Raw genomic sequence first — 144,179 nt, 5'->3', positions numbered from 1 at the left:
TGCTCAAAAAACGCCTGCATGTCATCTCTATAGAATAACTCGCGCTCCCACCCCCCCAGATACAGGTTGGCCTAGGCTGGGGCACATTTGGTCCCCATAGCCAGTCCCTGTATCTGGAGGTAGTGGGAGCCCCCAAACAAAAAAACGTTATTGGACAAAATAAAGAGAAGGAGATCCAGGATAAATCGATTGTATTCCACTGAGGTATCTGGATCCTCAGATAGGAAGCCCCCCACAACCTCCACCCCCAATTCATGAGGAATGGAGTTGTAGAGGGCCTCCACATTAGGGATGAGCCGAACACCCCCCTGTTCGGTTCGCACCAGAACATGCGAACAGGAAAAAAATTCGTTCGAACACGCGAACACCGTTAAAGTCTATGGGACACGAACATGAATAATCAAAAGTGCTAATTTTAAAGGCTAATATGCAAGTTATTGTCAATAAAAGTGTTTGGGGACCTGGGTCCTGCCCCAGGGGACATGGATCAATGCAAAAAAAAGTTTTAAAAACGGACGTTTTTTCAGGAGCAGTGATTTTAATAATGCTTAAAGTCAAACAATAAAAGTGTAATATCCCTTTAAATTTCATACCTGGGGGGTGTCTATAGTATGCCTGTAAAGGGGCGCATGTTTCCCGTGTTTAGAACAGTCTGACAGCAAAATGACATTTTGAAGGAAAAAACTCATTTAAAACTACCGCGGCTATTGCATTGCCGACAATACACATAGAAGTTCATTGATAAAAACGGCATGGGAATTCCCCACAGGGCAACCCCGAACCAAAATTAAAAAAAAAAAATGATGTGGGAGTCCCCCTAAATTCCATACAAGGCCCTTCAGGTCTGGTATGGATATTAAGGGGAACCCCAGCCAAAATTAAAAAAAAAAATTGACGTGGGGTTCCCCCTAAATTCCATACCAGACCCTTCAGGTCTGGTATGGATTTTAAGGGGAACCCCGCGCCAAAAAAAAAAAAAAAAACGGCGTGGGGTCCCCCTAAAAATCCATACCAGACCCTTATCCGAGCACGCAACCTGGCAGGCCGCAGGAAAAGAGGGGGGGACGAGAGTGCGGCCCCCCCCCCTCCTGAACCGTACCAGGCCACATGCCCTCAACATTGGGAGGGTGCTTTGGGGTAGCCCCCCAAAGCACCTTGTCCCCATGTTGATGAAGACAAGGGCCTCATCCCCACAACCGTGGCCGGTGGTTGTGGGGGTCTGCGGGCGGGGGGCTTATCGGAATCTGGAAGCCCCCTTTACCAAGGGGACCCCCAGATCCCGGCCCCCCCCCTGTGTGAAATGGTAAGGGGTTACTTACCCCTACCATTTCACTAAAAAACTGTCAAAAATGTTAAAAATGACAAGAGACAGTTTTTGACAATTCCTTTATTTAAATGCTTCTTCTTTCTTCCTTCATCTTCTTCTTCTTCTGGTTCTTCTGGCTCTTCTGGTTCTTCCTCCGGCGTTCTCGTCCAGCATCTCCTCCGCGGCGTCTTCTATCTTCTTCTCCTCGGGCCGCTCCGCACCCATGGCATGAGGGGGGAGGCTCCCGCTCTTCTCTTCATCTTCTTCTTCATCTTCATCTTCTTCTTCATCTTCTTCTTCTTCTTCTTCTTCTCTTCTTCATCTCTTCTTCCTTCTTCATTTCTTCTGCGGGCCGCTCCGCATCCATGCATGGAGGGAGGCTCCCGCTGTGTGACGGCGTCTCTTCGTCTGACGGTTCTTAAATAACGGGGGGCGGGGCCACCCGGTGACCCCGCCCCCCTCTGACGCACGGGACATGACGGGACTTCCCTGTGGCATTCCCCGTGACGTCACAGGGAAGTCCCGTCAATTCACCGTGCGTCAGAGGGGGGCGGGGTCACCGGATGGCCCCGCCCCCCGTTATTTAAGAACCGTCAGACGAAGAGACGCCGTCACACAGCGGGAGCCTCCCTCCATGCATGGATGCGGAGCGGCCCGCAGAAGAAATGAAGAAGGAAGAAGAGATGAAGAAGAGAAGAAGAAGAAGAAGAAGATGAAGAAGAAGATGAAGAAGAAGATGAAGATGAAGAAGAAGATGAAGAGAAGAGCGGGAGCCTCCCCCCTCATGCCATGGGTGCGGAGCGGCCCGAGGAGAAGAAGATAGAAGACGCCGCGGAGGAGATGCTGGACGAGAACGCCGGAGGAAGAACCAGAAGAGCCAGAAGAACCAGAAGAAGAAGAAGATGAAGGAAGAAAGAAGAAGCATTTAAATAAAGGAATTGTCAAAAACTGTCTCTTGTCATTTTTAACATTTTTGACAGTTTTTTAGTGAAATGGTAGGGGTAAGTAACCCCTTACCATTTCACACAGGGGGGGGGCCGGGATCTGGGGGTCCCCTTGGTAAAGGGGGCTTCCAGATTCCGATAAGCCCCCCGCCCGCAGACCCCCACAACCACCGGCCACGGTTGTGGGGATGAGGCCCTTGTCTTCATCAACATGGGGACAAGGTGCTTTGGGGGGCTACCCCAAAGCACCCTCCCAATGTTGAGGGCATGTGGCCTGGTACGGTTCAGGAGGGGGGGGGCCGCACTCTCGTCCCCCCCTCTTTTCCTGCGGCCTGCCAGGTTGCGTGCTCGGATAAGGGTCTGGTATGAATTTTTAGGGGGACCCCACGCCGTTTTTTTTTTTTTTTTTGGCGCGGGGTTCCCCTTAAAATCCATACCAGACCTGAAGGGTCTGGTATGGAATTTAGGGGGAACCCCACGTCAATTTTTTTTTTAAATTTTGGCTGGGGTTCCCCTTAATATCCATACCAGACCCGAAGGGCCTTGTATGGAATTTAGGGGGACCCCCACATCATTTTTTTTTTTTTTATTTTGGTTCGGGGTTGCCCTGTGGGGAATTCCCATGCCGTTTTTATCAATGAACTTCTATGTGTATTGTCGGCAATGCAATAGCCGCGGGTAGTTTTAAATGAGTTTTTTCCTTCCAAATGTCATTTTGCTGTCAGACTGTTCTAAACACAGGAAACATGCGCCCCTTTACAGGCATACTATAGACACCCCCCAGGTACGAAATTTAAAGGGATATTACACTTTTATTGTTTGACTTTAAGCATTAATAAAATCACTGCTCCTGAAAAAACGTCCGTTTTTAAAACTTTTTTTTGCATTGATCCATGTCCCCTGGGGCAGGACCCGGGTCCCCAAACACTTTTTATGACAATAACTTGCATATAAGCCTTTAAAATTAGCACTTTTGATTTCTCCCATAGACTTTTAAAGGGTGTTCCGCGGCATTCGAATTTGCCGCGAACACCCCAAATTGTTCGCTGTTCGGCGAACTTGCGAACAGCCAATGTTCGAGTAGAACATGAGTTCGACTCGAACTCGAAGCTCATCCCTACTCCACATCCAGGGCCACCAGCCAAGAGTCAGGGAGAATGGAGATACCATCTAGCACACGGAGGAGATCCCCTGTGTCCTGAAGGTAAGAGGTAAGGCCTTCCACATGGGGTCTTAAAAAGTCATCCACCAGTTTGCTTGCCATTTCAGTGAGGGATCCATTCCCCGATACTATAGGTCTGCCCGGAGGTTTTTTTATGTCTTTATGTCTTTATAAAATACAAAGAATGGAAGGAATGGAGAATAGACAAAGACGCAATAATGTCCGTATACTAGGTCTACCGGAACAAGAAGAAGGCCAATCACCTGTTATATTTTTTGAAAAAATGGTTACTGGACATTTTTGGGGTGGAGGGCTTCTCAAAAACGTTTGCAATAGAACGAGCACATCGTATAACAAGTCGTGCCCCTTCTGCTGGAGGAAGACCTAGGCCAATTATTATTAGATTATTAAACTGCCAAGATAGAGATAATATACTGTCTAAAGCAAGACAGAGAGGCAGTACTGAGTACAAGGGCAATAAAGTGTCCTTCTACCCAGACTTCTCGGTAGAAGTACAGAAGCAGAGGGCAAAATTTACGGAAGTTAAACGGCGCTTATTTGCACTAAAGATTAAATATGCAATGTTGTTTCCGGCAAAACTGCGTATTACAGATCAGGATGGAGCTCAGTTCTTTGATACACCAGACGCAGTTAATACTTGGCTGGATAGGAGACAGGAGTAGTGTGGGCATAAGGATCGAAAAATAGATGAGAAGAGTCGGGTTGAGAGGGGGTTTTTTCACCTCCGGAGCCTATCTGTAGCTTTTTTTTTTTTTTTCTCTCCCATGGAGGGAGGGGGGGGGGTCATACTCCTCCTCCCCCACCTGGGTAGATATATGGTACGGATGTAACGTTGGAAATGGCTACAATGGGCCCTCTGTATGAGTCCCGTGTGGATAAGAAGTATTTCGGTGTAGCTGATCCCTCTCCCCCCTTTGGGGAGGGACTCTCAGCTTGGAATGGTAGTGTCCAGATACAGATTGAAGTGAGATGGGAAGGGGGGATGGAAGTAGTAGGATTGTATGTAGTGAAGGAGGGTGGGGGGCAGGGGGGGGGATGCAAGGGTGGGCGGTGTGTGTGGACCTTTTTTTTTTTTTTTTTTTTTCTCTCTCACTCTTTCTCCTCCTCCTCGTCATCTACCCCTCTCGGCCCCCTCTCTCTCATCCTCTCCTACCCTTCGGGGATGTCTGCTATGCCCCAAAAAATTCTTACTCTCTATTTGTATTCTTGTCTTCTTTTGATGCAAGATGACAAGTAAAATCAAAGTGATGTCATGGAATGTCAGAGGATTGGGGGATGGTAGAAAGAGACGTGCTGTAAAAGAACTAATTGAATTCTACAATCCCGCAATAGTCTGCCTACAGGAGACACATAAGGGGAATGAAGATGACAAAATGTTTTGTACATTTAAATATAAATATGAATTTCATGCTACATATTCTACATACTCCCGTGGTGTGAGTATTTTGATTTCGAATGCTATTAGGTTTACCTGTAAGCAGTGTATTAAAGATCCGGCTGGTCGATATTTGATGCTATTATGCTCCATAAATGATAGAATAATCCTCTTGGTGAATGTGTATATTCCCCCTCCATATAAAGACGACGTTTTAAAAAAGGTTTTTGAAAAAATGGCACAACTGCCTGATGTTCCAACAGTGATAATTGGGGACTTTAATAATGTACTAAATGAAGAGTTGGACAGGCAAAGTAACAAAAAGAGTAATGGGAGGGGAAAGGTCACAAGATGGGCCAGCCAGATACAAGAGATGGGTCTATCAGATATATGGAGAGTAAGATTCCCGGTTAGTAAAGAATACTCATGCTATTCAAGTACTTATGGATCACTATCCAGAATTGACATGGCCTTGGGAAATGGTCATTTTCTCCCATTAGTAAAAATAATTCAGTACGAAGCACGGGGAATCTCGGATCACTCTCCATTAACTGTGACTTTGGAGTGGACAGAACACCTGATTCGGCCAATGTGGAAAGTCAATCCACAGTGGCTATCCTTGATCCCAGAGAGCAGTCAAATAAAACAACTGCTAATGGGCTTTTTTGGAGATAATAAGGGCTCAAGTTCCGCGATGATGGTGTGGGATACAATGAAAGCATACCTTAGAGGCCTAATAATTAAAGAAATATCTAAAATTAAATTAGCCACAAGACAGTGGGAGGAAGAGTTAACCCAAAGAGTTAAGCAAACAGAACAAGAATACACATCAGATCCCAATAGGGAGAAATTTGGAGCATGGCAGGACGCGCAGAATCTATATAAAAAGTTGGTCTTAACCAAGGCAGAGAATAATAGATTCTTGCAGAACCAAAAGCACTATGAAATGGGGGAACAGGTGGGTCATATGTTAGCAATGATAACACGGAACCAGGAAGGCCCATCCACTATAGCTGCTATTGAAGACAGAAAGGGGATAGTAAAGTATGATACAGAGGGCATCCAAAAGATATTTGTAGATTTCTATTCACAGCTGTATGAATCTGAAAACTTAAATGTAAAGGAAAAGACTGAACAATTCTTAGATAATCTAACTATGCCCAAGCTGACCTCAATAGAAAGGGAATCCTTGGATATTCCTATAACAATGGCAGAGCTGGAGGAAGCGGTGGGACAAATTCAAAACAACAAAGCTCCAGGGATGGATGGACTCCCCGTGGAGATATATAAACTATACGGTCAGATCCTGATCCCAGAACTCCTCGAAGTACTCAATGAAGCATATGTCACACGGGAACTCCCTAAATCGATGATGGAAACAATAATAATCATAATTCTAAAACCGGATAAAGATCCACTAAAGCCCGGTTCTTATCGCCCAATATCTCTCCTTACATCTGATGTTAAAATACTAGCTAAGGTCTTGGCAAATAGGTTATCCAGACATATTGATACTTTGATCCATAGGGACCAAACAGGTTTCATCCCCTCCAGATCAGCAGCAACAAATATTCGCAGGCTCTTTTTGAATCTGCAATTGCCAATGGACAACGGGGGAGCTGGTGCCATTCTGTCATTGGATGCCCAGAAGGCATTTGACATGGTAGAATGGGAGTATCTATGGATGGTATTGATTGCCTTTGGTATAGGTCCAGGCTTTATAACCTGGCTAAAATTATTATATAAAGACCCTAGGGCAAGGCTGCGTATCAATGGCACTATGTCACCAGCTTTCCCGTTATCCCGGGGAACTAGACAAGGCTGCCCTCTATCCCCGTTGCTGTTTGCATTGGCGGTGGAACCATTGGCCGCCGCAGTTAGACAGTCTTCGGGGATAGAGGGATTCCGACGTGCAGGAAGAGAGGACAAAATATCCTTATATGCAGATGATGCCTTAATCTTTCTGAGCGACCCCACAAAATCCTTAGAGGAACTCATGGCACTTGTATCTGCATTTGGACAGTTTTCTGGATTTCGCATCAACTGGGAGAAGTCGGTATTGATGCCACTACATAAAGCCAAAATTTCATTACCAGACTGTGCAAAACAAATTCAAATAAAACATAAAATTAAGTATTTAGGGATCCAGGTAACTCGAAAAGTGGGGGACTATGTGGACCTTAACCTTAGACCACTATTGACTAGGCTTAAAGATAAATGTCGGACCTGGTGCAAACTCCCACTAACTGTGATTGGCAGAGCCAATCTTATAAAGATGATCTGGGCCCCACAATTATTGTACATTTTTCATAATTGCCCGATGTGGATAGCCGCATTTTGGTTTAAAAGGATAGAATCGCTCTTTCGCGAACTCATTTGGAAGAAAAAATATGCACGTATTAAATTAACAACCTTAATGCTGGCTAAAGATGAGGGGGGACTCTCTATCCCACATCCAAAAAATTATTTTTTGGCTTCACAAGCCCAGCAATTTTTTGGCTGGACAGAGGTAGATGAGAATGATCCCATACAGGGGTTATTACTTCCACTGGGTAAGGGATATTCACTGATGTCCCTACTAGAGACAAAAACCTTTCAAAAAGATAAGAAATTCATGACAGGTGAGCTATTCAGTAAGGTATGGCTAGCAATAAAAAAGATTACTAACATTACAGGTTATACTTCCTATACACCAATATGGAATAACGCAAATTATGAGGAAGTGCAGAGATTGGAGGGATTTGGGCTTTGGCAAACTCAGGGGCTGAGACATGTGGAACAACTGTTTTGGAACGATAAGATAAAATCATTTGCGCAAATATCTGAGGAATTCGGGATTCCAAGACAAAGGTTCTTTCAGTATCTCCAGCTTAGACATGCTTTTCATGTCCAGGCCCGTATATCTGTATTTAAGCTTAATGTCTTTAAAATAACAATATTGTTGAAGAAAAGGGATCAAAAGAAGGGACTTATCTCTGAAATATATGAGATATTGCAGTGTAAATTTAAGGAAACTATAGTGGTACCGGCCAGGTCGCAGTGGGAACGAGACCTGGGAGCACTGACTGACGCTCAGTGGTCGGAGGTCTTGTCTGCGATCCCAAAGGTATCTCTGTCAGCTACTCAAAAATTAACACAACTTTTTATTACACATAGATCATACTACACCCCCGAAAAACTATTTAAATGGAAACGCAGGGAATCCCCCTTATGCCCCCGATGCAGTGGTGCACCGGCTAATCTAATACACATGTTGTGGAAATGCCCCAAACTCCATCGTTACTGGCAGGATATAATTAAAAACATAAATAGCGCATTGGGTATAGAAATTTCACTAGATCCAAATTTATGTTTATTAAATATAGTGGAGGAACCAAATATTTCAAAACATACCCATACCGCAATGACGAGAGGCTTGTTTCAGGCACGAAAGCTAATTGCTCAGAAGTGGATATCTAAATATCCCCCTCGAAGAATGGAGAACACAAATAAAAGAAGCCATAATAAAGGAGGAATTTATTTATACACATAGAGGGAGCCAAGATAAATTTGATGCCATCTGGAAAAGCTGGGTAGAGGCCTGGGACAATGAAAATAAAAGATGAATCAATATGGGAGAGGGACAATGTTGGGTCTGGGTAGAGGATGGGAGGATGGGGGGGGGGCTTTTGGGGTCGCGGGGGGGGGGGAGAGATACAGTAGGGGGAGGAAATCTATTTTTGTTGTCGTTGGGTTTTGCCCCCTTCTTTTTTAGTTTTTTTTTTTTTTTTTTTTTTTTTCTTTTTTGGGGCGGGTGAATGTTAGAAGCAAGATTATGTATCTGGAATAAAATGTATGGAGAAATGTATAACTTGTACTGCTATGAAAAGAATAAAAAAAGTACTGAAGTAAAAAAAATATGCTCAAAAAACGCCTGCATGTCATCTCTATAGAATAACTCGCGCTCCCACCCCCCCCAGATACAGGTTGGCCTAGGCTGGGGCACATTTGGTCCCCATAGCCAGTCCCTGTATCTGGAGGTAGTGGGAGCCCCCAAACAAAAAAACGTTATTGGACAAAATAAAGAGAAGGAGATCCAGGATAAATCGATTGTATTCCACTGAGGTATCTGGATCCTCAGATAGGAAGCCCCCCACAACCTCCACCCCCAATTCATGAGGAATGGAGTTGTAGAGGGCCTCCACATCCAGGGCCACCAGCCAAGAGTCAGGGAGAATGGAGATACCATCTAGCACACGGAGGAGATCCCCTGTGTCCTGAAGGTAAGAGGTAAGGCCTTCCACATGGGGTCTTAAAAAGTCATCCACCAGTTTGCTTGCCATTTCAGTGAGGGATCCATTCCCCGATACTATAGGTCTGCCCGGAGGTATTTTTATGTCTTTATGTCTTTATGTATTTTGGGAAGTGCGTATAGGGTAGGTGTTCGGGGTGCACTCACATTGAGGAATTCCCAGGTGTTTTTGGTTATTAAACCTTTGTGATATGCTGTACCTATAAGATGTTTATATCTGGTGGTTATTAAAGCAAGGTAACTGGGGGAGAGTTTTCTATACCATTGACGTGTGGACCAAAATGGTTTGGGGGGTCCTAAGCGGGTGAGACGTATCCAGTTACCTATGAATGTGAACCACTTGTTTTTTCCATATCTACAATCTGTACACTACTTCTCTTCAATTCCTGATGGGCTAGGTAAGCGAACTCCACTTATGATGATATAATTTTCCATGATACGGATAGTTTGTTCACTAAAGTGGACACACAAGATAACGTATAACGTCTATAGCTTGATTATCATAATCAATTGTTTTGAATTGTTTGATCATTGGTATTATACTAGAGACATTTGTTTCTTAATATATGATACAATTCTTCTTTCATGTATGCAATAAGTCCTTGTTTTAATTTAGAAGCATATGCATCTTTTAAATTGTCTGACTTGTATATTCTTTCTCTCTTATTCATAGTATGCCACATATGTACCAAAACTCCTGATGAAGCTCAAGAATTGAGCGAAACATGTTGAGTGGTATTCATTGAGTGGTTTCATCTTATCACAAATTATTGATTCAGATTGAAAGTTTGTTTTTAGATGTCCTGGTGATATCTTGTAATAAAAATTTTGAATAAAAGTTCTATTTTTGGATAGTCTAGATTTTGCATACATTATTTATCTGGTTTGATTTGATATTGTTAAGCACCTTAAAAGTCCCAGGGGTAATTTTACCCCAATCCTTCCTTTTCACACTCCTATATACTTGCTTTGTAATTTTTCTTCAAGACTATGTGAAATAAAGCAACGGAAATTTTTAAGTGCAGCAACTTCTTGGACTTTTTCTTTATATATAAGGTCGGTGGGAAGACCTGATTGCTAGCACTGAATTTAAGGCTGGGTGCGGTGCTCCTCTACGTTTTAATATTTTTATATATATATAATAACACCTGGGATGCATATATATATATACACAATACACTGTAAGTGCAGCTAACTCACTGACTGTCCTGCCTACTCTATCTAACTTAAATCAAATGACATTGTCTCTCTGTCTATCGCTCTCTCAAGCCGGAACACACTACACAGAGCCGACGTGCATATAGTGTGGGGCGTGTACTAAACCCCCTGAGCCATAATTGGTCAAAGCCACCCTGGCTTTGGCCAATTACGGCTCTCTGTACAGACAGCTCTGTGATTGGCCAAGCATGCGGGTTATAGTGCGTGCTTGGCCAGTCATCAGCCAGCAATGCACTGCGATGCCGCAGTGATTTAGGGGCCGTGACGCGCCACACGAATTTGGTGCGAACGGCCCTTAACGTTTGCAATTCGACGAACGGTCGAACATGCGATCTTCGAGTCGAACATGGGTTCGACTTGAACTCGAAGCTCATCCCTAACACACACACCGATCAGACATAACATTATGACCACCCACCTAATATTGAGTATGGCCCCCTTTTGCTAAAACAGCCCTGACCCATTGAGGCATGGACACCAAACTAAACATCCACATGAATGGCAGGATGGAAGGGTTCCCAGCAGAACATTGTCCAAAGCATCACCCTGCCTCTGCTAGCTTGCCTTCTTGTACCTCATCCTGGTGCCATCTCTTCCCCAGGTAAGTGACGTGCACCCACCCAGCCATCCACATGATATAAAAGAAAACGTGATTCATCAGACCGGGCCACCTTCTTCCATTGCTCCATAGTCCAGTTCTGATGTTCATGTGACCATTGTAGAAGCTTTTGGCTGTGGACATGGGTCACCATGGGCTTCAGAGTCCCATACACTACAAACTACGATGCCCATTTTTTTTGCTTTCCCATAAACTTCATAGACAACATGTTCACTTGCTGCCTAATATATCCCACCAATTTTCAGATGCCATTGCAACAAGATATTCCCTTTACCTGTCAGTAGTCATAATATTATGGCTGAGCAGTGTGTGTGTGTATATATGTATATGTATGTATGTATGTATTTGTGTGTGTGTGTATATCTATAGATATAGATATAGATATAGATATAGATATAGATATAGATATAGATATAGATATAGATATATCTATATATAGATATATATAGATATATATATATATACTCACACACATGGTGTATATATACTGTGTATACACACACAAGAATGCAGCTCTCATCACTTACATATTTATCTTCCAGCCCAGCCATAGTATTGAAAACATGTCAGCAGTGCGGCTTGAGAAGGGATATGACACTTAAAGCGGAGTTCCGCCCAAAAGTAGAAGCTCCACTTATCTGCCTCTTTCCCCCCTCCCCCTCCATTGCCACATTTGGCACCTTTCGGGGGAGGGGAGCAGGTTCCTGTTTTTGACAGGTACCTGTCCCCACTTCCGAGAGATCTCGCTGAGGTGGATGCGTTCCCAATGCTTTTCTGCATGTGTGTTTTTGATGCATTCCAGTGCTTTTTTCCCCCTCTTTTTTTCTTAACCCCTTCAATACAGGACACTTTCACCCCCTTCCTGCCCAGGCCATTTTTCAGTTTTCAGCACTGTCGCACTTTGAATGACAATTGCGCGGTCATGTTACACTGCACCCAGATGACATTTTTATCATTTTTCCCCACAAATAGAGCTTTCTTTTGGTGGTATTTGATCACCTCTGTGGTTTTTATTTATTGCACTATAAACAAAAGAAGAGGGACAATTTTGAAAAAACACAATATTTTTTACTTTTTGCTATAATAAATATCCAATTTTTTTTTTAAACAAATTTTTTCCTCAGTTCCGGCCGATATTTATTCTTCTACATATTTTTGGTAAAAAAAAAATCATAATAAGCTTATATTGATTGGTTTGCGCAAAAGTTATAGCGTCTACAAAATAGGGGATAGATTTATAGCATTTTTATTTATTTATTTATTTTTTACTAGTAATGGCGGTGATCTGCGATTTTTATTGTGACCACGATATTGCAGCGGACACATCGGACACTTTTGACACATTTTTGGGACCATTCACAATTATACAGCGATCAGTGCTATAAAAATGCATTGATTACTGTGTAAATGTGACTGGCAGGGAAGGGGTTAACACTAGGGGGCGATCAAGGGGTTAATGTGTGTCCTAGGGAGGTGATTCTAACTGTGGGGGGAGAGGAATGACTGGGGGAGGTGACCGATCGATGTCCCTATGTACAAGGGACACACCATCAGTCTCCTCTCCTCTCTGACAGGACGTGGATGTGGGTGTTTACATACACAGATCCACGGTCCTGCTCTGTTACCCGGCAATCACGGGTGCCCGGTGGACATCACGGCCACTGGGCACATGCACCGGGTCCCGAGCGACGCAGCGGGCCCCCTAGTGGCTCGGGAGGGTGATCACATCATATGACGTCCGCCCAGAACGAGAGCTGCCTCATCCTGCCGTCATATGACGGTGGGTGGTAGCTTAGTGGTTAACCTTAAATAAGGACATGTGTGTTTCAGTGCGTTCAGGGGCATTCCAGTGTGTTTTTGATGGGTTGTACAATGTTCCAGTGCAGGAAAAATGCAGCATGTTCTACTTTTTTTTCTGGAACTGGAACGCACTGGTGTGAACTATGCCATTGAAAACCATATAACCTACTTTCCATGCAGAAAAAAACACACTGGACTGCATGTGGTGTGAATTGGCCCTCACAGGCAATGGCGGTGGCAGCACCTGAGAGCCGAAACATTGCCTGGGGTGCCAACATCGCTGGATTCCAGGACAGGTAAGTGTCCTAGTATTAAAAGTCAGGAGCTACAGTGTGTGTGTGGAGTGTATGTGTGGAGTGTGTGAGTGGAGTGTGTGTGTGTGTGTGTGTGTGTGTGTGTGGAGTGTGTGTCTGTGTGTGTGTGGAGTGTGTGTGTGTATGTCTGTGTGTGTGTGGAGTGTGTGTCTGTGTGTGTGTGTGAAGTGTGTGTGTGTTTGTGTCTGTGTGTGTGTGTGTAGAGTGTGTGTGTGTGTGGAGTGTGTGTGGAGTGTGTGTGTGTGTGGAGTGTGTGTGTGGAGTGTGTGTGTGTGGAGTTTGTGTGTGTGTGTGTGTGGAGTGTGTGTGTGTGTGTGTGTGTGTGTGTGGAGTGTGTGTGTGTGTGGAGTGGGTGTGTGGAGTGTGTGTGTGTGGAGTGTGTGTGTGTGTGGAGTGTGAGTGTGTGTGTGTGTCTGTGTGGATTGTGTGTATGTCTGTGTGGAGTGTGTGTGTGTGTGGAGTGTGAGTGTGTGTGTGTCTGTGTGGAGTGTGTGTATGTCTGTGTGGAGTGTGTCTGTGTGTGTGTGTGTGTGGAGTGTGTGTGTGTGGAGTGTCTGTGTGTGTGTGGAGTGTGTATCTGTGTGTGTGTGGAGTGTGCGTCTGTGTGTGTGTGGAGTGTGTGTGTGTGTGTGCGTGGAGTGTGTGTGTGGAGTGTGTGTCTGTGTGGAGTGTCTGTGTGGAGTGTCTGTGTGGAGTGTGTGTGTGTCTGTGTGTGTCTGTGTGTTTCTGTGTGTGTCTGTGTGTGTGTGTGGAGTGTAAGTCTGTGTGTGTGTGGAGTGTGTTTCTGTGTGTGTGTGTGTGTGGAGTGTGTGTGTGTGGCGTGTGCGTGTGTGAGTGTGTGTGTGTGTGTGTGTGGAGTGTCTGTGTGTGTGTGGAGTGTGTGTCTGTGTGTGTGTGTGTGGTGTGTGTGTGTAATGTGTGTCTGTGTGTGTCTGTGTGTGTGTGGAGTGTGTGTGTGTGTGTGTCTGTGTGTGTGTGGAGTGTGTGTGTGGAGAGTGTGTGTGGGGAGTGTGTGTGTATGTGGAGTGTGTGGAGTGTGTGTGTGTGTGTGTGGGGAGTGTGTGTGTGGGGAGTGTGTGTGTGGGGAGTGTGTGTGTGTGTGTGTGTGTGGAGTGTGTGTGTGTTAGTGTCTGTGTGTGTCTGTGTGTGTGTGTGTGGAGTGTGTGTGGAGTGTGTGTGTGGAGTGCGTGTGTGTGGAGTGTGTGTGTGTGTGTGTGGAGTGGGTGTGTGTGGAGTGGGTGGGTGGAGTGTGTGGAGTGTGTGTGGAGTGTGTGTGGAGTGTGTGTGGAGTGTGTGTGTGTGTGTGGAGTGTGGGTGTGTGTGTGTCTGTGTGGAGTGTGTGTATGTCTGTGTGGAGTGTGCGTGTGTCTGTGTGGAGTGTGTGTGTGTGGAGTGTGTGTGTGTGGAGTGTGTGTCTGTGTGTGTGTGGAGTGTGCATCTGTGTGTGTGTGGAGTGTGTGTGTGTGTGGAGTGTGTGTCTGTGTGTGTGTGGAGTGTGTGTGTGGAGTGTGTGTCTGTGTGGAGTGTGTGTGTGGAGTGTGTGTGTGGAGTGTGTGTCTGTGTGTGTCTGTGTGTGTGTCTCTGTGTGTGTGTGTGTGGAGTGTATGTCTGTGTGTGTGTGTGTGTGTGTGGAGTGTGTGTGTGGAGTGTGTGTGTGTGTGTGTGTGTGTGTGTGTGTGTGGAGTGTGTGTGTTGAGTGTGTGTGTGTGGAGTGTCTGTGTGTGTGTGGAGTGTGTGTCTGTGTGTGTGTGTGTGGAGTGTGTGTCTGTGTGTGTGTGTGGTGTGTGTGTGTGGAGTGTGTGTCTGTGTGTGTGTGTGTGTGTGTGTGTGTGGAGTGTGTGTCTGTGTGTGTGTGTGGAGTGTGTGTCTGTGTGTGGAGTGTGTGTCTGTGTGTGTGTGGAGTGTGTGTCTGTGTGGAGTGTGTGTGTGTGTGTGGATGTGTGTGTGGAGTGTGTGTGTGTGTGGAGTGTGTGTGTGTGGAGTGTGTGTGGAGTGTGTGTGTGTGTGGAGTGTGTGTGTGTGTGGAGTGTGTGTGTGGGGAGTGTATGTGTGTGTGTGGAGTGTGTGTGTGTGTGTGTGTGTGTGTGGAGTGTGTGTGTGTGTGTGTGTGTGTGTGTGGAGTGTGTGTGTGTGTGGAGTGTGTGTGTGTGTGTGGAGTGTGTGTGTGTGTGTGTGTGTGTGTGTGTGTGTGTGGAGTGTGTGTGTGTGGAGTGTGTGTGTGTGGAGTGTGTGTGTGTGTGTGTGGAGTGTGTGTGTGTGTGGAGTGTGTGTGTGTGTGTGTGGAGTGTGTGTGTGTGGAGTGTGTGTGTGTGTGTGTGTGGGGAGTGTGTGTGTGTGGAGTGTGTGTGTGTGTGTGTGGAGTGTGTGTGTGTGTGTGTGTGGGGAGTGTGTGTGTGTGTGTGGAGTGTGTGTGTGTGTGTGTGTGTGTGTGGAGTGTGTGTGTGTGTGTGTGGAGTGTGTGTGTGTGTGGAGTGTGTGTGTGTGTGTGTGTGTGTGTGTGTGTGTGTGTGTGTGTGTGGAGTGTGTGTGTGTATGTGTGTGTGTGGAGTGTGTGTGTGTGTGTGTGTGTGTGTGTGTGTGTGTGTGGAGTGTGTGTGTGTATGTGTGTGTGTGGAGTGTGTGTGTGTGTGTGTGTGTGTGTGTGTGTGTGTGTGTGGAGTGTGTGTGTGTGTGGAGTGTGTGTGTGTGTGTGTGTGTGTGGAGTGTGTGTGTGTGTGTGTGTGGAGTGTGTGTGTGTGGAGTGTGTGTGTGTGGGGAGTGTGTGTGTAGAGTGTGTGTGGGGAGTGTGTGTGTGTAGAGTGTGTGTGGGGAGTGTGTGTGTGTGGAGTGTGTGTGTGTATGTGTGTGTGTGGAGTGTGTGTGTGTGTGTGTGTGTGTGTGTGTGTGTGGAGTGTGTGTGTGTATGTGTGTGTGTGGAGTGTGTGTGTGTGTGTGTGTGTGTGTGTGTGTGTGGAGTGTGTGTGTGTGTGGAGTGTGTGTGTGTGTGTGTGTGTGTGGAGTGTGTGTGTGTGTGTGTGTGGAGTGTGTGTGTGTGGAGTGTGTGTGTGTGGGGAGTGTGTGTGTAGAGTGTGTGTGGGGAGTGTGTGTGTGTAGAGTGTGTGTGGGGAGTGTGTGTGTGTGGAGTGTGTGTGGGGAGTGTGTGTATAATAGGGATGGGCTTTATGTTTGGGTCGAACATGAGTTCGACTCGAACATTGGCTGTTCGCCAGTTCGCCAATTTGGGGTGTTCGCGGCAAATTCGAAAGCCGCGGAACACCCTTTAAAAGTCAAAGTGCTAATTTTAAAGGCTTATACAACCCCTGACAAAAATGATGGAATCACCAGTCCCTGAGGATGTTCCTTCAGTTGTTGTAGAAAAAAAGCAGATCACAGACATGGCCAAAAACTAAAGGCATTTCAAATGGCAACTTTCTGGCTTTAAGAAACACTAAAAGAAATCAAGAAAAATAATTGTGGTGGCCAGTAACAGTTATGCCGCGTACACACGGTTGGACTTTTCATCTACAAAAGTCCAACGGACGCCGACGGACTAAAGCTGGCTGACAATCCGATCGTGTGTGGGCTTCCCCGGACTTTCAGCGGACTTTTCCAGCCACAAATCTGACGGACTTTAGATTTGAAACATGCTTCAAATCTTTACGTCGTAACTACGCCGGATCCAGAAATCCGCTCGTCTGTGTGCTAGTCCGACGGACAAAAACCCACGGTAGGGCAGCTATTGGCTACTGGCTATGAACTTCCTTATTTTAGTCCGGTGTACGTCATCACGTACGAATCTGTCGGACTTTTGTGTCATCGTATGTAGGCAAGTCCGTTCGTAAGAAAGTCTGCCGCAAGTCCGCCAAAAGTCCGTCGAAAGTCTGTCGGACAGGCTGTCGGACTTTTGTAGACGAAAAATCCGACCGTGTGTACGCGGCATAAGATTTATAGAACAAGCACAGGGAATAAATTATGGAATCACTCAATTCTGAGGAAAAAATGATGGAATCACCCTGTAAATTTTCATTACAAACACGAACACCTGCATCAGATGAAATCTGCTTGTTAGTATGTAGGTAAAGAGGGTAAATCATCACGCAGTGTTGCACAAGATGTTGGTTGTTCACAGTCGGCTGTGTCTAAAACATGGACCAAATACAAACAACATGGGAAGGTGGTTAAAGGCAAGCATACTGGTAGACCAAGGAAGACATCAAAGCGTCAAGACAGAAAACTTAAAGCAATATGCCTTGAAAACAGAAAATTACAACAAAACAAATTGGGGACCAAATGGGAGGAAACTGGAGTCATCGTCTGTGATGGAACTGTAAGAAACCGCCTAAAGGAAATGGGATTTACATACAGAAAAGCTAAAAGAAAGCATCTCTAACACCTAAACACAAAAAACAAGGTTACAATGGGCTAAGGAAAGGCAATGGTGGACTGTGGATGATTGGATGAAAGTCATATTCAGTGATGAATCTCCAATCTGCATTGGGCAAGGTGATGATGCTGGAACTTTTGTTTGGTGCCGTTCCAATGAGATTTATGCAGACGACTGTCTGAAGAAAACATGTAAATTTCCACAGTCAATGATGATATGGGGCTGCATGTCAGGTAAAGGCACTGGGGAGATGGCTGTCATTAAATCTTCAATAAATGCACAGGTTTACATTGAAATTTTGGACACTTTTCTTATCCCATCTATTGAAAGGATGTTTGGGGATGATGAAATCATTTATCAAGATGATAATGCATCTTGCCATAGAGCAAAAACTGAAAAAAATTCCTTGAAGAAAGACACATAAGGTCAATGTCATGGCCTGCAAACAGTCCGGATCTCAATCCAATTGAAAATCTGTGGCGGAAGTTAAAGAAAATGGTCCATGACAAGGCTCCAACCTTCAAAGATGATTTGGCAACAGCAATCAGAGAAGGCTGGAGCCAGATTGATGAAGAGTTCTGTTTATCACTCATGAAGTCAATGCCTCAGAGACTGCAAGCAGTTATAAAAGCCAGAGGTGGTGCAACAAAGTACTAGTGATGTGTTGGAGTGTTATTTTGTTTGTTTGTTTTTCATGATTCCATCATTTTTGCCAGGGGTTGTATGCAAGTTAGTGTCATAAAAGCGTGATGGACGTCTGAGAGTGTAGCTCCGTCCAGCCCGGGAAGATAACGGCTTTAGCAGGGCTAATATCAGCTATTTTCTCAGCGATTTTATCACCCCTCGAGCCCCTTATACGTGGTGCATGCCTGGGAGTAGGGATGAGCCGAACACCCCCCTGTTCGGTTCGCACCAGAACATGCGAACAGGAAAAAAGTTAGTTCGAACATGCGAACACCGTTAAAGTCTATGGGACACGAACATGAATAATCAAAAGTGCTAATTTTAAAGGCTAATATGCAAGTTATTGTCATAAAAAGTGTTTGGGGACCCGGGTCCTGCCCCAGGGGACATGGATCAATGCAAAAAAAAGTTTTAAAAATGGCCATTTTTTCAGGAGCAGTGATTTTAATAATGCTTAAAGTCAAACAATAAAAGTGTAATATCCCTTTAAATTTCGTACCTGGGGGGTGTCTATAGTATGCCTGTAAAGGGGCGCATGTTTCCTGTGTTTAGAACAGTCTGACAGCAAAATGACATTTTGAAGGAAAAAACTCATTTAAAACTACCCGCGGCTATTGCATTGCCGATAATACACATAGAAGTTCATTGATAAAAACGGCATGGGAATTCCCCAAAGGGGAACCCCGAACCAAAATTAAAAAAAAAAAATGACGTGGGAGTCCTCCTAAATTCCATACCAGGCCCTTCAGGTCTGGTATGGATATTAAGGGGAACCCCGGCCAAAATTAAAAAAAAAAATGACGTGGGGTTCCCCCTAAATTCCATACCAGGCCCTTCAGGTCTGGTATGGATTTTAAGGGGAACCCCGCGCCAAAAAAAAAAAAAAAAACGGCGTGGGGTCCCCCCAAAAATCCATACCAGACCCTTATCCGAGCACGCAACCTGGCAGGCCGCAGGAAAAGAGGGGGGATGAGAGTGCGGCCCCCCCTCCCTCCTGAACCATACCAGGCCACATGCCCTCAACATTGGGAGGGTGCTTTGGGGTAGCCCCCCAAAACACCTTGTCCCCATGTTGATGAGGACAAGGGCCTCATCTCCCCAACAACCCTGGCCGGTGGTTGTGGGGGTCTGCGGGCGGTGGGCTTATCGGAATCTGGAAGCCCCCTTTAACAAGGTGACCCCCAGATCCCGGCCCCCCCCCTGTGTGAAATGGTAAGGGGGTACATAAGTACCCCTACCATTTCACGAAAAAAGTGTCAAAAATGTTAAAAATGACAAGAGACAGTTTTTGACAATTCCTTTATTTAAATGCTTCTTCTTTCTTCTATCTTCCTTCATCTTCTGGTTCTTCTGGCTCTTCTGGTTCTTCCTCCGGCGTTCTCGTCCAGCATCTCCTCTGCGGCGTCTTCTATATTCTTCTCCTCGGGCCGCTCCGCACCCATGGCATGGGGGGGAGGCTCCTGCTCTTCTCTTCTTCTTTTCTTCTCTTCTTCTCTTCTTCATTTTCTTCTCCGGGCCGCTCCGCAATCCATGCTGGCATGGAGGGAGGCTCCCGCTGTGTGATGGCGCTCCTCGTCTGACAGTTCTTAAATAACGGGGGGCGGGGCCACCCGGTGACCCCGCCCCCCTCTGACGCACGGTGACTTGACGGGACTTCCCTGTGGCATTCCCCGTGACGTCACAGGGAAGTCCCGTCAAGTCACCATGCGTCAGAGGGGGGCGGGGTCACCGGGTGGCCCCGCCCCCCGTTATTTAAGAACTGTCAGACGAGGAGCGCCGTCACACAGCGGGAGCCTCCCTCCATGCCAGCATGGATTGCGGAGCGGCCCGGAGAAGAAAATGAAGAAGAGAAGAAGAGAAGAAAAGAAGAAGAGAAGAGCGGGAGCCTCCCCCTCATGCCATGGGTGCGGAGCGGCCTGAGGAGAAGAAGATAGAAGACGCCGCGGAGGAGATGCTGGACGAGAACGCCGGAGGAAGAATCAGAAGAGCCAGAAGAACCAGAAGAACCAGAAGATGAAGGAAGATAGAAGAAAGAAGAAGCATTTAAATAAAGGAATTGTCAAAAACTGTCTCTTGTCATTTTTAACATTTTTGACACTTTTTTCGTGAAATGGTAGGGGTACTTATGTACCCCCTTACCATTTCACACAGGGGGGGGCCGGGATCTGGGGGTCACCTTGTTAAAGGGGGCTTCCAGATTCCGATAAGCCCCCCGCCCGCAGACCCCCACAACCACCGGCCAGGGTTGTGGGGATGAGGCCCTTGTCCTCATCAACATGGGGACAAGGTGTTTTGGGGGGCTACCCCAAAGCACCCTCCCAATGTTGAGGGCATGTGGCCTGGTACGGTTCAGGAGGGAGGGGGGGCCGCACTCTCGTCCCCCCCTCTTTTCCTGCGGCCTGTCAGGTTGCGTGCTCGGATAAGGGTCTGGTATGGATTTTTGGGGGGACCCCACGCCGTTTTTTTTTTTTTTTTTTGGCGCGGGGTTCCCCTTAAAATCCATACCAGACCTGAAGGGTCTGGTATGGAATTTAGGGGGAACCCCACGTCATTTTTTTTTTTAAATTTTGGCCGGGGTTCCCCTTAATATCCATACCAGACCTGAAGGGCCTGGTATGGAATTTAGGGGGACTCCCACGTCATTTTTTTTTTAAATTTTGGTTCGGGGTTCCCCTTTGGGGAATTCCCATGCCGTTTTTATCAATGAACTTCTATGTGTATTGTCGGCAATGCAATAGCTGCGGGTAGTTTTAAATGAGTTTTTTCCTTCAAAATGTCATTTTGCTGTCAGACTGTTCTAAACACAGGAAACATGCGCCCCTTTACAGGCACACTATAGACACCCCCCAGGTACGAAATTTAAAGGGATATTACACTTTTATTGATTGACTTTAAGCATTATTAAAATCACTGCTCCTGAAAAAACGGCCGTTTTTAAAACTTTTTTTTGCATTGATACATGTCCCCTGGGGCAGGACCCAGGTCCCCAAACACTTTTTATGACAATAACTTGCATATTAGCCTTTAAAATTAGCACTTTTGATTTCTCGAATAGACTTTTAAAGGGTGTTCCGCGGCATTCGAATTTGCCGCGAACACCCCAAATTGTTCACTGTTCGGTGAACTTGCGAACAGCCAATGTTCGAGTCGAACATGAGTTCGACTCGAACTCGAAGCTCATCCCTACCTGGGAGAAAGAAAAAGCCCAGAGGATCGGCTCAGCACACCCTAACCAACTATCTCCTCCGCGCCCGTGATCTTGGCAGCATGTCTCAAAATGGCGCTGCGGGGAAAAGCAAACCTCCGTCTCCGGCCTCATCACCAGGATATCTCCCAGACCAGACACCTCCCCTGGATCCTAGCCGTGAGTACACAGCCTCTCTTACCAAGTTAGACCTAGAAAGCAGCCTGGAGGCCATGTACACAAGGCTGGCTACAAAGTTCCAGACTGAGCTGCAAAAAACCTCTCACACACTCTCCCAGGAGATTGCGGCCTTAGGCTCCAGGACAGAAAGACTGGACACTAAGCACGATGAGCTGGCACTAGCTTACAGTGACCTCTCCAGAGAACACGAATCCCTAGCCACGGCCTTTTCCTTGATGCAATCCCAAATTGAGGACCTTGATAACTGCAATAGACGCAACAATCTGCACATAAGAGGCATACCGGAATCCGTTACGGATCTCATCCCCACAATAATTCGTCTATTCAAATCTTTGCTCCCGGACACAGATGCCGGAGCTTTTACCTGCGATCGCATTCACAGAGCCCTTAGACCTAAACCTCCAGATGACAAGCCTCCCAGGGATATTGTTCTTTGCATGAAGGACTTTTTAATTAAAGAGGAGATTCTCAGAGCTGCTCGCAATCAACAATGCATCACTCTGGACGATCGTACCATCCAAATATACCCCGATATTTCTCCCGCCACCCTGGACAGGAGACGTGGCATGAAAGAGGTTACATCTGCCCTTCAAGCTGCACGCATTCGCTACAGGTGGGGCTTCCCTTTTAAGCTTGTAATTCCCCACAATGGTACCACTTACTCTGCCACATCACTCCTGGAAGGCCAAGAGGTTCTGGTCAAATTGGGCCTTTTGGATCCGGATGTCATTCGCCGGCCCCCTTCTACCCCTAGACCATCACCCATCTGGCAGACCCCCCCAACCAGGAGAGACAGACGGAGGATCAGATACGATATCGGAGATAGATTGGAAGATCCCTTTCCTTGATCGTCTCAACATAGCGAACAATTACAAGATACCCCAGCAACTAGCACCCCGCACCAGATTACAATGACCCGGACGTCGGTCCCTTGGAGCTGCGACATGCACACCCCACCCAGCAGCAGCCTGCAGATTCTGACCTCTTTTTTTATTTTTGGTTTGAATCATTACTGCAGGCCTGTTCTCTTTTTATTTATTTATTTATTTTTTGGGGGTTTCTATCCACTTGATCTGCAAAGTTCAGAACTTTTTCCAGGCTGGGTTCGAGACCTTGCAGTCTCGGGAGTTGGTATTTCTCTTATCAGGTTTATTACAGTTACCTGATCCGGTTTCTAGTTATGAAGACACTTGTGTTACTATCAGACCTATGGTTTTTTTTTCTTATTTTTTTTTCCTTTTATTTTTTTTTCTCTCCTTTTTAGCCTCAGGTTTTGGTCAACCAATAGATTATGTTTGCATCGATTCTCTATTGCAGAAATATTTTGCAGGGTACATGCCTTATTAAGCCTTTATGGCTTACTATTTTGTATGTCACACTCTACTGCCCTCCAGTGCTCGAGTATGTCGGCCCTCTGCTTGATCCATGAAACAATAGGTACCTGTCTTAGGACCCATTTGGCTCCTATTTATCCCCAGACCATAGTGTATAATAACATTTACCATGGTAATTAAATGTATATCACACAATGTTAAGGGATTTAATTCCCCACCTAAAAGGAAGAAGGCGTTTGCCTTTTATAAACAGCTGGGAGCACAAATTCTCCTTTTACAGGAGACACACTTTGCACATTCCTCGCACCCTAAATTCCTCCACAGAAGCTTTCCTCAGACTTTTTGCTCTTTACACCAAACAAAAAGTAGGGGAGCCGCCATACTCTTGCACAGATCCTTCCCAATGGAAGTCAAACAGGTATTTAAAGATAAAGATAGTAGATATGTAATAATCAAAGGTCAGATTCATAACAGAGAACTTACTATTGCTAGTATTTATGCTCCAAATGACTCCCCTGCCTCTTTTTTTCACTCCTTCTTTGACCGCCTTTCTCATTTCCATTCACCACACATGATAATTGGAGGTGACTTCAATATGGTTGCTAATTCTAACCTTGATAGATCCACTTTGTCCCCCTCCTCCAAATCATTTCCCCGCTCTCTCTCCAGTGGACTACTGGAACATCAGCTAGTAGACTCCTGGAGAGCACTCAATATTGGTACTAGGGAATACACATTCTACTCCCATCCTCATAAAAGTTATGCGAGATTGGATTATATCTACACTACCCCTATTATTCTTGCTAATACTACAGAGGCTAGCATCCACCCCTGCACCTGGTCTGACCATCATGCCACTGCCTTCACCACTACTTACATTAGGCTTGCACCTACCTCTTACTCTTGGCGACTAAATGAGGCCCTCCTCTCAGACACAGTGGTGGAAGCAGAAGTTGCACAAGCCATCGAAGAATACTTTAATCTCAATGCCATCCCAGAAACTCCCCCCGCCATTGTTTGGTCGGCGCATAAAGCAGTCCTTAGGGCCAAATTAATTAGTTTAGCCTCAGCCCAGAACAAAATTGACAAACAAAACATCTTAACCCTTACTAAAGCCCTAGATAATCTCTACAAAAATACCAATCTCCTACACTTAGAATCCACCAGACAGCTGATTGATCAAAAGAGACTAGAGTTGGATGGCACCTTGTCGAAGAGGGTGGAAAAAGCTCTGCGTTGGTCTAAAGCCAAATTTCTCCTTCATGAAAGCTCCGCTTCTACCCTCTTCGCCAGAAAGTTAAATCACTCATCCCGCCCACCCCACGTATATAGATTAATGACTCCCTCAGGACATCTCACTTCCCATCCCCAAGAGGTCCTTCACATCTTTGAACAATTTTACTCCTCTCTGCTAGCCCCTTCCCAATTAAAACCCTCACCAGCAGATGAGGCCTGGTTTCAGAACATTCCTCTACCACATCTTACACCTACACAACTTGATAAACTGAACGTCCCCATCACACCAGCAGAAGTTTTGAATGTAATTAAATCTTTAAAATCAAGCTCAGCCCCAGGCCCCGATGGATTTTCCTCTATATACTATAAGAAATTCTCATCCCTCCTTACCACTCGGGTGGTTCATTTATTTAATTGGGTCCTACAAGGGGGTAGTTTCCCTGAAGAGATGTTACTAGCCAATATGTCCCTGATACCGAAACCTCACAAAAACCACACCCTACCCCAAAATTACCGACCTATCTTGGTCATTAATAATGATTTAAACATTTTTAGCAGGATCATGGCAGACAGACTAGCAGGGGTTATCCCCTCTTTGATTTCCCCTTTTCAGTCTGGATTTATACCCCATAGACTTATCACCGATAACATTCGCCTGGCGACAAACATAATACAAGACGCCAACCTTTTTTCACGTAAACTCCTCATGCTTAGCCTAGACATACAGAAGGCATTTGACAGCGTCTCATGGACATACATCACTACACTCCTACAACGTATGGGATTCCAGGGAGCTTTCCTACAAGCATTCTTGGCCCTTTATCGTAACCCGAAAACTCGGATTAGACTCCCTGGCTGTAATTCTAGGTTTTTTGACCTGGGCAAGGGTACGAGACAAGGGTGCCCATTGTCACCTTTAATTTTTGCGTTAGCTCTCGAACCTCTGGCCATAGCTATACTCCAAGATCCTGATATTTCGGGTTATGTGAAGGGCCATTCGACATACAAATTTGGGATGTATGCTGATTAGGGATGAGCTTCGAGTTCGAGTCGAACTCATGTTCGACTCGAACATTAGCTGTTCGCAAGTTCGCCGAACACCGAACAATTTGGGGTGTTCGCGGCAAATTCGAATGCCGCGGAACACCCTTTAAAAGTCTATGGGAGAAATCAAAAGTGCTAATTTTAAAGGCTTATATGCAAGTTATTGTCATAAAAAGTGTTTGGGGACCCGGGTCCTGCCCCAGGGGACATGTATCAATGCAAAAAAAAGTTTTAAAAACGGACGTTTTTTCAGGAGCAGTGATTTTAATAATGCATAAAGTCAAACAATAAAAGTGTAATATCCCTTTAAATTTCGTACCTGGGGGGTGTCTATAGTATGCCTGTAAAGGGGCGCATGTTTCCCGTGTTTAGAACAGTCTGACAGCAAAATGACATTTGGAAGGAAAAAACACATTTAAAACTACCCGCGGCTATTGCATTGCCGACAATACACATAGAAGTTCATTGATAAAAACGGCATGGGAATTCCCCCCAGGGAAACCCCGAACCAGCATTAAAAAAAAAAAAAATGACGTGGGGGGGTCCCCCTAAATTCCATACCAGGCCCTTCAGGTCTGGTATGGATATTAAGGGGAACCCCAGCCAAAATTAAAAAAAAAAAATGACGTGGGGTTCCCCCTAAATTCCATACCAGACCCTTATCCGAGCACGCAACCTGGCAGGCCGCAGGAAAAGAGGGGGGGACGAGAGTGCGGCCCCCCCCCCTCCTGAACCGTACCAGGCCACATGCCCTCAACATTGGGAGGGTGCTTTGGGGTAGCCCCCCAAAACACCTTGTCCCCATGTTGATGAGGACAAGGGCCTCATCCCCACAACCGTGGCCGGTGGTTGTGGGGGTCTGTGGGCGGGGGGCTTATCGGAATCTGGAAGCCCCCTTTAACAAGGGGACCCCCAGATCCCGGCCCCCCCCCCTGTGTGAAATGGTAAGGGGGTACTTACCCCTACCATTTCACTAAAAAACTGTCAAAATAGTTAAAAATGACAAGAGACAGTTTTTGACAATTCCTTTATTTAAATGCTTCTTCTATCTTCCTTCATCTTCTTCTTCTTCTGGTTCTTCTGGCTCTTCTGGTTCTTCCTCCGGCGTTCTCGTCCAGCATCTTCTCCGCGGCGTCTTCGGGCCGCTCCGCACCCATGGCATGAGGGGAGGCTCCCGCTCTTCTCTTCATCTTCTTCTTCATCCTCTTCTCTTCTTCATCTTCTTCATCTTCATCTTCTCTTCTTTTCTTCTGCGGGCCGCTCCGCATCCATGCATGGAGGGAGGCTCCCGCTGTGTGACGGCGTCTCCTCGTCTGACGGTTCTTAAATAACGGGGGCGGGGCCACCCGGTGACCCCGCCCCCCTCTGACGCACGGGACATGACGGGACTTCCCTGTGGAATTCCCCGTGACGTCACAGGGAAGTCCCGTCAAGTCACCGTGCGTCAGAGGGGGGCGGGGTCACCGGGTGGCCCCGCCCCCCGTTATTTAAGAACCGTCAGACGAGGAGATGCCGTCACACAGCGGGAGCCTCCCTTCATGCATGGATGCGGAGCGGCCCGGAGAAGAAAAGAAGAGAAGATGAAGATGAAGAAGATGAAGAAGATGAAGAAGAGAAGAGGATGAAGAAGAAGATGAAGAGAAGAGCGGGAGCCTCCCCTCATGCCATGGGTGCGGAGCGGCCCGAGGAGAAGAAGATAGAAGACGCCGCGGAGAAGATGCTGGACGAGAACGCCGGAGGAAGAACCAGAAGAGTCAGAAGAACCAGAAGAAGAAGAAGATGAAGGAAGATAGAAGAAGCATTTAAATAAAGGAATTGTCAAAAACTGTCTCTTGTCATTTTTAACTATTTTGAAAGTTTTTTAGTGAAATGGTAGGGGTAAGTACCCCCTTACCATTTCACACAGGGGGGGGGGGCGGGATCTGGGGGTCCCCTTGTTAAAGGGGGCTTCCAGATTCCGATAAGCCCCCCGCCCGCAGACCCCCACAACCACCGGCCACGGTTGTGGGGATGAGGCCCTTGTCCTCATCAACATGGGGACAAGGTGTTTTGGGGGGCTACCCCAAAGCACCCTCCCAATGTTGAGGGCATGTGGCCTGGTACGGTTCAGGAGGGGGGGGGGCCGCACTCTCGTCCCCCCCTCTTTTCCTGCGGCCTGCCAGGTTGCGTGCTCGGATAAGGGTCTGGTATGGATTTTTGGGGGAACCCCACGCCGTTTTTTTTTTTTTTTTTTGGCGCGGGGTTCCCCTTAAAATCCATACCAGACCTGAAGGGTCTGGTATGGAATTTAGGGGGAACCCCACATCATTTTTTTTTTAAATTTTGGCCTGGGTTCCCCTTAATATCCATACCAGACCTGAAGGGCCTGGTATGGAATTTAGGGGGACCCCCCCACGTCATTTTTTTTTTTTTTATTTTGGTTCGGGGTTTCCCTGGGGGGAATTCCCATGCCGTTTTTATCAATGAACTTCTATGTGTATTGTCGGCAATGCAATAGCCGCGGGTAGTTTTAAATGTGTTTTTTCCTTCCAAATGTCATTTTGCTGTCAGACTGTTCTAAACACAGGAAACATGCGCCCCTTTACAGGCATACTATAGACACCCCCCAGGTACGAAATTTAAAGGGATATTACACTTTTATTGTTTGACTTTAAGCATTATTAAAATCACTGCTCCTGAAAAAACGGCCGTTTTTAAAACTTTTTTTTGCATTGATCCATGTCCCCTGGGGCAGGACCCACGTCCCCAAACACTTTTTATGACAATAACTTGCATATAAGCCTTTAAAATTAGCACTTTTGATTATTCATGTTCGTGTCCCATAGACTTTAACGGTGTTCGCGTGTTCGAGCGAACTTTTTTCCAGTTCGCATGTTCTGGTGCGAACCGAACAGGGGGGTGTTCGGCTCATCCCTAATGCTGATGACGTTCTAATGTTTCTCACCAACCCCCTGGTTTCTCTGCCCAACTTATTTCAGACTCTATCAAAGTTTGCAGAGATCTCAGGTCTATCCATTAACATGGCAAAATCAAGCGCCCTCCCTATAGGTTACTCTTCTGGAGAACTGCATCATCTTCAGTCAGTCTACCCCTTTATTTGGGCAGATTCTCACCTTCTATACCTGGGAATTAACCTGACTAAGGATTTCTGCAGACTCTTTGAAGTAAATTTCCCACCTATGGTTTCTAAATTGAAAGGTATCCTCAAACAATGGTCACACCTCAACATTTCATTTCTTGGCAGAATCACTGCACTCAAGATGACTATTCTCCCTAAACTTCTCTACCTTTTTAGATCCCTGCTACTTAAAATATCTAAAACATACCTCCACACTATTCAGGTGTTGCTTAATAGATTCATTTGGAAGGACAAACCCCCACGCTTTGCCAAAGAAGTCCTGTACCGCTCTTCCAAAAGGGGGGGTTTAGGGGTTCCTCAAATATGGTTTTACTACTTAGCCAGTAGATACACTCAACAAGCGCAATGGAATATTCATAACTCCAGTGTCCCTTGGGTGCAGTTTGAAAGCGAATCCATTGCCCCTCTATATCTCCCTGGCCTTATGTGGTCAAACAATCAGACTAGATCAGAAGTAGGCACTAAAAATTTGATTACGCAAGCAGGTCTTCAACTCTGGGACACATATAAAAAAACATATAATCTCATCTCAACTGTTCCTCTGGGTGCCTCATTTCTGGGAGATTCTAGATTCCCATTGGCCTTTGATAGACCCTCCTCTTTCCAACTCTGGATTGATTTAGAACTAACTACGTTAGATAAATTTTTTATAAACTCAAAATGTATCTCCTTTTCTCAGTTGCAATCCACATACCACATCCCAAACACTGAATTCTATCACTTTTTACAAATACGTCACTTCTTCCAAAAGCATTACTCAGGCTCTTCTGCGACCTCCACCACTCTATATGAGGACATATGCCAAAACTCACCCTGCCAAAAGGGTCTGATTTCACTAGTCTACGTCAACCTGGAAGCTAACACAGAGGTCACAACCCTAAAATATAGATCCCAATGGGAAGCTGAATTAGACACTGAGGTCGATGATATAGACTGGGTGAAGGGCTGGCAGAACCTACGCAAATGCACTAAATCTATCATGGTGCGTGAAACTGCTATTAAACTGATGACACGCTGGTACTACACCCCAATGCGTATTCACAAGATCTACCCACAATCATCCCCTCTCTGTTTTAGGGGATGCATGCAACAAGGCTCATTTCTCCACATATTTTGGGACTGCAAGAAACTACGCCCTACATGGAATGAGATCCTGAAAGTAATAGACAAATTAGCAGGCAAACCTCTTAACATCTCATACCAACACTGTCTATTATTTCAATCCCCTTCAGACACCCCTAAACCGTTGGTTAAACTGATCCACTCTATTTGTATAGCTTTGCATTGGGTGGTTGCTCTGCATTGGAAATCAGCTTCAGTACCATATTCTCAAGTTATTGCAAGAATAGACCACATGATGTTGGCTGACAAGATCTATCACACCCTACATGACACTATCCCTCAATATGATGCCATCTGGAATCCTTGGTTCTTATTTAGGCTCCAAACCTGACAGTTTTATGTTTTTCTTTTCTTTTTATTATTGATTTTGTACGTTTTATCTTCCTGCTTGGGGCTTTTTTTTTTTTTTCTTTTCTCTTTGATTTGGCTTCTAGACATGTTTCATCTATTTAGCTAAATCTCAGACTTTCAGAATATGTCGATAGCTCTGATAGATATATATAACTCAACAGTATATTTTTGTACTTAGTCTTTGCATATAATCCGTATCCCTACACTCTTTGTATTCATTGCTCTGATTGTCTTGGATTTGTAACCCCTTCTCTGTTATTCTTAAAAAAAAAAAAAAAAACTTTTTGAAAAAAAAAAAAAAAAAAAAGTGTTTGGGGACCTGGGTCCTGCCCCAGGGGACATGGATCAATGCAAAAAAAAGTTTTAAAAATGGCCGTTTTTTCAGGAGCAGTGATTTTAATAATGCTTAAAGTCAAACAATAAAAGTGTAATATCCCTTTAAATTTCATAGCTGGGGGGTGTCTATAGTATGCCTGTAAAGGGGCGCATGTTTCCCGTGTTTAGAACAGTCTGACAGCAAAATGACATTTCAAAGGAAAAAAGTCATTTAAAACTACTTGCGGCTATTAATGAATTGCCGGTCCGACAATACACATAAAAGTTCATTGATAAAAACGGCATGGGAATTCCCCACAGGGGAACCCCGAACCAAAATTTAAAAGAAAATGACGTGGGGGTCCCCCTAAATTCCATACCAGGCCCTTCAGGTCTGGTATGCATATTAAGGGGAACCCCGGCCAAAATTTAACACACTGCAGTATGTGTATAATGTGTACAGTATGTGTATAATGTGTACAGTATGTAGTATGTGTACTGTATGTAGTATGTGTACAGTGTGTGTGTGTATAGTATGTGTACAGTATGTGTATAGTATGTGGTATGAGTGCAGTATGTGTGCAGTATGTGTATAGTATGTGGTATGAGTGCAGTATGTGTGCAGTATGTGTATAGTATGTGGTATGTGTATAGTATGTGGTATGTGTACAGTGTGTGTGTATAGTATGTGTATAGTATAGTATGTGTATAGTATGTGTACAGTATGTGGTATGTGTATAGTATGTGTAAAGTATGTAGTATGTGTATAATGTGTACAGTATGTGTACAGTATGTGGTATGTGTATAGTATGTGTACAGTATGTGGTATGTGTACAATGTGTACAGTATGTGATATGTGTACAATGTGTACAGTATGTGGTATGTGTATAGTATGTGTACAGTATGTGTATAGTATGTGTACAGTATGTGTATAGTATGTGTACAGTATGTGGTATGTGTATAGTATGTGTACAGTATGTGGTATGTGTATAGTATGTGTACAGTATGTGGTATGTGTATAGTATGTGTACAGTATGTGTATAGTATGAGTACAGTATGTGGTATGTGTATAGTATGTTTACAGTATGTGGTATGTGTATAGTATGTGTACAGTATGTGTATAGTATGTGTACAGTATGTGGTATGTGTATAGTATGTGTACAGTATGTGGTATGTGTACAATGTGTACAGTATGTGGTATGTGTATAATGTGTACAGTATGTGTATAGTATGTGTACAGTATGTGTATAGTATGTGTATAGTATGTGTACAGTATGTGTATAGTATGTGTACAGTATGTGATATGTGTATAATGTGTACAGTATGTGGTATGTGTATAGTATGTGTACAGTATGTGTATAGTATGTGTATAGTATGTGTACAGTATGTGGTATGTGTACAATGTGTATAGTATGTGTATAGTATGTGTTCAGTATGTGTATAGTATGTGTACAGTATGTGTATAGTATGTGTATAGTATGTGTACAGTATGTGGTATGTGTACAATGTGTGTAGTATGTGTACAATGTGTATAGTATGTGTATAGTATGTGTACAGTATGTGTATAGTATGTGTATAGTATGTGTACAGTATGTGGTATGTGTACAATGTGTATAGTATGTGTATAGTATGTGTTCAGTATGTGTATAGTATGTGTACAGTATGTGTATAGTATGTGTATAGTATGTGTACAGTATGTGGTATGTGTACAATGTGTGTAGTATGTGTACAATGTGTATAGTATGTGTATAGTATGTGTACAGTATGTGGTATGTGTACAGTATGTGTATAGTGTATAGTATGTGTACAGTATGTGGTATGTGTACAATGTGTATAGTATGTGTATAGTATGTGTACAGTATGTGGTATGTGTACAGTATGGGTATAGTATGTGTACAGTATGTGTATAGTGTATAGTATGTGTACAGTATGTGTATAGTATGTGTACAGTATGTGGTATGTGTACAATGTGTATAGTATGTGTATAGTATGTGTACAGTATGTGGTATGTGTACAGTATGTGTATAGTGTATAGTATGTGTACAGTATGTGTACAGTATGTGTATAGTATGTGTACAGTATGTGTATAGTATGTGTATAGTATGTGTACAGTATGTGTATAGTATGTGTACAGTATGTGTATAGTGTATAGTATGTGTACAGTATGTGTACAGTATGTGTATAGTATGTGTACAGTATGTGTACAGTATGTGTATAGTGTATAGTATGTGTACAGTATGTGTACAGTATGTGTATAGTATGTGTACAGTATGTGTACAGTATGTGTATAGTATGTGTACAGTATGTGTATAGTATGTGTACAGTATGTGTATAGTATGTGTACAGTATGTGTACAGTATGTGTATAGTATGTGTACAGTATGTGGTATGTGTACAGTATGTGTATAGTATGTGTACAGTATGTGTATAGTGTATAGTATGTGTACAGTATGTGTATAGTATGTGTACAGTATGTGTATAGTATGTGTATAGTATGTGTACAGTATGTGTACAGTATGTGTATAGTATGTGTACAGTATGTGTATAGTATGTGTATAGTATGTGTACAGTATGTGTATAGTATGTGTACAGTATGTGTACAGTATGTGTATAGTATGTGTACAGTATGCGTACAGTATGTGTATAGTGTATAGTATGTGTACAGTATGTGTATAGTATGTGTACAGTATGTGTATAGTATGTGTATAGTATGTGTATAGTGTATAGTATGTGTACAGTATGTGTATAGTATGTGTATAGTATGTGTATAGTATGTGTATAGTGTATAGTATGTGTACAGTATGTGTATAGTATGTGTATAGTATGTGTACAGTATGTGTATAGTGTATAGTATGTGTACAGTATGTGTATAGTATGTGTACAGTGTGTGTATAGTATGTGTACAGTATGTGTATAGTATGTGTACAGTATGTGTATAGTGTATAGTATGTGTACAGTATGTGTATAGTATGTGTACAGTGTGTGTATAGTATGTGTACAGTATGTGTATAGTATGTGTACAGTATGTGTATAGTGTATAGTATGTGTACAGTATGTGTATAGTGTATAGTATGTGTACAGTATGTGTATAGTATGTGTATAGTATGTGTACAGTGTGTGTATAGTATGTGTACAGTATGTGTATAGTATGTGTATAGTATGTGTATAGTGTATAGTATGTGTACAGTATGTGTATAGTATGTGTACAGTATGTGTACAGTATGTGTACAGTATGTGTATAGTATGTGTACAGTATGTGTATAGTATGTGTACAGTGTGTGTATAGTATGTGTACAGTATGTGTATAGTGTATAGTATGTGTACAGTATGTGTATAGTATATGTACAGTATGTGTATAGTATGTGTATAGTATGTGTATAGTGTATAGTATGTGTACAGTATGTGTATAGTATGTGTATAGTATGTGTATAGTATGTGTATAGTATGTGTACAGTATGTGTATAGTATGTGTATAGTATGTGTATAGTGTATAGTATGTGTACAGTATGTGTATAGTATGTGTATAGTATGTGTATAGTATGTGTACAGTATGTGTATAGTATGTGTATAGTATGTGTATAGTGTATAGTATGTGTACAGTATGTGTATAGTATGTGTATAGTATGTGTATAGTATGTGTACAGTATGTGTATAGTATGTGTATAGTATGTGTATAGTGTATAGTATGTGTACAGTATGTGTATAGTATGTGTATAGTATGTGTATAGTATGTGTACAGTATGTGTATAGTATGTGTATAGTGTATAGTATGTGTATAGTATGTGTACAGTATGTGTATAGTATGTGTACAGTGTGTGTATAGTATGTGTACAGTATGTGTATAGTGTATAGTATGTGTACAGTATGTGTATAGTATGTGTACAGTATGTGTATAGTATGTGTACAGTATGTGTATAGTGTATAGTATGTGTACAGTATGTGTATAGTGTACAGTATGTGTATAGTATGTGTATAGTATGTGTACAGTATGTGTATAGTGTACAGTATGTGTATAGTATGTGTACAGTATGTGTACAGTATGTGTATAGTATGTGTACAGTATGTGTATAGTGTATAGTATGTGTACAGTATGTGTATAGTATGTGTATAGTATGTGTACAGTATGTGTATAGTATGTGTACAGTATGTGTATAGTATGTGTACAGTATGTGTATAGTATGTGTATAGTATGTGTATAGTATGTGTATAGTATGTGTACAGTATGTGTATAGTATGTGTATAGTATGTGTATAGTATGTGTACAGTATGTGTACAGTATGTGTACAGTATGTGTATAGTATGTGTATAGTATGTGTACAGTATGTGTACAGTATGTGTAGCTGCTGAATTTTAATTTTGTGCTGGGGGGGACTTTAATATCCCAATTCCTTTTTAATTGGCTGCTGGAATTACCCTTCGGCAGGTACTAAGTCTAAACAATGGACTGGACTTAGTATCAAAAAGAATATATAGTATATATACTATAATCCCATAAGTATTGGGACGCCTGCCTTTACACGCACATAAACTTAAATGGCATCCCAGTCTATAACAGCTTCACCTCTTCTGGGAAGGCCGTCCACAAGGTTTAGGAGGGTGTCTATGGGAATGTTTGACCATTCTTCCAGAAGAGCATTTGTGAGGTCAGGCACTGATGTTGGATGAGAAGGCCTGGCTTGTAGTCTCCACATGAATTCATCACTAAGGTGTTCTATCGGGTTGAGGTCAGGACTCTGTGTAGGTCAGTCAAGTTCCTCCACCCCAAACTCGCTCATCCATGTCTTTATGGACCTTTTTTTTGTGCACTGGTCCAAATGATTTGGTGGAGGGGGGATTATGGTGTGGGGTGGAGGGGGGATTATGGTGTGGGGGGGGATTATGGTGTGGGGTGGAGGGGGGATTATGGTGTGGGGGGGAGGGGGATTATGGTGTGGGGGGGGATTATGGTGTGGGGGGGAGGGGGATTATGGTGTGGGGGGGATTATGGTGTGGGGGGGGATTATGGTGTGGGGGGAGGGGGGATTATGGTGTGGGGTGGAGGGGGGATTATGGTGTGGGGTGGAGGGGGATTATGGTGTGGGGGGAGGGGGGATTATGGTGTGGGGGGGAGGGGGGATTATGGTGTGGGGTGGAGGGGGATTATGGTGTGGGGGGAGGGGGGATTATGGTGTGGGGGGGAGGGGGGATTATGGTGTTGGGGGGAGGGGGGATTATGGTGTGGGGTGGAGGAGGGGGGATTATGGTGTGGGGGGGATTATGGTGTGGGGGGGATTATGGTGTGGGGTGGAGGGGGATTATGGTGTGGGGGGAGGGGGGATTATGGTGTGGGGGGAGGGGGGATTATGGTGTGGGGTGGAGGGGGGATTATGGTGTGGGGTGGAGGGGGATTATGGTGTGGGGGGAGGGGGGATTATGGTGTGGGGGGGAGGGGGGATTATGGTGTGGGGTGGAGGGGGGATTATGGTGTGGGGTGGAGGGGGATTATGGTGTGGGGGGAGGGGGGATTATGGTGTGGGGGGAGGGGGGATTATGGTGTGGGGTGGAGGAGGGGGGATTATGGTGTGGGGGGGATTATGGTGTGGGGGGGGATTATGGTGTGGGGTGGAGGGGGATTATGGTGTGGGGGGAGGGGGGATTATGGTGTGGGGGGGAGGGGGGATTATGGTGTGGGGTGGAGGGGGATTATGGTGTGGGGGGAGGGGGGATTATGGTGTGGGGGGGAGGGGGGATTATGGTGTGGGGTGGAGGGGGGATTATGGTGTGGGGTGGAGGGGGGATTATGGTGTGGGGGGGATTATGGTGTGGGGTGGAGGGGGATTATGGTGTGGGGGGAGGGGGATTATGGTGTGGGGGGGATTATGGTGTGGGGTGGAGGGGGATTATGGTGTGGGGGGAGGGGGATTATGGTGTGGGGGGGATTATGGTGTGGGGGGGGGATTATGGTGTGGGGGGGGATTATGGTGTGGGGTGGAGGGGGATTATGGTGTGGGGGGGAGGGGGGATTATGGTGTGGGGGGGATTATGGTGTGGGGTGGAGGGGGGATTATGGTGTGGGGTGGAGGAGGGGGGATTATGGTGTGGGGGGGATTATGGTGTGGGGGGGGATTATGGTGTGGGGTGGAGGGGGATTATGGTGTGGGGGGAGGGGGGATTATGGTGTGGGGGGGAGGGGGGATTATGGTGTGGGGTGGAGGGGGGATTATGGTGTGGGGGGGATTATGGTGTGGGGGGGGATTATGGTGTGGGGTGGAGGGGGATTATGGTGTGGGGGGAGGGGGGATTATGGTGTGGGGGGGAGGGGGGATTATGGTGTGGGGTGGAGGGGGGATTATGGTGTGGGGGTTGTTTTTCAGGGGTTGGACTTGGTCCCTTAGTTCCAGTGAAGGGAACTCTTAAGACATCAGCATACCAAGACATTTTGGACAATTTCATGCTCCCAACTTTGTGGGAACAGTTTGGGGACGGCCCCTTCCTGTTCCATCATGACTGCCCACCAGTGCACAAAGCAAGGTCCATAAAGACATGGAGGAGCGAGTTTGGTAATAATAGTGTAACGATTGATTGATGGATTAATCAGAAGATTGAAGATTTCTATCCAGAGTGTGGAGTTTCTCTGGTACCTCCTGTAAGCAGACAAGATCCTGTGGAGGGGGAGGGGAGGGTCTGTGAAGTTCTCATTCATTCGGGTCAATCAATAAATCAAAGTAACTGGACTTCCTCTGTTTGTCTTGAAGACGTTTTTCTGGTCAGCCGACAAGTTTTCCCAATTCAGAATGACTTGTAGAAAAATTCTTTAGGAATAGAAGGTGGATGTGAGAGGTTCATCTGCTTTGTATTAAATGGATTATGTGCTTGAAATCTGATAAAAAAAATAAAATATTTTATTTGAATCTTTTAGTTTTTATTTTTTTTATTTTAAAAGAGTAAAAAAAAACATATTAAAATGGGAGTCTCTTATAAATGTATACAGAATGTTATCTATGTTATAGTTTTGTTTTTTTTTCCAAGTCAATATTACAAAAATACGAAAAAATATATGTTGAAAAGTCTTTATTAGACGTTAAACATTTTTAGAAGAACATATTTAAAAAATATATGATCTAATATGTATCTTTGAAAAATACATTAAAATTATATTTACGAATGCATTTGCAAATATATGTACAAAATATATGTTGAAAAATGAAAAATTTAATAAAAAAGATTTTGCAAAAAAAAATAGCTTTTTTATATGTTAAAACAAATCTGAAGAATATATTTAAAAAATATATTTTCCAATATATGTCTTTGGAAAATACATTTAAATTATATTTTTGGAATGCGTTTACAAATATATGTAAAAATATATATGTTAAAATTACTTTTTTATATGTTAAAAAAATCTGAAGAATATATTTAAAAAATATATTTTCCAATATATGTCTTTGGAAAATACATTTAAATTATATTTTTGGAATGCGTTTACAAATATATGTAAAAATATATGTTGAAATTACTTTTTTATGTGTTAAAAAATCTAAAGAATATATTTAAAAAATATATATTTTCCAATATATGTCTTTGGAAAATACATTTAAATTTAAATTATATTTTTGGAATGCATTTACAAGTATATTTAAAAATATATGTTGAAATTACTTTTTTATGTGTTAAAAAATCTAAAGAATATATTTATAAAATATATATGTTGAAAATACTTTTTTATGTGTTAAAAAAAATCTAAAGATATTTTCAAATATACAGTGGAACCTCGGTTTGCGAGTAACGCAGTTAACGAGCGTTTCACAAAATGAGCACTCTATTTCTAAGAATTCTGCGGCTGACTTCAGGAACACTTCAGCTGACCTCGGAAAGGCTCGTGAACGGAGTCTTTCTGAGGTTTGCCGAAGTCAGCCGAAGTGTGCTCCGGCCTTTTTGCCCGTTTCCAAGGCTCTCCAGCGCCCACCCCCACCTCTGGCCGCATGCGGTATTGCATCCCATTGAAGTCAATGCGGAACAAATTATTTTCGTTTCCATTGACTTCAATGGGAAAACTCGCTTTGATATGCGAGTACTTTGGATTACAAGCATACTCCTGGAACGGATTATGCTCATAATCTGAGGTTCCACTGTACGTCTTTGGAAAATACATTTAAATTATATTTTTGGAATGCATTTACAAGTATATTTAAAAATATATGTTTTAATGCATTTTTTTAGATGTTCAAAAATATCTGGAAAATATATTTAAGAAAATATATTTTCAAATATATGCCTTTGGAAAATATATTTTAATTTACATTTTTGGACTACATGTAAAAATATATTAGTGTAGGCCAATATATTGTAAATATATTTAAAATATATAATTTTTTAAATAAATATATTGGAAATATATTTTTCTTCCATATGGGATACTACTGACCTCTGTACACTGTCCTACATATTACTGACCTCTGTACACTGCCCTACATATTACTGACCTCTGTACACTGCTCTACATACTACTGACCTCTGTACACTGTCCTACATATTACTGACCTCTGTACACTGCCCTACATACTACTGACCTCTGTACACTGCTCTACATACTACTGACCTCTGTACACTGCTCTACATATTACTGACCTCTGTACACTGCTCTACATACTACTGACCTCTGTACACTGCTCTACATATTACTGACCTCTGTACACTGCTCTACATATTACTGACCTCTGTACACTGCTCTACATACTACTGACCTCTGTACACTGTCCTACATACTACTGACCTCTGTACACTGTCCTACATACTACTGACCTCTGTACACTGTCCTACATATTACTGACCTCTGTACACTGCCCTACATACTACTGACCTCTGTACACTGCCCTACATACTACTGATCTCTGTACACTGCTCTACATACTACTGACCTCTGTACACTGCCCTACATATTACTGACCTCTGTACACTGCTCTACATACTACTGACCTCTGTACACTGCCCTACATATTACTGACCTCTGTACACTGCCCTACATACTACTGACCTCTGTACACTGCTCTACATACTACTGACCTCTGTACACTGCCCTACATATTACTGATCTCTGTACACTGCCCTACATACTACTGACCTCTGTACACTGCCCTACATACTACTGACCTCTGTACACTGCTCTACATACTACTGACCTCTGTACACTGCCCTACATATTACTGACCTCTGTACACTGCCCTACATACTACTGACCTCTGTACACTGCCTTACATATTACTGACCTCTGTACACTGCCTTACATACTACTGACCTCTGTACACTGCCCTACATACTACTGACCTCTGTACACTGCTCTACATACTACTGACCTCTGTACACTGTCCTACATACTACTGACCTCTGTACACTGTCCTACATATTACTGACCTCTGTACACTGCCCTACATACTACTGACCTCTGTACACTGCCCTACATACTACTGACCTCTGTACACTGCCCTACATACTACTGACCTCTGTACACTGCCCTACATATTACTGACCTCTGTACACTGCTCTACATACTACTGACCTCTGTACACTGCCCTACATATTACTGACCTCTGTACACTGCCCTACATACTACTGACCTCTGTACACTGCCTTACATATTACTGACCTCTGTACACTGCCTTACATACTACTGACCTCTGTACACTGCCCTACATACTACTGACCTCTGTACACTGCCCTACATATTACTGACCTCTGTACACTGCTCTACATACTACTGACCTCTGTACACTGCCCTACATATTACTGACCTCTGTACACTGCTCTACATACTACTGACCTCTGTACACTGCTCTACATATTACTGACCTCTGTACACTGCCCTACATACTACTGACCTCTGTACACTGCCCTACATATTACTGACCTCTGTACACTGCCCTACATACTACTGACCTCTGTACACTGCCCTACATATTACTGACCTCTGTACGCTGCCCTACATACTACTGACCTCTGTACACTGCCCTACATATTACTGACCTCTGTACACTGCTCTACATACTACTGACCTCTGTACACTGCCCTACATATTACTGACCTCTGTACACTGCCCTACATATTACTGACCTCTGTACACTGCCCTACATACTACTGACCTCTGTACACTGCTCTACATACTACTGACCTCTGTACACTGCCCTACATACTACTGACCTCTGTACACTGCTCTACATACTACTGACCTCTGTACACTGCCCTACATATTACTGACCTCTGTACACTGCTCTACATACTACTGACCTCTGTACACTGCTCTACATATTACTGACCTCTGTACACTGCCCTACATACTACTGACCTCTGTACACTGCCCTACATATTACTGACCTCTGTACACTGCCCTACATACTACTGACCTCTGTACACTGCCCTACATATTACTGACCTCTGTACGCTGCCCTACATACTACTGACCTCTGTACACTGCCCTACATATTACTGACCTCTGTACACTGCTCTACATACTACTGACCTCTGTACACTGCCCTACATATTACTGACCTCTGTACACTGCCCTACATATTACTGACCTCTGTACACTGCCCTACATACTACTGACCTCTGTACACTGCTCTACATACTACTGACCTCTGTACACTGCCCTACATACTACTGACCTCTGTACACTGCTCTACATACTACTGACCTCTGTACACTGCCCTACATATTACTGACCTCTGTACACTGCCCTACATATTACTGACCTCTGTACACTGCTCTACATACTACTGACCTCTGTACACTGCCCTACATACTACTGACCTCTATACACTGCCCTACATCCTACTGACCTCTGTACACTGCCCTACATACTACTGACCTCTGTACACTGCTCTACATATTACTGACCTCTGTACACTGCTCTACATACTACTGACCTCTGTACACTGCCCTACATACTACTGACCTCTGTACACTGCTCTACATACTACTGACCTCTGTACACTGCCCTACATATTACTGACCTCTGTACACTGCTCTACATACTACTGACCTCTGTACACTGCCCTACATACTACTGACCTCTGTACACTGCCCTACATACTACTGACCTCTGTACACTGCTCTACATACTACTGACCTCTGTACACTGCCCTACATACTACTGACCTCTGTACACTGCCCTACATATTACTGACCTCTGTACACTGCTCTACATACTACTGACCTCTGTACACTGTCCTACATATTACTGACCTCTGTACACTGCTCTACATATTACTGACCTCTGTACACTGTCCTACATACTACTGACCTCTGTACACTGTCCTACATATTACTGACCTCTGTACACTGCTCTACATACTACTGACCTCTGTACACTGCCCTACATATTACTGACCTCTGTACACTGCTCTACATACTACTGACCTCTGTACACTGCCCTACATATTACTGACCTCTGTACACTGCCCTACATACTACTGACCTCTGTACACTGCTCTACATACTACTGACCTCTGTACACTGCCCTACATACTACTGACCTCTGTACACTGCTCTACATACTACTGACCTCTGTACACTGTCCTACATACTACTGACCTCTGTACACTGCCCTACATATTACTGACCTCTGTACACTGCCCTACATCCCACTGATCTCTGTACACTGCCCTACATCCTACTGACCTCTGTACACTGCCCTACATACTACTGACCTCTGTACACTGCTCTACATATTACTGACCTCTGTACACTGCTCTACATACTACTGACCTCTGTACACTGCCCTACATATTACTGACCTCTGTACACTGCCCTACATATTACTGACCTCTGTACACTGCTCTACATACTACTGACCTCTGTACACTGCCCTACATACTACTGACCTCTGTACACTGCCCTACATACTACTGACCTCTGTACACTGCTCTACATACTACTGACCTCTATACACTGCCCTACATCCCACTGATCTCTGTACACTGCCCTACATCCTACTGACCTCTGTACACTGCCCTACATACTACTGACCTCTGTACACTGCTCTACATATTACTGACCTCTGTACACTGCCCTACATACTACTGACCTCTGTACACTGCTCTACATATTACTGACCTCTGTACACTGCCCTACATACTACTGACCTCTGTACACTGCTCTACATACTACTGACCTCTGTACACTGCCCTACATATTACTGACCTCTGTACACTGCTCTACATACTACTGACCTCTGTACACTGCCCTACATACTACTGACCTCTGTACACTGCCCTACATACTACTGACCTCTGTACACTGCTCTACATACTACTGACCTCTGTACACTGCCCTACATACTACTGACCTCTGTACACTGCCCTACATATTACTGACCTCTGTACACTGCTCTACATATTACTGACCTCTGTACACTGTCCTACATACTACTGACCTCTGTACACTGTCCTACATATTACTGACCTCTGTACACTGCTCTACATACTACTGACCTCTGTACACTGCTCTACATACTACTGACCTCTGTACACTGCCCTACATATTACTGACCTCTGTACACTGCCCTACATACTACTGACCTCTGTACACTGCCCTACATACTACTGACCTCTGTACACTGTCCTACATATTACTGACCTCTGTACACTGCTCTACATACTACTGACCTCTGTACACTGCTCTACATACTACTGACCTCTGTACACTGCCCTACATATTACTGACCTCTGTACACTGCCCTACATATTACTGACCTCTGTACACTGCCCTACATATTACTGACCTCTGTACACTGCTCTACATACTACTGACCTCTGTACACTGCCCTACATAATACTGACCTCTGTACACTGCCCTACATACTACTGACCTCTGTACACTGTCCTACATATTACTGACCTCTGTACACTGCTCTACATACTACTGACCTCTGTACACTGCTCTACATACTACTGACTTCTGTACACTGCCCTACATACTACTGACCTCTGTACACTGCCCTACATACTACTGACCTCTGTACACTGCTCTACATACTACTGACTTCTGTACACTGCCCTACATACTACTGACCTCTGTACACTGCCCTACATACTTCTGACCTCTGTACACCGCTCTACATACTACTGACCTCTGTACACTGCTCTACATACTACTGACCTCTGTACACTGCTCTACATATTACTGACCTCTGTACACTGCTCTACATACTACTGACCTCTGTACACTGCTCTACATATTACTGACCTCTGTACACTTCTCTACATCCTACTGACCTCTGTACACTGCCCTACATATTACTGATCTCTGTACACTGCCCTACATACCACTGACCTCTGTACACTGCCCTACATACTACTGACCTCTGTACACTGCCCTACATACTACTGACCTCTGTACACTGCCCTACATACTACTGACCTCTGTACACTGCCCTACATACTACTGACCTCTGTACACTGTCCTACATATTACTGACCTCTGTACACTGCCCTACATACTACTGACCTCTGTACACTGCCCTACATACTACTGACCTCTGTACACTGCTCTACATACTACTGACCTCTGTACACTTCCCTACCTACTACTGACCTCTGTACACTGCCCTACATACTACTGACCTCTGTACACTGCCCTACATACTACTGACCTCTGTACACTGCTCTACATACTACTGACCTCTGTACACTGCCCAACATACTACTGACCTCTGTACACTGCCCTACATACTACTGACCTCTGTACACTGTCCTACATACTACTGACCTCTGTACACTGCCCTACATATTACTGACCTCTGTACACTGCTCTACATACTACTGACCTCTGTACACTGCCCTACATACTACTGACCTCTGTACACTGCCCTACATACTACTGACCTCTGTACACTGCTCTACATACTACTGACCTCTGTACACTGCCCTACATACTACTGACCTCTGTACACTGCCCTACATACTACTGACCTCTGTACACTGCTCTACATACTACTGACCTCTGTACACTGCCCTACATACTACTGACCTCTGTACACTGCTCTACATACTACTGACCTCTGTACACTGCCCTACATACTACTGACCTCTGTACACTGCCCTACATACTACTGACCTCTGTACACTGCCCTACATACTACTGACCTCTGTACACTGCCATACATACTACTGACCTCTGTACACTGCTCTACATACTACTGACCTCTGTACACTGCCCTACATACTACTGACCTCTGTACACTGCTCTACATACTACTGACCTCTGTACACTGCTCTACATACTACTGACCTCTGTACACTGCTCTACATACTACTGACCTCTGTACACTGCCCTACATACTACTGACCTCTGTACACTGCTCTACATACTACTGACCTCTGTACACTGCTCTACATACTACTGACCTCTGTACACTGCTCTACATACTACTGACCTCTGTACACTGCTCTACATACTACTGACCTCTGTACACTGCCCTACATATTACTGACCTCTGTACACTGCCCTACATATTACTGACCTCTGTACACTGCCCTACATACTACTGACCTCTGTACACTGCCCTACATACTACTGACCTCTGTACACTGCTCTACATACTACTGACCTCTGTACACTGCTCTACATACTACTGACCTCTGTACACTGTCCTACATACTACTGACCTCTGTACACTGCTCTACATACTACTGACCTCTGTACACTGCCCTACATACTACTGACCTCTGTACACTGCTCTACATACTACTGACCTCTGTACACTGCTCTACATACTACTGACCTCTGTACACTGCCCTACATACTACTGACCTCTGTACACTGCTCTACATACTACTGATCTCTGTACACTGCCCTACATACTACTGACCTCTGTACACTGCCCTACATATTACTGACCTCTGTACACTGCTCTACATACTACTGACCTCTGTACACTGCTCTACATACTACTGACCTCTGTACACTGCTCTACATATTACTGACTTCTGTACACTGTCCTACATACTACTGACCTCTGTACACTGCTCTACATACTACTGACCTCTGTACACTGCTCTACATACTACTGACCTCTGTACACTGCTCTACATATTACTGACTTCTGTACACTGTCCTACATACTACTGACCTCTGTACACCGCTCTACATACTACTGACCTCTGTACACTGCTCTACATACTACTGACCTCTGTACACTGCTCTACATACTACTGACCTCTGTACACTGCTCTACATATTACTGACTTCTGTACACTGTCCTACATACTACTGACCTCTGTACACTGCTCTACATACTACTGACCTCTGTACACTGCTCTACATATTACTGACCTCTCTACACTGCTCTACATACTACTGACCTCTGTACACTGCCCTACATACTACTGACCTCTGTACACTGCTCTACATATTACTGACCTCTGTACACTGTCCTACATACTACTGACCTCTGTACACTGCCCTACATATTACTGACCTCTGTACACTGCCCTACATACTACTGACCTCTGTACACTGCTCTACATATTACTGACCTCTGTACACCGCTCTACATACTACTGACCTCTGTACACTGCTCTACATACTACTGACCTCTGTACACTGCTCTACATACTACTGACCTCTGTACACTGCTCTACATATTACTGACTTCTGTACACTGTCCTACATACTACTGACCTCTGTACACTGCCCTACATACTACTGACCTCTGTACACTGCTCTACATATTACTGACCTCTGTACACTGTCCTACATACTACTGACCTCTGTACACTGCCCTACATATTACTGACCTCTGTACACTGCTCTACATATTACTGACCTCTGTACACTGCTCTACATACTACTGACCTCTGTACACTGCCCTACATACTACTGACCTCTGTACACTGCTCTACATATTACTGACCTCTGTACACTGCTCTACATACTACTGACCTCTGTACACTGTCCTACATACTACTGATCTCTGTATACTGCCCTACATATTACTGATCTCTGTACACTGCTCTACATACTACTGACCTTTGTACACTGCTCTACATACTACTGACCTCTGTACACTGCTCTACATACTACTGACCTCTGTACACTGTATTACACTGTATTATACATTAAATTCAGTTCTGTAAGCAACACCTTATTTTCTGGCAGTGCCCCTCCATAGACTAGACTCTGGATCCGCCCCTGCATCACATGCATAGATAATTCAATCTAAAAATAACGTCTATGTCCAAACAGGATTGGTTCATGCTGCTGATCTTGTCATTAGTTGTAGGCGTGAACTTGTTGTAAATTGCATAAAAGCGGAAGATCTAGCTGACTCTTCAAACTGTACTTGTGTCTTGCAGAGCTGCTCCCTTAAGAGTCTTCTCCTGAATCCTAAAGATGTATAAGTTGAAGATAGCGACGGGGACTGACCTGGCTGCTAGCACCTGTAGTGATGTCTCTATTGTCCTTGTGGGGCTGCATGGAGAAAGTGAAGTACATCACCTGCCCCATCATTGGGACAACTTCATATCTGGAGCTGTGAGTATCACTACATAGTGCTGACAGTATTTGTAATAGGTTACAATGGCATTACAGCAGCTTTAGCCGCCAACGCAGCTGCTATGAGCCCAGGGGGTAGGAGGGGGACCCATTAGAGAGGCTGGTATTGGAAACTAAACTCTGTGTGAAGGTGTAGATACAAATCCAGTACTGTATCATTAATGCCGCGTACACACGGTCAGACTTTTCATCTACAAAAGTCCGACGGACGCCGACGGACTAAAGCCGGCTGACAATCCGATCGTGTGTGGGCTTCCCCGGACTTTCAGCGGACTTTTCCAGCCGCAAATCTGACGGACTTTAGATTTGAAACATGCTTCAAATCTTTATGTCGTAACTACGCCGGATCCAGAAATCCGCTCGTCTGTGTGCTAGTCCGACGGACAAAAACCCACACTAGGGCACCTATTGGCTACTGGCTATCAACTTCCTTATTTTAGTCCGGTGTACGTCATCACGTACGAATCCATCAGACTTTTGTGTGATCGTATGTAGGCAAGTCCGGACGTTAAAAAGTCTGCCACAAGTCCGCCAAAAGTCCGTCGAAAGTCTGTCGGCGGGCTGTTGGACTTTTGTAGCCAAAAAGTCTGACCATGTGTACGCGGCATTATGCCGCGTACACACGGTCGGACTTTTCGTCTACAAAAGTCCGACAGCCTGTCCGACATACTTCCGACGTACCTTCGGCGGACTTGCGGCAGACTTTCTTACGAACGGACTTGCCTACACACGACCACACAAAAGTCCGACGGATTCGTACGTGATGACGTACACCGGACTAAAATAAGGAAGTTCATAGCCAGTAGCCAATAGCTGCCCTAGCATGGGTTTTTGTCCGTCGGACTAGCACACAGACGAGCGGATTTCGGGGTCCGTCGTACTTACGACGTAAAGATTTGAAGCATGTTTCAAATCTAAAGTCCGTCGGATTTGAGGCTAAAAAAGTCAGTTGAAAGTCCGGAGAAGCCCACACACGATCGGATTACCAGCCAGCTTTAGTCCGTCAGCGTCCGTTGGACTTTTGTAGACGAAAAGTCCGACCGTGTGTACGCGGCATTAGAGTTGGAGAGGTTGCTGCCAACACTGACTCTGTAAATCCTATGACATTTCCAATCAAGAGGAACAGACTGGAGGGATTTTTAGGATCCTAGTCATAGTTGCTAGTCACGGACTCCCCTTTGTAGATTGTGGAGTAAGGAGAATTTGTTTAGCTGTCTAAGTGAATCCCAAAGCGTTTCCTCAGATAACATCTAATGAGGCAGCTGAGCTTTGTAGTTCTGCAACAACCCCCCCCCCGACGTTTGTAAGAAGATTGCGTTAGGGTTATAGAGTTATTGTGTGCAGGAATATTAACAATTACCTAATAATATAAAATATTGCAATGGTCATTATTACTACTATATCTTATCTTTTTGACTATTAGACTACCTCTTTCTTTTTTTTTTTTTTTTTTTACATAAAGTTTTTATTGATTGAACAGAAAATCAAAAACAGAGTAACAATGACATAGTCTTGTGGATGTATTAATAATAAAATGGTAGAACAATACAATTTATATGTCAAGAATATGTTATCCGGTACTACAGACATAAATGATTTATTCGTATGTTTTGTAAAAATATAGATATTCATTTTTTAATGCGTAAGTTATATGAGATAGAAGTAATATTTTGTAGTTTGGAGGGTAAGGGGGAAAAAGGGAGGGGGGGGGGTGAAAGGTATGGTACAATGAAGTATAGACCAGCGAATCCTTTTTACAAACCTTTGTATACTAGTTTAGTCTATTGTATATGGAGTGTTTTATAGGCTTGGGTGTCTTTGAATTCTAACCAGTTGTATCAAATCAATGTGAATTTAGTTATTCTTTTCCTGTGATATGCTAATGAGTTCTTCTATTTTTTTTCAATGTTATTTATTCTATAAAACCATTCTTTTTTTTGTTGGAGTAACATTCGACCGCCAGTGGCAGGGGATGCAGTGTCTTGCTGCATTTATTATGAACATTGCTAGTGATTTTAGATACTGATTTTTAGGGATCGAATTGTGATGCAGTATGTATTGTGCTGGGTCAAGCCTAAGATTTTCTGAGGTGATTGAGATTGTAGTTTCATCCACCATTTTCCAGAAGGTCTGGATCAGAGGGCAGGACCACCATATGTGTATCATCGAGCCTTCCTCATGTTTACATCTCCAGCATTTATTGGATATTTGAGGTGAGAATTTATGAAGCAAGGAAGGGAGTTCTGTACCATCTTGTTATAATTTTGAAAGCACACTCTTGGGTGGCTACGTTCAGAGAGCCTGTGTGGGCATACATATAGAGCAGGGATATGCAATTAGCGGACCTCCAGCTGTTGCAAAACTACAAGTCCCATCATGCTTCTGCCTCTGTGTGTCATGCTTGTGGCTGTCAGAGTCTTGCTATGCCTCATGGGACTTGGAGTTCTGCAACAGCTGGAGGTCCGCTAATTGCATATCCCTGATATAGATTGTCCCCCAGTCTGTTTGTGATAAGTTTATGTCGAGATCCTGTTCCCATGCTTGACATGCCGTGTTGGAGAAGTCTGTTTTACCCTCAAATAGTGAATAATTGTACAGAGTGGAAATGATATGTCTTTGGAAGGGAAGACACTGTATGAGAAAAGAAGAATGCTGCACACCCTCATAAATGTCAAAAAAGGGAATTTTCCCTTTAGCAGCGAATGGGTGGAAAAAATACTACATGTAATTTAAGATTACTTCGATTTTTTTTTTTTTTTATTGGTGACATATTAGCAAAAAATTAACACTGATGGTTAAAATGTGAGCTGTGGTACAGGAGATATAAATGCGACAACACAGGTGAAACTGAACACGAATTACATAATATTCAAGAGCGAAAAATGTTGATAATAAGCAAAATACTGACGCGTTTTGACCCCACCGGATCTTCTTCAGAGGATTATTACGCTGTGAAAATATTTGCATATATTGAAATTCATAAACATAACCACAAAATAAATAAAAATAAATAAAATGATTATAAATAAAATCATTAAATAAAATACCGTAGTATTTTATTTATTTTGTGGTTATGTTTATGAATTTCAATGTATGCAAATATTTTCACGGCGTAATAATTCTCTGAAGAAGACCCGGTGGGGTCGAAACGCATCAGTTTAGCTTATTATCAACATTTTTAGCGCTTGAATATTATGTAATTTGTGTTCAGTTTCATCTGTGTTGTCGCATTTATATCTCCTGTACCACAGCTCATATTTTAACCATCAGTGTTAATTCTTTGCTATTATGTCACCAATAAAAAAATCTAAGTAATCTTAAATTACATGTAGTATTTTTTCCACCCATTCGCTGCAAAAAAAAAAACCCACGTGGGGGAAAATTCCCTTTTTTTATGATATGTCTTTGTGGGTTTTTTTTTTTTTGAACATAGGTCTTCTAGGGTCGTAGAGGCTCTAGACCAAGATTATGCAGTTTATTTTCTGGTCAGGAAGTGTCTAATTTGTATGTAATTCCATTATGAGATTATATTTGGACTAATTTCTTTGTTTAGCTCCTCTCTAGATAGAAGTGTTCCTTTTTTTAAAGAAATGTTTCGTCAGAATATCTTTATGAGGCCTGATAGTTGTAAGAAAGTTTTGTTCTGTTCCTGGGGGGGGGGGTCTGGATTGTTCCTTAGTGAGGTGAGCGGGCCAAACCATGGTGAGGGAATACTGGGTTTGAAGGTACTTCTAAATATCTCTAGAGTGGGACCTATGAGGGGGTGGTTTTTGGCGGCTATTGGATGGTGTTTTGGGTGTATCCATGGAAGGGATTTAGCAGGTTGGGAGAGTTGTATGTGTTCCAGTGACACCCAGTCTTTAACTGTATGATGGATGTTCCAATCCACTATTCTTGCTAGAAGGGCTGCCTGGTGATATTTGCGTAAATCAGGGAGCCCAATTCCTCCTTTATTTTTTGGTAGATTTAGTCTAGTGAATTTGATACTGGGGGGGTTTACTTCTCCAGATGAAGGATGTGCATGCTTGACGAAAAGAGGTAAAGAAAGGTAATGGTACTCTAATGGGGATTGTTTGCATGACATAGAGAAAGCGGGGCAGTATTGTCATTTTGATTAAAGAGGCTTTCCCAAACCATGACACGTTTAATGAGTTCCATCTCTTTAAGTCATCCTTTGATTCTTTTAAGATTGGTGTGTAATTGAGCTTAAATAGATCATTCAAGTTAGTAGGGATTTCTATTCCTAGATATGTTATGGAGTGGTTGGCCCACGAGAAGGGGAAATTTTTGTTTTTACATAGTGCAATTGAAGATGGGGTAATGTGATGTTGAGGGCGCTGGATTTTGAATGGTTCATTTTCAAGTTTGATATTAATTGGAATTGCTCTAGGTCTTGAATAAGATTGGGTATAGATATATGGGGGTCTGAGAGAAAGAGAAGCATGTCATCTGCAAAGGCTGCGACTTTATATGTTTGGTTATGAATTTGTATTCCCTTCATGTCCGGATTAGATCGGATTCTGTTTAGTAACGCTTCCAGTGTAAGGACAAACAAGAGAGGGGATAGGGGGCAATCCTGTCTTGTACCATTGCACAAATTGAAGGCGTTCCACAGGTGGCCATTAACGCAGACTTTTGCAGTTGGGTTAGAATATAGAGCTTTTATATATGCTCTCATTAGAGGTAGAATACCAATGTGTATGCTTTGATGAAGCCTTCTTAGCCGAAACACGTCAGCGTAGCCTGTACCCGTGTACCCATGTAACCCAATAAAGGACTTTTATTCAAGAGCATCCGAGTCGCCAGCCCTTTTCTGATTCAAGAATACCAATGTGGGTTAAGACAGTGTCCATATAGTCCCAGGCCACTCTGTCGAACGCCTTCTCGGCGTCAAGGGAGAGAAAAAAGCCTTGTTTCTTTTTGGATGTAAGCCAGTGGTTTATGTTTATTGCTTTGATCGTATTGTCAGGTGCTTCTCTACCTAGAATAAAGCCTACTTGATCAAGGGATGTAAGGGAGGTTAATAAAGTGAGAAGTCTATTTGCTAATATTTTGCCATATATCTTTACATCAACATCGATCAGGGAAATTGTATATAGTTTGTGACCTGGTTGGGATCTTTACCTTCTTTAGGAATAACAGATATGTGAGCTTCTAGTAGTTTTTTTCTCATGGATTTTGTACAGATTGGAGTGAGTGAAGAGAATTCAAGAATCTAGGCTTTAGAATATTAGTGAATGTCTTATAATATTGTAGGGGTAGTCCATCTGGTCCTGGGGCTTTGCCTATCTTCATGTCCTTGATAGCTTTATCGAATTCAGGGCCCGAAATTGGATCTTCAAGTTCTTGGGCCGTGTTTGATGCTATTTGGGGTGGGCTATATTTCTGTAGAAAGTTTTGTATGAGGTTTGATCTTTTTTCTGTGTTGTGGGGACATTTAGGGTTGGATGGAATGTTATACAGGGTTTGATAGTAAAGTTCAAACTGTTTTGCTATCTCCTCATTAAATGAATGTATAGTGCCTTATTTGGTGTATTGTGGATGCAACTTTTTTTTATTCTGAACTGCTTTTGCTAGCATTTTCCCACTTTTGTTACCTTGTTCATAATATATCTTATGTGGTAGTATGTATTGTCTTTTCGTTTTGATGCTTAGTTCTTCAGATAGTGTTGCTCTAGCATTTGTTAGTTCCTCCAGTGTCACCACCGCAACAGTACGTTTGTATGTCATTTCCAGTCTATGGATTTGATCAATCAGAGATTTTATCCTCGATTTGATGTTTCGTTCTTTTGTCTGGCTAACTTGGCAATGACTTCTCCCCTAATGACGCATTTATGTGCTTCCCATTGTGTGAGAAGTGAGGTTTCTTCATTTTTCATTTTGTGTGAAGTAGTTCTTTACTGTGTCATTGAAATGTTGAACATTTATGGGGTCTTTCAGAATGGATGTGTTGAGTCTCCAAGATTTAGTTTTGATGATTGTTTTTCTGGGAATGTTAGTGTCATAGAAATAGGGTGGTGGTCAGATAAGGTCATGGTTTCAATTGTTGATTTTTTCCAGTAATTTGAGGTCAGTTTGGGGTAAGAAGAAGTAAACGATTCTAGAATATTTCTGATGAACAGAAGAGAAGGAGGTAAAGTCTTTAGTTTGAGGGTTTAGAGTTCTCCATGCGTCATGTAACATTAATTCTTGTAGTTGCATTTTAATTTGTTTCAATGCTCTATAAGGAAGGTTCGATGTACCGTTTGATGTGTCTATAAGTGGGTTTAGGGGGATATTGAAGTCCCCTCCCAAAATGAGGATGCCTGAGGCAAAAGTGGTTAGTAAGTCTTTTATTTTACAGAAAAATGCTACTTGTTTTGTATTTGGGGCGTATACGTTTGCTATGGTTATGGGATGAGGTCCCAATTTTCCTTTTGAGGAATATGTATCTCCCTTCAGGGTCCTGCATAGAATCTAGAAGATTGAATGTATTCCCTTCAGAATTGGTTGCGTGGAAAGATAGCAGAAATCTGCTATCCTTAAGTTTTGGAATCTTGTCAGTTTTAAAGTGAGTTTCCTGAATGCAGATGATGTTGGCTTTTTGTTTTTGGAATTCATTAAGGAATTTGGATCTTTTTTCAGGGATGTTGAGTCCTTTTGCGTTTTATTGAAAATAATTTTAATGATAATGGAGTGGATTGATTTTTTGTGGATGGGCATGATGATTGTCGGTTGTTACGCAGTTGGGTGTTAGTTGTTAGATTTTTAATCCAAAAGCTTCTGAAATGTGTGCCTAGTGCGTTTGCTATTTAGAAACTTGGTTGTAGTTTGTTTGTTCAATTTCAGTGGTGGTCCTGGTTAGTGTGCGGAGGTTTGGAGGGGGAATGAAGAAGATATAAAATAAAATAAGGATATAAGTGGGGGGGGGAGGTCGAGATAATCCGGAGGTAGGTTTAGACCTGCTAGTCTTCCCTAATTAAAAAGTTCAAAGGGTAGGAAAAAGTCTACCCTTTGTGTGGGTTCGAGGTCTAATTGAGTCTAGATGGAGTCTTGTTGTATTTATATCTATTGCACAAACAAAAGAAGAGGAAGGTCTTTCCCTCCCTTTCCCTTTTCTTTATCTATATTTACTAGCCCTGTGGAGCAGCTAGCCTATGATATTTTCAAATGGTTCAGGATTGAGGTAAATAGAGTGTTTTTAGGGAGAAGTCACATATGAGACATTTGAAACCTTTTATATTTTATGTTATGAGGTATAAGGATAGGGGATTCTATATATTGATATGTTGGTGCATTAATCCTTGCCATAGAGGACTAATAATGCCCTTCTTCACTAAACAATGTAAATCTATTACGAGTAAAGGCAATCTTAGGCATTTATGTAGATCAGCCACTAGAGGGAGCCATAGTATAAGGAAATTTAACCTCTTCAATACCGGGCACTTAGACACCTTCCTGCCCAGGCCAATTTTAACCTTTCAGCACTGTCGCAATTTGAATGACAATTGTGCGGTCATGCTACACTGTACCCAAACACATTTTTTATCATTTTGTTCCCACAATAAGAGCTTTCTTTCGGTGGTATTTGATCACCTCTGCGATTTAAGTTTTTTGCGCAACAAATAAAAAAAGACCGAAAATTTTGAAAAAAAAACAAGTTTTCTTTGTTTCTGTTCAATTTTTTTGTAAATAAGTAAGTTTTCTTATTCAATGATGGCTGCATTGATGGGCACTGATAAGGCAGCACTGAAGGGCATCAATGAGGTGGCATCAATGAGGTGGCACTAATGAGGTGGCACTAATAGGCGGCACTGATGGGCACTGCAGCCTTGCCCTATGTCATTGCAGCCTTGCCCAGTCTCATTGTAGCCTTGCCCTATGTCATTGCAGCCTTGCCCAGCCTTGCCCAGTCTCATTGCAGCCTTGCGCGTTTAAAATTAGCGCCACCGAGATACACAGAGCCGGATGTCCTGTGTCCTCGCTAGGCTCAGCTCCTCTCAGCTCCTCTCGCAGTCCCACCCAGTACCGCCCCTTGGCCCGGCTTCTATGATGGGCATAACACAGGTCCAATGGCGGACTGGGCGTGACTGTGAGCGGAGCCGAGAGGAGCCGAGCCTAGCCGAGTACACTCAGCTATCTGTATATCGCTCCTCTCCCCTCAGAGTCAGCAGGGGATCGGCGTATAACAAGCACCCATGATTTTAAGGGGAAAAAAGTGTGTGTTATACTTCGATAAATACGGTATATATATATATGTGTATATATATGTGTATATATATATATATATATATATATATATATATATATATATATATACATATACATATATACAAATACACGCACTGATTTTTTTTTTTTTTTAGCAGCCCGTTGGAGGGTTTTGGTGAACTATCAGGGTACCATACAGACCCCCTGATATCTCACTTTTGCGACAGAGAAAGGGACTAATATGAATAAGCACAGAGAGTGATCGATACTGATCACTCACTGTGTTCATTCAGAAAATAAAGGGGCTGGTAAATTAAATATTCCCCCTCCCCTGCTCTCCATCCTGAAATAGCAGCAGCCAGCAGGAGAGGAGGGAAGTCAGCAGAATTGTGGGAAAGGGGGTGGGGCAGGCAGAAGCCCACAGCGCCCTGCGTCGCTAGCGAGTCCACATAGGACAGCAGCACCTGCTTCTGTTCTTCTGCCCGAGGTAGCAGAGTAGGGATAAATTTGAGGGAAGGAGTATTGGTGAAGGACCACGTGTGACCTGAAGAGACTGTCCTGATGATCCAGAAGTCTGAGATGGAGGCCGCCCAGATGTGCCGGAAGAGAAGCAAGTGTGCCCCCACCCGACCCGCCTGGGTGGACTCAATCCCAAAGGAACTTGGAAGGTTCACGTCCACTGGACACCTGGTTCCTAGCGGATTTCTGAAGAGACATCTATCTTCTCCTCCAGTCCCTTCTGAAGTCCTGGTCTGTAGGAGCGCACTTCCCTGGCGCGCTCTGTGCTGTGTCTCCTCTGCTGGGGCATCTTCTGGCCCAAATAGGTGCCTGTCCTGGGGCAAGAAAGCCGACTTCCTACCTGTGGCCCGGGTCCTGGCACTATCCAACTTATTGCAGAATAATGAGTGCCCCTAACAGGGGATCCTATACCAGGCCTGTTTTGATGCTGGGTCAGTGAGCCATGGCGTCTGGACCTAGATGAAGAATGCCGTTGTTGCAGCCTGGCAGGGTCTCTGTCATTCCGAGGAATGACCTGGCGATCTGACCTGGAAGGGCTGACAAATAAGGGAGAAGGAAATAGGCATGCTGTTAACACATGAGTCATAGTACACCCACCAAGAATCTGGCCCTCTCCCTCTGCCCACACACACTGTGCGTGAGGGCTGGCCGCAAGGAGGCAGTGATTTATCCATGGCACCTGGAGGAAAATGCTCTTGCCGGGAGCAATAATTCCAGGACAGGGAGCAGAATGAGGGGTTATGCAGGGAGGAGAGAAGAGAAAAAAATTTGGTTGCTTCCCTTTTAAGAACTGGTCCCGCCCCGCAAACCGGGTAAGAGGTAGTGCCTCACCACATAAGCAGATGCCCAGTGTTTGGGGAAGCTGACGCTCGCAAGATTTTCCCCAGAGGCAGGGGCTGTTTGAATCCCCTGCCCTGGTGACATTATCGCCGTGCCTCCTATGCACCTGCACCGAGAACTCTGGCCGCCAGGCGCCTGCGTGGCCGCCGGACCCATTCCCGCGCTGCATATGTGAAAAACCAAGCCTCGGTTTCACCCACGGCTCGCAGCCACGGCCAGGAAGTGCCACGGCGTTCTGGAACGCAGAAGCATTCCAGCTGCCATGAAAACGGCCAGAGGACACTAGAGCCAGGGAAAAAGAGAAAAAGAGAAAAAAAACATAAACTGCTGCCATGGAGGAGAACCGATGTCACAGGCACCATCTTCAGACCCTGCCAGTTCAGCTGCACCACTCTGGTCGTCCTGTCATGGGCATACACGGGCCGGCCCCCCACCACCAGGGCATTATGCCTGGAACCACTCACCTACCCTGGGTTATTACACCACTTCTTTAATATGCCTGACTCTGGCCCCCAGGGGCTCATTCATCCAGATGGAACAATAATAAATAATAATTGTAAGTGCACATGCTGTATTGGTCCAAAGAGGAGAACAAAAAAGGAACGCAGTCTCTGGCTGAGAGCTCACATTTATGGGAATGGGGTCCTATAGCATTGGAGAGGAGGCGGGGTTAACCCACATGTAGACTGCCATGGAGTCTGTCAGGAAACATAGATAAAGGCTACCAATGAAATCTAAAAAACACAAAAAATGTTTTAGCACTTGAGAAATAAATAATGGGAAGACTTATTAAAACTTGACCTATTTCTCTAAAAGTTTTTTTGTGGCTTTCGCTATATGTTTATTACACTGAATAATTAGTTGATCATTAATAGCGATTTTTAACGAGATTTGTTATGTTTTTTTATATGAGCCCAGTATTTGTGCATATGTTGGGAGCGCAGCGCTTTATTTAGTTGCATTTTTCTTAGTACAAAATGTATCACTTGATCTTTAATCTACTTTTTTGAATAAGTCTGTTTATCTCTACCCGCACGCTTTTTGAATTATCTATGACCAGTGCTTAGATTTGTATTGTGTGCAGACCTCTTAAATTCTACTTTTGGCTTTTCCAGGTGACAGAGTTTAATATCACCGAAAATAAAGACCTTGGAGAGCTCCTGTTTATTAGGCTGTCCATCGAGCCCTACCTAAATTTCCATCTGGATCCCTGGTACTGCAATTATGTCACTGTGACCTGTCCCAATGGCCAACTCTACCAATTCCCATTGTATCAGTGGATCTTAAAATCTGTGGAGATCCCAGAAGGGAAGGGTGAGATATGACTTTATCATTCTTATTATTATATTGGAATTCTATTTAACTATCTCTTCTGTGTATTTCATTTTCCATGTGAGGCAGATGTGAAATATTATTACCAAACATTAATGTTATGAGTTTAATTGTGGAGATCCTTAAAGCTCTACTAAAGTTCAAATAAGCTCCCTGCAAAAGAAGATGAATTATTCTTACCTCTCTAACAGCCCATAGCAGCATGTACACAGCATTTGTGCACTTTTAAACATTCATACTTTATTTCTTACTTTTTTGCATTTTTTTTTGTTGCATTCATACTTTTGCACACGCATTTCACTTTCAATCAAGGGAGGGGCGCAGCAAATTTGGCTTGATGTGGCTTTGTCATGGGCAATGGAGGAGGGGGGGTGGAAGGTAGAGGGCTTTACTTATTTTTTAACTTGCACTCTGGACCCCTGCATTATGTACATTATTCACACTTGAGAGTTATGCACTTGTAACCCAGAGCAGTCTATGCCCGGGTCTTATTTAACTATACCCATTTAAGCCCCTCCCACTGTTCTCACTGTGCAATTTGTCCTTCCCCACCCATCGGTGTGGTGTACTATGTGTGCTTCTATGGAAACAAGGGGACACCTGGGAAAAGATCATTACTGCACACCCCAAAGTAAATCAAAAAGGAAGTTATCCCCAGGAAACAGGGTTTTCTAGCAGTAGACAATATGTAAAGGGTGACACTAAATTAAAATAAATAATCTTTATTGAAACATGATTGCAAAAGTAGATGACAATAAAGTAAAAATGAGCTGTGGTACAGGAGATATTATAAGCACATAAGCGCATAGAAAAATCTATACACAGGGATATAGGTAATTAGGCGCTTGGATGAACTGACGCGTTTCGACCCCATCGGGTCTTCTTCAGAGGATATGCATGCGCTATGGGAGAAATTGCATGCATGAAAAAATGCATCAATGCAACTTGCACATAACTATATATAACAGATATAAATATAAAGAACATTTTGGAACAAAATTACCAATCACACATGTATAGCCGTATCTCCTGAACCTTGACTTCTCAAAGGCTCCCACGACTTGGCTCTGACCAGCGTCTCCCCGGCCCGCCAAAACCCCAAAGGGGGAAGGCCGAACACAGATATGCAACTTACGATGGATTACAATTGTGGAAATGCCCTGTGACCGGTAAGGGGCGTGTGGGCAGGCGGCACCTGCAATCTACTCATCAAGCAACAGCACTACTAATGCTTGTAGAAAAAAATTCTACTAAAATTGTAGTTTAGAGTACATTCATAAATTAATGGGAAAAAACTTAAATTAAGTTTATTGAAAGTGTGTCTGATTATAAAAGGCAGCAACATAGGAATTATGTATTTGGCTATAGAGTCAGTGGAATAAATGAATGAACAAAGATAATATGTAAATAATTAAGTTGACACCAGTCTGAAAAGTATGACATGTATCAACAATTATAATATTAGGACTTATTGGGTGAGTGAAATGACTAAGAGAACAGAAAAAAAAGGTGGGGAGGGGGAAGAGGGGGACGGAAGGAAAGTGAGGGAAAACCAGGTATGAAGGGAAGGAGAGGGGGGAAGAGGGGAGAAGGGTGTGGTAAGGGAAACCAGGTGTGCTTCTATTGGCTTTGTCTTCTATTTCGCACTCCCCCCCACCTCATTTGGCCCAACAATGGACATCTCTTCTATAGTAATATTTGGAGATTCTTTATGCATGTGTAGAAAAAGCAGAGCCTGGTTTTGAGGCTTTTGGAAACTAGGATCAGTGCCGATCCTGATCTACCTGGGGCCCTAAGCAAAATTCTGCTAAGGGGCCCTCTACCTGACCCGCTGGTGGGGGGGGGTTGGTTGATTGCCCTTAAGCCGCCACTGCAAAACTTTAAAATTGTTGCTATTGCATCATTTCTTAAATTTAGTACTGAAGGGGATACAGTAAATAAGTTTTATCACAACAGAGGTCATCACACCTTACTTCAGGCTGGGGAGGGCTGTGTGTTTCAGTGGAGAGCCAGGTCCTTGCACCTCTACGGAGGGGTGATGATTCTGTCCTGTCATTTCTCTTCTCTTCTCTTCTCTTCTCTTCTCTTCTCTTCTCTTCTCTTCTCTTCTCTTCTCTTCTCTTCTCTTCTCTTCTCTTCTCTTCTCCTCTCCTCTCCTCTCCTCTCCTCTCCTCTCCTCTCCTCTCCTCTCCTCTCCTCTCCTCTCCTCTCCTCTCCTCTCCTCTCCTCTCCTCTCCTCTCCTCTCCTCTCCTCTCCTCTCCTCTCCTCTCTTCTCTTCTCTTCTCTTCTCTTCTCTTCTCTTCTCTTCTCTTCTCTTCTCTTCTCTTCTCTTCTCTTCTCTTCTCTTCTCTTCTCTTCTCTTCTCTTTTCTCTTCTCTTCTTTTCTCCCAGTGCCCAGCCCACAAGCTCAGCAAGTCACATGGGACGGGACGTTCTTGATGCGCTCGTACCCTCCCCTGATGTGCCATGTGACCTGCCTCTGAGACTCCTGGGAGGTGGGAGTTGTAGTTTGCTGCCCTGATAAGGTCCTTACCTTTAGCACGGCCGGACTACAACTCCCACAATGCAGTGCAGCAGCAGCCAGCTAGCCAATCGGCAGCCGCCGTGGCCATCGTCTAGTAAAAAAAAATTTAACAGACAGCCAGCGCCGCGGCTGACATCTAGCAACAAAAAAAATAATAGCCAGATAGTGCTGTGGCCCGCGGCCGTTTTAAAGATAATGTAAGCTGCCTGGGGGGAAATTTCCACCCTGCCCCCTGGCCCAGCCTGAACCCTGCAGGGGGGATGCTGGGTCTTGGTTGCCCCCCCACAGCAGCGGGGCCCTACGCAGCTTGCGTAGTGAGCGTATAGGGTGGATCGGCTCTGCTAGGATGTACATGGAGAGAGTGGAGACTTAGGGGGTTTGCTGGAGGAAAGGGGCGGCATTTATAAGAATGTTTTTTATAATAGTATATTTATAGTTCCACCCATGACATAGTACTACAGTTTATTAACACAACAACCAATTATAAGTCCTCTTTATTTTATTAACTGCACCATACTGGGAATATCTGATACCAAGCTGCTATGGGGTACAGTGAAATTTAGGTATTTGAGTATCTGATTGTCAGGAAGGGCATGCCAGTAGACAACATGGTCCCTCTGGACAGACTTCACAGGCCAATTCAGGCTTCCTCTTGTAGACACAGCAATTTGGCTAATACTTATGCGCATGCATAGGTGCACATACACGTGCTCATGGGCGTGCTCACGTGCATTTGTGAGTGATGTTGGCGCCAAAGTAGCTATTTAAACTGTGCCAGTGCTCAGAATCAGTGCTGCTGTGTCTTCAGCCTGCCCTGTATCCTGTGACCCTGTCATTCTGCACCATCGTTCCAGTGTCTGACCCGGCTAGGCTGACATCTCTCGCCAAACTCCGCTTGCACCGACCCTGGCTTGTCCTTGACCACCTCTTCTGCCTGCACCTGCTTACTTCTGTTCCACTGATTGACTCCTGACTTGGCTTGTACCCTGACCATGCTCTTGCCAGCTCCTGTGTACCTGATCTGTCCTGCCAGTGCATGACCTGGCCTGCCTGACTCTGCTAATCTTCCTGTTGTTTCCAGTACTTGCCTTACATCCTGCTGAGCCTGCTGTTCTACAGTCTGCTCCTGCTGTATTTCTCACCTGCCCACTGTAGCCAGTATCAGCCTGCTTCAGTCTGCCACCCACCATCTGTCTACCAGCCGGCCTGCTTCACTAAAGACTGTTGATGACTTCTCCTGCCTAGCGTGGATACCTGCTCTGCTACTAGCAAGACCTACAGGCACTAGTGCCACTTTGCACTCCCGCGCCTTCTGTCCACACTACCAGGTACCCAAGTCTCAGGTGTAAGAGAGGCCTTCCTCATCATTTCAAGCTCTGCTACCAGGTACTGATGCTGCAGAGCCCAAACATTAACTCAAGAGCACTATAGAGCTCAGTGGTATTTGGGATTGGCTGTTTGGTACTTCTATCATGGGGGTGTCAAATTCAATTTATTCGTGGGACGCATCAGCATTGTGGTTGTCCTCAAAATGGCCTGTTGTATCTGGAAGTCTATAAAAATGTATCCAGGGCTTTTTTTCTCAGAGAATAGGTGCTCAGCCACACCCCCACCGCCAAACCGCATTGAACTGTGGGTGTGTCCAAATTACAGTAACAGTGGGAAGATCTTAACCACTTCAGCCCCAAAAGGATTTCCCCCCTTAATGACCAGGCCTTTTTTTGCAATTCGGCACTGCGTTGCTTAAACTGACAATTGCGCGGTCATGCGACTCTGTACCCAAACAAATTTTACGTTCTTTTTTTCCCACAAAAAAAGCTTTTTTTTGGTGGTATTTGATCACCTCCTGCGTTTATTTTTTTTTGCGCTATAAACAAAAAAAGAGTGACAATTTTGCTCGCCTTCCCCTCCAAACTTCTAAGTGACCATCTGACCATGAATAAACTTCTTGACCCCCTTCAGTCCGGATTTTGCCCTCAACACTCCATGGAAACTGCTCTCCTTAAACTCTCAAATGACCTACTAACGGCTAAAACCAGTGGACACTATTCTGTACTACTTCTCCTGTATCTCTCTGCTGCCTTTTGACACAGTGGACCACCCCCTCCTCCTCAATAAACTCCACTCCTTTCGTCTCCATGACTTGACTCAATAAATTCCACTCCTTTGGTCTCCATGACTCTTCGCTGTTTCTCATCCTACCTATCCCACCACTCCTTCAGTGTCACTTACAAATCTACTTCCTCCTCTCCTCTTCCTTTCTCCGTTGGGGTCCCCCAAGGTTCTGTTCTTGGACCTCTCCTTTTCTCAATCTACACCACCTCCCCGGGTCAGTTGATTGCCTCCCACGGCTTTAAATATCATCTCTACGCTGATGACACCCAAATCAATCTCTCCACCCCCCAGCTCTCTCCATCTGTCGCCTCACGCATTACCAACTTACTAACAGACATATCAGCCTGGATGTCACACCACTTCCTTAAACTCAACCTATCCAAAACTGAGCTCATGATATTTCCTCCCTCAGGTGCCACTTCCCCTGATTTTCTCTGTCAATATCAATGGCTCAACTATCAACCCATCTCACCATGTCAAAGTCCTAGGTGTAATCCTGGACTCTGAACTAACCTTTCGACCCTGCGTTCTATCACTATCCAAAATTTGCCGCCTCAACCTCCGCAACATCTCCAAGATACGCCCCTTCCTAACCAATATCACCACAAAGGTTCTTATCCACCCCCTGGTCATCTCCCGCCTTGACTACTGCAACTCCCTCCTCATTGGCTTACCTCTAAATAGGCTATCCCCACTTCAGTCCATCATGAACGCTGCTGCCAGGCTCATCCACCTCACAAACCGCTCAGCGTCTGCTATACCCCTCTGCCAATCCCTCCATTGTTTGCCACTCAGTCACTGAATTTAATTCAAGATACTAACTTTAACTTACAAAGCCATCCACAACCTGGCCCCCAGCTACATCTCTAACCTAGTCTCAAAATACCAACCTAATCGTTCTCTTCGCTCCTCCCAAGACCTCCTGCTCTCAAACTCCCTTGTCACCTCCTCCCATGCTCGCCTTCAGGACTTCTCCAGAACCTCTCCAATTCTCTGGAATGCTCTACCCCAATCCGTCCGATTTTCTCCTACTTTATCCACTTTCAGGGATCTGTGAAAGCCACTGAAAGGCTTCTGTGTTTACAAGTGACGCTGGTGAGTGAGAAGCCGGAGGTGGCGGAATAGACTTCTGCCACGTTCCAGGTGAAAAAAGCCCTGGGTGCAAGGGCTACATGAAATGGCCTGGAGGGCCAAGTTCAGCCCGCAGGCCTTGTATTTGACACATGTGCTCTATCAGATTTATGGGCTAAACGGGGGTATTGCAGCAGCAAATATGTGAATTTATAACCTCTTCTGTTTCAGGTATTGTGATAACTAAGAATACTCCCCCTGTTATCCAGCAACAAAGACAATTAGAATTGGGGATACAAAGAGAAACCCACAAGTAAGTGATCAGCACATCCATTCTATCTCTGTGTGGTGAGAGGGGGTTGTCCATTACAGGATATTTTATTTGGATTGTTCATTTTCACACTCTCATATTGCTTATGATAAAGTTGCCTTCTACTTCAGGCTTTCTGCTGATTCCAAAGCTGGGATAAACATCCCTTGTAATAGGAATAATAGTGACCCAAACATTTTTTTTTTAAAAAGGACAGTGTAAAAATAATAAATAAAATAAATAAGAAAAAAAAATGTAAGCACCCCGTCCCGCCGAGCTCGCGCGCAGAAACAAACTCATATGTAAGTCGCGCCCGCATATGAAAGCGGTTTTCAAACCACACATGTGAGGTATCGCCACGATCGCTAGAGTGAGAGAGATAATTCTAGTACTAGACGTCCTCTGTGATTTAAAACTGGTAACCTGTAGAAATTTTTAATTTCGCCAATGAAGATTTTTAAATGCAAAAGTTTTTCGCCATTCCACGAGCGGGTGCAATATTTGAAGTGTGATATGTTGGGTATCAATTTACTCGGCGTAACATTATCTTTTACAATATAGAAAAAAATTGGGCTACCTTTACTGTTGTCTTATTTTTTATCTCAAAAAAGTGTATTTTTTGCACAAATTGCGCTTGTAAGACCACTGCACAAATACGGTGTCACAGAAAGTACTGCAACAACCGCCATTTTATTCCCTAGGGTGTCTGAAAAAAATATATAATGTTTGGGGGTTCTGAGTAATTTTCTAGCAAAAAAAAGTGATTTTAACTTGTAAATAACAAATCTCAAAAAGAGGCTCAGTTCCTAAGTGGTTAAGGTTTAAGTAAGTGTCAGAGTTATGCCGTGTACACACGAGCGGACTTTTCGACCGGACTGGTCTGACGGAACAAATCCGTAGGACAATCCGACCATGTATGGGCTTCATCGGACCTTCAGTGGACCTTTAATGTCGAAAATCAGACAGACTTTAGATTTAGAACATGTTTCAAATCTTTCCGATGGACTCGAGTCCAATCGAAAAATCAGTTCGTCTGTATGCTAGTTCGACAGGCAAAAAATGACGATAGGGCAGCTACTGGCTACTGGCTATCAAGTTCCTTATTCTAGTCCCTTCGTACGTCATCACGTTCAAACGAACGGACTTTCAAACAGACTTTAGTCCGTTCATGTGTGGGCAAGTCCGGTCGTTCGAAAGTCCGTCGTAACTACATCTAAAGTCTGTCAGAAAGTCCGTCGGAAAGACCGTCGGACGTTTGATGCTGAAAAGTCCACTCGTGTGTACACAGCATTAGAGTTTTGGCCAAGGATAGAGTAAAAGGTCATGGCCAGAGTCAAAGATTGGGTTCAAAGGTCAGGTCTGTGTATTTTAGGTAGTATTATTATTTTTTTTTTTTTAAAAGCATTTTTTAATTTTAGTATCAGTGTCAATTAGTGTCAGCGTGTTTTAGACAGGATAAAAAAAATGCACACTTTTGTTTCTGGGCCTTACTATGGGTTACAAACAAGAAATAATATACAAAGAGAAGGAAGGTGGGGTAAATAACCCTGGGACTTTTAAGGTGCTTTGCATATGAGGTAAATAGAGTAGATAGACATGTATAATTTATCCATAAAAAAGGTTTTTATTATTACAATTAATACACATTACAGAAAAATAGTTAAAAAAATCTCTCAATATCCACATCCAATTTAGGTAAGCAGTAGGAAGGATACCACTCAATAAATACCACTCAACATGTTTCGCTTATTTGGAGTTTCCTCAGGAGTTTTGGTATAGTTTGTGGTATACAGGCTGCCAGATATCAAATAAGAATTAGATTGGTAAAGAAATATTCCCAATGAATAACATCAGAGACATGGGTAGGTCCCTTTGGTAGAGGTTCCTATCCAGTTTTGGCCACAGAACGACTAGGAATTGATATGTCCTTAGGTGGAATCAAAACTCATTTACTGGAGGCAGAAAAAACCTCATTGTAAGTAGAAGCGATAGGCTCAAAGGCTCCTCGTCTATGGGAGGGGTTGTCTCTCTTCCATCCTATGCCTGCCCAAACTATCATCATAGTTGCATTTTTATGCACTCACACCTTTTCAAGATTCCTTTGACCCCTCTAAATTGGCTGGCTGTAGATCTCCATACCATGCTGATCCCAAACTGCCGCTTCTACTTACAATGAGTTTTTTTTTTCCTCCAGTAAATGAGTTTTGATTCCACTTAAGGACATATCAATTCCTAGTCCTTCTGTGGCCAAAACTGGACTGGAACCTCTATCAAAGGGACCTACCTATATCTCTAATGTTATTCATTGGGAATATTTCTTTACGAATCTAATTCTTATTTGATATCTGGCAGCCTGTATACCACAAACTATACCAAAACTCCTGAGGAAGCTCCAAATGAGTGAAACATGTTGAGTGGTATTTATTGAGTGGTATCCTTTCTACTGCTTACCTAAACTGGATGTGGATATTAAGAGGTTTTTTTTAACTATTTTTGTGTAATGTGTAATAATTGTAATAATAAAAACCTTTTTATGGATAAATTATACATGTCTATTTACTCTATTTACCTCATATAAAAAGCACCTTAAAAGTCCCGGGGTTATTTACCCCACCTTCCTTCTCTTTGTTTACATTTTCTCTATGGGATGTGGTGCTAAGGTTGATTGTTCCTGCCCTCTTTACTGTATTTGTAAGAAATAATATACATATACCCTGTTTCCCCCGAAAATAAGACCTAGCGTGATTGTCGGTGATGGCTGCAATATAAGCCCTACCCCCCAAATAGAAACAGGGTAGGAGGTATCGCTACAATCATCAGGAGCAGGAAAATTTATTTTGTATTGTTCTTGGGTGGTGGGTTATGGTAATAGAAAGAAATATACAGATTTAGATTTTAAAAAATGATTTGTTTTACTATTTTTACCAGTTTTCTATTAAATAAAAAAAAAATATCGGGGGATACAGGTTATCATTTACCACCAAATTAAAGCCCAATTTGTCTTGAAAAAAACAAGGTATAATTCATATGGATGCACTAAATAGTTGCAATAATATGTACATTTTTACAAACGCATATCAAAGTTGAAAAACTGCATTTAGTTATTTAGATTTATTTTAGCTTTGTCGTAAAGGGGTTTAACCCGCTACTTTAGAATGGTTGTAACTAAATACTGACTTGGTTCCGGTAACTGGACCTTTAATAATAATAATAATAATAATATTCTATTATGTAGGTGGAAAGTTTATGCAGAAGGTGCCCCTCGTTGCATTGATGTAAAGAATAATGATCCGCACAATCTGCCTCCTAACGACCAGTACTCCTTCCGGAAGCAAGTCACTTTTGGTTTGGCGTCATATTCCAGGTATGTATCAAGCATCTATTTCTCTGCAAAGAAATTCCAGACAATATAAAATTAACATTGATATCTAATTGACTTTCCTAATGTGTCGGGAAACCCACTGCCACTGATTCAGTACACTAAAGCAAAATATAACAATATAAGCTCCAGTCTGTAGAAAACATGGAAATATTGTCTAGTACCTTATTTTCTACAGTATATGTATACTGTGGTCATGTGACTTTTCACTTGCAATGTATCGCACTGAGATGACGGGTGGAGCGATCAGTAAATCTGACGCATCCAGCAGGTGTCACTGCCGGAAAGTTCCTTTGTTTTCCTTTGCCGGCACACATCTGGTTGGCACTGTTCTGGTAACAAGGGTTGATAGGGAAGAAAAAACATTCCAATTCAAATGATAAAGACTTAATAAACAACACGTGAGCAATGTTTTAAAATTGTAAAATGACAACAACAAAAATTATGAAAAATAATACCGTATATACTCGAGTATAAGCCAACCCGAATATAAGCAGAGGCACCTAATTTACCACAAAAAACTGGGAAAACTTATTGACTCGAGTATAAGCCTAGGGTGAGAAATGCGCAGCTACTGTAAGTGGAAAAGAGGGTCAACAATGCCCATTTGCACCCTCACTGTGCCCATTTGCAGCCATAGATCCCCCGAACTTCAAACTCGGTAGTTAAGGGTTCCTAGGTGCTCCCTAGCTGCAGCCGAAATTTGGGGTCTCTGGACCCAAAGGGTCCCGAAATGACATTGCTACAGATAGACACAGTTGACCAAATTTGGTGCCCCGTATCTTGGGCTCACTTGGTGCTAGGAACCCCAAGTTTGGTTTGCATACCTAGTGGAACTATCACTACAACATATCCAAAGCTGGGGTTTCTATCACCAAGTGGCCCTGAGATACGGGGTCACAAAGTTGTTTTGGAAAATGTCAAGCACTTTTCTGCAGCAGAGAATTACATTTTCCAAACCGATTTTGGGGCCCCATATCTTGGGGTCACTTGGTGCTAGGAACTCCAGTATGTTGTATATGTTGTAGAGCTAGTTCCACTGGGTTTGCACACCAAATGTGGGGTTTCTAGCACCAAGTCGTCCTGAGATATGGGGCCCCAAATTCGGTTCAGAAAATGTCATTCTTTGCACCAGAAAAGTGCTTGACTCCAGTATAAGCCGAGGGGGCATTTTAAGCACAAAAAAATGTCCTGAAAAACTTGGTTTACTCGAGTATATACGGTACAGCTAAACAACGTTCAGAAAAACCACAAAGGGGGATTTGGGATGGGTTTATACCAATGTACTAGGGCTCCCTACACATCTTGTGCATGGTAACAAATCAAGTACAGTGTGATGTGGCACAGTGCCTTACATTTTGAATGGTACCCCAAAGCACCTACACAATCCACTGCACTTGTGTCGTAGTGCACCACATCGCACAGATGTGTAAACCTGGGCATTTTGGTGTGCTGCACTGAAAAAGAAAATTAAAGAAATGAACAATCTTACCCTGGCCATAAAGAACCAGGAAGAAAAAAAAATAGAAATATGGACCCTTTGGCATCTTTATAAAAAATAAATGCTGCATTATTCCTTCATGATATGTTATGCATTAGACTTTTACTAGGACCCAAACAACTCTTCTTTCTTGCAGAAAGGGGTAGAGGGGTGCCCCCCTCCCCAATCCACCTCCCCCCCTTTTATTTCTTTCTTTTTTCATTACAAGCCACCCCTACTCTTTAAACCCACCCTCACCACAAACTTACTGTGCCTCACCCTTTTCTCTTCCCTTTTATCTATAACCCTTATATCTAATCAAAAAGATATAAAGCAGGGAGAAGTCAGTTGCAGAAGTTTGACTTTTTTTTTTTTAGACTGTATGTACAGTATATGTCATCCAAATGTACACAATTGAGTGGTAGGAAGGATGTTAGTTAATGGTGAAAACATGCCACACAGCCTGTGGAAACGTACACGTTAGCTCTGTTTTCTGTAAATGTCATCACTGCTTGTCTCATCATCAACTTTCTGAATGATGTATAAATATTTTGCATTCCCTACCATAACATAATGGAAGAGCCATTTGCATAGTTGCCAACATTATAAAAACATTTATAGGGACACTTTTTTGTATGTAGGCGGAGTCATATTATAATAAGGGGTGGGGTATTCATTTGTAGGTGTGGTGCAGTGGGGGTGTGAAAATGCATTTAAACTAAATATTAGGCGTGGCTTAAAGGGGGTGTGGTTAGAGTCTGAGATGAAAGAGGGATGGAGGGAGAAGGAAGAGCGGGATGGAGGGAGAGAGGAAATAGAAAAAAAGAAAGAGAAAGAAAGGGAGGTAAGTAGAGAGAGAAAGAAAGAGGCAGGGAGGGAAGGAGAGAGAAAGAAGGAAAGATAAAGGGATGGAGGGACAACAGGCCCAGATCCTACACCACAATAGCAATATGTGTATTCCAGAAAGTAACAATCGGCTGATAAAGATACTCCAAACACCATCACTCAAGATTCAACATGTGGCACTGTAAAATGAGGGTTATCTGGGGGCGGAAGCTGTGGGTGTACTGCCCGCGCCCACCAACGCATGGTTATGAGGACTAGCAAGAGAGAGGCAAATTTCCACATTGTGTAATAAGTGGTATCATGACTGGTAATCCCAGGAAATTCTATAAAAATTGTTGATTTAAAATAATCAATGAAGTGAATACAATTATTGCCCACTATTCTATATGGTGTGACTACCAATTAATAACCCACAAGAAGAAAAACAAAAAGAAAGGTAAGTGAAAGAGAAAATTAAGCACTAAAAAGTGTGTGGAAGTATCTTCATATTGGTATATATTATATATTTGGAATCTAGGGCAAAATGAAGCCCAGGAGTAACCAGAAAGGTGTATGAGTACAACGTGTGTCTGAATAGGTAAAATGATAGAGAGAATAGAAACCCATACAAGAGTATATATCCAAAAGTGAGAGTAATTAAATGTGATGAACAGCCATAAAAAGCAATAAGCAATTTTTACCAGATCGAACACCTCGTGTTGTATAGTACATGGCATAGGCATGGTCAAGGTGCAGGTTGGCCCAGAGAAAAAAGATGCCCATAAGTATGTAGTCCTCAACAAGGTGCTATTTATAGCAATGGTGTGGCCATGGGTTTCTCCCAGAGTCACACAAGTGCCCGCAATTAGGGAGGGCGTCCCACCTGAGCGGTAGGTAACCGCTTGGGCATTGGCGCTAAAAATTTCCTCATGGTGTGAGCGCTGATGTAAACCATGTGCCGGCGTGACGACGTCAAGGAATGATGTCATACATCCAGCGCGGGAGGCGAGGCGCGGATGCGCAGTGGGAAGGACCTGCCCGATCCCCCGCATTCAGGAAAGCATCGCAGCTCCCGGAAGCATTGGACTAGTCCTTCAAACCACATGCTCCACAGACACATGTAAACAGCACAAAATCATGGAACAAAACATACACAAACATGTATACCAGGCACTGTCAAAGATTAACATAACATCCCAATAAGTATAGCAGAGCACCTCGATCGGGGACTGCCATCTGACAAGATAGTCAGAATTACTGACTATATATACATTCCTCCATCCCGGGTTCAATATTTAAAGGAGAGAAGTTATTGGGACAACCAAGTGCCTCTATCCCTATTCAGTTAAAAATAAAAATTAAAACGAGTTGGGACTTTAAATGAGGTGCGCAATAATGTCAGTAATAAGTAATATAGTAGACGCATCAATGATAATTGTATATAAATACTGGAAATGGTGACATAATGCAATATTACACAATAATGTTGAGAGCAAATTTTAATTTTAACTGAATAGGGATGGAGGCACTTGGTTGTTGCACTTTGTGCCTCATTTAAAGTCCAAAAACATCTCTCCTTTATTTAACCCGGGATGGAAGAGTGTATATATAATCAGTGATTCTGGCTATCTTGTCAGATGGCAGACCCCGATCGAGGTGCTCTTCTATACATATCGGGATGGTAGGTTAATTTTTGACAATGTCTGGTATACATATTTGTGTGCTTTAATTCCATGAGTTTGTGCTGTTTACATGTGTCTGTGGAGCGTGTGGTTTGAAGGACTAGTCCAATGCTTCCGGGACCTCCGATGCGCTCCGGGGCCCCTTCCCTGAGTGCGGAGGATTGGGCGGGTCCTTCCCATTACGCATCGGTGCCACGCCTCCTGCACTGGATGTATGACGTAATTCCTTGACGACGTCACGCCGGCGCGTGGGTTACATCAGCGCTCGCACCATGAGGGAATTTTTGGCGCCAATGCCCAAGCGGTTCCCTAGCGCTCAGGTGGGAGGCCCCCCCCCCAATTGCGGGTGCTTACGTGACACTAGGAGGATCCTGTGGCCACACAATTGCTATAAATACCACCCTGTCCAGGACTACATACACTTATAGGCATCTCTTTTCTCTCTGGGCCAATCTGCACCTTGACCATGGCTATGCCATTTACTATACAATATGAGGTGTTCGATCTGGTAAAAACTGCCTATTGCTTTTTATGGCTATTCATCACTTTTAGTTACTCTCACTTTCAGGTATATATACTCTTGTATGGGTCTCTATTCTCTCTATTATTTTACCTATTCAGACACATGTTGTACTTATACACCTTTCTGGTTACTCCTAGGCTTCATTTTGCCCTAGATTCCAAATATATAATATATACCAATATGATGATACTTCCATACACTTTTTAGTGCTTACTTTTTCTTGTGGGATATTAAATTGGTCGTCACACCATATAGACTGGTGGGCAATAACTGTATTCACTTCATTGATTATTTTATATCAACAATATTTATTGACTTCCCTGGGACTAGGAGTCATGGTACCAATTATTACACAATGGAAATCTGCCTCTCTCTTGCTAGTCCTCCTAACCATGCATTGGTGGGCGCGGGCAGTACTCCCACAGCTTCCAGTGCAGACGCCTCCAGATAACCCTCATTTTACAGGTGCCACATGTCGAACCTTGAGTTGCTATGTGAGTAAATGAGGGTAGGATATCCCACCATCTCAGTGGACTCCTTCCCTTTTGTTTCCCTATCTTTCCCTTTATGGGGTGTTATTATTAGAGTCCGACATTGTTTATATACTTTTTATAGATTGCATCTACGCCTGAGGAAGTGATCTATCGCCAACTATGAACCTATGTTGTTACTGTATATTAAGATATACTTACACTAACCAGCTTTTTAACCTATGTCCTAGGTCCATAATTTATCAATGTGTTATTATCCAGCCCAATCATGATATATATGTTTCAATAATTGTATGCCATTATTACATAAATTCATCCAATGTTTTTTTTTATCACACTGTTGATGAGGCTCTTTAAAAATAAAATTTGCTCTCAACATTATTGTGTAATATTGCATTATATCACCATTTCCAGTATTTCTATACAATTATCATTGATGCGTCTACTATATTATTTATTACTGACATTATTGCGCACCTCATTTAAAGTCCCAACTCCTTTTTTTTTTTTTCCGATTTTTTTATTTATTCGAGAGACATGTTGCATAATATCAGAATGATACAGGTAAAGGATATACAAAACATCATGTAAGAACTACGTAGAACAAACAATAGCCACATACAAATCTAGAATGAATCCTGCACAAGGTATTCCTGGTGATTATATGTTGAATACAATATCATTATATCTTCCCAAGTGTAAAGAGGAACCAATATTAAACCTGATCAGGGAACTCCTCTAAAACTGTCTCAGGAGAAAATTTGCCCTTTTTTCAGAGTAAAAGGAAAGGTAATAAGGTGAAAACAAAAGGGTAAAGCAAAAGATAGAAAAAATGGGAGAATAGGAAAGCCAATGGGAGAAGAGAGATTGAGAGAAAAAAGGGGGGGGGGGAAGGGTGGGGGGCTTGGGAGGGGAGCAAATAAAGGGAGGGAAGGGAGGGGAAAGTCCGAACCCCTTTTCATTTTAAGTGTACAATTCATAATGTCTTCATAGTAATTAACAATAGTTAACATATTGTACAAAATAGTTATTTTGGAGTGCACGTGTGTCAAAAAATATGGTTAGTATACCGTCTGGTGCTCTTCGCTGAGGAATTTTAGGGCCATAACCAGCCAATCTTTTTTGCCCAAGACAAGGTTTCATCTGAACTTTCCTGGTGTCTAAGCCTCAGTATGGCTGTTACCTGGCATGTCTGGTTTATTGGCTGTAGTCTATGGTCTGGTAGTTCTGACCCTTCAAATAAAAGATCTGCAGGGAGAGGCTGGACATTGTGTGGAATTTACTGGGTACATACTTCTGTGTACCAGCATTATCCATCCATAACAGGTATTAATAATCATTGTCTATTTTCTCTTCTCTTAGTGGCTTAGAAGCAAAGCTGGATGGATATGTCTACAACACTGACACATGGCCTACCCTGGATGACATCAAATTAGTGACCTTCCTACGAAAATCACAATATTCAGGTGTGTAAAATTTGTTTCTGAATCTCTGGTATACTCTTCGAAAGCGAACTCAGTAATTCAAACTTAGTCTGTTAAAACATATCCCTAAACTAAACTTGCATTTTTCTTGTTGGGGGCAAAGCAACAAGTTCGTTCATCCTCCCCTACATATTCACCTCCGCTCCCTCTAACCACCCTTTTTAGCAAACAGGAACAAAGAGAGTTAGCTCTGCAGAAAGCTTGCCATAGATTTCTTTTCTTGTCCACCTCCACCCTCACAAGCGAGGTGTAATTCTCCCCCACCAGGACATTATATTCTGACAGGAGGACTCTCTGCTGTCAGAATACACTGATCAGCGACTGCAGCTGCTGATTGACAAAAGTTTTCCAAAATTCACATTCAACAGAAGTCAATCCAACAGCCTGTCCTTGCTGAACTGACCAAATTTTGATCAATCTAAAGCCAATTTAAAGCTTGCATCTTTAACCTTACACATTGCTGAGGATTCGCTCCCAAAACCCATGTGACAGGATTGGGCCAATGACCAAAAACCTGCCAAATTGGGGCAAGGGGAATGAGTTATATGCTACCGCATTCTCAGAATTGACAGATATTTACATCTGTGGCAGATTCACTTAGAGCATATCTAAACCCAAAAAACAAAAATAATATATTGCATCTTCTCTGTTTTTAGATATGGTGGTTGAATTAGTTTCATTTTTTCAAGCTTTTGCCTTTTTTGCTTGCAAGCTAATCAAAGCAGCCTACAGCCTACAAGAGAACAAAGTCCAGTGTTTTTCTAATGGATCTGTACGCAGGTGCCTACAAGATGGTTAACATGAGAGTTAACATGTCTTCCTGTTTGAGTTCTTGTCTTTCCTGTCTGGGCTCATACCCTCATGTTAATTGAGTCAGCCAGGTACAAAATGTTACAATGTCTTGATGTTGCACCATGTTCTCAGGTTGACCTGTTAGCTGGAGGTAGCCAGGATGTAAGGGTTAAGGTTTTTCCTGCCATTTACAGCAAGGTTTCCCCCCTACAGGTCAAATAGTGAAAAAGGGGCTGACTCCAAGCCCCTAGGAGAATGTAATCTGTTACTCTGCTGGGGTGATCACCCCCTTTGGGAGGGTGATGGGAGCCCAATCGAAGTACCTGATGAGGGTCCTGAGTCTGGGGACCCTCATGGACTTTTGCTGTTAATCATGGCCAATCATCAACTCTAAGGGACTTGCACTACCTCTTGTGGATTATTGCCTAAATGGACTCTTCCCTTTAAAAAGGGTCATTTTTTTTTCCACAAGTTTTCGGAAAACGTTGAAAGAAAATGAAAACATATTTTTTTTACACAAAGCTGGTGGATCAGTCGGCTTATTGGACAAGCTGATACCTGCTCCCTCAGTTTCCGCTGCATGTTGGAACTTCTTTTAAGCTGCACGAAGTTCTGGCGCACAACAGAGGTTAGCAGGGATGGATAACTCTGCCCATCAGCACCCGGTTGTGCCGCGCACTCAGGAAAGAAGGTTCACAGGTGTTTGGGCATGCAGGAGTGGCCCCAATACTGCCTATGAAGCCAGCAGGGCCCTGTATCACTTGTCAGGGCCCCCAGGTGGCGGAAAGCCAGGGCCCACTCGCTGTGACCCTGGTAGATCCGCCACTGCCCCGCAGCCTAAATTAGCAGGGTGCACGGGGGGGCAAGGAATAACCTGGGAGGGGGGCAATTGCCTCCCCCATGCCCCCCTTTACCAAATACAATGCTCCACAGCTGCAACCCAACACGGCAATCAATCCCGAGCCTGTGAAGGCTTTCTCACCACCATACAGAGAAAATTGAGTACTGTCCGTGATACTTTTTTTATTTGCACTAACATACAATTTTTCAGGACAAGCTTTCGGGGTATGTCCCCTTCTTCAAGGTCCAAGCAGTACTGATTCACAAATTTTTAAGCAGAATGTTAAAGAAGAAGGGAAAAAAAAAAAAAAGAGAGAAAACCAAACACATACAAATCAATGGTAATAAAGATAGCAGCAGAGTTAGTGAGATAAGACAGAGGGAGAGAGAGTGTCTTATCTCACTAACTCTGCTGCTATCTTTATTACCATTGATTTGTATGTGTTTGGTTTTCTCTTTTTTTTTTTCTTTTTTTTTCCTTCTTCTTTAACATTCTGCTTAAAAATTTGTGAATCAGTACTGCTTGGACCTTGAAGAAGGGGACATACCCCGAAAGCTTGTCCTGAAAAATTGTATGTTAGTGCAAATAAAAAAAGTATCACGGACAGTACTCAATTTTCTCTGTCACAATTGCACTAATACGGCTACAATCAAATCAAGTATGTCACCACCATACCAAACTCACTCAATCTCAGTGCATCAGCCAATCTAACTGAATTTGCTTTGTATATAACTATGCATTTAAAGTCTAAATACACAGATACATGCTTTCCAGAGAGCTCACCAAGACAGTTCTCACTAAGTTTGATAACAAACCAGAAAACTGCAGAGGCTGGAAATCCAACTTCAAAACCATGACCTTTGAACTTGCATAGGATGTGACAGTGATGATCACATGCAAGCACCTCATCCATTTCAAGACAGTCCTACTCTGTCCACAGGTAATCCTTCCGATCCAAAGCATGGTGGAGAGAACACAGTCCAAACAGCGCCTTATACTCCAGTTTTCCTCATATGTACAGATGTGGGTGGAGAGGGACTCTTTGACAAATTCTGTGCCAAAATATGCTTCATTTGTGTATACCTCTAGGGTCAACCTGAAAAATATGTAAGACTGTATATTATTCTAGATGATAAGAGTAAAAGATCTCTTGCAAGATCAAAGCTTTTTGACCTGGTAAACATAATAGGAGATGCCTTATCATATACCCTGGGTTTCTGTGGTTTTAGACAGGAGACCCACTGGTCTTTGAGTAGCTCCTCTGAATAGTAGTAAAGAAATATCATTGGCCACTCTCATTGAGCGCAACCAGATTTCAGCCAAAATAGAGGAGACCCTATTCCAGCATCCACCTCTCACTCTCACTTAAGAGGCATAGGTGACAACATTCTCCTGCTTTTTTGCAAAGACATCCTAAGGGTACACAAGGCTCGCCAACAAATCGGCGGGCCACATGACACACCATATGCCCATTGCCTGGACCAAGGCTGGGTCATCATTGGCAACATCTGGCTGGGTAATGTCAGGAGGTATTCAACTGACTCTATGCAGAATTAATTTGCAAAAGATAATTCTAAACCTACACCATCTCATGGGGAAGAAGAGGAATGTTGGTACCTCCTATGCTTTGGTGTGTACCATTCTCGCAAGCCAGATCAGATCATGGTGGTCTTCGACTCAAGGGCTCAATATGAAAGGGTTTCCCTCAGGGATGTCCTTCTCACCGGGTCTAATCTGAAAAAACAATCTTATAGGAGTTTTGCTCTGCTTCAGACAAGAACCAATTGCTGTTATGGCTGACATTCAGCAAATGCTCCGTAGTTTCGTTGTTCGAGAAGACAACAGAAACATCCTCAGGTTTTTATGGTATCGCAACAATGAGTTCACACCGATTCTACATTTGAACTGGTTAATCTTGAGTCGGATAGGAAATTGGAGCTAATATCGTGACACTCAACACCTCTGTGAGGTCAAAGACGAGATGAGTTCTCACCATTTTGAATGCTTTTTGAAGTGGTCTTTTGTAGTATGAGCTATTGCATGACTTATCTATGTTGCTGCCTTCCCCTCTGAAGAACTTGATTCAAAGGGAGGTATGAAGGACTGGTGCCTTCCCCTCTCAAAATACACTCATAAACTGTCTTCTGTGCCATCTTTCAGAAACCTGTAATGACTTTCCAAGTTTTACAGTATGTAAATGTTTGCTTTATTGTACCATGTTCTCCCCTTTTCATCCCTTTCAGGTTTTCCTGGAAAAGAGTTGTTGTTTAATATTTGAAACCATAGATTTTGATGGGCAGTGTCAAGTTACACATGCATTGTCTGTTTGCCTTTCATAATTTTGTCGCCACATCACTCCGTATCTGATGCTCACCTTTGAAGTTTTCGATGAAAGCTTTCTACAATTTGCAAGATCAGTTATTATGGATCAGTTATAGAGATCACACTTTCAGTGCTCAGGTTGTGGAAGCAGAACAGATAATGTATCTAATACTTCTGGGTGTGTTGGCCAACTTTAAAGTGGATTTAATAGTTAAATATATAATACTGTGAACAGGCAGGCTTTTTTTTTGTTTTTTTCGGAAGAGACACGCAATATCTCTTCAGTAATAAAATACATTAACTACCTGTTTACCAACCTCTGTAGAATGTACACTAAGCTGCACATGTGCAGCTCAGTTTGAATTCCTGCACAGTATCTGTGTGCCGGAAAATTGCATTTCTGCGCATGCACAGGAGTGACGTCAGCTCGCAACAGCCAATCAAGATGGTTGTAGACTGGCAGCCAGGGAGAAGATGCCTGCGCCAGCGAGAGACCTCACAGGTAGGGATGAGCTTCGAGTTTGAGTCGAACTCATGTTCGACTCGAACATTGGCTGTTCGCAAGTTCACCGAACAGCGAACAATTTGGGGTGTTCGCGGCAAATTCGAATGCCGCGGAACACCCTTTAAAAGTCTATGGGAGAAATCAAAAGTGCTAATTTTAAAGGCTAATATGCAAGTTATTGTCATAAAAAGTGTTTGGGGACCTGGGTCCTGCCCCAGGGGACATGGATCAATGCAAAAAAAAGTTTTAAAAACGGCCGTTTTTTCAGGAGCAGTGATTTTAATAATGCTTAAAGTCAATCAATAAAAGTGTAATATCCCTTTAAATTTCGTACCTGGGGGGTGTCTATAGTGTGCCTGTAAAGGGGCGCATGTTTCCTGTGTTTAGAACAGTCTGACAGCAAAATGACATTTTGAAGGAAAAAACTCATTTAAAACTACCCGCGGCTATTGCATTGCCGACAATACACATAGAAGTTCATTGATAAAAACGGCATGGGAATTCCCCAAAGGGGAACCCCGAACCAAAATTAAAAAAAAAAAATGACGTGGGAGTCCCCCTAAATTCCATACCAGGCCCTTCAGGTCTGGTATGGATATTAAGGGGAACCCCGGCCAAAATTAAAAAAAAAAAATGACGTGGGGTTCCCCCTAAATTCCATACCAGACCCTTCAGGTCTGGTATGGATTTTAAGGGGAACCCCGCGCCAAAAAAAAAAAAAAAACGGCGTGGGGTGCCCCCAAAAATCCATACCAGACCCTTATCCGAGCACGCAGCCTGGCAGGCCGCAGGAAAAGAGGGGGGGACGAGAGTGCGGCCCCCCTCCCTCCTGAACCGTACCAGGCCACATGCCCTCAACATTGGGAGGGTGCTTTGGGGTAGCCCCCCAAAACACCTTGTCCCCATGTTGATGAGGACAAGGGCCTCATCCCCACAACCCTGGCCGGTGGTTGTGGGGGTCTGCGGGCGGGGGGCTTATCGGAATCTGGAAGCCCCCTTTAACAAGGTGACCCCCAGATCCCGGCCCCCCCTGTGTGAAATGGTAAGGGGGTACATAAGTACCCCTACCATTTCACGAAAAAAGTGTCAAAAATGTTAAAAATGACAAGAGACAGTTTTTGACAATTCCTTTATTTAAATGCTTCTTCTTTCTTCTATCTTCCTTCATCTTCTGGTTCTTCTGGTTCTTCTGGCTCTTCTGGTTCTTCCTCCGGCGTTCTCGTCCAGCATCTCCTCCGCGGCGTCTTCTATCTTCTTCTCCTCGGGCCGCTCTGCACCCATGGCATGGGGGGAGGCTCCCGCTCTTCTCTTCTTCTTTTCTTCTCTTCTTCTCTTCTTCATTTTCTTCTCCGGGCCGCTCCGCAATCCATGCTGGCATGGAGGGAGGCTCCCGCTGTGTGACGGCGCTCCTCGTCTGACAGTTCTTAAATAACGGGGGGGGGGGGGCCACCCGGTGACCCCGCCCCCCTCTGACGCACGGTGACTTGACGGGACTTCCCTGTGACGTCACGGGGAATGCCACAGGGAAGTCCCGTCAAGTCACCGTGCGTCAGAGGGGGGCGGGGTCACCGGGTGGCCCCGCCCCCCCCGTTATTTAAGAACTGTCAGACGAGGAGCGCTGTCACACAGCGGGAGCCTCCCTCCATGCCAGCATGGATTGCGGAGCGGCCCGGAGAAGAAAATGAAGAAGAGAAGAAGAGAAGAAAAGAAGAAGAGAAGAGCGGGAGCCTCCCCCCCATGCCATGGGTGCGGAGCGGCCCGAGGAGAAGAAGACAGAAGACGCCACGGAGGAGATGCTGGACGAGAACGCCGGAGGAAGAACCAGAAGAGCCAGAAGAACCAGAAGATGAAGGAAGAAAGAAGAAGCATTTAAATAAAGGAATTGTCAAAAACTGTCTCTTGTCATTTTTAACATTTTTGACACTTTTTTCGTGAAATGGTAGGGGTACTTATGTACCCCCTTACCATTTCACACAGGGGGGGGGCCGGGATCTGGGGGTCACCTTGTTAAAGGGGGCTTCCAGATTCCGATAAGCCCCCCGCCCGCAGACCCCCACAACCACCGGCCAGGGTTGTGGGGATGAGGCCCTTGTCCTCATCAACATGGGGACAAGGTGTTTTGGGGGGCTACCCCAAAGCACCCTCCCAATGTTGAGGGCATGTGGCCTGGTACGGTTCAGGAGGGAGGGGGGGCCGCACTCTCGTCCCCCCCTCTTTTCCTGCGGCCTGCCAGGTTGCGTGCTCGGATAAGGGTCTGGTATGGATATTTGGGGGGACCCCACGCCGTTTTTTTTTTTTTTTTTTTGGCGCGGGGTTCCCCTTAAAATCCATACCAGACCTGAAGGGTCTGGTATGGAATTTAGGTGGAACCCCACGTCATTTTTTTTTTAAATTTTGGCCGGGGTTCCCCTTAATATCCATACCAGACCTGAAGGGCCTGGTATGGAATTTAGGAGGACTCCCACGTCATTTTTTTTTTTTTAATTTTGGTTCGGGGTTCCCCTTTGGGGAATTCCCATGCCGTTTTTATCAATGAACTTCTATGTGTATTGTCGGCAATGCAATAGCCGCGAGTAGTTTTAAATGAGTTTTTTCCTTCAAAATGTAATTTTGCTGTCAGACTGTTCTAAACACAGGAAACATGCGCCCCTTTACAGGCATACTATAGACACCCCCCAGGTACGAAATTTAAAGGGATATTACACTTTTATTGTTTGACTTTAAGCATTATTAAAATCACTGCTCCTGAAAAAACGGCCGTTTTTAAAACTTTTTTTTGCATTGATCCATGTCCCCTGGGGCAGGACCCAGGTCCCCAAACACTTTTTATGACAATAACTTGCATATAAGCCTTTAAAATTAGCACTTTTGATTATTCATGTTCGTGTCCCATAGACTTTAACGGTGTTCGCGTGTTCGAACGAACATTTTTCCTGTTCGCATGTTCTGGTGCGAACCGAACAGGGGGGTGTTCGGCTCATCCCTACTCACAGGCATCGGACCATTAGTGAGAATTCTACTTTAAGCCACTTGTATACTTGATCACCCCCTCTGTAGCCACTTCTTTAATAAAGCATATCTTAATTTTTTAAATTCTTGTATTTCAGATATAGTAAGTAACATATGGAAGGAGGATACTTTCTTTGGAGGCCAATATCTGAATGGAACTAACCCCACACTGATCAAGAAATGTGTTAAAGTGCCAGAGAACTTCCCAGTCACTGATGACATGGTGGCTCCATCTCTGGGGACTTCCACAAACCTACAGAAAGAACTCCAGGTGAAGTTATTATCTGCTGTGGAGATATGGATCTTAATTATACAATCCAATTCCAAAAAAGTTGGGACGCCTTGTAAAATTTACATAAAAACAGATTGCAATGATTTGCCAATCTCATAAACCCATATTTTATTCACAAAAGAAAATATAAAATAAATAAAATGTTTAAACTAATTACCTTATTTTTTGCTCTGAGAGATGCACTTTTTTCCCCCCAAAAAAATGGGGGAAAATGTCTCTGCATCTTATGTAGCGAATACCGACCAGGCCAACTCCCCCCCCATCGTCGCCGCCACTACCGTCATGTCAGAATGTCGGGCCTGTCGTCTCCCTTGAGCGCCGGGCGATCTCCTGGCTGAGCCTGTCATTCACAGAAGACAGAGCATGGAGTACGGCTGCGTGACAGGCAGATGTGATTACGTCCTCGCTAGTCGCCAGGCACAAGTAAGGCTGCAGTACATGGGACAGGTCTGGTTGCAGTACATGGGACAGGTCTGGGACAGGTCTGGTTGCAGTACATAGGATACATGGGACAGGTCTGGTTGCAGTACATGGGATACATGGGACAGGTCTGGTTGCAGTACATGGGATACATGGGACAGGTCTGGTTGCAGTACATGGGACAGGTCTGGCTGCAGTACATGGGACAGGTCTGGTTGCAGTTCATGGGACAGGTCTGGTTGCAGTACATGGGACAGGTCTGGCTGCAGTACATGGGACAGGTCTGGCTGCAGTACATGGGACAGGTCTGGCTGCAGTACATGGGACAGGTCTGGCTGCAGTACATGGGACAGGTCTGGCTGCAGTACATGGGACAGGTCTGGCTGCAGTATATGGGACAGGTCTGGTTGCAGTACATGGGACAGGCCTGGCTGGATTACATGGGACAGGTCTGGCTGCAGTACATGGGACAGGTCTGGATGCAGTACATGGGACAGGTCTGGCTGGATTACATGGGACAGGCCTGGCTGGATTACATGGGACAGGTCTGGCTGGATTACATGGGACAGGTCTGGCTGGATTACATGGGACAGGTCTGGCTGGATTACATGGGACAGGTCTGGCTGGATTACACGGGACAGGTCAGGCTGTATTTCATAGGACTGGTAAGGCTTCATTTAATTGGCACTGGTAAGGCTACATTTCATGGGCACTTGTAAGGCTGCATTTCATGGGCACTGGTAAATATTTTAGTACACCATTTGGTTCAGAATAGTTTTTTTCCTGTTTTTCCTCCTCTAAAACCTAGGTGTGTCTTATGGTCAGTTGCGTCTTATAGAGCGAAAAATATGGTAGGTTAATTGGCAACAGGTCAGTAACATGATTGGGTATAAAAAGAGCATCTTAGAGAGTCAGAGTGTCTCAGAAGTAAAGATGGGCAGAGGTTCACCAATCTGTGAAAAGCTGCATCTAAAAACAGTCAAACAATTTCAGAATAATGTTCCTCAACTTCATCATTAGGGCAGATATTGGTGTCAGTAGGACAGTGGATGGTGTCGGTCAATAGGGCAGTGGATGGTGTCGGTCAGTAGGGCAGTGGATGGTGTCGGTCAGTAGAGCAGTGGATGTTGTCGGTCAGTAGAGCAGTGGATGGTGTCGGTCAGTAGGGCAGTGAACGGTGTTGGTCAGTAGGGCAGTGGATGGTGTCGGTCAGTAGGCCAGTGGATGGTGTCGGTCAATAGGGCAGTGGATGGTGTCGGTCAGTAGGGCAGTGGATGGTGTCGGTCAGTAGAGCAGTGGATGTTGTCGGTCAGTAGAGCAGTGGATGGTGTCGGTCAGTAGGGCAGTGAACGGTGTTGGTCAGTAGGGCAGTGGATGGTGTCGGTCAGTAGGCCAGTGGATGGTGTCAGTCAGTAGAGCAGTGGATGGTGTCGGTCAGTAGAGCAGTGGATGGTGTCGGTCAGTAGGGCAGTGGATGGTGTCAGTCAGTAGGGCAGTGGATGGTGTCGGTCAATAGGGCAGTGGATGGTGTCGGTCAGTAGGGCAGTGGATGGTGTCGGTCAGTAGGGCAGTGGATGGTGTCGGTCAGTAGGGCAGTGGATGGTGTCGGTCAGTAGAGCAGTGAACAGTGTTGGTCAGTAGGGCAGTGGATGGTGTTGGTCAGTAGAGCAGTGGATGTTGTCGGTCAGTAGAGCAGTGGATGGTGTCGGTCAGTAGAGCAGTGGATGGTGTCGGTCAGTAGGGCAGTGGATGGTGTCGGTCAGTAGGGCAGTGGATGGTGTCGGTCAGTAGAGCAGTGGATGGTGTCGGTCAGTAGGGCAGTGGATGGTGTCGGTCAGTAGGGCAGTGGATGGTGTCGGTCAGTAGAGCAGTGGATGGTGTCGGTCAGTAGGGCAGTGGATGGTGTCGGTCAGTAGAGCAGTGGATGGTGTCGGTCAGTAGGGCAGTGGATGGTGTCGGTCAGTAGGGCAGTGGATGGTGTCGGTCAGTAGGGCAGTGGATGGTGTCGGTCAGTAGGGCAGTGGATGGTGTCGGTCAGTAGAGCAGTGGATGGTGTCGGTCAGTAGGGCAGTGGATGGTGTCGGTCAGTAGAGCAGTGGATGGTGTCGGTCAGTAGGGCAGTGGATGGTGTCGGTCAGTAGGGCAGTGGATGGTGTCGGTCAGTAGGGCAGTGGATGGTGTCGGTCAGTAGGGCAGTGGATGGTGTCGGTCAGTAGGGCAGTGGATGGTGTCGGTCAGTAGGGCAGTGAATGGTGTCGGTCAGTAGAGCAGTGAACAGTGTCGGTCAGTAGGGCAGTAGACAGTGCCAGTAGGGAGGTGGACTTTGTCAGTTGGGCTGAGGATAGTGTCAGTTGGTCAAAGTTTGGTGTCTGTAGAGCACAGGACAGTGTCAGTAGTTTTTCTATTTTCCATTTTTAATTATTTTTTACAATTTTATTTTTTATTTATTACAATTGTATTTTATTATTTTTTTTACAATTTTATTTTTTATTATTTTTGTAAAAATATTTTAACAGCCTTGTTGGGGGGTCTCGGACCCCTGATGATTGAGGAAACGGTCCTCAACATCCATCTCTGCAGCCTAAGCTATACAGAATGAATGAACAGGAAGAGCTTTGCACAGTCTCCCTGCATTCACAAACAAGCATGGTAAACACGGTTTACTATGCTTGAGTTATGAAAGAACACAGTGAGCGATCAGTATCGATTACTCACTGTGTTCATTCAGTAAAGGAAAGGGCTGAAAGGGGATAACTATGGTGTTACCTTCCCTCTTCCTGATGTCAGACATAGGCGATAACTATGGTCTCACCCTCCACTTCCTGGTAACAAATATAGAGGATAACTATAGTGTCATCCAGTGACAGATCTGAGGTGGGGGATGTGTGATGTCACTCATTCTTGCTCCTTTCATTTCTGAATTACTAGGGCAGTCAGAGATTTCTATTGTCAGAGTGCAGCCACCTGATGAATGCAGCAAAATGTATTGGAACTGATCCCCAGTATTTCAGCTGTTGCAGAAGGATTGTATCTAGTAAATGATGCCCCCGCTGCCCATCCTGTCCAAGTCCCCGGGGGTCAGCAAGGAAGGGACAAGAGCTACACGTCACCTGTCCATGATTGACGGTCTGCTGACTTCTGCTTTACAGGCTCCTAAGAAAAAAAATAATAAAAGCACATTCTTTTACCTGCAAAAAAATGTGCATTTGTTGTTTTTGTTTTTTTTTAACTTATTCTTATTCAATAGATGCAGACAGCTAGGCTCGGGAGCAAGCCCGTACAAGTGCCCCCATAGAAAGTGGCTTTCTATGGGGCACTTGGCGCAGGGCAGGAGTCAGGAACACTGGTAGAAGGCCTGAGAAGAGGAGGTTCAAGGCCGCTCTGAGCAATTCCATTGTACAATAGTCTGTTGCAAAGTGGAAACTGTTCTGTGCTCAGATGTATCGAAATTTAACATTCATTTTGGCAACCATGGGTGCTGCACCTAGCAGACTGAAGAGAAGAGGGACCTTGCAGCTTGTTATCAGCACTGAGTTCAAAAACCTGCATCCCTGATGGTATGGGGGGTGCATTAGTATGTATGTGTCACGGAACGTCCCACACTTCCCTTGAGTGCTTTCTTCAGGAAACCACTTCCTCCCAGGCAGCGCCGAGGGCTAGGTTGCCATAACAACGGGGGCGGGCACTTCTGACGACGACGCCCGTCGTTATGGCAACCTGTATACTTTACAGGCGCATTACTGCGCATGTGCGGGAACGGGGCAGTGCATGCTGGTCGCTCAGCTGTACCAGAGCCCGGAAAGATTGTGCTTGTGGGCTTGACATGCCCACAAGCACTATGGAAACTGTTACTAAACAGAAATATAAGATATATTCCTATATGAAATCGGCAATCGAGCGCGGATTAATCGGATTGATCAAAAAAAAAAAAAAACGTGAGTTATCTCAATAAACTTTATAAGAAAAAGATATTCATTCTAAAAAAAAAAAACAATGGGTACTCCGCTTTAAGTTTTGGATACGGTAGGGAAGGGTTGAAAGTTGTCTGTTTACTTTTTGCTGCGTCACAATAGGATGATTTCCTCAGAGACACAAGAAGTGAAAAGAAATCTGAAACTTCATAGGAGGTTCTAATCCATGTGTATTCTTCTATCCAAAATAAACATAATGTTTTGTCTTTACATACACTTTAAATTATCTCAGTGGTTTGGTCCTATGTAGCAAAATACACATTTGCTTCTGTGCACACGTAGAGTAAATTCATTAATTTACCGTATTTCATTGCTGATCAGATTTTGTAATTGTTACCTTTCAGAATGGTCACATTTTCCTGGCAGATTATGGGATTTTGCAGGGTGTTCCTGCTAATACTATCAATGGAAGGCCTCAATACATCGCATCCCCTATGTGTCTACTGTGGAAGAATCCTGAGGGTCAGCTTCTCCCAATTGCCATCCAGGTATTTTCCCTTATGTATTTATGGTTGTAGCACCCTTCTACATAGACTGTGAGGTCAATTTAGTATGAGGCTACTGCTGTAGCCACGGGGGGGGGGGGGGGGGGCAGATTTTAGTTTGGTCTGCTCAAGACTCTACAGGCTGGAAGTTTGATTACCTCCCCCTGACTCTAGGGGAAGCTTCTGAGGATTGGGGCAGGAGGATGCAAATAAAAAGCAATACCGGAAAATAAGCAAAACCAATCGACAAACTGTGATATCCAAAAGCTTCAGCTGTGTTACAATTCATAAACCCTCCTCAATTCACTCTACCACTTGGTATAAAAAAGATGTCAAACTGCCATTAAAGTAGGCACCTCTGGGTGTCTTCACCTCTATATTTTTTTTAACTCAAGTAGTTTTTTTTTAGGTGAACAGTTGCTTTTTGTTACAGGTGGAATAGACAAACGTTCCCACTTGTGCTCCCTCCCCTCAGCCCAGCCCCAATTATAAACTTACAGTTCAAGTTGTCTTGTGTTCCTGTCCTACCTCTCCATTAAAAGGTGTGTGATTGATGTGAGTTGTACTTCCATGTGCAGGGTAGCAGGAAGGGACACAGTAGCCGCACCCCAACCACAGCACAGAAATGGCATACAGAGTTGAAGACAGTCAGAAGAAAGAGACAATATGAAGTACCGTATATACTCGAGTACAAGCCGAGTTTTTCAACACATTTTTTTGTGCTGAAAATGCCCCCCTCGGCTTTTACTCGAGTCAAGCACTTTTCTGCAGCAGAGAATGACATTTTCCAAACCGACTTTGGGGCCCCGAGATACGGGGCCCCAAAATCAGATCGGAAAATGTCATTCTCTGCTGCAGAAAAGTGCTTGACATTTTCAAGCTACGGGGGCCCCAAAGTCGGTCAACTGTGTCCATCTCCAGCAATGTCATTTCAGGACCCTTTGGGTCCAGAGACCCCAAATTTTGGCTGCAGCTAGGGGGCATTTAGGAACCCTTAACTACCGAATTTGAAGTTTGGGGGACCTATGGCTTCAAATGGGCACAGTGAGGCTGCAAATGGGCATTATTGACTCTCTTTTCCATTTAAAGTAGCTGCGCATTTCTCGCCCTAGACCAGTGGTTCTCAACTCCAGTCCTCAGGACCCACCAACAGGCCAGGTTTGCAAGATAGCTGAAATACATGACAGGTGATATCATTTGTTGCTCAGTGATTGCAGTATTCTAGTCTGCAACTCCCCAAGGTAATACTTAAAATCTGACCTGTTGGTGGGTCCCGAGGACTGGAGTTGAGAACCACTGCCCTAGACTTATACTCGAGTCAATAAGTTTTCCCAGTTTTGTTTGGTAAAATTAGGTGCCTTGGCTTGTATTTGGGTCAGCTTATACTCGAGTATATACGGTATATATTTATCTCAATTTCAATAATATCAACTGGTAGAGAGCAAATGGTGAAGAGGCCCCAACCTCACCACACAGCTAGAATATGATTAATAAACAACAAGACGGGGTTTCAACTAAGCATCCGGGTTGAAGACACTTCAAACATTGTAGTGCTTCCATTGGGAGAGTAATTGGGAACCTTTCAGAGGGCCAATTGCTCTTTTAGAATGTTACTTTTAGCAGGTTCCCTGGCTCCCAGCCATTAACCGAGCTATCTGTGGGTCATCAGTGGCATAGGGGCAAGATCAGGAATATCAAGACAGTTAACCTCACAATTTTGCAAATTTAAGAGGAAAACCTCCTCATCTATAAATCTTTATTTCTCGAGGTTGATTATTAAGTGTCCATCCACATGGATCAGGATTAAATATGATATAAAAAAATATTTTTCATCCTCCAACAACCAAACAGCATAAATGTAGGAGGTACCCTGGAGGCTGACCACACCTTGTACAGTCAGGATTTGGTCTTCATCAATACAGTTAAAGATGTAGTGGGGTGCGATAAGCTCAGTCCATCATAAATAGTTGAGTGAACTTTTGGAATAGTGATAAGGACACTATTGGTAGAGCATCAGACATGCACCCAAGTCCTCTTCCTTAAAAAGCAGGAAAATAGAAGCACCGCTTGAATGATACTGTGTGAAAAACCCTTATAGCACCGCTGAAAGGTGCAGGTTTGCTGATAGAGAATGTCCAGACTCCAAAATTAACAGCAAATACTGCATATCGCCAATCTGATCCACACTGACACAAATCCACCATAAGGGTTCAGCTCAGTCTCCCACCCATCAGGCACACCCCTTAAATGCATTTTAACCGCTAAAGGCTTAATCATAGAGCAATTTAGCAGATGAAAACGCATTAGAGTCGTGTGCCTGATGGGTGGGAGACTGAGCCAAAATGTTATGGTGGATTCCTATCAGTGTGGCTCACATCGGCTGTGTGCAGTAGTGTATTTGCTATTCATTTTGCAGTCAAGTCCTTTTCCTATTTTGCTTTACAGGGTTACTGAGTCCAGGCATTTAACATTGACAGAAGTATGATGGTGTGAATAATGGAGAGGATTCTTTTTTGTTCTGGATGTACAGGCCACTAGCTTAAAGATCTGTCACCAGAAGAAAATACATCTTGTTAAATCTACCTGAGGATCCTGTGCACATAGCATTTGTCCACATCTAAATCTGTGTAGGGGTTTCTGAGCTGTGTCATTGAATAGCTCTGTTCTGGAGTCCTCCATTCCCAAGGGTGCTCTGTTCCAGGCCCCTGCTTTACCAAGGCTGATGTGTTCTAGGCTCCCCTTTTCCCAGGCTGCTCTCTTCCACCCCCACCCTTAACCAAGGCTGTTCTGTTCTGGGCTGCTCTTTTTCTCAGTCTGCTCTGCTCCAGACTCATGGCTTATCCACCTTTTACCCAAGTTACTCTGTTCCAAGCTTCCCCTCTCTCCTCGAGTTTTTTTAGTTCCATACTCCCCTTCTTCCCAGGCCAGACTGTGCATTCAATTACACTAGCATGCTTTGCAAGCCCTTAAGGAAAAGCAGCATGAACAAACTTTGTTAAAGAAAACAAGTTTTCGGAGTTTGTGATGCCTGGACCATTATAAAAGTCATTCACTGCAATATAATGGTAAATAAAACAAGATCAAAACAGTAAAATACAATACTTTTGGTTAAATGTCATGGCAAATAAATAAATCCCATGATCTTTTTTTTGTATTCCAGTTATCTCAGACCCCTGGAAAAAATGTTCCCATCTTCCTGCCCAGTGACTCGGAATATGATTGGGTATTGGCCAAGATCTGGGTGCGTAGTGCTGACTTTCAGTTGCACGAAACTGACACTCACCTTCTCCGTACACATCTCCTAGCCGAGGTCTTCTCCATTGCAACTTCCAGGCAACTTCCAATGGGGCACCCAGTGTATAAGGTGAGTAAAGAGGCTGAAATTATTCATTATATGGAGAATGACTGGATATTTTGCTGTTCCCTAGAAGAATTGCCAGCAAACGAGCCATTTCTGTTAAAATGGCGTGAGGCAGATCATCTAAATGGGTTCAGACATTTTGGTAAAGGTTTATAGGTAAAACAGATTTGTTTAGGTACATTTTTTTTTTTTTTTTTTACAATACCACCACCTCAATAGCAATATTTGCCGTGATTACAAATATACAGTATAATCATCACCACGTTTAGCTAAAGTTTAAGGTCAATGTTGGGGTTTAAAGTGATACTACAGTAATTGTAGTGCTGAACCCCTGAAGGAGCCGCTGGATCCATTTGGTCCCCTGTTTCTCTGTCCACAACTCTGTGAACAGCACCACACGCTCTGACACACCCGGGTGGGCAGGGAATGTTTATTGTAGGTAGCTGTATACAGTATACACCCCAAAGGCTCAAGGTGATTAGACACCAGGAATGGCAACTTGTTAAGTAATAGCAAATGGTATATTGCTACAGGGAAACAAAAGAATATATATATTGTAATGAATCAGTGGTAAGAGAATTAAATTGCAGTGGTTAACAGTAGACATGTGCAATTAGTTTCGTTCCGAATTCGTTTTTTAACAAATTTCAACAAATTAGTTAATTCGGAAATATCCGAATTAACGAAAACCCGTTTAACTAATTTTTCTGAATATTCGTAAAATCAAATATTCGAAAATTCATACGTTCGTACATTTGTACATTCTTAAATTCCTACATTCGTAAATTTGTGCATTCGTAAATGCGTACATTCGTACCTTCGTAAATTTGTAAATTCAGAAATTCAGAAATCTGAAATAATAATTAACTAATAATAACTTAACTATTACTAACTATTAAATTATAGGTATTGTAAGTTCCTTTCAAATTTGGCTGTCAGTGAACGTAACACATACAAATTTATCCGAAATAACAAATGCCGTATCCAAACGAATGGAACGTAATGAATTAATAATAATAAATAACAATAATAATAATAAAAACTTTTTATTATTATTATTTATTATTAATTTGTTCCGTTCCATTTGTTTAGATGCAGCATTCGTTATTTCGGATAATTCGTAACTTCAGATACATTTGTACTCGTTACGTTCACTGACAGCCAAATTTGAAAGGAAATTACAATACCTATAATTTAATAGTCTCTGACCGTCTCCTGTAGCATGTCTGCAGCCTCTGACCATCTCCTGTACTATGTCTGCAGTCTCTGACTGTGATATGACAATGACATTGTCGAAAAGGAGCGGAGCATGGGTGACCTTAAAATGTCCCCCCCCCCCCCGAAAAAGGTTCTGTGGGCGCCCATGGCTGTACCTACCTGGGATGAAGCCAGACTGGTCCGGCTGTATTAGCTTTTGCACAGCATTGCTCAATCTGGTAGCTAGGACCCTTGCCAGGATCTTAACATCTGAATTTAATAATGAAATCAGATGATAAGACTCCGGCGATAGATGGTCTTTACCTGTTTGAGTAGTACTATAATGCTAGCATCATTCATAGAGTCTGGGAATAAAAAAAGTAAATGCCTGATTAAGTACTTTCAACAGTTCCAGCAATAGTATATCTCCATATGTCTTGTATATTTCTGACATCAAGCCTTCAATACCCGGGGCCCTACCATCCAAGACTGCTTTGGTTAGCTCCTCTAACGTTAGTGGGGGAAATAAGACACTTACGATCATTACTAGAAAGGGAGAGAATTTTCAAGGGAGCCAGAAAGTCTTCAAGTTAGTTCAACTGATAAGTGACCTTACTCTGATATAAATCCCTGTAAAAAGTGCTAAAGAATATAAGATGTCATCTTGATTATGAGAGATCATTACTGCAGGGTAGAAGAGACAAAATTGGTATGAGTCTGGGAGTTAGCAATCATTGCCAACATATGCCCAGTTTATTCTTCCTCCTCAAAATATCAACACCGGGTGAAAAATTTGTGCATGCAGAAGGGTTTGAAGGCGTGGTATTTTGAATATATTGGAGTTTTTTGTTAACCTTTGCTGCGAGAAGGGTCTCCCACTCCACACTAGATTTTTTTAAAAGCACTAATAGCTTGTATCAATAGCCGTCCCAAGAAAGCCTTCATGGCGTCCCACACCACCTGGGAAGTAGCAGACTGGGCATTATGTAGAAAAAAAAAACAGTGAGGGCCAACGAATAGAGTCACCCTGCAATAATACCCATATTTAAAAGGCGTTTACACGCTAATAAGGTTTAAAAACATGCTTTAATTTTAATTGGTGTTAATAATATTGGGAGGTGGTCTGAAATGCCCCTTGGTAAGTATTGCATATCCAATATTAATGGGAGCATTGAATCTGTGCCCAAGATTAAATCAATAATTTTTTTCCTAATCCTGTCATAGGGTTCCCCTAACCACTTCAATACACTGTATTATATACTCTGCACTGCACTATATACTCTGCACTGCATTATATACACTACACTGACTGCACTATATACTCTGCACTTCGTTATATACACCATACTGACTTCACTATATACTCTGCACTGCATTATATACACTACACTGACTGCACTATATACTCTGCACTTCGTTATATACACCATACTGACTGCACTATAAACTCTGCACTGCGTTATATATACTACACTGCACTATATACTCTGCACTTCGTTATATAAACTATACTGACTGCACTATATACTCTGCACTGCACTATATACTCTGCACTGCATTATATACACTACACTGACTGCACTATATACTCTGCACTTCGTTATATACACCATACTGACTGCACTATAAACTCTGCACTGCGTTATATATACTACACTGCACTATATACTCTGCACTTCATTATATATACACTACACTGACTGCACTATATACTCTGCACTTCGTTATATACACCATACTGACTTCACTATATACTCTGCACTGCATTATATACACTACACTGACTGCACTATATACTCTGCACTTCGTTATATACACCATACTGACTGCATTATATACTCTGCACTGCATTATATACACTACACTGCACTATATACTCTGCACTTCATTATATATACACTACACTGACTGCACTATATACTCTGCACTTCGTTATATACACCATACTGACTGCACTATAAACTCTGCACTGCGTTATATATACTACACTGCACTATATACTCTGCACTTCGTTATATAAACTATACTGACTGCACTATATACTCTGCACTGTATTATATACACTACACTGACTGCACTATATACTCTGCACTGAGTTATATACACTACACTGACTGCACTATATAATCTGCACTGCGTTATATACACTACACTGACTGCACTATATACTCTGCACTGAGTTATATACACTACACTGACTGCACTATATACTCTGCACTGAGTTATATACACTACACTGACTACACTATATACTCTCCACTTTGTTATATACACTACACTGACTGCAAAAAAATAGATTCTATATTCCGTATTTTATTATGGAGAGGCCAGAACCCCAGAACTAAGCTATCAACACTACGGCTGCCTAAAGATGGGGGGAGGGGGGGGGGTTGGCAGTGCCTTAATGCAATATTATATTTTTTAGCAGCTCAACCCTAGCAGGTTGCAGGGTGGAAAATTGGCCAGACCCTGTTCAGTCCTTACTTTTGGATAGGTCTTCCCACTACCATTTAATAAACCAACTAAAATTTGTATCTTTTGCACATGCATCCCAAAGTCCCAACCTAGTACTCATACTCAAAGCAATACAAGAATATATCAATATATTCTCCACTATGGGGAAATGTAAATTATGAGGAATTGTGTAAATTAGAGGGGGTTTGAGTCTTGGCATGCACTGGGAATTCATTATATTGCTCAGTTCTATATTTAAAATATCTAAACAATATTCCAAGACCTACAGACGACTTAACCACTTCAGCCCCAGAAGATTTTAGCCCCCTTCCTGACCAGAGCATTTTTTTTACGATTCGGTACTGCATCGTTTTAGCTGACAATTGCGCGGTCTTGCGACGTTGTACCCAAACAAATTTGACGTCCTTTTTTTTTCCCACAAATAGATCTTTCTTTTGGGGGTATTTGATCATCTCTGCGGTTTTTATTTTTTGCGCTATAAACAAAAAAAGAGCGACAATTTTGAAAAAAAAACAATATTTTTTTACTTTTTGCTATAATAAATACCCCCCCAAAATATATAAAAAAACACATTTTTTCCTCAGTTTAGGCTGATATGTATTCTTCTACATATTTTTGGTTAAAAAAAATTGCAATAAGCGTATATTGATTGGTTTGCGCAAAAGTTATAGTGTCTACAAACTAGGGGGTAGTTTTATGGCATTTTTATTATTAATTTTTTTTTATTAGTAATGGCGGCAATCTGCAATTTTTATCGGGACTGCGACATTATGGCGGACACATCCGACACTTTTGACACTATTTTGGGACCATTCACATTTATACAGCGATCAGTGCTATAAAAATGCATGGATTACTGTGTGAAAGAAACTGGCAGGGAAGGGGTTAAACACTAGTGGACGATCAAGGGGTTAAGTGTGTCCTAGGAAGTGATTCTAACTGTGGGGGGGGTTGGGCTACCTAGAACATGACAGAGATCACTGTTTCCCATGACATGGAGCAGTAGTTCTGTCATGTCACAAGGCAGAACGAGGAAATGCCTTGTTTACATAGGCATCTCCCCGTTCTACCTCTCCACACCACAATCACGGGCCACCGGCGAACATCCAGTTCCCAAGACCCGCGGGCATGCTCCCCATAGATGGCAAATTTAAAGGGATGTACCTGTGCTAGGGTTGCCACATCATTTTTTTAAGATCCTCAGAGAGTTCTTTGCCATGAGGTGCCATGTTGAACTTCCAGTGACCAGTATGAGAGAGTGAGAGCGATAACACCAAATTTAACACACCTGCTCCCCATTCACACCTGAGACCTTGTAACACTAATGAGTCACATGACACCGGGGAGGGAAAATGGCTAATTGGGTCCAATTTGGACATTTTCACTTAGGGGTGTACTGACTTTTGTTGCCAGCGGTTTAGACATTAATGGCTGTGTGTTGAGTTATTTTGAGGGGACAGCAAATTTACACTGTTATACAAGCTGTACACTCACTACTTTACATTGTAGCAAAGTGTCATTTCTTCAGTGTTGTCACATGAAAAGATAGAAGAAAAGATTTACACATATGTGACTGAGGGGTGTACTTACTACTGTAGGTAGATTTCTCATGGTGGTTAAAGTTCAGCTATAAATTGATAGAAGGCAATAATAAGGTAACCTATAATGATATTTTAACTGTCTAACCTACAGAAAATGTAATTTCTTAAACTAATGTTTTTTTTTTTCCTAGCTGATATTTCCACACCTTCGCTACACTCTAGAAATAAATTGCTTTGCGAGGACGAGACTCATTGGACCAGGCGGAATCTTTGATCAAGTAAGAACCAAATCAATGGCTACATTGCTGCTGGCTGGACTGTTCCATTATTGGCGCGGGGAAAGTGATGTCAGTAACAGACCACAATCAGTAGAATACACAGTACCGTATATACTCGAGTACAAGCCGACACGAATATAAGCCGAGGCACCTAATTTTACCACAAAAAACTGGGAAAACGTATTGACTCGAGTATAAGCCTAGGGTGAGAAATGTGCAGCTACTGTAAGTGGAAAAAAGAGTCAACAATGCCCATTTGCAGCCTCACTGTGCCCATTTGCAGCCATAGATCCCCCGAACTTCAAACTGGGTAGTCAAAGGTTCCTAGGTGCCCCCCTAGCTGCAGCCAAAATTTGGGGTCCCTGGACCCAAAGGGTCCCGAAATGACATTGCTGCAGATGGACACAGTTGACTGACTTTGGGGCCCCGAGATACGGAGTTTGGATCGGATCGAATTTGGTTCGGAAAATGTCAAGTACTTTTCTGCAGCAGAGAATGACATTTTCCGAACCTAATTTGGGGCCCCGTATCTCAGGGCCACTTGGTGCTAGGAACCCCAAATTTGGTGTGCTAGTTCCACTGGGTTTGCACACCAAATTTGGGGTTCCTAGCACCAAGTGGCCCTGGAGATACAGAGCCCCAAAGTTGGTTCGGAAAATGTCATTCTCTGATGCAGAAAAGTGCTTGACTCGAGTATAAGCCGAGGGGGGCATTTTCAGCCCCAAAAAAAGTGCTGAAAAACTCAGCTTATACTCGAGTATATACGGTAATTGCCTTTTGTTCTCCAAAAAAACTTTATTATTCTGGAAACTATTCGTATTTCTAATGCCGCGTACACACGGTCTTTTCGACCGGACTTGTCCGACGGACGACGAAAGACCAAATCCGGCGGACAATCCGATCGTGTGTGGGCTTCACCGGACCTTCAGCGGACTTTTCCAGTCGCAAATCTGATGGACTTTAGATTTGGAACATGCTTCAAATATTTACATCGTAACTCCGCCGGACCCAGAAATCCTCTCGTCTGTATGCTAGTCCGACGGACAAATACCCACACTAGGGCAGCTATTGGCTACTGGCTATAAACTTCCTTATTTTAGTCTGGTGTACGTCATTGCGTACGAATCCATCGGACTTTGGTGTGATCGTGTGTACGCAAGTCTGGTCATTAGAAAGTCTGTTGGAAGTCCGCCAAAAGTCCGTCAAAAGTCTGTCGAAAGTCTGTCGGACTTTTGTAGCTGAAAAGTCCGACCGTGGGTATGCGGCATTAAACTGTAAAAATGGTGTTGGTTGGGGGATGGGGTGGGGTACAGAAGGATCCTTGCTTTTTGCGCCAATGTCTACCCAGAACTATTTTTTTATTGAATGTTTGGTATATTTAGGCCGTTTTTTTTTTTTTTTTTTAGTCCATCCTGCCTAGGCACATAGTTACATAGTTACATAGTAGGTGAGGTTGAAAAAAGACACATGTCCATCAAGTCCAACCTATGTGTGTGATTATATGTCAGTATTACATTGTATATCCCTGTATGTTGCGGTCATTCAGGTGATTATCTAATAGTTTCTTGAAGCTATCAATGCTCCCCGCTGAGACCACCACCTGTGGAAGGGAATTCCACATCCTTACCGCTCTTACAGTAAAGAACCCTCTACGTAGTTTAAGGTTAAACCTCTTTTCTTCTAATTGTAATGAGTGGCCCCGAGTCTTATTAAACTCTCTTCTGCAAAAAAGTTTTATCCCTATTGTGGGGTCACCAGTACAGTATTTGTAAATTGAAATCATATCCCCTCTCAAGCGTCTCTTCTCCAGAGAGAATAAGTTCAGTGCTCGCAACCTTTCCTCATAACTAAGATCCTCCAGACCCTTTATTAGCTTTTTTGCCCTTCTTTGTACTCGCTCCATTTCCAGTACATCCTTCCTGAGGACTGGTGCCCAGAACTGGACAGCATACTCCAGGTGCGGCCGGACCAGAGTCTTGTAGAGCGGGAGAATTATCGTTTTATCTCTGGACTTGATCCCCTTTTTAATGCCAATATTCTGTTTGCCTTATTAGCAGCAGCTTGGCATTGAATGCCATTGCTGAGCCTATCATCTACTATTCACATGTGAAATATAATGATCTACCCCTTTTTATATTTCATCAGTTGTACACAATTGTTACTTAACAGAACTAAGATAAAATGATTGCAATCTCTGTCACATAACATACTTCCAATCAAGTTTCCAGGATCTTATTTGTACCTCCCCTCCCTTTAAAATAGTAATAAACCCAAAACCAAAGATATAATATAAAAGATATAATACGGTATATTGCAGCTTACCAATCATTAGATGTTGTGGCTGTATTTTTTTTTTGTTTTAGGCTTTTTTTCTCTGTTTTGACCTGATCTGGCCAGTAACACGCCTCTATTAGGACTCATGCACAGTCTGGGGAGAGGGGAATGCTAAATGTACTGGTAGATTTAGATACGCTAGCAAATTGAAGCCAAACTCCAGCTAATACGTTATAAGAATTTTTTCCTTTTTTTTTCATCCTTTTGGGATAAAGGTTTTACATACATAAATAAAAACTGACCATTGTAAGCACCCCTTGTCTGTGCTAAATGATTTGCCTCAACCCTCAAACTGCTACATCTGCTGGGCACATTGTTCTGTTAAAAAAAATAAAACAGACTTGCTGACAAGATCACAAGGTGCAAATAAAGAAAGCCTAAAAAAATAACTAGTGCAAGAATCACATCTAATAATTGGTAAGCTGCAATATAATAAATGTTTGCTTTTGGATTTTATACTGCTTTAAAGTGTATGTCAGTGCAAAAAAATACATTTGAGCGGAGTTCCAGCCAACTTCCCCTTTAAGGACTCCTCACCCCCTTACATGCCCCATTTGGTCCCCCTGCACTTGGTTTCTCCTCCTCACCTTCCTGCCAGCTTTCAGCTGCTGCAGGTGGAGCCACAGGGGGATCAGTTTCAGTAATTGTGCCATCTGCTCCCTTCTCACAGCTCCAATCTCCCTGTGAGCCCCCTTACCCCACAGTGCTGCTGGCTTCTCCTCCTCTTTCTCCTGCCAGCTGCTGCAGGGAGAGCCACAGGGGGATCTGTTCCAATAATTGTGCCATCTGCCCCCTTCTTGCAGCTCCCATCTCCCTGTGTGCCCCCATACCCCGCTGTGCTGCTGGCTTCTCCTCCTCTTCCTCTTGCCAGCTGCTGCAGGGAGAGCCACAGGTGGATTGGTTCCAATAATTGTGCCATTTGCCCCCTTCTCACAGCTCCGATCTCCCTGTGAGCCCCCTTACCCCACAGTGCTGCTGGCTTCTCCTCCTCTTCCTCCTGCCAGCTGCTGCAGGGAGAGCCACAGGGGGATTGGTTCCAATAATTGTGCCATCTGCCCCCTTCTCACAGCTCCAATCTCCCTGTGAGCCCCCTTACCCCACAGTGCTTCTGGCTTCTTCTCCTCTTTCTCCTGCCAGCTGCTGCAGGGAGAGCCACAGGAGGATCGGTTTCAGTACTTGTGCCATCTGCACCTTTCTCACAGCTCCAATCTCCCTGTGTATCCCCTTTTCACAGCTCCGATCTCCCTGTGTGCCCCCTTACCCCGCAGTGCTGCTGGCTTCTCCTCCTCTTCCTCCTGCCAGCTGCTGCAGGGAGAGCCACAGGGGGATCGGTTTCAGTAATTGTGCCATCTGCTCCCTTCTCACAGCTCCGATCTCCCTGTGTGCCCCCATACCCCACAGTGCTGCTGGCTTCTCCTCCTCTTCCTCCTGCCAGCTGCTGCAGGGAGAGCCACAGGGGGATTGGTTCCAATAATTGTGCCATCTGCCCCCTTCTCACAGCTCCAATCTCCCTGTGAGCCCCCTTACCCCACAGTGCTTCTGGCTTCTTCTCCTCTTTCTCCTGCCAGATGCTGCAGGGAGAGCCACAGGAGGATCGGTTTCAGTACTTGTGCCATCTGCACCTTTCTCACAGCTCCAATCTCCCTGTGTATCCCCTTTTCACAGCTCCGATCTCCCTGTGTGCCCCCTTACCCCGCAGTGCTGCTGGCTTCTCCTCCTCTTCCTCCTGCCAGCTGCTGCAGGGAGAGCCACAGGGGGATCGGTTTCAGTAATTGTGCCATCTGCTCCCTTCTCACAGCTCCGATCTCCCTGTGTGCCCCCATACCCCACAGTGCTGCTGGCTTCTCCTCCTCTTCCTCCTGCCAGCTGCTGCAGGGAGAGCCACAGGGGGATTGGTTCCAATAATTGTGCCATCTGCCCCCTTCTCACAGCTCCAATCTCCCTGTGAGCCCCCTTACCCCACAGTGCTTCTGGCTTCTTCTCCTCTTTCTCCTGCCAGATGCTGCAGGGAGAGCCACAGGAGGATCGGTTTCAGTACTTGTGCCATCTGCACCTTTCTCACAGCTCCAATCTCCCTGTGTATCCCCTTTTCACAGCTCCGATCTCCCTGTGTGCCCCCTTACCCCGCAGTGCTGCTGGCTTCTCCTCCTCTTCCTCCTGCCAGCTGCTGCAGGGAGAGCCACAGGGGGATCGGTTTCAGTAATTGTGCCATCTGCTCCCTTCTCACAGCTCCGATCTCCCTGTGTGCCCCCATACCCCACAGTGCTGCTGGCTTCTCCTCCTCTTCCTCCTGCCAGCTGCTGCAGGGAGAGCCACAGGGGGATTGGTTCCAATAATTGTGCCATCTGCCCCCTTCTCACAGCTCCAATCTCCCTGTGAGCCCCCTTACCCCACAGTGCTTCTGGCTTCTTCTCCTCTTTCTCCTGCCAGATGCTGCAGGGAGAGCCACAGGAGGATCGGTTTCAGTACTTGTGCCATCTGCACCTTTCTCACAGCTCCAATCTCCCTGTGTATCCCCTTTTCACAGCTCCGATCTCCCTGTGTGCCCCCTTACCCCGCAGTGCTGCTGGCTTCTCCTCCTCTTCCTCCTGCCAGCTGCTGCAGGGAGAGCCACAGGGGGATCGGTTTCAGTAATTGTGCCATCTGCTCCCTTCTCACAGCTCCGATCTCCCTGTGTGCCCCCATACCCCACAGTGCTGCTGGCTTCCCCTCCTCTTCCTCCTGCCAGCTGCTGCAGGGAGAGCCACAGGAGGATCACTTTCAGTAATTGTGTCATCTGCCCCCTTCTCACAGCTCCAATCTCCCTGTGAGCCCCCTTACCCCACAGTGCTGCTGGCTTCTCCTCCTCTTCCTCCTGCCAGCTGCTGCAGGGAGAGCCACAGGGGGATTGGTTCCAATAATTGTGCCATCTGCCCCCTTCTCACAGCTCCACTTACCCCACAGTGCTTTTGGCTTCTTCTCCTCTTTCTCCTGCCAGCTGCTGCAGGGAGAGCCACAGGATGATCGGTTTCAGTAATTGTGCCATCTGCACCCTTCTCACAGCTCCAATCTCCCTGTGTACCCCCTTTTCACAGCTCCGATCTCCCTGTGTGCCCCCTTACCCCGCAGTGCCGCTGGCTTCTCCTCCTCTTCCTTCTGCCAGCTGCTGCAGGGAGAGCCACAGGGGGGATCGGTTTCAGTAATTGTGCCATCTGCCCCCTTCTCACAGCTCTGATCTCCTTGTGACCCCCCTTACCCCACAGTGCTGCTGGCTTCTCCTCCTCTTCCTCCTGCCAGCTGCTGCAGGGAGAGCCACAGGTGGATCGGTTTCAGAAATTGTGCCATCTGCCCCCTTCTCACAGCTCCGATCTCCCTGTGAGCCCCCTTACCCCACAGTGCTGCTGGCTTCTCCTCTTCTTCCTCCTGCCAGCTGCTGCAGGGAGAGCCACAGGGGGATTGATTCCAATAATTGTGCCACCCACACCCCCCTTCCTTGCACTCTTGATCACCGCTTTTACTTTCTGACCCCTCTTCCTACAGTTTTGATATCCCTGTGTGCCCACCCCCCCTCCTGCTGATGGCTTCTACTTTAAAGTTTCTTACCTACCTGTCTGCCTGCACTTGCGGCTCAGTGTGCAGTTTCACCAATGCTGAAATTACTTAACTCACACATGCAAGGGGGTGATGTCATCTCAGCCCGGTGAATGAGATTGTCCAGGGATTGATACCCAGAAGTTTCTGGTTTCAAGACATCAGTGGCCACCTGGGAGATCTGGGACATCACTGGAGAGAAGCTGAGTATTTAAGGGCTCATTCTCTGTCTCCGTGTTTTATTGAAGTTTTGAACAATAGGATAACAGTATAGTTGTAGGCCATTGATGGCAGATTCAAGTAAAGTCAAGATGTAGTTAAAGAATACATGTAAAAGATGCAGAAAGGATGGGTACAATAAACATCTACAGGTTGAAATATACTGTCAGAAAACAACCAAAAATAAGCAAATCGAAAGCGAAGAAGCAGGTGTTCTAGGTCCATGAATAGGAATTAAGGTGCCCATTAAGGGCTCATTCTCACAGATACTCTGACCACATGAATGAGTGGTTTGTTCATGCGGCTGGAGCCACCTGTTAGGGTTGGTTTACACATACAGGTTAGACAAAGAGCAGGCGTATCTCCGGGTGTTTTTTTACATGTAGGGTAGCCAGTTTATTTCAAAGGGAAGCCCTAGGAGTGAGAAACATGGAAATAAAGTTCCTGACTCTTTTCCAAAAATTAGTTGCACCGAACCGCATGGTGCTGTGGTTTGACGCAAGAAAAAAATGCCCTAGTTTGCAGATACAAAGAGGTGCCATTAACAATTAATCGCACTGCTGCGAGCCTTTAAAATAGTAGCGTGTTTCTGTGCATGTTGGGAAAGCACATGATTATGAGCACATTTCCAGCATGCATGGATGTGAACTTTTGAGTACTCTATGGGGGCAGAGTAGCTGTACAAACACAGCCGCAGGTCCTGATTTGACAGGTGTGCGGGTGAAAGGCCCCAAATTCACCCCTGTCTGTGTTTGCGGTCATACACCTGAACCCACACACCTGGAGGGGAAACCCTTTCAGGTAGCCTGTATGGCCCCCATGATTTCCAACAGCAGCCCTGGTCATTACCATCATGGGTGCCAGGACCTACTTCCAGAGAAGGAGGCTGTTAGGATAGTGGTGAGAGCAGGAAGGCTTGAGAGCAACGTCAAGCAATGCACCCCCTTGGTGGTCAGTATCTATGCCCCCCTTGGTGGTCAGTATCTATGCACCCCCTTTCTGGTCAGTGTCTATGCACCCCCTTTGGTGGTCAGTATCTATGCACCCCCTTTGGTGGTCAGTATCTATGTTCCCCCTTGGTGGTCAGTATCTATGTCCCCCTTGGTGTTCAGTATCTATGCCCCCCTTGGTTGTCAGTGTTTGAGCCGCCCTTGGTGGTCAGTATCTATGCACCCCCTTGGTGGTCAGTATCTATGCCCCCCTTGGTGGTCAGTATCTATGCCCCCCTTGGTGGTCAGTATCTATGCCCCCCTTTAGTGTTTAGTATCTATGCCCCCCTTGGTGGTCAGTGTCTGAGCTGCCCATGGTGGTCAGTATCTATGCACCCCCTTGGTGGTCAGTATCTATGCACCCCCTTGGTGGTCAGTATCTATGCCCCCTTGGTGGTCAGTATCTATGCCCCCCCTTGGTGGTCAGTATCTATGCCCCCCCCTTGGTGGTCAGTATCTATGCCCCCCTTTGGTGGTCAGTATCTATGCCCCCCTTGGTGGTCAGTATCTATGTCCCCCTTGGTGGTCAGTATCTATGTCCCCCCTTGGTGTTCAGTATCTATGCCCCCCTTGGTGGTCAGTATCTATGCCCCCCTTGGTGGTCAGTATCTATGTCCCCCCTTGGTGGTCAGTATCTATGCCCCCCCCCATGGTGGTCAGTGTTTGAGCCACCCTTGGTGGTCAGTATCTATGCCCCCCTTGGTGGTCAGTATCTATGCCCCCCTTGGTGTTTAGTATCTATGCCCCCCTTGGTGGTCAGTGTCTGAGCTGCCCATGGTGGTCAGTATCTATGCACCCCCTTGGTGGTCAGTATCTATGCCCCCCTTGGTGGTCAGTATCTGAGCCCCCCCCCCCCCCTCCATGATCCTGAATATAAACATCAGTAAATTGACATCCATATGCAAGGAGCCTAAAAATAAAGTTTGATGTAATATTATGTGTACATTTTCCCCTTGTACAAAAAATAGAATAAACTTAACCCGGTGTATTATATCAGTGCATTAATCCTTTATAGAATATGACTGGTCCAATCTTTTTGGTAGGATTAGAACCTCATTGGGTTTTAAATGCGGTCGGAGAAGGATTTATTGTGTGTAAAGATCCCTCCAACTGATTGTCTAGAAAGTAGTAAAAATTGAGAGGGAGTCTACTCCTTCTCCACTATATCCAAAAAATAAAAAATAAAAGTTTTGGCCGAGCATGCAATTTAATAAAAAAAAAGCAATGGCAAACAAACAGGTCATGTAAACAAAAAAAGAAATCTGAGTCTGAATTTATTTGGAAATGTCCAGTGATTCCTACAAAGCAAACCCCAAAGAGACAAGCTGGGAAAACAAATGGTATAGTATGTTGTGTTTTAGTGCTGCTCTTGGTACTGGTCCATGAGTTCCTTAAAGAAAAGCTATACTCATCTATACTCCAGCACCGTGATCTCCCGGAGCTCCATGCTGGACATGGACATCTTCAGCCCGGTGGCCTCTGGGTATCAATCCTGGCTGTTTTAATTGGCCGGGCTGAGATGATGTTACGCCAATGCATGCGTGGGAGTGCAGTCAGCTTGGCACTGCCTAAATTCTATGCACCTCAGTGTACAGTGATTGAAAGGTAGGTGGGCTACTTTACTGCAGAAGACATATGTTGTTGTCTGTTCACCAATTCTTCTTTTTTTTGTCATTAAAGTTCTTAATGAACTCCTATAGCCCTGATAGTGACGGACCTTCTCATCTCCTTTTCATCACACTCTTGTTAGATTTCATTACATGACAATATTTTTACACATATCTTGTTTTTCTGTATTTTCTCTCAAGGCTTCGGCGACTGGGAAAGGAGGGGTCCCAGTACTTTTGAGGAAAGTAACGGCTGAGTTAACCTATAGCAGCCTTTGTGTCCCTGATGATATAAAGGGGAGAGGAATGGACCAAATTCCCAACTACTTGTATAGAGATGATGGCCTGAAGATCTGGGCAGCTATAGAAAGGTAAAGATCTTTGATATTTAAAAACAAAATGACTTATTCTAGAATGCTTAGTCTACAACCTTCTGAGGTCCTACCTCACTGAAAACAACCTTATTGACCCCTTACAGTCTGGCTTTCGCTCGCAGCACTCCAAAGAAAATGCCCTACTAAAACTCAAAAATAATTTACTAACTACTAAAACCAACGGCCACTACTCCATACTCTTACTACTCAGTGGTGTATTTAGGTTTTGTGCTGCCCTAGGCCTGACTAAACTCGTGCACCCTCTAATTTAAATATGACCCAACCCTTCCTGTCAAGGCCACACCCCTTCCTGTTTAAATACCCGCCATGTCATCTATAAAACCACACCCCTTCCTCTTTAGGCTCCACCTTTTTCCCTTAGAGCTCCACCTCTTCCTCTCTGTACATTAAAAGTGGATACCAAGTGCCTATTTGTATATTTTGTTGTTTTGTATACCATTTCAAATGTTGTATCTATTATTTTAAGTGATAGTAATCATCAAATAAAATGATGAAAAGTGCAGCCTCATCAGTGCAGCCTTATCAGTGCCCATTAGTGCAGCCTCATCAGTGCTGCCTCATCAGTGGCCATCAGTGCTGCCTCATCAGTGTCCACCAGTGCAGCCTATCGGTGCCCATCAGTGCAGCCTATCGGTGCCCATCAGTTCAGCCTCTTCAGTGCCCATCAGTGCAGCATATCAGTGCTGCCCCATCAGTGCCCATCAGTGCTGCCTTATTGGTGCAGCCTCATCAGTGCCCATCAGATCAGCCTCATCAGTGCCTATCCGTGCAGCCTCAAAAGTGCAGCATATCAGTGCAGTCTTATCAGGGACCCCCAGTGCAGCCTAATCAATGCTGCCTCATCAGCGCAGCCTCATCAGTGTAGCCCAATCAGTGCCCACCAGTGGAGCCTATCAGTGCCGATCAGTGTAGCATATCAGTGCTGCTTTATCAGTGCAGATTAAGAGTGCCACCTCATCAGTGCAGCCAATCAGTTTCATAATATCACAGCTTATTGGTGTATATGAATTATGTATGGATTATAGCACGGCGCACTTAGCAGTATATTCATTTTCACTGAATGTGGGCTTTTTAAGGAGTTTGTATTGATTTCAGCATACATGGAGCACTTTGCAGTACATGTACTTCATTTCAGCATCCGTGGAGCACTTTGCACATACTGAAATCAATGCAAACAGTCCACATTCAGTGAAATTTCATGTACTGCAAAGTGCTCCATGCATGCTGAAATGAAAGTTCACGTACTGCAAAGTGCCCCATGCATGCTGAAATCAATACAAACTCCTTAAAAAGTCCACATTCAGTAAAAATTCATGTAATGCAAAGTTTGCAGTATATGAACTTTTACTGAATCGGGACTGTTTAATGAGTTTGTGGCACAGATTACTTCATTACATAATGATCTGTATATTAATTCAATCCATTTTGAGCACTTTATATTTGATTGGCTGCTTGGCAAATGACTTACAAAAGTAATAGTAACATATTAATTGTACCTGCAGCAGTGCTGCTCTCGCCGCCACCCAGGGATTCACCTCGTCCTCCTCTCTCTCCGTCTCTCTCCTCCTATAACAGACAGACCCCGGGCCAGGAGAAGATGCAATGTAAGGATTCTGCACGGAGGAGGGTAGGCGGAGCATTAGGCTCCACCTCCACCAATTGAAATACGTGCAGCCGGTCTGTCCAGTCACCGGCCACTTTATGGGGATGCCAGTCACTCTCCCCTCCGGCCTGTATGGCTCCTTACTGCCCATAATAATAACAAGTGCCAAATGGTGAACACAGCAAGCCAGAGACTGTATATTTTGTGCGGGAACCGGGGCTCGGGAGGACAGATCAAGGGGGGCTTTTTTGGTGTGGGGGGTGGCTTTTTGCTGCCCCCCCGCAAAGTGCCGCCCTAGGCCTGGGCCTTGTCGGCCTAGGCCAAGACACAGCACTGTTACTACTAGACCTCTCTGCAGCCTTTGATACTGTTGACCACCCGCTCCTTCTCAATAAACACCACTTCCTTGGCCTCCAAGATTCTGTTCTTTCCTGGTTCTCCTCTATCGCAGCGCTCCTTCAGTGTTACCTACAACTTTGTCTCTTCTTCTCCACTTCCTCTTTCTGTAGGGGTCCTCCAAGGCTCTGTTTTTGAACCCCTTCTCTCCCCTATGTACACCTCTTCTCTTGGTCACTTAATAACCTCCCACAGTTTCTAATACCATTGCTACACTGATGGCACCCAAATCTATCTCTCTACTCTTCACCTCACTCTCTTCCACTCTCCTCCCACATTACTAACTGACACATCAACATGGATGTTGCACCACTTCCTAAAACCTAATCCTTCTTAAGCCAAGCTGGTAATATTCCCTTTAACTCATACCCTCCTCCCTGACTTTTCCATCAAGATCAATAGTACAACTATCACTCCCTCCCCTCATGCCAGGGTGATAGGAGTAATCCTAGACTCTGATCTGTCCTTTCGGTCCCAAATCCAATCGCTGTCAAAAGCTTGTAAAAAACATCTCCGTAATATCTCTAAAATTCACCTAGCTACGCTTTACTCCCTTGTTATCTCTCGCTTTGAATCTTAAAATACCCTTCTCACAGGCCTAGCACTCCATAGGCTATCCCCTCTTCAGTTTATCATGAATGCTGCTGCCAGACTCATCTACCTTACCAACCACTCAGTGTCTGCCACCCATCTCTGCCAATCCCTCCACTGGCTTCCGATTGCCCAGTGAATTTTAATTCAAAATACTAACATACAAAGCCATTTACAACTCTGCCCTGAGCTACATCACAAACCTTGTCTCCAAATATCACCCAAACCTTCCTCTCTGCTCCTCCCAAGACCTCCTCCTCTCCAACTCTCTTGCTTCCAGGACTTCTACAGAGCCTCGCCCATCCTCTGGAACTCTCGATCTCAGTCTGTCCAGCTATCTCCCACTCTGGCCACCCTTGCGTGATCCTTGAAAACTCATCTCTTCAGGGAAGCTTATCGCGCCTACAACTAACAACTGGACTTTGAACTCTTCCATCAGCTCATCCCCCAAACCGTATTAGCTTTTGAACCACGTGCCCCTCCCTATACAATTGTAGGCTCTAATGAGCAGGTCAACATGCTATTGTATGTTATTTTATGGTAACTGCACTGTCTCCCTTTAGATGGTAAAGTGTGGTGCATACTGTTGGCACTATATAAATCCTGTATAATAATAATAAATTCATAGATGGGAGCTGTTTTAAATGCCAAAGCATTTGTGTCCATCCAGTCCTGATATTTTAGACAGCTCTGTCACATAGCACAGCCCTGTCTTACGGGATGGAAGACCTTTCGCTACATTTAAGTCTTGTCCCGGCCTGTGACTGGACAGTGAAAAGAAAAGCAGCAGACTGATAACTTCATCTTTTTGTCACTCTCTTTCATATTAGTATGTTCTTTGTTAGCACATCAGCACTGTGGCAAAAAATGATTGGCTCCTAATGCTGCCTCACTCCCCTCCCCCAGTGTGAGCTTTGTTGTACAATGACAAACCAGTGGCTAATACCAGTTCAAAAGCTTACACTGCTTGTATTTGTGAAAACAAATGTAAAAATGTATTCTACATTCATCTGTATCTGTTTGGACTTAAGATTTGTTGTGCATCTCCTCCATGAGAGTAGCCTTTTTTTTTCTTTTTCCCTTTTTTTAGCTATGTGTCCGACATAATTAATTACTATTATACAAGTGATGAGATGGTCAAGGAAGACCCTGAACTTCAGGCCTGGGTAGCTGAGGTTTTCAAGGAAGGATTCCTGGAAAATAAGTCTTCAGGTATATTTCTACTCCGGTGTTCTTTAGTCAGTGTTGTTAACTAAAAAAGGATCTAAATCCAAAGTGTTTTCTCAAACATGAGTTCTATGTTATGTCCATGTAAAGATGTGATGCACACAACCATTCAGGCACCTCTGTGAGTATGGTTCAAAGAAAGGTTCAAAGAAAGGTCCAAAGAAAGGTTCAAAGAAAGGTCCAAAGAAAGGTTCAAAGAAAGGTTCAAAGAAAGGTTAAAACTGGGTCTTTTTTGCTGGGTGAAATGACAGAGTACTGGAGAAGGTTTCATTCTTTCTTCTGATATAAAAGGGGGTGGGGGGGAACTAATGCACAAAACCAGACTCACTCGGAAGGATAAATTTAAGGATGTGAGAAGCCGCCAACATATAAAAGTGTTCCCACACAGAAAAAAAGTATTGTATATAAGAGGTACGTGACGCTAACTAAAGAAATAAACTAAATCTATCAGTAAGGACACACTGACTGTCAGCCACTAACGCATATCTGCTGCAGTCAATGTGTGACACATTCATGTGATAAATCTTCCATCAAACATTGAATAATGACCACGTGAAATGATTCATAAAGTGCTAATGGATTTCAAAAGTGCAAAAATGGTGCAATAATCTAACATCTAATATTCTCATAAAGTGCATAATAAAGTGCAAATGTCCAAAGGTGCAAGCAAACTCTAATGAGGAAGGAGCAGATCTCCATATAATAGTTCATAAAAAAGAAAAAAAAAAAAGTGCGTGTGCAATATATTCAATCGGTGTCCACTTCATCCAACTACTATCACCATCCGTAGTGCGCCACTCATTTCCCCCAGCCTCTCACCTCAAATGGAGACCCCCTACAGGTCAAATCAAGCCTTAGTATGGGGTCAAAATGGGATCCCAGCAATCAAACGGCTTCCAACGATAGCCACGACAATATCGATATTTGGTGGACAACTTCAGGCTCATCCAGTAAGGTGAGGACATGTAATAAAGAGGGATGGCTCCATCGTGTAGTATTTCCAAACAAGTTTATTAAAAAAAACGCAGTAACTTACAGTTTAAAATTCCTAGATCCGACTAACATGCGAGTACTTCTGGTCTCGGCCGTGATTGGAAGTGACGACACCTGGCTTCTCCCAAAAGGGCTGCAATTTGGCATGTGATTTGACACGTCAAATTGCACCGATGTGAACGGGGGCTTATAGAGGGACTCATTAATAGCTTCCCACCCTGTTCTCTCTTCCACCTGTGTATTAGCAGCCTTCCAGTGGAAGGCAGTCTGATGGGAGGGGTGGCAGTGGAGGGCAGTATGATGGTAGGGGGGTAGTGGAGGTCAGTATGATGGGAGGGGGGTAGTGGAGGTCAGTATGATGGGAGGGGGGGTAGTGGAGGTCAGTATGATGGGAGGGGGTAGTGGAGGACAGTATGATGGGAGGGGGGGGTAGTGGAGGGCAGTATGATTGGGGTGGAGGGCAGTATGATGGAAGGGGGTGGCAGTGGAGGGCAATATGATGGGAGGGGTGGCAGTGGAGGGAAGTATGATGGGAGGGGTGGCAGTGGAGGGAAGTATGATGGAAGGGGTGGTAGTGGAGGGAAGTATGATGGAAGAGGTGGCAGTGGAGGGAAGTATGATGAGGGGTGGCAGTGTAGGGCAGTATGATGGAAGGGGGTGGCAGTGGAGGGCAGTATGATGGGAGGGGTGGCAGTGGAGGGCAGTATGATGGGAGGAGTGGCAGTGGAGGGCAGTATGATGGGAGGAGTGGCAGTGGAGGGAAGTATGATGGGAAGGGTGGCAGTGGAGGGAATTATGATGGGAGGGGTGGCAATGAAGGGCAGTATGATGGGAGGGGTGGCAGTGGAGGGCAGTATGATGGGAGGGGTGGCAGGGAAGGCCAGTATGATGGGGGGTGGCAGTGGAGGGCAGTATGATGGGAGGGGTGGCAGTGGAGGGCAGTATGATGGGAGGGGTGGCAGTGGAGAACAGTATGATGAGAGGGGTGGCAGTGGAGGGCAGTATGATGGGAGGGGTGGCAGTGGAGGGCAGTATGATGGGAAGGGTGGCAGTGGAGGGCAGTATGAAGGGAGGGGTGGTAGTGGAGGGCAGTATGATGGGAGGGGTGGCAGTGGAGGGAAGTATGATGGGAGAGGTGGCAGTGGAGGGCAGTATGATGGGAGGGGTGGCAGTATGATGGAAGGGGGTGGCAGTGGAGGGCAGTATGATGGAAGGGGGTGGCAGTGGAGGGCAGTATGATGGAAGGGGGTGGCAGTGGAGGGCAGTATGATGAGGGGTGGCAGTGAAGGCAGTATGATGGGAGGGGTGGCAGTGGAGGGCAGTATGATGGGAGGGGTGGCAGTGGAGGGAATTATGATGGGAGGGGTGGCAATGGAGGGCAGTATGATGGGAGGGGTGGCAGTGAAGGCCAGTATGATGGGGGGGTGGCAGTGAAGGCCAGTATGATGGGGGGGTGGCAGTGGAGGGAAATATGATGGGAGGGGTGGCAGTGGAGGGAAGTATGATGGGAGGGGTGGCAGTGGAGGGCGGTATGATGGGAGGGGTGGCAGTGGAGGGCAGTATGATGGGAGGGGTGGCAGTGGAGGGCAGTATGATGGGAGGGGTGGCAGTGGAGGGCAGTATGAAGGGAGGGGTGGCAGTGGAGGGCAGTATGATGGGAGGGGTGGCAGTGGAGGGAAGTATGATGGGGTGGAGCACAAGAAGTATCTCTTTGTTATCCTCGAGGGTTTCCTCAATGTGTTCCAATTTCACCCACAAATGACTGAAAAAATTAGCAAACTTTCTTAGAACATTCTTTTCGTTAGAATTTTCTTTTGAAATTCTACCCATCCATGGCCCTATTTAGCATTTCAACAGGTTAGAAAACCTTTATTATACATACTATTGTTTCCCCTGAGATAAGTTGATGCTCCTTGTTAGGCCCATTTCCCACCTACGGACCGTTAGCATCCGCCTGTCAGTTTTTCAGGTTGACCCGAACGGACGCTCCATGTACCTCTATGGAGCGACAGATGTCAGGTGTGAGACATATCTGTTGACATCCGCTAAATGCAGACGGATGGAAACCCTATTTTCCATCCGTCTGCGGATCAGATGAAAAACTGACAGGTGGTCAATTTTCATCCGATCCCCCATAGAGGAAAGCGGGGCTCTGACAGGTCCATCACTGCACAAGGGGCCTTAAGCTGTTCACTATTCCTTGTGCCATTGCCTAAACAGGAAGATTCATGTCTCTACAGTAGGGGTTGGCTGCACCCGGCCCCCACCCCTAAATGTTCGGCCCCTCAGTGCACGTCTGACGGCTGGCCGGAGACCCGAACAAAGCCGGAATAAGCTTCGCTCAGGTCTCGGATCTAGTAATCCAGAAGCGATGTCATGACATCACTTCCGGTTTACAGAAGGCTTAAAGGTGCCAAATTTTAAAAAAATGACAGCATTCAAAACAGCCAAACTGCGTTTTGAATCCTTTCCCTCCATAAAGTGTACCTGTCACTGCCTATTACTGTCACAATGGATGTTTACATTCCTTCTGACAGCAATTAAAGTGATCAGACATTTTTTTTTAAAGGGACAGTGTAAAAAAAATAAAGAAAAAAAAAGTAAACCGCCCCATCCCTCTGTGCTTGCGCACGGAAGCCAACGAAAACGTAAGTCGCAACCGAAAATGTCGAGAGTGTTCAAACCACAAATGTTTGGTATCACCACGATCGTTAGAGCGAGAGCAATAATTCTAGCACCAGACCTCCTCTGTAACTATAAACTGATAACCTGTAAAAATGTTTAAAGTGTCACCTATGGAGATTTTTAAGTACCGAAGTTTATCGCTATTCCTCGAGTGTGCGCAATTTTAAAGCAAACCATGGGGGGGCTGTGTAATATGCAGGAGGTGCTGGGTGGGGGGGCTGTGTGATGTGAAGGGGGCTGTGTAATGTAAAGGGGTCCAGAGGTACAGTGGCTGTGTAATGTAAAGGGGTCCACAGGTGCGGGGGCTGTGTAATGTAAAGGGGTCCAGAGGTACAGTGGCTGTGTAATGTAAAAGAGTCCAGAGGTGCAGTGACTGTGTAATGTAAATAGGTTCAGAGGTGCGGGGGCTGTGTAATGTAAAGGGGTCCAGAGGTGCAGTGGCTGTGTAAAGTAAAGGGGTCCAGAGGTGCTGTGGCTGTGTAATGTAAAGGGGTCCAGAGGTGCGGGGGCTGTGTAATGTAAAGGGGTCCAGAGGTGCGGGGGCTGTGTAATGTAAAGGGGTCCAGAGGTGCCAGGGCTGTATAATGTAAAGGGGTCTGAATAAGCAGAAGAAATCACTTCTACTAAAACTTGGTTCTCTCTTTCATGACAGAAGTCCCATATTCCTTGGAAACCAGAGCTTCTCTGATCAAATACCTGACAATGGCGATCTTCAGATGTTCTGCTCAGCATGCAGCTGTTAATAGTGGTCAGGTAAGAATGATATTTCTGGTACTGTCCTTACTGTGTAGGCAAGTGAATTTGCAACCCAGAATCTGAATTGCATAAGTTTAGCCGGTTACAAGCATTAAAGTGTGTAGCGCTGTTTTTTTTTTTTTTTGGGGGGGCGGGGTTGGTAGTGGTGGTGGGGTGTGGGGCCGGCGGTTGAGAAATAGCTCTTCCCAAACAGGAAATTGTGCTAAACCTGTGGGTAAATAATCAAACAAGAACCTTTGCTAGGTGGAAGTGTGGGTTTGATAATAAAGTTGGCAGTGCCTCCAGCCAGGACAGGGCCTCTATGAACAGGAGAATCCCTTCCTGGGTAGTTACCCGTAATCTAACCAAAGTAAATGGTAGCAGAAAAACTACTGCATTCAGCATATAACATTAACCATAAGCATATAGATGCACACCAGTATAGAAATAACACAAGCTTTATATAAGAAGAGAGTAATAACTGTACATACAGTACATCCAATTTACAAACAGGTAATATCAGCAAAGGCCCCGATAGGGGCCCTGGTGGAATTGTGTACCTATAGCCAGGTATATATATATAGGTATTAATAGAGATGGGTCCTGATAATTGTTGCAACAAAGTTCAGATGCAGCAGCCCTTGAGCATAATGCAGCTTCTGTCTTTGTGTCGGAGACTTGAAGACAGCATCTGTGGTGATGAGGAGATCCTGCAGGGAATGATGAAGGGAATCCGGTTACTAAGGATGGAGAGATGGGAAGGTATTGAATTTATTCTTCTCCTCAGTCTTCACAAGGGAAATGGGGGGATTCAGTAACCAAAACTGCAACGTTTATCCTCATGACACAACACAGGAAGCACCCTCATGGCTAACAGAGGATAGAATTAGACTTGAAAAACTTAACACTAATAAGTCACCGGGACCAGATGGCTTGCACCCGAGGGTCCTTAAGGAACTCAGTCAAGTAATTGTCAGACCATTGTTCCTAATTTTTACGAACAGTCTACTGACTGGAATTGTACCAGCAGATTGGAGAAAAGCCAATGTAGCTCCAATATTTAAAAAAGGGCAAAGATACATCCCTGGGAATTACAGACCAGTTAGCCTAACATCAATAGTATGTAAGCTCTTGGAGGGGATGATAAGGGACTATATACAATATTTTAGTATGGAAAACAATATCATTAGCAGTAATCAGCATGGATTCATGAAGAATCGTTCTTGCCAAACCAACCTATTAACCGTCTATGAGGAGGAGAGCTGCTATCTAGATAAAGGAAGGCCCGGAAATGTGGTGTATCTGGATTTTGTGAAGGCATTTGACACAGTTCCCCATAAACGTTTACTGTACAAACTAAGGTCTGTTGGCATGGACCATAGGGTGAGTTCAGAGGATAGTGATAAATTTGGAGTACTCAGATTGGGCCAGTGTGGAAAGTGGGGTCCCCCAGGGTTCTGTCCTGGGACCAATCCTATTTAATTTATTCAAAAACAACCTGGAGGATGGGATAAACAGCTCAATCTCTGTATTTGCAGACGATACTAAGCTAAGCAGGGCAATAACTTCTCCGCAGGATGTGGAAACCTTGCAAGAAGAACTGAACAAATTAATGGGGTGGGTGACTACATGGCAAATGTTTAATGTGGAAAAATGTAAAATGCATTTGGTTGGCAAAAACTAATGCAATCTACTCACTAGGGGGAGAACCGCTGGAGGAGTCTAAGATGGAAAAGGACCTGGGGATCCTAGTAGATAGGCTCAGCAGTGGCATGAAATGCCAAGCTGCTGCAAGCAAAGTAAACAGAATATTGGCATTAATAAAAAGGGGATTAACTCCAGAGATAAAAATGATAATTCTCCCGCTCTACAAGACTCTGGTCCGGCCGCACCTGGTGTATGCTGTCCAGTTCTGGGCACCAGTCCTCAGGAAGGATGTACTGGAACTGAAGCGAGTACAAAGAAGGGCAACAAAGCTAATAAGGGACTGGAGGACCTTCGATATGAGGAAAGGTTGTGAGCTCTGAACTTATTCTCTCTGGAGAAGAGACGCTTGAGAGGGGATATGATTTCAATGTACATATACTGTACTGGTGACCCCACAATAGGGATAAACTTTTCTGCGAAAGGGAGTTTAAAAAGACATGCGGCCATTCACTAAAAAAACTATTAGATAGGCACCTGAATGACCACAACATACAGGGATATACAATGTAATACTGACACATAATCACACACATAGGTTGGACTTGATGGACTTGTGTCTTTTTTCAACCTCACCTACTATGTAACTATGTAAGTTTAAGCATCATTAAAATCACTGCTCCTGAAAAAACGATTGTTACATTTTTTTTTTTTTTTTTGCATAGATACATGTCACCTAGGGCAGTACCCGGGGCCCCATACACTTTTTGTGGCAATAACTTGCATATAAGCCTTTAAAATGAGGACTTTTGATTTTTCACGTTCGTGCCCCATAGACTTTAATAGGGTTCGTATGCTCGCTAGAACGTTTTCAAGCAGTTTTCTAGATCATCTGCCTTTTGATACCAGAAATAAGCTTTTCCACTGCAGCTACTTGGCTAGGAAAGGGGGAAAAGTCATCCTCCAAAGTGGAAAGTCTGTTTTTCATCTAAACCACCCTCTCCCTGATGTTCTGCATATCCTGTCTCAGGAGCCCGATGTCTAACTTAATCTCCTCCATATTACCAGTTAGGGAGGTGTTGCAGGTCATGATGGCATTGAGTAGCTGAGTATTTACTTGCTCCAGTGTCAGCTTGGAAGGCTTGTCCACAGGCATGCTAGCGCCGCTGCTCCTTGTGTGTGGAGGGCTGAGAGCACCATCTTGCTTGTCTGAGCGAGTGAATTCTTTCAGGAGAGCGGGAGCTGCTGGTAAGTTGCAGGATGGAGTCAGATGCTAAAGGCAGCAAGCAGAGCTCTCTTCAGACGTGTCCAGCCATCTTGGCAGTAGCCAAGCCCCCCTCAGAGTTGAATGTTATTTGAGTCACAGGCTCAAAGCAATTATGCATAAAAAGTATTCTGTCTTTATGCAATGCATACTTTGAGGTCAGCGATTTAGACTAGTATTAAGGAAACCTTTCCTAAGTTAAACATCGAGGCTGCTATTGATGATGCTTAATTCTGGAAATGTTAGATTCCTGGCTCCTGGAAATGTTAGATTCCTGCAGATAGGGACTCACAAGTGTGCAGATAAGGACTCACAAGTGTGCAGATGGGGACTCACAAGTGTGCAGATGGGGACTCACAAGTGTGCAGATAGGGACTCACAAGTGTGCAGATAGGGACTCACAAGTGTGCAGAGAGGGACTCACAAGTGTGCAGATAGGGACTCGCAAGTGCGCAGAGAGGGACTCGCAAGTGCGCAGAGAGGGACTCGCAAGTGCGCAGAGAGGGACTCGCAAGTGTGCAGAGAGGGACTCACAAGTGCGCAGAGAGGGACTCCTGACTATCCTTATTAGTTTAAGTGTTATTGGTGAGCTATAGGGTCAATGAAACAGGCTGGCAACATTTACTGTATAAGGAAGTCAGCAATGGCTGTTCCCATATGTATTTAGTGTACGCTTTGTGGAATCTTAATCTATGATATGTTCTTTCATTTGTGTTTGCCTCCTCTGCAGTTTGACTTCTATTCTTGGATGCCCAATGGTCCCACCACCATGAAAAGCCCCCCACCCAGCACCAAAGGCGTCACTACAATGAAGACTATTTTGGAAACATTGCCTGATGTAAACGCTACAACTTCTGGTGTAACTGTCGTGTGGGTTCTCAGCAATGAGCCCATGGATAGGGTGAGTTGCCTGGAAGGAGTGAGAAGTAATACATAAATATGCCTTGGGCCTTAAAACTGTATAACACATGATCTATGTCAAACAGAACCTGGCAATCGAATGCATTTCAGGGTCTGCTATGGCATATAGTGATTATTTAATACTGAATAGATGTATTGTAAAGAAAATCACAAGAAGATCTCCTTCTTTACAGAGGCGTCTAGGAGAGTACCCTGATGAACTTTTTACAGAGAAGACCCCACTGCAGTCTATTAAGAAGTTCCAAGATCAACTGTCTGAGATCTCCAAATCCATTCAGGAGCGGAACAAGACCATGCTTCTGCCCTATCCCTACCTGGACCCGAATCAGATAGAAAACAGTGTCTCCATTTAATAATGATAGTGATGCTTCTGCTTTCTGACTCTGTTCTTTGTATTTTTTTTGTGTTTGCATCTCTTCACATTTGAATGTACAATAAGACGAGTCCAGAATAAAGTCAGAATGTACGATCTCTTCATTTGTCTTTTTTTTTTAATTCAAAATACAATCTATTATCGAATTAACAACAGTAAGTTAAATATTTTGTATAGTTTTACTTGTACTAAAAAGGAAGTAAGTTCAACTGAACTTTAACATAACTGAAATTTGTGTAACATTGCAAATGTTTGCTTCCCAGTGCTGGTGAAATAGAACTTATCTCCATTAACACGTTTAGGGGAGAGGGAGGAAAGGAGAAAATGAGGGGGGAGAAGTACATGATAATAAATGGTGTTACAGTGAACAGGACTGTACTCTAGAATGATTTATGGAGTTCCAAATAGACCCGTCTGATATATATTTTGCACTTGAGCCCTCTTTTTATGCCCATATCTTTTCATATTCTGACACAGTATTGATTTTTGTGGATAGTTCTCTCACACTAGGGATTTCATAGTTTTCCATTTGCTCAACATCAAGGATCTGGCAGCAAATATGATGTGCATAGCTATTGATCTGACTGAAATTGGGTAATCTGACATGTTGATGCTCAGAATTGCTTTCTCGACAGAAGGTTTGGTAAAGACCCCGGTGGTCTTCGCAATTAATTTGAATACTTCTGTCCAAAAGCTACGGAGATGTGGACACACCCACACCATATGGACCAGCGTCCCCACCTGTTCGCAGCCCCTCCAACATAAATTGGAGTTGTCATCTGAGAATTTGGCTACTATACACGGAGTGAAGTGCCATCTTGCTAGCAATTGTTCTCCCAGTTCCCTGTAGCTAGAGCACCTTGAGAACTGATGGTTACATTTGAATGCTGATAGCCATTGTTTGTTCGTGCAATTCTTACCTATATCTTTTTCCCATTTAATCAAAGGATTACATTTGAAGAAGGTTGACTTAGCATAAATTAATTCATACATCAGAGAAATACCTTTAACTTTGGGGTTAGAGGAGTTTAGATGTTCCCAAACTGGGGTCAGGATAGGGGAGTGTATTGTATTCAGTCATTGATACCATGATGATATCTGCAGGTGAGTTAGAAACTCTGAGGGGGGTATGTTAAACTTGGTTTGCACTTCCTTAAAGGTCATTAGTTTGTCTCCTTGCATGAGGTCTTGTAATAGGGTTACATTACTTTTCAGCCAGTGAGAGTGAGGGATATGTTTGGGATCAACCATAGAAGTGCTTCTAATGGTATGGGGACATTCGTAATGTTGGCATTTAAGCGGGATGTTTTTCTTTAGGTATGTAAATTAAAAATTGATTTACCATAAATTCGCCCTAAGTGAACTCAATTTAGCAGCGCTAAAACAATCCCTAACCATAAAGGGTCATAAAGTGAAGAGTTATAAAAAATTAAATCAACCAAATAATATAATCATAACATCACTCCTCCCCATTAATGTGCATCGAGTGATAAGATCAAGAAATCACAGAAGATGGTGCGCAAACCACTAGAGTGAATAACATAACTGTGCACACAAAATATGATATATAAACAATAAGCTGTGTGAATCGATGTGAATCAGTCCACAAAAATATAAAAATATATAAAAGGATAAATATATAAATATGTGTCCACAAACAATCCAAAAAAATGAATAATCCAAAAAAATTCCGTGACGTAATATAGTGCAGATCTTCCACTTAATAGAAACTTCCACCGCACCTCTGTGACTGTGAATCCACTCCCTTAGGTAAATAAACTCACCAGCTCCTTTTGCCCACACTCTCGTGTCAGGGCCACCAAGCTTTTATCCCACACAATAAGGGGAAATGAATGATCTCCAATGGTACACCTTTACATATCCAGAGTATGAAGAAGAAATAGCACAGCACAGCAAACTGTCACAGCATCAACTCATATCAGTAAACCAGTGTGTGGTGGTCGCGGCGGACCCAGGTACTGCGCTCTCAGAATACCCGTCTCACCCGATCCCTGATGTACATAGGATCAACTTCCGCACTTCCTCGTATGGCGCTCCCTGTCACAGCGTCCTACGTCACTAGCGTTCGATTGCCGTGGCAATCGAACGCTAGTGACGTAGGACGCTGTGACAGGGAGCGCCATACGACGGCAATCGAATGCTAGTGACGTAGGATGCTGTGACAGGGAGCGCCATACGAGGAAGTGCGGAAGTTGATCCTATCTACATCAGGGATCGGGTGAGACGGGTATTCTGAGAGCGCAGTACCTGGGTCCGCCGCGACCACCACACACTGGTTTACTGATTTGAGTTGATGCTGTGACAGTTTGCTGTGCTGTGCTATTTCTGAGCTTGCAGTGATTTTTAAAGATGTGAGTTCAATGGTTGAGGGTTTTGTTATTTTAAAATAAAATATCAATACGTTATTGCACTATTGGATTATTTTCTTTTTTTCATGCGGAGAGAGCTCTTTGGCATCATACTCTGGATATGTAAAGGTGTACCATTGGAGATCATATATTTCCCCTTATTGTGTGGGATAAAAGCTTGGTGGCCCTGACACGAGAGTGTGGGCAAAAGGAGCTGGTGAGTTTATTTACCTAAGGGGAGTGGATTCACAGTCACAGAGGTGCGGTGGAAGTTTCTATTAAGTGGAAGATCTGCACTATATTACGTCACGGAATTTTTTTGGATTATTCATTTTTTTGGATTGTTTGTGGACACATATTTATATATTTATCCTTTTATATATTTTTATATTTTTGTGGACTGATTCACATCGATTCACACAGCTTATTGTTTATATATCATATTTTGTGTGCACAGTTATGTTATTCACTCTAGTGGTTTGCGCACCATCTTCTGTGATTTCTTGATCTTATCACTTGATGCACATTAATGGGGAGGAGTGATGTTATGATTATATTATTTGGTTGATTTAATTTTTTATAACTCTTCACTTTATGACCCTTTATGGTTAGGGATTGTTTTAGCGCTGCTAAATTGAGTTCACTTAGGGCGAATTTATGGTGAATCAATTTTTAATTTATGTTTGTTATCATTTAAGCAGCAGCTCAGTTTCAACTTTCTTTCCATCAGCGCAGCGTTTTTGGGTGTATGAGTGGGCGGATTTTTGTACACCTGATATTTTACATTTTCTTTAGGTATGCCCATGCATGTAATGAAGCTTGTATGGTGGGGTGGTCTGTCGAGATAATTGTGTGTTGTAGATTGTGTGCTAATATGAGGGACCTTGGAGGTTTAGGGTACAGCCATGCCTGTTCTAGTTGGCACCAAGGTTTGGTTTCCTTTTGGTCGAACCAGTTTCTAAGCTGATCTAGGATTGCTGCTGAGTAATAGTCTTTCAATATTGGGATACCCAGTCCATCCGCCATTTTGTGTTTCCCTTGCTTCTAAGATGGAAATCTAGCTCTTTTGCCTGCCCATATGAAATTGATCATTTGTTTTTGCATAGAAATAAAAAATGATGGTGGAATGGCCATTCCATGAGATATAGTGTTTCTGGTATCTGGAAATATCCTTTTGGAATTCATTTAATAGAGGGTAGTAGTTGGCTTGAAACAGGTTGGAGATAGAGGAAGTCAACTGGATTCCTAAGTAGGATATAGATTTGGGGGACCACGGGTATGGAAAGTCCTTTTGAATGTCGGATCTGGTAGAGTTGTCAATTGCTATTTCCTAGAATGCTGGATTTGGATGCGTTTACCTTATAGTATGCTACTTTGCTAAACAGTAAAAGTGTCTCATGAGCTGCGGATAGAGAGTCATAGGGGTCAGACAGGGTCAGTATAACGCCGTCTGCAAAGAGTGATATTTTATGTTGTTTGTCCTGAGATGGGATGCCTCGAATTGATGCGTGTTTTCTGATCTTTTCTGCTAGCGGTTCCATAACCATGGCAAAAATTATTGGTGATAAAGGGCACCCCTGTCTCGTCCCATTAGCTGGAAATTTCTTGAGAACATACCCTCTGTGAACACGTAGGCAGATGGAGAGGAATACAATGCTAGAATTGCCTGTTGGATCAGACCTGTCAGAACAAATTTCTCTAGAAAGTTGGACAAATATCCCCAGTGTACTCTGTCAAAGGCCTTCTCTGCATCCAAAGTGAGGAGCAGAGAAGGCCTTCCCGATTCTTCAGCTGGATGAAGTATATTTATCATTCTTCTAGTTGCGTCATTGGCTTGCCGGCCTGTTACAAAACCTACCTGATCCTGGTTGATGAGCTTCGGTAACAGGGAGGACAATCTATTGGAGATTAGTTTAGCATATAATTTAAAATCGACATTTAATAAGGATATGGGTCTGAAATTCTGTGGAGCTGAAGGTTCTTTACCAGGTTTTGACAGCGTTATAATAGTTGCTGTCATCATTTCTTTTGGAAATGAGGCATTGGACATTGCGGCATAAAAAATCTGCTTTAGGTATGGGGATAGTTCATTTTGGAACAGCTGATAGTATTCGGATGAATATCCATCAGGTCCGAGGGATTTGTTGTGGGGCATGCTTCTAATTATTTTTTCGATTTTCGGGATTGGCATATTAAGTGTGGATAGTTCTTTTTGGGATACTTTTGGTAGGTGTATTGACGCTAGGGATGAGCTTCGTGTTCGAGTCGAACCCATGTTCGACTCGAACATCGGCTGTTCGATCGTTCGCCGAATTGCGAACGATATGGGCCGTTCGCGCCAAATTCGTGTGGCGCGTAACGGCCCATAATTCACTGCGGCATTGCAGTGCATTGCTTGCTGATGATTGGCCAAGCATGCACTATGACCCGCATGCTTGGCCAATCACAGCGCCGCCTTAACAGAGAGCCATAATTGGCCAAAGCCAAAGGAGGCTTTGGCCAATTATGGCTCAGGGGATTTCGTACACGCCCCACACTATATAAGGCCGCCTGCACGGCGGCCCTGTGCAGTGTGTTCCGGTGTGCTTAGAGAGAGAGAGAGACAGTGTCATTTCATTTGAGTTAGCTAGATTAGGCAGGACAGTCAGTCAGTTAGCTGCACTTAAAGTGTATTGTGTATATATATGCATCCCAGGTGTTGCATATATATATATATACACTGTACTCAGTTTAGCTAGATCCATTCCTGTTATCTTCTAGACTATTTACATTTAGTGCAGTGCGTCCTGCTCACAGTGTTCAGCTAGATCCGTTCCTGTTATATTCCTACTGACAGGCAGGCTTGTCTTGTTACAGTATTTTGAAGAAAATTACTGATGTTCTTTTGATCCTATTAGTACCACAGTCAGGCAGCTAGACTATTTACAGTTAGTGCAGTGCGTCCTGCTCACAGTGTTCTGCTAAACCTACAAGTTAGTGGGGTGCGTCCTGCTCACAGTGTTCAGCTAAACCTACAAGTTAGTGGGGTGTGTCCACCTCACAGTGTTCAGCTAAACCTACAAGCTAGTGGGGTGCGTCCTGCTCACAGTGTTCAGCTAGATCCGTTCCTGTTATATTCCTACTGACAGGCAGGCTTGTCTTGTTACAGTATTTTGAAGAAAATTACTGATGTTCTTTTGATCCTATTAGTACCACAGTCAGGCAGCTAGACTATTTACATTTAGTGCAGTGCGTCCTGCTCACAGTGTTCAGCTAGATCCGTTCCTGTTATATTCCTACTGACAGGCAGGCTTGTCTTGTTACAGTATTTTGAAGAAAATTACTGATGTTCTTTTGATCCTATTAGTACCACAGTCAAGCAGCTAGACTATTTACATTTAGTGCAGTGCGTCCTGCTCACAGTGTTCAGCTAGATCCGTTCCTGTTATCTTCTTACTGACAGGCAGGCTTGTCTTGTTACAGTATTTTAAAGAAAATTGCTGGTGTTCTTTTGATCCTATTAGTACCACAGTCAGGCAGCTAGACTATTTACAGTTAGTGCAGTGCGTCCTGCTCACAGTGTTCTGCTAAACCTACAAGCTAGTGGGGTGCGTCCACCTCACAGTGTTCAGCTAAACCTACAAGCTAGTGGGGTGCGTCCTGCTCACAGTGTTCAGCTAGATTCGTTTCTGTTATCTTCTTACTGACAGGCAGGCTTGTCTTGTTACAGTAAATACAGCTACCTGAAGAAAATTGCTGGTGTTCTTTTGATCCTATTAGTACCACAGTCAGGCAGCTAGACTATTTACAGTTAGTGCAGTGCGTCCTGCTCACAGTGTTCTGCTAAACCTACAAGTTAGTGGGGTGCGCCCTGCTCACAGTGTTCAGCTAAACCTACAAGTTAGTGGGGTGCGTCCACCTCACAGTGTTCAGCTAAAGCTACCTGTAGAAGGTTGGTGGTGTTCTCATACTACAGGCAGGCAGTTGATTTTGCTAGCTGCAGTATCAGTACATATATATATATATATATATATATATATATATATATATATATATATCCCAGCTTAGTGCAGCTACAGGCCATTAGTATGTCTGGAAGGCCAAGAAGGAGAGGCAGACAGTCACAAGCCAATAAGAGAGGGCAAGCAGGCTCTGTGTCTAGTGCTGGTCGTGGAGACGGTGCATCCTCATCAGCACGTGGCCATGGGACACGCTTGGCCTTTTTTTCGGCAGCTGGCCATGTTGAGCCGCAACATGCGGAAGACTTGGTCGAGTGGATGACCAAGCCGTCCTCATCCTCCTCATCCTCTCTCACCCATGCCCAGGGTACTTTGTCTGGCAAAGCAGCGGCCTCTTCCCTTGGCTCGATGTCATCAGTGACTCCTTCCCTAGCCCCACCATGTCCTCCTGAGGAGTCCCTCGAACTGTTTGACCACAGTGTTGGGTACATGCTCCAGGAGGATGCCCAGCATTTGGAAGGCTCTGATGATGATACTGAGCTCGATGAAGGCAGTAACACGAGCACGGACAGAGGGGGTGCCCAAGAAGGACAGCAATCTGGCAGTCATGCTCCCCCTGCTGCAGCATACTGCCAGGTTTGCTCCAGTGATGAGGAGGGAGGGGATGATGAGGTCACTGACTCAACGTGGGTGCCTGATAGGAGAGAGGAGGAGGAGGAGGAGGAGGAGGAGGAGGCGGCACATCACCAACGAGGCAGGATGCCCTCCAGGGGCCAGCCTAAGGGCAGCACATTGACTGCATCACACCCCAAAGCTCCACATGTGCAGGGCGCTGCAGTCTCTGCGCGTTATCCAAAAAGTTCTTTGGTGTGGGCCTTTTTTGAGACGAGTGCATCAGATCGCACCGCTGCTATTTGCAACATATGTCTCAAGCGTATCTCGCGTGGCCAAAACATCTCCCGCTTGGGTACCACATGCTTGACCAGACATATGTTGACCTGCCATGCAGTTCGTTGGCAAGCGTATCTAAAAGACCCACACCAAAGAACAAAGAGGACCTCTGCTTGCTCCTCATCAGCTGAGATTTCCAACCCCACTAGACCTTCAGTCCTCTCTGAGACCTGCACTGAGAGGAATGAAGGTGTAGAATTAGGTGTGTCACAGCCACGTACTTGTGGGCAATCTGATTTTGGTACACCGACGTCAGATTGTACCAGGCAAATTTCCCTGCCCCAGCTGCTGCACCGCCGAAAGAAGTTTGCTCCCAGCCATCCACATGCCCAGCGGTTGAATGCTAGCTTGGCAAAATTGCTAGCACTTCAACTGCTGCCTTTTCAGTTGGTAGACTCTGCCCCCTTCCGTGAGTTTGTGGAATGTGCGGTTCCTCAGTGGCAGGTACCCAAACGCCACTTTTTCTCACGGAAGGCGATTCCGGCTCTCTACCAGCATGTGGAAGGCAATGTCCATGCCTTGCTGGACAGGGCGGTCAGCGGTAAGGTGCATATTACCGCTGACTCATGGTCCAGCAGGCATGGACAGGGACATTACCTAAGTTTCACGGCGCATTGGGTGACTCTGCTGGCAGCTGGGAAGGATGCAGGACAAGGTGCAGTAGTGTTGGAGGTTGTTCCGCCACCACGCCTCCAAAATGCTAATGATTGTGACACACCTCTCTCCTCCACCCCTCCTCTTCTTCTTCCTCCATGGCCTCTTCCTCGGAACCAGCGGTGCTCCGTAGTCGTTCAAAGGGCTACGCAAGTACGCAGGCCAAAAGATGCCATGCGGTGCTTGAGCTGGTGTGCTTGGGGGACAGGAGCCACACTGGGGCAGAGGTTCTGTCAGCTCTGCAGGGGCAGGTTCAGAGGTGGTTGACGCCACGCCAACTTAAGGCAGGAATGGTGGTTTGCGACAATGGCACCAACTTCCTCTCTGCCCTCCGACAGGGACAAATGACCCATGTGCCCTGTTTGGCTCACGTCCTTAACTTGGTGGTGCAGCGGTTCTTGGGCAGGTACCCGGGCTTACAGGATGTCCTGAGGCAGGCCAGGAAAGTCTGTGTGCATTTCCGCCGGTCATATAATGCCAGTGCTCGGCTGACGGACCTCCAAAAGGAGTTTAACCTGCCCAAGAACCGCCTAATCTGTGACATGCCCACCAGGTGGAACTCAACGTTGGCCATGCTGCAGCGGCTGCACACGCAGCAGAGGGCCATCAATGAGTACCTGTGCGACTATGGCACCAGGACAGGGTCAGGGGAGCTTGTTTTTTTTTCCCCACGCCAGTGGGCCATGATCAGGGATGCATGCACTGTCCTGTCACCATTTGAGGAGGCCACGAGGATGGTGAGCAGTGACAGTGCATGCATCAGTGACACTGTCCCCCTTGTCCACCTGTTGGAGCACACGCTGCGTGGAATAATGGACAGGGCACTTGAGGCAGAACAGAGGCAGGAAGAGGAGGACTTCCTTAGCTCTCAAGGCCCCCTTTATCCAGACAGTGTTCCTGCGTGCCCGCCGATCACACAGGAAGAGGACGAGGAGGAAGAGGAGGAGGAGGAGGAGGAAGATTGTGTCAGTATGGAGGTGGAGCCTGGCACTCAGCATCAGCAGCAGTCTTTAAGGGATCAGTCCCAAGAAACACATGGACTTGTACGTGGCTGGGAGGAGGTGGCTGCAGACCATGTCGTCCTTAGTGACCCAGAGGACTCCGGACCGAATGCCTCAGCAAACCTACGCTGCATGGCCTCCCTGATCCTGCAAAGCCTGCGTAAGGATCCTCGTATTCGTGGTATCAAGGAGAAGGACCAATACTGGCTGGCAACCCTCCTTGATCCACGTTACAAGGGTAAGGTTGCGGACCTTATCTTGCCATCGCAGAGGGAGCAGAGGATGAAACATCTTCGGGAGGCCTTGCAGAAAGGTCTGTGCAACGCGTTCCCAGAGACTGGGAGGTTACAAACTCCTGTTTCTGGACAACGTGTTGCTGAGGCTTTGGTCAGTCAAAGAAGGAGCGGTGGAGAAGGTGGCCGTCTGACCGATGCGTTCAGACAATTTTTTGGTCCGCAGCCCCAAGGTATGATCGGTTCTAGCAACCATCGCCAGCGTCTGTTTTACATGGTGCAGGAATACCTAGGGGCAAGATCAGACTTGGACACCTTTCCCACCGAAAATCCTCTGGGTTACTGGGTCTTGAGGATGGATCACTGGCCAGAGCTTGCACAGTATGCAATTGAGCTACTGGCCTGTCCTGCATCCAGCGTTCTTTCGGAACGCACATTCAGTGCTGCTGGAGGCGTGGTAACCGATCACAGGGTGCGTCTGTCCACTGACTCGGTCGATCGACTGACCTTCATAAAAATGAATGAGTCTTGGATCACCACCAGCTACCAAGCACCTGATGCTGATGTAACCGAATAATTTTTTTTGAAATCTCAGATCCCTTCAAAGACTGCCTATGCTGATGCTGAGTGACTATCCCTGAGTAATTATCCTCTTCCTCCTCAATCATCACGCTGATAGCTTGTAAGAACATTTTTGGTTCTGGGTGCCACCACCAGTGCCTAAGGCACAATTTTTCAGCCCCTGTTTAACAGGGGCGTGTAATTACGATTTTTGATGTAATACTTTGCAGCAGGGCTCGTTCCTGCATTCCAACTAGAGTGTCTGTGAGGGGTTGCAGTGTTGTGGCACCAGCACCAGTGCCTAAGGCCCAATTTTTCAGCCCTTGTTTAACAGGGGCGTGTAATTACAATTTTTGATGCAATACTTTGCAGCAGGGCTCGTTCCTGCATTCCAACTAGAGTGTCTGTGAGGGGTTGCAGTGTTGTGGCACCAGCACCAGTGCCTAAGGCCTAATTTTTCAGCTCCTGTTCAACAGGGGCATGTAATTACAATTCTTGATTTAATATTTCACAGCAGAGCCCTGTGAGGGCTTACAGTGTTGTGGCCACAGCAACACCTAAGGCCCAAATTTCTGCTGAGTATATAGGGCAGGACCCTACTTTCAAACAACTAACTTACAAACGACTCCTACTTGCAAACGGAAGGAGACAACAGGAAGTGAAATCTACCCCTAGGAAGGGAAATTCTCTCCTGTAAGAGTTAATATGGGAAAAACATTTCTCCTTTCCACTGATGCTTTCCAATCCATTGGGACAAAAATCTTCTGAAGAGGAGGAAAGACAGCAAAACAAATGTCACAGGGGTGATAACCCTTCCCAATGTTTTCCAAAAAGCTTAAAAAAGTTTTTTGGCTGGAGCTAAACACGTTAAAAATGTACCCGTTCAAAATTACAAAGAGATTCTACTTAACAACAAACCTACAGCCTGTATACTGCTGTTCAGAGTATATAGGGCCTGGTGGCCCCACACCTTTCCTTATTTTAATTTGGGTGCGGGGTTCCCCTTAATATCCATACAAGACCCAAAGGGCCTGGTAATGGACTGGGGGGTACCCATGCCGTTTGTCTCATTGATTTTCATCCATATTGCCAGGACCCGACATTACATTAAACCCGCAAGCAGTTTTAAATGAGATTTTTTCCTTTAAAAATGACATTTGGTGCAGGGACTGTTCTAAACACGGGAAACACGCGTCACTTTACAGGCATACTATAGACACCCCTCAGGTACGATATTTAAAGGAATATTTCACTTTTTTTTTTTTACTTTAAGCATCATTAAAATCACTGCTCCCGAAAAAACGGCCGTTTTTAAAAGTTTTTTTTGCATTGATACATGTCCCCTGGGGTAGGACCCGGGTCCCCAAACCCTTTTTAGGACAATACCATGCAAATTAGCCTTTAAAATGAGCACTTTTGATTTCGAACGTTCGAGTCCCATAGACGTCAATGGGGTTCTAACGTTCGTGCGAACTTTCGGTCCGTTCGCAGGTTCTGGTGCGAACCGAACCGGGGGGTGTTCGGCTCATCCCTAATTGACGCTAAGAAATCTGAAATCAAATTGTCAGAGGGTTGAAAGGTATCTGGATCATCTTTAAGATTATACAAGGCTTCATAGTAATCGCTGAAAGCGTTTGTTATGTCCTTGGGATTGGACACAACTTTTTGGATTTAGGGTTCAACATGTGTTGGATTTTTTGTTTTACCATTTTTTCTTTCAGCTGGTTCGCCAGCAGTTTCCCCGCTTTGTTGCTGCATCGGTAGTTATTTGCTTTTAAAATACGGAAGCGGTTCTCTTGCTGGGAAATCAGGTGTGTTCTCAAATCTTGTCTAGCGTAAAACAACAAATCTCTGTTTTTTTTTGTGGAATTTTGTTTGTTAGAAGATTCCAGGGTTTGTATTTTAGTTAGCAGGTCGTTGAGCAGCTTCGCCCGCTGCCTTTTGAGCCTAGTACTTAGTTGTATAAGCAAACTTCTTATGAATACTTTGTGAGTATTCCAGAGTGTGAAAGGGTCGTTCACCGAAGGAGCATTTAGTTCAAAGAATTCTTTCATAGCATTTCTGATTAGTTTTAAATTTTCAGGTTGTTAGATGGTGAAAATGTCATTCCTCCATCTGTTTGCTCTTGTTTCAGCACCGCAATCCCCCACACTAATGGAAATAGGAGCATGATCAGACCAAGATATAACATGTATATTGGATTTAACAATCTTTTGTAACATGAATTTATCTACCAGGAACAGATCTATGCGTGAATACATGTAGTGTACGTTGGGAACAAAGGTAAAATCCTTTTCAGAAGAATGCTGGCACCTCCATACATCAAAGAGACCTGAAGATGCAATGAATTGTGCCAGGGTTGTCCTGCGAATTTTGTGATGCATGGGGTTGGAGAGGTCCAAGTCCTTGTTTGGGATTGCATTAAAGTCCCCACAAAGAATTGTATGGCCCTGTTTCATGGATTCTACTTTTTTCCATATCTTCTTTAAGAAGCCGATTTGGTGAATGTTCGGTAGGTACACATTTACCAATGTGTATTTAATTTTGGAGATCTCACACACGAGAATGATCTGCCTGAAGTATCTAGGTGGGTTTCAAGCTGTGAGAAAGGAATGGAGTCTCTTACTACTATTGCTACTCCTCCCTTCTTTTTAGGGCCATTTGCCATGTATATTTGAGGGAATTTACGGTGACTAAAAGAAGGGGGGTTATCTGAAATAAAATGTGTCTCTTGGAAACAGATGATATCACTCTTGAGCCTGGTTGCTTCCTTCTAAGCCATTTGGCGTTTGTTAGAGAGAGGGTTCTTGGATGGCTGTCCTGTTCAATTTGGAAGTCCCGTATTTCTGTTCCTGTAACGATGAACAAGAGGAGAAAAACAAGAGGGATAGAGAAACAAATATATAAAAATGATGATACTGAGAGGAATCTGTGTGGATAATCTACCGCTATAACTTAGGGGGTAGAGCGATCAAAGAACTATGTGGCATTCTCCTGGGCCAACAGGGGATTTAAAGATGAAGATTTAGAACAGTAAGCTTTCAGCCTGCTTCCGTATATGTACTGGCTGTGATGGTTAATCAGTGGTTTGGTTATGGTGGCCAGCTGCCTGCGTTGCTGCATAGTATATGCAGAGAGGTCAGCAAAAAAGGATAATTCTTGCATTTCTAAAGGCTGATTTTCGCGTCTTATTGCTGCCATCATGAACTGATCCTTAATGTGATAAAAGTGGACCGAACTATAGTGTCCCTATGAAGGTGTGGCGGAATGTTCCCGGGCCTTGGTAGTCAGTGAATGTGATCGATGACCAGGTCCCCTAGTGGCGCATCTGGAAGTGCAGCCTTCATGAGGTTAAGAAACTATTCTTTCAGCACCGGGGGTTTGACCGATTCGGGGATCCCCCGTATTTTGACGTTGTTACGTCTCGATCTGTCTTCCTAATCGGCCAGTTTTGTTTTAATATTCATAATCTCATCGTCCCTGTCATTGTGGGCATTGACCATGTCATTAAAGGTGGTTGCAAACTCGCCCAATTTGGTTTCAATGCGTGAGACTCTGTTAGATACTGCTGATACCTCTGACTTGAATTGCAGGGTAATGGTCAGTATGTCAGCATGCAGAGTGGAGCGAAGAGACACCAGCATGTCTTTAAGAGTAGTATCCATAACTGGCTGGTTTAGTGTGGGGAAATCAGTAATGGAGTCTTGTAACTCCCTGGTGTTATCTAGTGAGGTATTAAAACCGTTTACCTCCACAGTGTCTGCCGGAGCTAATGACATTTTTGTCTGCTTTTAGCTGGGCTCAATGAGGCAGAAGGAGGTGGTGGATATTGGCTGTGTCCCTGTTGCAGGCTGCTGTTGCTGCGGCTTCTGTCCTGCTTCATGTCTAGTCCCCGCTGTTTATATGAGCTGCGTGAGTCTCCACTGTGTCCGCTGGTGCCATCTTTGACATGGAGATGGCGCCGCTGAATAAGAAAGTCAGTCATCTTCCCGGGTCTTGTAAGTTCTTTTCTATTGCGGTAAGGCATCAGGGGGTGAGCTCGCTGTAGGTGTTATAGTCGTTGTCTTAGAAGGAGGCTCGTAGTCGCTGTATTTTCCTGCTATAGCCCAGGATAAGACGGAACTGTCTTAGTATGCGACCATCCACTCTGCTGGCTAGCCACGCCCCCCTGCCTTTAAATTATTTTGTTCCTTCTTCACTCCACAGCTAGAGGATGCTCTGTATTTCTAGTCCCACCATCTTTTTCTGTGTGTCTTTAGTTCAGGGGTCTCAAACTGGCGGCCCTCCAGCTGTTGCAGAACTACAAGTCCCATAATGCCTCTGCCTGTGGGAGTCGTGCTTATAACTGTCAGCCTTGAAAAGCCTCATGGGACTTGTAGTTCTGCAACAGCTGGAGGGCCGCCAGTTTGAGACCCCTGCTTTAGTTTCTGTCCCGAGCACATGTAATTGCTGGAGCTAGGCACGCTATGATTTTCTGACCTACTGTATCTGATGTTCATCTGTTAAGATCTGAACAAGTTTTGGTTTAAAATGTTCTGCTATCTGCAAGATGTCATTTGGATCGAGTCACTGTCTTCTATTTTACTGAGACTATAAGTTACAGCTTCAATGTGGGTTCAATGTGATTATGTGGTTTGTTCACGCATCTGGGGCCACCTGTTTCTCTATGAGGACGCAGCAGCTGTATGAACACAGCCTCAGGTCCTAATTTGACAGGTGTCCAAACAACAACATTATATAATAACTTTTTCTTTATATATATATATATATATATATATATATATATAGAAGGGTATTGGTCAGCTGGTCAAGTGCTTGGACACCAAGAAGGTCTTTCAATCGATTGGGTAAATCAAGACACCATACACCAGAGTTGGATATCCAGAAATACAAATGTATGATATCATTTTACATGGTATATAGGGCAACAATCATTATACATCAGTAGGGGCAGACTAAGGGGCGGTCCCTTAGTTTATTCAATCACAAGGGTACAAGTATCACAAGTTACATATCACAAGTTACATGTTATATGACATATATGCATTTGCATAATATTCTGCTCAGCGACGTGCCTAAAAAGTACCTAAAATGTCCTTTGTCTAAATATACCTTCTTAGCTTAAATTCCGAGAAAATGAATAATATGGAAATAACCTTTTAAGACAATCTCGGTCATGTACCATTGGCTTTAGGCCCAGGTGTGCGGTGAGATGTACTAGCTAGTTCCCGTATATCATATCTATGCAAAAGTTACCACCGCAAGTACTTTCCTGTTTTTGCAGATAGCTTGCTAGTAATTTTCCATTTGACATTATAAAAGCCTTGTGTTAGCATTTCATATAGCTTGTATCAAAAGTTCAGGCCCCTTATCTAAAGTATATAGTGAACCAAAGTGCAGCCATTTTCCTTACAATATATATATATATAAAACACATATTTATAACCAAAAACATTTTACTGCTACATCTGAGGTTCCTGAAAGAAAGTACCACTATCTCATCGGCTGACCACTACCACCACTACAGCATCTTGGCCACTAGCCGCAAAGGATACATCTCAGTGCCAAATGCTTACCACTTTCTTGCACCTTCAGCTCGATGACCGATAGTCCCTCTTACCATTTAGGGAAGGTACCCATACCAAGATAGGTCCCAACCCATACCACACCATATATATATATATATATATATATATATATATATATATATATATATATATATATATATATATATATATATATATATACATACCACCACCATTCTGACCTTCAGGAAACAGAGACCCCTGCCACCAGTACCTGAAACAAAAGGAAACACAAAAAACCCACACACATTCACAGTTCCTGCCTATAGGGAGGGAGGGATGGAAAACACTCTCCTGTGTCTTACCTCTCGCACTGACTATCCGACTGAATAAGCCCCGCCCCTCTCCTTGCGTTAAATGAACCTAATAATCGTTCTTAGTCCCGCAGCCTACAACACCCCTTTCCTGCCTACAGCTTCCTGTTGCACTAACAACAGCATCCCCCCAGTCATGCGGCCCCTACACTTAGTTCCTTTGCTCCGGGGCTTATCTTGATGGGAGGAGAAGCAGCAGACTAATGAACTCATCTGTGTTAGCCTTTCCTCCTATCAGGATACTTCTTGCACTGCAACACCTGTTGTGGTTTTAAAAATTGCACAATAAAGATCAATTGTGTATGTGATTCCGCGCAAAACCTCTAAGTGAACTGACTAATAGTAAACAATGAAAGAATAAATAAACTTGGTGATAAATGCCATAAATATAAATCCACAATTAATACAAATAACTATATGTATGATGGTCCATGACTTGACGGGACTTCCCTGTGACGTCACGGGGAATGCCACAGGGAAGTCCCGTCATGTCCCGTGCATCAGAGGGGGGTGGGGTCACCTGATGGCCCCGCCCCCCGTTATTTAAGAACCGTCAGACGAGGAGACGCCGTCACACAGCGGGAGCCTCCCTCCATGCCAGTATAAGTGCGGAGCGGCCCTGAGAAGAAAATGAAGAAGACAAGAAGAGAAGAAGGAAGAAGAGAAGAAGATGAAGAGAAGAGCGGGAGCCTCCCCTCATGCCATGGGTGCGGAGCGGCCCGAGGAGAAGAAGATAGAAGACGCCGCGGAGGAGATGCTGGACAAGAACGCCGGAGGAAGAACCAGAAGAGCCAGAAGAACCAGAAGAAGAAGAAGATGAAGGAAGAAAGAAGAAGCATTTAAATAAAGGAATTGTCAAAAACTGTCTCTTGTCATTTTTAACATTTTTGACAGTTTTTCAGTGAAATGGTAGGGGTGAGTACCCCCTTACCATTTCACACAGGGGGGGCGGGATCTGGGGGTCCCCTTGTTAAAGGGGGCTTCCAGATTCCGATAAGCCCCCCGCCCGCAGACCCCCACAACCACCGTCCAGGGTTGTGGGGATGAGGTCCTTGTCCTCATCAACATGGGGACAAGGTGTTTTGGGTGGCTACCCCAACACACCCTCCCAATGTTGAGGGCATGTGGCCTGGTACGGTTTAGGAGGCGGGGTCGCACTCTCGTCCCCCCCTCTTTTCCTGCGGCCTGCCAGGTTTCGTGCTCGGATAAGGGTCTGGTATGGATTTTTGGGGGGACCCCACGCCGTTTTTTTTTTTTGGCGCGGGGTTCCCCTTAAAATCCATACCAGACCTGAAGGGCCTGGTATGAAATTTAGGGGGACTCCCACGTCATTTTATTTTTTAATTTTGGTTCGGGGTTCCCCTGTGGAGAATTCCCATGCCATTTTTATCAATGAACTTCTACGTGTATTGTCGGCAATGCAATAGCTGCGGGTAGTTTTAAATGGGTTTTTTCTTTCGAAAGGTCATTTTGCTGTCAGACTGTTCTAAACACGGGAAACATGTGCCCCATACTATAGACACCCCCCAGGTATGAAATTTAAAGGCATATTACACTTTTATTGTTTGACTTTAAGCATTATTAAAATCACTGCTCCTGAAAAAACAGCCGTTTTTAAAACTTTTTTTTGCATTGATGCATGTCCCCTGGGGCAGGACCCAGTTCCCCAAAGACTTTTTATGACAATAACTTGCATAAAAGCCTTTAAAATTAGCACTTTTGATTTCTCCCATAGACTTTTAAAGGGTGTTCTGCGGCATTCGAATTTGCTGCGAACACGTCAAATTGTTCGCTGTTCGGCGAACTTGCGAACAGCCAATGTTCGAGTCGAACATGAGTTCGACTGGAACACGAAGCTCATCCCTACTGGAGATGTCACGGTGATGTGGGTTCACATTATCAAATTTTTTTTGGGACTGCCCTATTATCTAACCTTATCGGTCTTCTATTCAATCATTTTTACAAACCCTTCTTAGGACGAGTCTTTCCTTGGACCCAGTCCATTTTCTTTTAGACCTTCCTATCCCTATCCTATTTCTAAACACATTATTTACAATATTCAATTGCCTAAGTCTTAATTTTTCTCCTCTTACTTTCCATGGTGTACCCTCCACCAGCTCCCTCCCTTTTGATTTAATGTTCTTTCTGTTCTTGTTGTTATCCTGAGATGTCTTGTACTGGACAAACCTGTGATATAATGGGTTTTGTGTATTATTCTCGTTTTTAATGCCTTCTCATTAGGTAGCCACGTGCATGTTTCGGACAATTTTGTCTTGTTTGAAATTTTTTCGCCAAAAACGAGTCCAACATTTACATGAGAATGTGAATTAGGCGGGCCACCTGCCCACATTCCCACCAGCTTAGCGGAGAATTGGTGGGGGAACAATTAGCCAGCCGATATGGAGTACAGAATACCAACAAGAGGTTATTTTCTGCATCAGTTCCCAGTGATCTGTGCTGTGTTTTGTGTTGTAAATAGAAGTAAAGACTTTAAGCCATTGTGGGGTAATAGAATAATGGCCGTTCAGATCCGACTCCCAACACATCATGGCCTTTGATTTGGTGAATGCTAGTTTACCTTGAAGCAAAAATTGTAGAATAATTAAATACCCTTACTGGTGGGGGGGAAGGTTTAGATGATTTATTACCGCCTCGAGATGTGTGGTTAATGGGGCAGGAGGGTTGGGTGAGATAAAGTGAAGAAAGAATATGTAATAGTACGAATAGTACGAAATTAAGCCCTCTCAGAATTTAAAATTCCATTATCAATTCACCCATACTTTTAGGTTTACGTTCACAGAGTATATTGTTAACATTCGCAATGACATGCTGGGAAACTGGCTGAGTGAGATAAAGGGGAAAAGAGCTTCTAAAACATGGATGGGTAAACTCGCCTCTTGGTTGGGTTGCTTGCATATTGTACCAAGGAAGTATACTATTGAGAGCTCTCTAGGCCAGGAGGAGCACAAGGTAAGCATGTGCATGGATTTGTGAGGAGTAAGATCAGGAAATGGACAGGTGCGAACGGATCCATTCATTCAAAGGCTCAATCATAAGGTTAAAGATGGAAGGCAATAAAGGGCAACCTTGGCGGGTGCTGTTTGTTAGGGTGGTGATAAATGGGGAGTACTCGGAATGGTCAGGGGTGGGTAGTGGGTGGGTAGTGGGTGGGTAGAGGGTGGGTGGGTAGTGGGGGTCCCCCAGGGTTCTGTGCTGGGACCAATCCTATTTAATTTGTTCATAAATGACCTGGAGGATGGGATAAACAGTTCAATCTCTGTATTTGTGGACGATACTAAGCTAAGCAGGCCAATAACTTCTCCACAGGATTTGGAAACCTTGCAAAAAGATCTGAACAAATTAATGGGCAACTACATGGCAAATGAGGTTCAATGTAGAAAAATGTAAAATAATGCATTTGGAGGGCAAAAATATGAATGCAATCTATACACTGGGGGGAGAACCTCTGGGGGGATCTAGGATAGAAAAGGACCTGGGGGTCCTAGTAGACGATAGGCTCAGCAATGGTATGCAATGCCAAGCTGCTGCTAACAAAGCAAGTAGAATATTGGCATTAAAAAGGGGATCAACTCCAGAGATAAAACAACAATTCTCCCACTCTACAAGACTCTGGTCCTTCCGCACCTGGAGTATGCCCTCCAGTTCTGGGCACCAGTCCTCAGGAAGGATGTACTGGAAATGGAGAGAGTCCAGAGAAGGGCAACAAATCTAATAAAGGGTCTGGAGGATAGGGGGATGAGGATGAGGAAAGGTTGCGAGCACTGAACTTATTCTCTCTGCAGAAGAGACGCTTGAGAGGGGATATGATTTCAATTTACAAATACCGTACCACAATAGGGAGAAAACTTTTTCGCAGAAGAGAGTTTAACAAGACTCGTGGCCACTCATTAAAGTTAGAAGAAAAGAAGTTTAACCGTAAAACTACGTAGAGGGTTATTTACTGTAAGAGCGGCAAGGATGTGGAAATCCCTTCCACAGGCGGTGGTCTCAGCAGGGAGCATCGATAGTTTCAAGAAACTATTAGATAAGCACCTGAATGACCGCAACATACAGGGATATACAATGTAATACTGACACATAATCACACACATACCCTGTTTCCCCGAAAATAAGACATGTCATACTGTGCAGTTTGTTTTGCACAGAGTGGCCCCGATCGTCCTCTTTTGGGGTCCCACAGCAGCTCACTCGTCTCCTCCCCGCAATAGCTAACCCCCTACTGGGAAGCTCTCTCCTGAAGGGGTTACCTTGCGGGCGCGCTCCTGAGTCATACACTCGGCATACATAGCCGCCGAGTGTATGACTCGGCCCTGCCCCCCCGGAGGCCACGTCATTGGATTTGATTGACAGCAGCGGGAGCCAATGGCTGCGGTGCTATCAATCTATCCATTGAAGAGCCGAGAAGCCATGGGGAGAACGACGCGGGATCGTGCCCACAAACTTCTGAGCTCGGGTAAGTAAAACGGGAGCTCGGGGGGGGGGGGGGCGGACAGCGGAAGGTGTTTTTTTACCTTAATGCATAGGATGCATTAAGGTGTAAAAACACGAGGCTTTACAACCCCTTTAAAGTAGCGCAGTGCTGAATAGCAAAAAATGCAATGGTCGTGAAGGGGATAAAATCTTCCGGAGCTCAAGTGATCAAAATATATCATATATACTGTAATTGTGTTTCAATAATATATATCTACAAGAGTAATGCGTTATACCATGGAGAAGCCAAACCAATAGAACCAAACCAGATATCAGACTTTTACTTTTCAAGAAATATGATGAAGAAAATTTCTTAGTTTCAAAGTTTACGATGCAGAAGGAGAATATCATAAATCCTTTATTGGCAATGACTCAGAACTAAAACAGAGGCAAGAAAACAAAAAAAATCTGAATTGTTGACTGATCGGTATATAGATTCATAAGGTGATCCAACAGACATTCTGAAGAAATTATGAAACTTCCCGTAAAATGAGTCCTTGTGATCTCAGCACTGAGGCTCCTGTATAAATTCCCCATCAACCAAGAAGATTACTCAAACCAACCTGCAGAAAGATTTCTGTTCCCATTATCTCACCTTCACATAGAATTGGAAGATGAGTGCTCTTGAGCTGTTTGAGCTTCCAGATTTCAAGGGAGACTTTGTGTCAATAGAGCAAGACACGAAAGACCTGACATCTGTTGGATTCCTGCAGAGAGCTCGATCTCTCAAAGTCCACGGAGACCCATGGATTGTCTTCACTGGAATCAGTTATGAAGGAAAGTTTAAATGCTTCTTGGAAGGTTCTTATCCTTCAATCCCAGCATTTGAGAAGAAAATCAGCTCTGTGCGAGTTGTGAGGGGCGGTGTGTATAATCCCAAGATTACTCTGTTTGAGCACATCAACTATAGGGGCAAATCTGTGACCCCGAGCAAAGCTGCAATTACCCTTAAACCGTATGGATTTGACAACATGGCTTCATCACAAAAAAATGTCAGTGGGGCCTGGATCCTGTATGCTGAGGAGTATTACAAAGGTGATCAGATGGTCACTGTGGCAGGAGATGACATTCCAGATTATCATAAATATGGCTGGGGAGATAAAGTAAGCTCGCTGAAGCCTCTGGAACCCCATGAGGCTAGCGAGGCTCTCGAGTAAGATGTGGTGGACTGTCCATCTCTCCACCGTTTACCATGAAATCCCGGGCCAGTGCTGTTCACTGTATCTTCTTCTTTTCTTTTAATTTCTGATATTATACATGGCCTGCCTGTTACAGAGAGTCCAGATTACCATAACACTTCTTCTGATGTGATGAAGACCTCTAGAGAACACCAATCCTTGGTCTGATGAAGACCTCCAAAGAACAACAATCCTAATCTGATGAAGACCTCCACAGAAAACCAGTTCTGATCTGATGAAGACCTCTAGAGAACACCAATCCTGGTCTGATGAACACCTCTAGAGAACACCAATCCTGGTCTGATGAACACCTTCAGAGTAAACCGGTTCTGATCTGATGAAGACTTCCAGAAAACGTTTATCCTGACCTGATGAAGATCACCACCCATAACACCAATCCTGACCTGAAGAAGACCCCCAGAGAACACCAATCCTGGTCTGGTGAAGACCTCCAGAGATTAAATCATTGTCCTCTACAGGGTGAGAGAACCTTAAACCATTCCATCTGAATTCCACAAAATACATTTTCTTAGTTACACCGTGTCTGAAGAAGAGACCAGGCTTGAAAGATCTCCACTGAACTAAATTTGCTATAAATTCTACTCCATCATGTTTTGTAACTTTGCCAAATCTTTTCCGACTTGACAAGAACCCAAATCCGGAAAAAATATGGACTGAGTGAAGGTTCCTTTTCTCTACTGTCTAAATTCCCAAGACTTATTATACATTTTGTATTTCTTTTTATTGATTTGATTTAACAAATAACATATTTGAAGGTATAGAAATTGTCTTTCCTTATCAATTCCGCCATTGTAATGTTACTTTTATATAAGAAATGACAGGAAATGTCTAGGTGGGGGTGTCACAGTGTTTCTGATGATCTGACAATGTTTCCTTCTTGGTGTCATCATCCGGATGCTGTGCTCACTCCATACACACACAGAGATCAGATCTTTGTAAAGATACAAATGTTTCCATTGGGGAATAGGCGATGTTTATTATGCCGTGTACACACGGGCGGACTTTGACGGACTTCCGACGGACTTTTGAACGAACGGACTTGCCTACACACGATCACACCAAAGTCTGACGGATTTGTACACGATGACGTATGACCGGACTAAAATAAGGAAGTTGATAGCCAGTAGCCAATAGCTGCCCTAGCGTGGGTTTTCATCCGTCGGACTAGCATACAGACAAACAGATTTTTCGACCTGGACTTGAGTCCGTCGGACAAACTTGAAACATGTTCCAAGTCTAAAGTCCGTCGGATTTTTGACGGAAAAAGTCAGCTGCAGGTCCGATGGAGCCCACACACGGTCAGATTGTCCGCCGTATTCGGTCTGTCGGATCAGTCCAGTCGAAAAGTCTGCCCGTGTGTACACGGCATTAGAAATGGAGGAGTGACTTGTATAGAGGATGTTGGTCTTCTTCTATCCCATCAATAATGACTTCTTTCCTGGGAACAATCTGTGATATGGACATTCCACACACACATTCCGGGAAGGTTGGTCAGTAAATCTGTTTTGTAGGATGAATGGATTTCAGTCATTGGATCTCTGGAATTGATCCATTGTACACATTCTGGAATTCCATTCATCTGATCACAGGAAAGTGACATTGATTAGCTGGAGATTCATCAATAATCTTCATATTGATCAGATCAGATGTGTGATCTTCTCCTGTAACATGTTTATTGAGACAATGTAATTCTTTTTTCTGCTTTTCTCTCTATAGAAATAAATGTCTTTGTATGGTAGTGATCTGTGTGTGTGTCTGTGTATGAGATATACTGGGCTGGGATATACTGGGGGGGGGGGGGACACACACAGAAGGACAAATGCACACACACATACACACATTGATTTCTATAGTGTACACGGCTTTTCATTTTATGTCATTTTATTCAATCTATTTATTCAGTGGAATTCAAACTTCAATAAACTCCCATGTTAAAAAATATATGAAGACTATATATATATATGGTGGACAGCACCAGCAGGTAAAAATAGTTATAAATGCACATAACAAGGTGTGTTCCCAAAAACCCACCACAAATCCATATATAATACAATGGGGGGTACAGCACAGTGATCATAACTTATTGGATTCATGAAATGAAATAATGGGAAGTTCAGGGGTCCCGGCCCTTTATAATGACTATTCTGCACCATGCAGAGGAAAGAGAGATCTGAGTGTTCAGGTTCTAAATATCTCCATAAATACAACATGAGACACTGAAGTCAGTGATGTCACCACTTCTCTCCATCTCTACTGCATGGTGCAGGTTAGTAATTACAAAGGACGGGATCCCTGATGTTATTATTTCTATCATGAAGCCTATATTATGATCACTCTGCTCTCACCCCTCTTGTAGGGCTGCTGTTAGAAATCATGGGGCCCCATACAGCCTACCTGACAGGGCCCGGGTTGCAACCTTTTCTTCAAGCCAAACCCCAACACTTTATTGTAGTAGGATTGTAAAAGACCTGGGAAACCTTTGGGCACACCATGGGGAGTAGTACTGCGGCCCAGCGAACAGTGGGTGTGGCCAAACTGTGCGAACAGATTTGTGTGTGACGATCTCGGTTACTTGGGGAGCCACAGTCTGGTCTGAATAATGTGTCTGGGGTTCAGGCAGACTAAAACCCGGACATATGACTCCGAACCCGGACATATAACTCAAAACTCAGACTGTCCAGGTGAATTCAGTTCAGGTATCACCCCCCTCATAATACAGAGGTCAGTGTCACCTCCTCATAATACAGAGGTCAGTGTCACCCCCCCTCATAATACAGAGGTCAGTGTCACCTCCTCATAATACAGAGGTCAGTGTCACCCCCCCTCTTAATACAGAGGTCAGTGTCACCCCCTCATAATACAGAGGTCAGTGTCACCCCCCCTCATAATACAGAGGTCAGTGTCACCCCCCTCATAATACAGAGGTCAGTGTCACCCCCCATAATACAGAGGTCAGTGTCACCCCCCTCATAATACAGAGGTCAGTGTCACCCCCCTCATAATACAGAGGTCAGTGTCACCCCCCCTCATAATACAGAGGTCAGTGTCACCCCCCCTCATAATACAGAGGTCAGTGTCACCCCCCCTCATAATACAGAGGTCAGTGTCACCCCCCTCATAATACAGAGGTCAGTGTCACCTCCTCATAATACAGAGGTCAGTGTCACCCCCCCTCATAATACAGAGGTCAGTGTCACCTCCTCATAATACAGAGGTCAGTGTCACCCCCCCTCTTAATACAGAGGTCAGTGTCACCCCCTCATAATACAGAGGTCAGTGTCACCCCCCCTCATAATACAGAGGTCAGTGTCACCCCCCTCATAATACAGAGGTCAGTGTCACCCCCCATAATACAGAGGTCAGTGTCACCCCCCTCATAATACAGAGGTCAGTGTCACCCCCCTCATAATACAGAGGTCAGTGTCACCCCCCCTCATAATACAGAGGTCAGTGTCACCCCCCCTCATAATACAGAGGTCAGTGTCACCCCCCCTCATAATACAGAGGTCAGTGTCACCCCCCTCATAATACAGAGGTCAGTGTCACCCCCCTCATAATACAGAGGTCAGTGTCACCCCCCTCATAATACAGAGGTCAGTGTCACCTCCTCATAATACAGAGGTCAGTGTCACCTCCTCATAATACAGAGGTCAGTGTCACCCCCCCTCATAATACAGAGGTCAGTGTCACCCCCCCTCATAATACAGAGGTCAGTGTCACCCCCTCATAATACAGAGGTCAGTGTCACCCCCCCTCATAATACAGAGGTCAGTGTCACCTCCTCATAATACAGAGGTCAGTGTCACCTCCTCATAATACAGAGGTCAGTGTCACCCCCCCTCATAATACAGAGGTCAGTGTCACCCCCCCTCATAATACAGAGGTCAGTGTCACCCTCCCTCATAATACAGAGGTCAGTGTCACCCCCCCCTCATAATACAGAGGTCAGTGTCACCCCCCTCATAATACAGAGGTCAGTGTCACCCCCCTCATAATACAGAGGTCAGTGTCACTCCCCCATAATACAGAGGTCAGTGTCACCCCCCTCATAATACAGAGGTCAGTGTCACCCCCCTCATAATACAGAGGTCAGTGTCACCCCCCCTCATAATACAGAGGTCAGTGTCACCCCCCCCTCATAATACAGAGGTCAGTGTCACCCCCCTCATAATACAGAGGTCAGTGTCACCCCCCTCATAATACAGAGGTCAGTGTCACCCCCCTCATAATACAGAGGTCAGTGTCACCCCCCTCATAATACAGAGGTCAGTGTCACCCCCCCTCATAATACAGAGGTCAGTGTCACCCCCCTCATAATACAGAGGTCAGTGTCACCCCCCTCATAATACAGAGGTCAGTGTCACCCCCCCTCATAATACAGAGGTCAGTGTCACCCCCTCCCCTCATAATACAGAGGTCAGTGTCACCCCCCTCATAATACAGAGGTCAGTGTCACCCCCCCTCATAATACAGAGGTCAGTGTCACCCCCCCTCATAATACAGAGGTCAGTGTCACCCCCCTCATAATACAGAGGTCAGTGTCACCCCCTCATAATACAGAGGTCAGTGTCACCCCCCCCCTCATAATACAGAGGTCAGTGTCACCCCCCTCATAATACAGAGGTCAGTGTCACCCCCCTCATAATACAGAGGTCAGTGTCACCCCCCTCATAATACAGAGGTCAGTGTCACCCTCCTCATAATACAGAGGTCAGTGTCACCCCCCCTCATAATACAGAGGTCAGTGTCACCCCCCCTCATAATACAGAGGTCAGTGTCACCCCCCCTCATAATACAGAGGTCAGTGTCACCCCCCTCATAATACAGAGGTCAGTGTCACCCCCTCATAATACGGAGGTCAGTGTCACCCCCTCATAATACAGAGGTCAGTGTCACCCCCTCATAATACAGAGGTCAGTGTCACCCCCTCATAATACAGAGGTCAGTGTCACCCCCCCCTCATAATACAGAGGTCAGTGTCACCCCCCCCCTCATAATACAGAGGTCAGTGTCACCCCCCCTCATAATACAGAGGTCAGTGTCACCCCCCTCATAATACAGAGGTCAGTGTCACCCCCCCCTCATAATACAGAGGTCAGTGTCACCCCCCCTCATAATACAGAGGTCAGTGTCACCCTCCTCATAATACAGAGGTCAGTGTCACCCCCCCTCATAATACAGAGGTCAGTGTCACCCCCCCTCATAATACAGAGGTCAGTGTCACCCCCCCTCATAATACAGAGGTCAGTGTCACCCCCCCTCATAATACAGAGGTCAGTGTCACCCCCCTCATAATACAGAGGTCAGTGTCACCCCCCCTCATAATACAGAGGTCAGTGTCACCCTCCCCCCTCATAATACAGAGGTCAGTGTCACCCCCCCTCATAATACAGAGGTCAGTGTCACCCTCCCCCCTCATAATACAGAGATCAGTGTCACCCCCTCATAATACAGAGGTCAGTGTCACCCCCCCTCATAATACAGAGGTCAGTGTCACCCCCTCCCCTCATAATACAGAGGTCAGTGTCACCCTCCTCATAATACAGAGGTCAGTGTCACCCCCCCTCATAATACAGAGGTCAGTGTCACCCTCCCCCCTCATAATACAGAGGTCAGTGTCACCCCCCTCATAATACAGAGGTCAGTGTCACCCCCCCTCATAATACAGAGGTCAGTGTCACCCCCCCTCATAATACAGAGGTCAGTGTCACCCCCCCTCATAATACAGAGGTCAGTGTCACCCCCCTCATAATACAGAGGTCAGTGTCACCCCCCTCATAATACAGAGGTCAGTGTCACCCTCCCCCCTCATAATACAGAGGTCAGTGTCACCCTCCCCCCTCATAATACAGAGGTCAGTGTCACCCCCTCATAATACAGAGGTCAGTGTCACCCCCTCATAATACAGAGGTCAGTGTCACCCCCTCATAATACAGAGGTCAGTGCCCCCCCTCATAATACAAAGGTCAGTGTCACTCCCTCATAATACAGAGGTCAGTGTCACCCCCCCTCATAATACAGAGGTCAGTGTCACCCCCTCATAATACAGAGGTCAGTGTCACCCCCCCCTCATAATACAGAGGTCAGTGTCACCCCCCCTCATAATACAGAGGTCAGTGTCACCCCCTCATAATACAGAGGTCAGTGTCACCCCCCTCATAATACAGAGGTCAGTGTCACCCCCCTCATAATACAGAGGTCAGTGTCACCCTCCCCCCTCATAATACAGAGGTCAGTGTCACCCTCCCCCCTCATAATACAGAGATCAGTGTCACCCCCTCATAATACAGAGGTCAGTGTCACCCCCCTCATAATACAGAGGTCAATGTCACCCCCTCATAATACAGAGGTCAGTGCCCCCCCCTCATAATACAAAGGTCAGTGTCACTCCCTCATAATACAGAGGTCAGTGTCACCCCCCTCATAATACAGAGATCAGTGTCACCCCCCTCATAATACAGAGGTCAGTGTCACCCTCCTCATAATATAGAGGTCAGTGTCACCCCCCTCATAATACAGAGGTCAGTGTCACC

The 144,179-nt window shown here is 44.3% G+C and overlaps 2 protein-coding genes across 2 annotated transcripts; both read left to right on the top strand.

Moving 5' to 3' along the window:
• The first annotated feature begins 46,316 nt into the window (after positions 1–46,316).
• LOC141123516 (hydroperoxide isomerase ALOXE3-like) lies at positions 46,317–116,448 on the top strand. The gene is made up of 14 exons (XM_073612060.1): positions 46,317–46,528; positions 57,214–57,412; positions 63,373–63,454; positions 66,687–66,815; positions 73,194–73,297; positions 80,883–81,055; positions 85,812–85,955; positions 89,113–89,316; positions 94,718–94,804; positions 103,725–103,894; positions 107,599–107,720; positions 112,066–112,166; positions 115,787–115,957; positions 116,151–116,448. Exons 1-14 carry the CDS (start codon positions 46,388–46,390, stop codon positions 116,328–116,330), a joined length of 2,007 nt encoding a protein of 668 aa, XP_073468161.1. The 5' UTR covers positions 46,317–46,387; the 3' UTR covers positions 116,331–116,448.
• A 20,613-nt stretch (positions 116,449–137,061) lies between these two features.
• Positions 137,062–137,604, top strand: LOC141128973 (epidermal differentiation-specific protein-like). The gene has a single exon (XM_073616649.1). The coding sequence runs from the start codon at positions 137,062–137,064 to the stop codon at positions 137,602–137,604; it is 543 nt and encodes a 180-aa protein (XP_073472750.1).
• Positions 137,605–144,179: the final 6,575 nt, after the last annotated feature.

The sequence above is a fragment of the Aquarana catesbeiana genome, linkage group LG01 (genome assembly GCF_042186555.1).
Source record: "Aquarana catesbeiana isolate 2022-GZ linkage group LG01, ASM4218655v1, whole genome shotgun sequence".
NCBI classification, from domain to species: domain Eukaryota; kingdom Metazoa; phylum Chordata; class Amphibia; order Anura; family Ranidae; genus Aquarana; species Aquarana catesbeiana.
Note: the sequence above shows the minus strand (reverse complement) of the source record. Positions and strands in the feature narration are given on the sequence as shown.

What these genes read in the sequence shown, in the direction of transcription:
- LOC141123516 (XM_073612060.1), top strand. Translation starts at nt 46,388, where the DNA reads ATGTATAAGTTGAAGATAGCGACGGGGACTGACCTGGCTGCTAGCACC. An exon ending in CAGCTGTTAATAGTGGTCAG is followed by an intron (nt 112,167 to 115,786) that starts GTAAGAATGATA and finishes CCTCCTCTGCAG; the next exon opens with TTTGACTTCTATTCTTGGAT. An exon ending in GCAATGAGCCCATGGATAGG is followed by an intron (nt 115,958 to 116,150) that starts GTGAGTTGCCTG and finishes CCTTCTTTACAG; the next exon opens with AGGCGTCTAGGAGAGTACCC.
- LOC141128973 (XM_073616649.1), top strand. Translation starts at nt 137,062, where the DNA reads ATGAGTGCTCTTGAGCTGTTTGAGCTTCCAGATTTCAAGGGAGACTTT.